We start from the raw sequence: 132,155 nt of genomic DNA on the forward strand, positions 1-132,155 counted from the left end.
AGGAAGGACTCGCACCTGCAGAGCCACGACCTGCAGCCAGTTCTGATGCCAACAGCCAAAGTGGGGACAAAAAGGCTCCCAGAACGAGCAACACTGACCCTTGGCACCAGGGAGAATGGCCCATGCCCCTGCAGGGTGCACCACCCAGTAAGACCAGAGGAGCCAGGGCTCTACTCACCCTCATGATGTGTTAGTAGCAAGACATTAACAAAAAACCATTTTATTAGCCCTAGGAAACCGTTTCCTAGAAATACAGGCACCCCAGTCTAGAGCAGGAAAGCCCAGCAGGGGAGCCATTAGGACAGAGTTTAGGTGGGATCCCACCCAACCAGAGAGCCAGGCACTGTGATTTCTTTCTTGGTGCCCCCCATGCACACTGTTGGCCCCACCAGGCACAGAACAGACTTGGCCACTGCCACGAGGTTCTTGATGCCGATGCACAGAGGACACAGATCCACAAGGCTGGGTCTTAGTGCAGGGCAGATCTGCTGTTCCAGACCACTGGCAGCATGCAGAGGTCCAGACTGCGCTGCAGTGCTGAGACGTTACTTCTCCCACTGGTGATGCAGGGCCTGGATCCATCCTGCAGCCACCCAGCCCACCGCTGCTGCCAGAAGGCACAATCCAGATCAAGAGCCATGCTATGTGCCAGTGCCTGGAGCCCCCTGCAAGGGCTCACCAGGGTCTGGAGCTGCTGGTGGGCCAGGAGAGGGGTTGGGGCCCCCAGCCCCAGGCAGGGCAGTTACTGGCGCATGTTTCTCCTGGGCTGAGCTCTGGGATGCTGGGGCTGCACTGGCCTCATAGTCAGCGACACGGCGCTGCATGATGGAGGGCATCAGTGCCACGTAGGCACGCATCAGGCGGTGGTTGGAGTGGACCAGTTTTCCTGCGCAGCTGTCGAGGCACATCTCCTGCAAGACGGGGAGGATCAGTGCAGCAAGGGAGCTCGCAGGGGCCAGCCCTGCCAAACCCAGGGGCTCTGGCCACCCCGGGGCCTCACCTCACGCCCAGTGAGCAGGCGGTAGTTGAGGTTGGAGACGCAGTGCCGGAAGCAGAGCTCGGTCATCCGGTTGTAGACCAGCAGGAAGTCCCGCAGCTGGAAGAGAGGTGACACCGGCACATGCTCGCTCACCCCGGTGCCTGTCCCAGCCAAGGCAGCAGCACCTCTGGGACCCCCACCAACCCGGGGCTCCACCAGCTCAGCCGGCCTGACTCCGGACCCCAGCGGAGCCCCTGCATCCCCACCGGCCCCACCAGCCCCGGGCCCCCCCGACCCCTGGCCCCCACCAGCCCCAGGCGCCACTAGCCCCCCCGACCCAAGGGCCGAGGCTCCCGCCAGCCCCAGGCCCCCGCACTCACGCTGCGGAGCTGCTGCTGGTGCTCGGCCGCCGGCTCCATGCCGCAGAGGCCTGCCAGGCCCCGCCGCTCTCGGAGGGGCCCCACCACCGCGGGCAGCCCGGCCCCTGCAGCGGCGCTTCCGCCGGGAGGGTCCGCTTCCGCCCGGCGCCGCCGGTGACGCCACTTCCGGCCCGTCTCCCGGCGGCCCTCGCTCGTGGCGTGACGCGGCTTCCGGCGTGCCCGGGACCGAGACGGAGCGGGGCTGTCGAGCTCCGGGCGGGGGGGCCCGGCCGCGGCCGGGGCGGCGCAGGTGGGCGGGGGACGGGCCGGGGCTGGCGGTGGAACCGGGGGCCCGGAGGGGCCGCCGGGAGCCCGGGCAGGGTGAGCCCAGCCTACGGGACAGCGACGGCCGGGGCCGGGCGCTCCGCGGCGGGGCTCGCAGCCCGGGGCCGCGGCGGGGACCCGTCCGGGACGGCCGGTTCCCGGGGCGGCCGTGCCGAGGGCAGAGCAGCGGGAGGGCTGGGGACGCGTCTGACCTCGCGTCCCGCCCAGGACGGGGTCTGGGGGGGTCCCGGCCCCCTCGCCCGCGGAGCCCCCCGCCGGGCCCTGCGGCCCCTCCCCGGCTGCAGCCGCCCCAGTTCGAGAGGGAGCCAGCTCAAGGCGATCCCTCGGCGCCGGGGACCGGGGAGGTTTGGCTGAGAGAGGCTGGGAAGCGGGGCCGCCGTCGCAGCCTCTGCCTCTGGCCGCCTGCCCGGGCCTGTCCCGCCGCGCTGGGTGCTGCGTCTCGCCGGCTTTGTGCGGGACCGGCTCTACAGACCTCCTGCCAAAAGCGGCCGCCGGTGCCGGCCGTTGCCCCGGGGCAGCCGGCTCTGCCCACCGGCAGCTGTGTGGCCTCACAGCCAGGGGCGCCGGGCACCTCAGGGCGCTGGGACCCAGAGTCCCGGCCCTGCCAGCTGTAGCTCTTCCCACACTGTCATCTCCCCGGCTGGGCCATCGCGGTTCCCCTTCAGCCAGGGCCCTCTCCCGGGGGTCCAGCCGTTGGGGCAGTGTCCCCATCTAGGTAGGCAGGTAACGGAGCGTGGGGCTGTTGGATCCGGCCGGTGCTCAGGTGCCTGGCATCCTGCCCTGGAATGTGCTCTGACCGGTCTGGGTGCAGTGGGGCCCTTGCCACTCCCCCCTCTGGTGTTTGGCCTGGCTGCGGACGTGGCTCTTGGCTCTGTTCTCCTGGGCTTAGGGCCAGGAGCTGCTGTGCTGCAAAGCCTCGGTTTTCCTGGGGCAGGGTCTGCCACCCAGTCCGGACAGACAGACTGCTGCTGTACCCAGCGATTCGTGAGGGGTGGGGGAGTGCCATCTTATTCAAAGGCATGCAAGCAGTGGGTCAAAGGGATGGGAAGAACAGCGCAGGATGGCTGGCAGCTGCTATACTCCAGGCTTGTGGGGAGTGGGGCTGGGGCTGGCTCCTCTGGGACGTGCAGCTCTGCTGGGAGCTTTCTGGGAGCCAGGGTGGCACATCCCAAGGGATCGCTGTGCAGTGTTGCAGTGGGCAGCGACTGCAGGAGGCCCCTAGGCAGATGGCAGAGGCTGCTCAGTGCACAAAGCTGCCAGTGCAGCACCAGCTGCCTGCTGTCCTCTGCCTGCTAGCTGGCCGTCGGGAGCTCAGCCCAGGCCTTGGTCCTGTGGAGTCCTCGCTTGGAAAGCCCAGGGACCCTGGCCTCGGGGGGGCGGTCTCTATGTTTCCGTGGTCCCCAGGCTCCAGTGCAGTGTTTGTGTCCTTGCAGGCCCTGAGGATGTCGGATGGGATCATGAGCAAGGCTGCCACCATGGAGATTCCCATCAGCAGCAATGGGGACACGGGCAGCCTGCCGGAGGATGACAGCTTGGAGCAGGTTTGTGGCTGGGGCCAGGTGGGGATGTGCTGGACCCGCGGATGTTGCTTTCTGGGCTGCATGGGGCAGGCAGGGCTGTGCCACGCTGCTGTGCCCCAGGCTGTATGCATCAGGGCTGTGCTATTCTCTCTGCCACACGCTCTGGCTCTGCGCCTCAGCTGCCTGCGCTGCTCCCTCTGTTCCAGGACCTGCAGCAAGTGATGGTGTCGGGGCCCAACCTCAACGAAACCAGCATCGTATCTGGTGGCTACGGGGGCACAGCAGAAGGCATCATCCCCACCAGCACCATCAAAGGTAGGCTGGACCACAGTGCTGGCTTGCGTGGACGAGGCTGGGGCAGTGGAGGAAAGCTGGGGCTGCCTGGCAAGGGCACTGCTGCTCCTTGTGCAGTGGCAGAGGTGGGAGGGAGAGGCTTCATCACGGGAAGGACGGCACAGCTCATTTCCTCACTGGGCCGTGGAAGCCTGCAGGGAAGGGAAGGAGTTATGCTTCTCAAGCTGCAGGGCCCAGGAGCCTGCCCCCTCTGCCAGGCCATGGTCTGCAGTGCTGCCGGGCAGGTCTTGTGTGGGTCTTGTGTGGGTGCATGGGCAGTAGCTCTGTCTCCAAGCTGGACCGTCGCCTGGGCCCTGGAGTGTGTCCCTTCTCTGGTCCTGATATGCAGTTCTGCCTCAGCCTGGCCGCTTGGCACAATGCCTCCTTCCTTCCTGGGAAGGCAGCTCCTGCCAGCACAAGGCAGCTCATTCCCTTTCTTTCCTGCTGGGCTTGGGCTCTGCTGACAGGCTGGCACACATGTGCCCCTGGCAGAGCCTGGCAGCCTTGGAGCGAGGGGCTGCCACTTTGCTAATTGTGCTCCTCTCGTGCTCTCCATGCACAGGAACTAACAGGGAGGTACCACAGGAGGGCTGAGCCACAGGCACTTCCCTGTCTTGCAGGCATGGGGTCTCCCACTGGGGAGGGTCCTTTGCATAATGCTCCCGGGGCCAAGGGCTGTGGCTTGTGGCACCTGGGTTTTGTGCCATGCTGAGGTGGGGTGGGTCTCGAGTCCTTCCTCCAGTGAACAGGAAGCTCTGGGGGTGCTGGTGCCAGCAGTTGTGCGACGAGGACAGGAATAGCTTGCTCGTGGCAGGATGAGACAGGGTGGCTCTGAGCCCCCTGTCTCCGCTTACTTTCTCTTCTTGTTGCTCAGGCCGGTCCTGGAGTTGCAGATGCTCTTGACAGCAAGGCATCCTGCCTGCCAGGCGGTGGCATGGACAGGCATTCCACAGCCCCGGGGCCCTGCTGGTGCCTGCACCCCCCTGGGATCACTGTCCAGGTCCAGTGGGTCTGTGATGATCATCAGTGGTGATGGGCTGGGTCAAGCCAGCACTGCTGGGGCAGCTCTGGCACAGCCATATCCCTCCTGGTCCTGTTTCACACAAGTTTTTGTCCCCTGACTCTTGCTCCAAGCGGCTGTTCCACAGCAGGCTGTTGCTCAACCCTGGGCACTCTGTGCCATGCTGGGCCTAAGCGAGTGGATTTGCACAGGTAGAGGGAATGTATGCATTTGCTCCCGGCCTGCTGTGCCAGAGCAGCATGGGTGGGTGCCAGGAGGGGGCATGCAGGAGTGAAATAATGGACTCAATGACATATCAATATGATCCTAGTTGAAGACGCTTTACTTAAGTTTCTGCAAGCTTATATACAATTTTCATATTCGTACACACATCACACCTTAATTCTGTTGGTTACATACCCTGTTCAGACACTGCTATACTAATTGGTTAAAATTAACTAATTGGTTAAAAGCACACGAGCAGTTAGTCCCATCTTTAAAATTGTTGACATTCCTGCAGTTATCAGCTCCCAGCTCAGCTCCTGTTTTTCTGCCTGCTTAACTGCCAAAGATCCCGTTTTCTTTGTTCTCAGTGTCTTTCTCACAACCTTGCGGCCTTGCTGAGCAGGCAAAGCTTTTAATCGTATCAAGCTGCTAAGGCAAGAGTGCGTTTTGATAGGCCACATGTCCCTTTTCTTCCAAATACGTTGCCACAGGGGCATGTGTAGTGGTTTCTGTCCCCATGTCTCTGTCATGCCAGGCCTGTCCAGCTCTCAGCTCACAGGACACAATGGTGTCAGCTGATGGGATGGAAGGAGTGGGGAGGGAACGATTGGTATGGGAGGTGGCCGTCTGGCAGCCAGCTGTGCCTTCTGATTTCACTTCACACTCATCTGCTCCCATTGCTCTCCCCTGCTGCCATCCTACCCGCACACTCATCCTTTGTCCTGCCCATTCCTGCCCCCATGCCCGTCACACCACCCCATCTCCTCTCACCCCTCTCTGCTCGACACCTGCCAGCCCCTCCATTTCCAGGCTGTCTTGTCCAACCTCACCCACCCCGAGGACCATCCGTCTCCCCCAGTGCATCTGCCGCCAGCAGGATGGCCAACCAGGGTGGTGCTTCAGCAGGTACTGTGGCCATCTGGCCCCTGGCTGGTGCTCCACAGCCCCCCAGCCTGAGCTTGGGCTCCTCACCCTGGGTTTAGGGCACCTGGTTAGTGCTAGGTCCCTCGGGGCACCTTCACAGAGACGGCTGCAGCCCCATGTTGCTGCCAGCGTGCAGGCAGGCGAGCCCGCTGCTGCAGGAGGAAGAGCTTCCCAATGCTCACCTCCCATGGCAGCTGTAGCAGGGTGTTTGTCCCAGTGCTCTGGGGTAGAGGGTGGCGCTGCCAGGGCCCTCGGTGGCTCAAAGGTGAGACCCAGGTGGTGCCTGATTGTGGGAGGTGGTTCCTGCAGTGAGGAGCCCATGTGTGTGCCTCCCCAAGGTGCTGCCAGTCGCCATCTCTGCCCTGGGCTGCTCAGTGAGGAGGGGAGTTGGGCAGGATGCTGCTCAGGGCTGCAAGGAACGAGTTGGGAGGCACCGGGGCCCGTCTGTGAGAGCAGACGTGGCTGGGCTGGTGGCAAGTCAGCCCCAGGGCTGGTTCCTGCAGGCAGGCTGAGGTTGCTGCCTTCCTTGCCGGGTTGGCTGCCAGCACTACTGGGACCCTGCCTGGAACACTCTGGAAGGGCTTGTAGCAGCCGGTTCCCTGAAAGCACGCACGAGGCATCAGGTCATGATGGCAGCAAGACGGTTAACTGGTGTGCAGCAGTGCAAGGCTGGCTGGAGCCTGTTAACGCCAGCAAGGGAGAGCTGCTCCAGCCCAGGGCCTGAGCAGGGCAAGGTGCCTGGCACGGTGCTGCAGCAGGCGCAGCAGCAGCTTCCTGGACAGGAGTGGGTGCTGCTTGGACCGTGAGTCTGTTGTACGTGGGCTCTGTCAAGCCCCACTGCAGCCCTGTGAAGCCCTGTGCTTCTTGCACTGCCCTTAGTGCTCCAGGCAGAACCACGGTGCCCTGGGAGGACACCATTGCTTTTGGGTGAGCAGCCTGGCTTGTGCCCTTGCACACGCTGCTGCCTTGCTGAACCGATGCCACACAGGGCTCGCTCTGTTCCAGGCTCTGGGCTGCACCAGCCCCACCCCAGCCCAGCCACTGGAGGAGAGGAAGTCGTCCGTGGCATCGCCGTGGAGAAGTTTGATATCGTCAAGAAATGGGGTATCAACACATACAAGGTGAGCTGCTTCTCGGGACCATCAGGATAGCCCAGCTGGCTGCCAGGGGCAATGCAGGAAGCTCAGAGCTGGGCCAGTCCCTGCACTAGGGGTGAAGGAGTAGCAGGAGGTGGAGGATGCCCCCAGGGGTCTCCCCGCAGAATTTGCAGAGACAGCTCTGCAGCTTTCTGCTGCCCATAGCAGCAAGGCATGCTTTGTCCCTGTCAACCGGGCACCCGGGAGCTCCTGATGCCTCTTTCCCTTGCCCTGTAGTGCACCAAGCAGCTGATCTCAGAGCGGTTTGGCCGGGGCTCCCGCACCGTGGACCTGGAGCTGGAGACGCAGATTGAGCTGCTCCGGGAGACAAAGCGCAAGTACGAGTGTGTGCTGCAGCTCGCACGGGCTCTCACCAACCACTTTTACAGCCTGGTGCAGACACAGCACGCCCTGGGGGATGCCTTTGCGGACCTCAGCCAGAAGTCTCCTGAGCTGCAGGTATGCCCGCTGGGGAGATGGCGCATGCCTCACCTCTGCCTGTGCTGCAGCCCCTCGTGCCTGGGAAGGAGAGCTAGACACCCAAATCAACCTTGGGCTCTGCAGCACAGCTGGGGGCGGCGCTCTGCTCCACAGCACCTCAGGTGCGTGAGGAGGAGGAGGTTGGGGATAACTGTCCTCGGCGAAGGCTGTGGGGCCAGGGAGAGCGTGAAAGGCCCTGTCACAGCACCTCCTAGCAACACCTGGGGCCAGGCTGATTCTGGGTGTGTGGGAGGAGAGAGGGGGCCTTGCTGGTATGGACCCTGACTCATCCTCCTCTCCCAGGAGGAGTTTGGTTACAATGCGGAAACGCAGAAACTGCTCTGCAAGAATGGAGAAACACTACTGGGTGCTGTCAACTTCTTTGTCTCCAGCATCAATACACTGGTGAACAAGACCATGGAGGACACACTCATGACAGTCAAGCAGTATGAGACAGCCAGGTAGAATGGCGGTGTGGGCTGGGGCTGGGTTCGTGACAGGTGCATGGCATTCCCGGGGCGGGGGATTGCAGGGCTGCAGCGGAGCTCTGACACCGGCTGTCCCTACGCAGGCTGGAGTACGATGCGTACCGCACGGACCTAGAGGAGCTGAGCATGGGCCCTCGGGACGCCAGCACCCTGTGCCGGCTGGACGCGGCCCAGAGCCAGTTCCAGAGTCACAAGGACAAGTACGAAAAGCTGCGTGCTGATGTGGCCATCAAGCTCAAGTTCTTGGAGGAGAACAAGGTGGGGCTGGGAAGGGGCCGCGGGGCGCAGAGTGGGGGTCTGCCATGCACCGGTTGTGTCCCTTGGCTGTGCTGCCTTGCAGCCGCCTGCCCAAGACCTGTCTTTGGGTGGGCAGCACCAGCGGGGAAGGGCAAGGGAGCACCCATCTCTGCCCACCTCTCATTGTGGCTTCTGCCGCACGGCCTTCTCCCAGCTTTCAGCTTTTGGGGGCTGTCAGCAGCAGCACTGACCTCCCGCTCCTGCACTAGGTGGGGGCCATGTCCCTGCTGCCTGCCCCTTCTCCTGGTGCGGGCTCATGGCGGGCTGACCCCTCCTGCTCTTCCCAGATCAAGGTGATGCACAAGCAGCTACTGCTCTTCCACAATGCCATCTCTGCCTACTTTGCTGGGAACCAGCAGCAGTTGGAGCAGACCCTCAAGCAGTTCAACATCAAGCTGAAGACCCCTGGTGCTGAGAAGCCCTCCTGGCTGGAGGAGCAGTGAGCCGCCCCCACCGCCCCCCTGTGTGCTCTGGCCACGGGCACCATGGACCTGAATTGTGACCTCTGGCCGCTGGCGTGGGGCTGGGCCACGTGCTCGGGGGTGAGCGGGGGATGCAGCCTGGGCCCTGCTGCAGCCAGGGGCTGCCTGCTGAGCACGGGAGGGGGTCTGGTTTGGCAGGGAGTGGGAGGCTGCAAGCAGGGCCCTGGTCCTGCCTGGGGAGAGGAGCCTGGGGAGGCTGGGGCGCTCCCCATCCCACGTCTCCCCTTCAGGGCAGAGTCCAGCCCTGCCTGGCTCGTTTGCACTCTCTCCGCACAGACCCCTGGCACTGCACGATGGCTGGGAGCCCCCCCTGCCTCCCGGCACCCCTGCGGGCCAGCAGACACCTCCTGCGCTGGGCCCGCATGCCCCAGACCCCACTGCACACCCTGGGGTGGGACAGGACGCCCCACAGTTCTCCCTCTGCCAGCCCCCAGGGGCAGAACAGGAGTGCAGCCCCCTGCCCCGGGCCTCCTCCCTGCCCACCAGGAATAGCCCTGCCCTGCCGCCTTCATTTCCAGATGAAGACGAAGCTATGGAGGGGCTGCGGGTTCCCACCCGCTGCAGCTGGCAGCCTGGGGGCTGGGTCCTGCCTTCTCTCCCAGCTTTGGGGTTGCTGCAGCTCCCTCCTGGCTGATCCCTGGTGTTTCCCAGGCAGCTGCTCTTGCACTCCCCCGCCAAGCTGACCCGGGGGCCACCCCCCCAGCCTCACACTACACTCCCTCATGCGCAGGGTGGGCTGTGCCGGCTGTCTTTGGGCCTACAGCATGCCTGTCCTCCCCTCCGCATCCCCCAGCCTGGGCTGTGCTTACCCGGTCTTTGGTGGGGGGCCCTGCGCACTGCTGCTAGCCAGGGGTGGGTGGGCAGGTGCTGGCCAGGCACGGGTCCTCTCACCGCCCTGACGCTTGGAGGCCAGATGGCTCCAAAGTGGGGACTCAAACCAAGGACCAAACGCTGGCCGCGTCCCAGGAAGGTGCATGTGCATGCCTGCGTGCGTGTGCCGAGGGCACGTGTGCCGAGGGCATGTGTGCCACGCGCAGCAGTGCCAGGGCCTTGGCCGGCGTCCCAATGAGAGAGCTCTGTCCCGCTCCAGCTGAGTGTTGCTTCCAGCCCTGGCCACATGCAGCACTTGGGCACTTTCTCCTGAGACAAAACAGTTATGTTTTTCTTGCTAATTTAATCCCTGATAATTTAATATTAGTCTGGATCTGACAACCCCTCCCCCCGCCTTTCCCGGTGAAGGTCTTCCCTCCCTACTTGTGTAAGACTCCAGAATAAAACGGTACGGATCACTCTGCGTGTGGAGCTGCAGGGCTGGTGGCTGGCTGTGGGCCTGGGGGGCGGCGAGGTGAGGCTGGCCCTTCCCATGGCTGTGGGCTGGGGTCCTCCTGCAGCTGCCCTCTGCGGGTGGGGGTCTGGGGGGGCAGCAGGGGCTGTGCCCCTCCATCCTCCTCCCCACTGCCAGCAGTGGAGCGAGGGGCCGTTGGTCCTCGGCCCCCTGCCCACTCTGTGCCCAGGGCCAGAGGCACTGCTTGATCCTGCTTGCGTGCAGCCTCGGCCAGGTTGGCAGTCCCGGGGACATGTCTCTGGGGAGCTCGGGGCTCTTCCAGCCCCATCCTGCCCTGTGGTAGGAACGGGGCTGCCGGGGGCCGACCACAGGCAAGTCCCCAAACCGCCCCTAAAACAGCCGGGGGCTGGGCCAGGAGCTGGCGCTGGGAGGGCCCGGGGCCGCCGTGCGGCACCTGGGGGGGCTGGGCGAGTGAGCAGGAGGGAGCGCTGGGGAGTGCTGCGTCTGGCTCGGAGGGGCGGGAGAGGGCTCCATCCTCCTCCTCGCTCCCTGGCCGTGAGGAAGAACGTTACAGAGGGTGGCGGAGCGCTGGGACAGGCTGCCCAGATGGGCGGTGGGGTCTCTCTCTGGAGACGTTCAAACCCGCCTGGAGGCGGCCCTGGGCAGCCTGCGCTGGGGGAGCTGCTGCAGCCCCGGCCGGGCTGTGACCCCGAGACGTGCTGCTGTTCGCCGAGCCCTGGGGCGACCGGCCTGGCCCTGATGCCCGCAGCCGTTCCCCCCGCAGCACCGGCAGGCACCGGGACCCGGCTGCCGGGACAGCGCCGCTCCCGCCTGGCAGCCAAATGCGTGGCCTCAGGGGAGGGGCTCGGCGGGGCTCGTTTCCCGGGGACGGACGGGGGGTCTGCTGCTCCCGGGGGCGGCCGGCGCTGCCTGTCACCGCAGTCCCGCCGGCCGCAGCGGGGGCTCGGAGGGTCCCACGGGGTGGACGCCTGCAGCGGGGCCGGGGTGCCCGGGGTCCAGCCGGGTGCTGCACCCCCCCAGGAGGGCAGCGGGCTGGGCATCCGCGGCCCCGGCGCTGCCCTCGGCCGCCAGCCCGGGGTGGGACGGGCCCGGGGCGGGGCGGGGCGGGGTGGGCCGAGCCGCAAGAGCCACGGGGCGGCCATTGGCCCCCGTCCCATCCCGCCTCGGTCCCATCCCGGCCATTCCGGTCCCGCCCCGGTCCCGCCCCGGCCATCCCGCCCCATCCCGCCCCGCCATCCCATCCCAACCCGGTCCTGTCCTGGTCATCCCGGTCCCGTCCTGCCCCATCCCCCCCGCGGTCCCATCCCGGCCCGCCCCGGCCATGGGCTCCTCGCGCCGCACCGCACCGCCGCTGCCCCCGGGGCCGCCCCCCCGGCGCTGCCCTCCCTGCCGGCGGCGAGCGGCTGCGGACGCTGCACTGGGAGATGGTGCCCGCGGCGCGGGCGCGGGACCGCCGCTCGGTCTGGACCCAGCGGATCCCCCTGCCGCCGATCGACCTGCCGCGCCTCCGGCTGCTCTTCCGAGAGCCCCGCGGGGCCGACCGGGGACTCCCCGCCGCCCTGACCGCCCCGTGCCCACCCTCCCCCAGGCCGCGCTGCTGGAGCCCAAGCGGAGCCTTGCCGTCGGCATCTTCCTCCAGCAGATCAAGCGGTGAGAGCTGCTGCCTCCCCGGGGACGCCCCCCGGAGACCCCGCCGACCCCCGCCGGAACGCTGCCCCACCCGCCCGGGAGACACCCCAGCCCTGGCAACCAGTACCCCCGCCCCAGGGCCCGTACAGGGGTGGTGGGGAGACACCCATGTGATACATCCCCCCTCCCGGGTCCAGCCCATGGTGGGGGCAGAACGAGAGCTGTCCTCACGGGGGGGGTCCCGTCGCAGGGGTGGGAATAGGGGCTCTTGCTGCTCTGGGCACCAGGCATGGACGCGGACGGGTGCGTGCTCCCACCGTGCCCACTGCAGGTGGTCAGGGTGTCCCTGCCCCCCTGGGAGGGATTGAAGGGGTCTGTTGGCCGCCAGGGGTTGTTACCCCACTGCGGGGGGTGCAGAGCACTGCCCATGTTTCTGGGCCAGGGGGATCACCAGTGTCTGATGTGCCCCCCCAGGCCCATCCACCAGATTGTGCAGGACATCCAGGAGGGTGTCGGGGTCCCTGAGGGGCAGAGAAGCTGCTGGAGCTGTCCAGAATGCTGCTCAGTTCTGCAGAGGTGAGGGCTGGGATCAGAGGGGGGTCCCTGGTGACCCCCCCTGACCCCCCACCTCTGCCCACAGGTGTCCCAGCTGCACTTCTTCCCTGGCAGCCCCCACCAGCTTGCTGACCCCGAGCTCTTCATGCTGCTGCTGACAGAGGTGCCCAGGTGGGAGCCAGGGGGAGGCAGGTCCCGTGCACCAGAGGGGTCCCGTGCACTGGGGGTTCTCATGACCCCACCTGCTCACCCTGCACTTGCCCCCAGCTACACCCGGCGCCTGGAGCTGCTGGTGCTGAAGGAGGACTTCTTCCCCCAGATCAGCACCCTGCACAGCTCCATCCAGACCCTGGCGGACGCTGCTGTCTGTGAGCAATATCACGGGGGTGCGCTGGGAACCATGAGGGGGGGGGGGGGCACTATCCCTGCCCCTGCTCATCTCCCCGGCCACTCCCCAGTGCTGCTGGAGTGTGAAGAGCTGCACACCATCCTCCACCTCATCCTGAGTGTTGGCAACCACCTGAACTCGGTGAGCCCGTGGCACAGGGGCCCTGCTGCCTGCCCCCGCTCCCCCCTGGCACAGCAGGGCCACGGCAACTCCCCTGCTCTGCTCCCAGGGCAGCTATGCTGGCGGTGCCACCGGGTTCTGCCTTGCCTCACTACTGAAGCTGCCCGACATCAAGGCCAGCGAGCCAGGCATGGACCTGCTGCACTTCGTGGCTATGATGAGCGTGGTGGGGCTGAATTTTCCGGGAGGGCAGCCATTTATGGCAGAGCTTCTGGTCCGTGCTTGGAGTGGTCTTTTCCCTGGTGGTGGTCCTAAATGGAAGGTGATCCCTGTGCACCCCCGCAGCTCCCCTCCACAGTCTCATCCCAGTCCCCTGCCCACTGTCCCTGTGGCAGCACCCACAGTCTTGTGGTCCTTGTCGGGGTGCCAGGCTCCCTCCCGGGCTGCAGCCACCAGCCTCTGCAGGGACTGGGCTCTGCAGCAACTCCTCTGCCCACTGGCTACCAGCATGCCATCACTGGCCCATCCTCAGCTGCCTCCCCATGCTTGGGAGCCACAAGGTGCCACCGGAGTGGGGTTCATCAGAGCAACCCCATGGCTGTGGGCACTGTGTGTCCCTGGGGAGACACTGCTCCCTCCTCTGCCCTGTGCAAGGTCACTGCCCTGACAGCGATGTGCCCGGCTCGCATGCAGGGGTGTCTGTTTTCCCTGTCAGGCAAGCTCCCCTGTGGTTTTTCCCATGCTTGCCCCTGCTGCCACCTCCTCACCTTCCTGCTCTTGGTTTGGGCTTGTTCCTCCTTGGCTGGGTACCACCCTGTTGCCACTGCCATAGCGCCCCCTGAAGCCCCCCGTGCCTTCAGGGATGTTTTGACCCTTCCTGGCCGTTCGGTTATGGGTGCTGGTTCAGATCAGTCCCGCAGTGACCTGGCAGCACATCTAGCTGGGGATGCATGCCCGAAGCTGGCCCCCAGCCCTGCTGCACAGATGGGGAGTCACCTCCACCCATTCCACCAAGATCCAGCTCTGCCAGGGCCCTGTGGGATGCCCCTCGGCCATGTAGGGGCTGATCGCTGCCCCTCTCCCCGCAGGAGGCAGCCAGGGTGGACAAGAGCCTGCTGGACTTCCCCAATAAGCTGCAGCATGTAGGCCCCAGCCTCACGGTAAGGGCATCCCAGCACTGAGCTGGGACCCTGCCCTGGGGGCTGGCACCCACCGAGGGTGGGAGGTGGAGGGGTAGGAGGGGGGTCCTGGCTCGCAGTTCGCATGGGGGGGGGGGCGGGGGGGGCGGGGGCAGAGCATCGTGGCACAGTGGGGGATGGGTGACCCGGGTATGTTGGCAGGATTTAGGTGGCAGAGGGGGAGGGGGAGCTGCGGCAGCTGGCGGGGCAGCTGGTGGGAGCACAGAGCCTGGGCACGGAGGGGGCTGGGGCTGCAGCTGCAGCCCTTCCTGCGCACGGCTGAGGAGACGGAGGAGCTATGCAACACCTGGGGATACACTGGAGCAGATGCACCACGCTGCAAATACCACCCTTGATTTCTGCGAGGATGCGGTGCCCCACGGCTTGCAGGAGCTGTGTGCTATCCTGCACAGCTTCGCAGGCCAGCTCCACACTGCCGCGAAGGTACCAGCCCCCTGCAGCCCCATCGTGTGTGGGACCAGCCCCGGCTCTGCCACCCTGCTCCTGGCTGGCCCTGACGCTCCTCTGCCCCACAGGAGAACTGGGGTGCAGGAGCAGGCTCAGCGCTGGTGGCAGCAGCTGGAACGGGACGGGCTGAAGCGCCGCTCCGTAGCCATGTGCTCCACGTGGGGACACGGCCCCCCAGCACGCAGAGCCTGGCAGCCCCTTCCCGCTCACACCACAGCATGGCATCCACTCCCTGCACCCTACTTCCGAGCCCTGCCTGAGCTTGACCCCCCAGGACAACCGCCTGGTCCCCCAGGCTGCTGGAGCCCCCCACCTGCCCCTGGCTCTGCAGAGTCCCACCTGGTCACCTGGAACCCCCCCTGGCCCCTCCTCCGGTGGCACATGGAGCCGGCACTGCCACCCCTGCCCATGGTGGGGGGCTGTGACCAGCCCTCCCTGGGCACCCCGGACAGCAGGCAGGGGGGGCTTTTCGAGCCCAGTCCTGAGCTCGGGCTGCCGACCCCCCTGCCCCAGTGGCAGCCTCGGCCCCCTTCAGCCTGGCCAGCCTCTTCAGGCAGAGAGGGGCCTGGAGGGGTCTTGAGTGCCCCCCGCCATCCCCAGCCACCCCCACTGAGGGCTCTGCCCTGTGTGGCTTCCTCTGGCGCTTGGCTGGTAGGAGGGGGTGCTGGGCCTCCCCTAGTTGAGGTGCTGCAGGGCTGCCACATTCTGCTTTTGTCCTTCCCCATTTCCCTGCTCCCCTCTGGTTTCTTGTGGTAATAAACGCTGAGGATCTCCCTGGCTGCCTGCTCAGGACCTGGCTGCTGCGCTGCCCTGCCTGGCTGTCACACAAGGCCACGCCGGTGCCTGGCTGCCTCCATCCAGCACAGCACAGCGTGGTGCTGGCCCTGCTGCCCATGGCTGCAGCTCCCTGCCTGCTGCCCCCATGCCACGGCTGTGCCACAGTGTCTGGCACTGCAGCTGCAGCAGCCGTGTCCCCGGCCCTGCACTGGACAGTGTCCCCACTGAGCAAGCCATCCGCCAGCCCCATCACTATGCCCTTTGTTGTGGGGCTGGTGCTGGCCGTGCCAGGCACGGCTGCACACACCCTCCGTCGCCATGGCTGGTTCCCTCCATCCTGGCAGCGGGTCCTGGGGGGGCTGTTGTGGGGGGCCCAATGCAGCCTGGAGCGTGACCGGGGAGGGGAGTGGAGCCGGGGACCCCGGGGGTCTCTGGTGCAACCTGCTGCCCGAAGCAGGGGCAGCTGTGGGGTCAGACCGGGCTGCTCACAGCCTCATCCAGTAACGCCTTGGAAAGCCCCAAGGATGGAGGCTGCACAGCCTCTCTCGGCAACCTGCTGCAGTACCGGACGGTCCTCACAGGGCACAGGCTTCCCACCGTGCCCGCCCAAAGTTCTCATTTCAGACGGTGCCTGTGGTGTCTTGTTCTCCTGCTGTGCACCCCTGTGAAGAGCCTGGCTCCGTGTCCTTGGTAAGCTCACTGTCGGCGCTGGCAGCTCACTGCGAGGTCTGCAGCCTTCTCCCCTGAAGGCTGAGCGAGCCCCGGTTCCTCGGCAGCTCCTCACAGGGCAGGTGCTCCAACTCAGCGGCCGGCCCCGAACTCGCTGCAGTTTGTCAAGGTCTTTCCAGAGCTGGACATGGTGTCTGGATGCGGTTTAGCAAGGGCTGAGGAGGGGGGAGGAGAAGCCCCGGCCCCGGCCTCCCGGCAGTGCCCCCGTTGGCACCGGCCGGGGTTCTGCCGGGCTCTCCTGGCTGCCGGGGGTGCCCTGTGGCTCGTGCCCGGCTCACTGCCCACCCAGACCCCCAGGACATTTTCCCTGGAGCTGCTTCCCCGACCCGTGCTGTCGCAGGGGTGCTCTGCTTCCCGGCCCTGGCGTTTGTCCTCGCTGCATTTCACGGGGTTCCCTGCGGCTGCCCTTGGGGTGCAGTCCTGCCCTCGAGCGTGTCAGCTGCTCATCCCCCCCACACCCCCGGCTGGTGTTACTTGTGACCATGAGGAGCGTGTGACCATGAGGAGCGTGCACTCTGGTCCTGCACGGGCCGTTGCTGAGGCTGCTAAGCAGGAGAGGTGCCCGGGCTGGCCCCTGCGGTGCTGGTGCTCCGCTTGTCACCAGCCTCCAGGCAGAGCACAGCTCCCGAGCCACAGCCCTCTGAGCCCGACTCTCCAGCCTGGCTGTGACCCACCCCCTGTCCAGCCCCCCAGACCGTAACACCCTGCCTCGGGTGAGACGATTGTGGGAGAAGGTGCCAAGAGTCATGGCTGCTGTCACCTGCGGCCACTGTCGCTGTGCCACGGGGGGCAGACAAGGCGGTTGGGGGTGGCTTCACCCGGGTCACCTCCCAAGGCCCCACGTGGCTGTGGCGGTGGTGCCATGCTGGATGGCAATAGTGTGAGGTGGGAATGTCACCCAGCCGGTTGCTCTGTGTGGTTGGGGCCAGGCCGTCCCGCAGGGCTGCCGCACCCAGGGGCAGTGCCCAGCTCAGGGACCTGAGCACCCCACCTGCACCGACGGCCCTGCGCTGCGGCTGCTTGCACGCTTGCACGTGGGTGTGTGCACACCCCAGGGCCTGCTGCATACCTGGAGCCCACCTGCCTGCCAGTGGCGCTCCGGCGCACGGCACACAGCAGCAGCACGGTGCCCAGCCAGCCCCGGCGACGCGGCGGAGATCCCACCAGACCCTCCATCCAGGATGGCTCCCGGGGGCAGGTGAGGTGGTGTGTGCCAGGCATGTGGCGTGTAGGTGGGGGACAGTGGCACCGCAGATTCACCCCGAGGGTCGCCGGGTCACCGCCCTTGTGCCAAAGGAGCGGCAGAGAGCAGGAGGGCACACACAGGCAGGGCACGGGTGTGCATGGGTGTGCAAATGGGCACGGGAGCGCCCCGAACACGGGTGAGAGTGCATACCTGCACACGTGGGGCGTGAGCACACAGGCGCAGTGTGCGCAGCCCTGGGAGGGCAGGAGTGCACACACACTGCACAGCCTGTGCGCACACCCCCACCCCCCCACCCCACGCACAGGTGGGTGGGCGTGCACACGGGCACTGCCTGCACACTTACACCATTGCACGGCAGGGCGGGGTGGGGGGTGGGGGGGGCATGCACGTGCCCCGGCTGCAACCCCCATTCAAGCTACTCGTGGGCTCTACCCCACCCGTGTCCGTGTCCTCGGGACAGCCCCGGCCCCCACACTTAGGGGTCTGCCAGCCACGAGCCCCCACACTTTGAGGGCTCGGTGGGGGGACACGACGGGTGGGATGCGGTTGCCGTGGTGACAGCCGGGTACCCCGGGGATGCAGGGGGGCGCGCCCGGAGCCCCCCCTACTGCAGAGCCACAGCCCGGACCCGACCATTCGCGGTGAGGGGGGGTGCTGCTCTCTTTCCCCGGTTTCCCACGGGACCCCCCGCGCGGGTCGCCCACTCGGGAACGGAGCCGCGGTGCGCGGCGCCGCGGCGCCGTTCCCGAGTGGGCGACCCGCGCGGGGGGGTCGCATGCGGTCCTGGGGGTGGTGTAACAAGCGTGTGCACCCCCGCCGGCGGCATGGTACGGTCCGCTCTGGCAGCTGCCTCCCCTGCCCAACCCTGGCGCAGTCCCCGCCGCGCCGCGCCGAGCCGTGCCGGGCCGAGGATGCGCGCTGCCGGCCCTCGGCGGGGGCTGGGGCGAGGAGGGGGCTGCGGGGGGGGTGAGTGGGGCCTGGAGGGGGGACACACACGGGTGGGGGCGCCTGGGGACAAGGACACGGGGTTGGGGGGCGGGGGGACAAGGCGTCAAGGGGGAGAAGGAAGGCGGGGGGGCGCGGGGATGGGCCCGCAGCATCCTCACGGTGGGGCCCGCGGGCGCTGCCCCTCTCCCCCGCCCCGTGGCGGTGCCGGTGGGGGGGGGGCGGTGCCGCACAATGGCGGCCGGGGCGGGGCCGGGGCCTGGAGCGCGGAGCCGCCGCATCGCCGTGAGCAGGGCCGTGGGGCGCGGGGAGGCGTGGGGCAGGGGCTGGGGGCCGTGGGGCAAGTAGCAGATGCTGTAGGGTAGGGGCTGGGGGCCGTGGGGCATGGGGTGGGTGCCACAGCGGAGGCAGGGAGTGGGTGCTGTGGGTCAGGGAGCAGATGCCATAGGGCAGGGAGGTGGATGCTATGGGGCAGGCAGCGGGTGCTGTGGGGCACGGGCTGGGTGCCGCAGGGCAGGGAGGTGGATGCTATGGGGCAGGCAGCGGGTGCTTTGGGGGAGGGGGTGGGTGCCACGGGGCAGGCAGGGGCTTTGCATGTATGTGGTCCAGTGCTACGGGGCAGGGATGTTGTGCACCCCGACACTGGGATGCAGGGCAGAACTGTGGGTCGCGGATGTGTGTGGGGCTGGGCCAGGCAGCTCTGGGGCTGGCTTGGGGCACCCAGGGACCATGGGCGAGGTGGGGGGCAGGGCCCCCCCACCGTGCATCCTAGAGCATGTAGGGCCAAGGGCTGTGGGGCAAGCACGCTGCTGTGTGTCCAGCATGGGGCAGGTGTGGGGCGTGATCTGGCAGGGCTGGGGGCTTTGGGGTGCAGTGGAGCTGCCTCGGCCTCGCTGACCCTCCCTGCCCCCAGGCTGAGCACCGTGGGGCCGCGGGGACGCCGCCATGGCCAAACGGGAGGCCAGCGCCAGCCCGGTGGTGCGGCAGATTGACAAACAGTTCCTGGTGTGCAGCATCTGCCTTGACCGCTACCGCAACCCCAAGGTGCTGCCCTGCCTGCACACCTTCTGCGAGAGGTGAGAACCCAGCCCCACACACCCCACTGTGTGCCCTGCTGCATCCCCGCTGCATCCCCACTGTGCCCCACTGCATCCTTGTTGCACCCCACTGCAGCCCCACTGCATTGTCACTGCGCCCCACTGCATCCCCCCAGCATCCCTGCTGTGCCCTGGGGCCCCACTGCATCCTGACTGCACCCTAGTGCATCCCCACTGCATCCTGTTCTGTGCCCTCTGCACCCCACTGTCTCCCCAGCCCCGCTGTGCCTTGCTGCAGCCTACCGCGTCCCCCAGCTTGCACCCCTCTGCTGCGCCCTGGGCCCCGTTGTGCCCCTCCCGGCACCCCCCTCGTGCAGCCCCTGCAGGAGGGTAGCTGGAGTCCCCGCACCCCTGACATCCATGCTGCACCCCACCATGTATCCCCAGCACTCCCTGCCTGCACCTCCAGCAGGGGACGGGCTGGGGCCGCTGTGCCCCACGGCACCCCTCCTGCACCTTGTTGCACCCACACTGCCTTCCAGTTGTACCCCACTGCATGCCCCAAGCATTCCCCAAACCCACAGCGAGAGCAGAGCTGCCCTCCCCACCTGTCTCCCGTCACCCACCGTGGGGCAGCCAAAGCCCCCTCTGCCCCCAGGCCCCCCCACGGCTAGTGGTGAGCCAGGGCCCATCGGCACACTCACGGCCCCCAGCCCTCCCCAGTGAGAGATGGGGCTGAGCCCTGCTGTGCCCCAGGGGTGGGGAGCTGGGACCCTGGCACTCCGCAGTCACATTCCCCCCAACACTTGCTCGTGGGGGGCTGGGATCCCCACTGACCTCACACCCCCCAGTTCCCTGTAAGGGCTGCACAGCCTGTCCCTGAGCCCCCCACCCGTCTTGCCCCCATGGCCTGTAGCAGCCGGGGCTGATCGAATGCTGGTGCCCACCAGTGCCAGGGGGCTGGGGGCTGTGGCTGCGGTGGGCGGTGGTGGACTCTCTACTGATGTCTGCTCTCTCTGTGCCTCCCCAGAGACCCACCACCACCCCCTCACCCCCAGCCTGGCCTCTTCTGTCTGTCTGTCCATCCACCCCTCCAGGTGCTGGCAGTGGCTCCTCATGGCACCATGGTGCAGCCCTCCTGTCCATCTGTCCTGCCGTCTGTCTGCCCCTCCATCCCCCACCCTTGTTCCTGCAGCCCGGTGTGCCGCACGCAGCATAGCCCTCCTGTCCATCCGTTCGTCCCACCAGCTGGCTGCCTCCCTGGCCCTATGGCTGTGCTCCTGCCCCATGCACCCCGATCCCTCCTGTCTGTCTGTTCGTCTCACTGTCCGCCCCTCCAGCCTGGTCCCTCTGCTATTGTCCTGCGCACCCTGATCCCTCTGTCTGTCCATCCCGCTGGCTGGCTGCTCCCCTGGCCCTCTGCTCCTGCCCTGCACACCCCTGGCCCCGTCTGTCCATCCGTCAATCCTTCTGTCCCAGCTCCCTCCCCACTGCGTGGGTCCTGACCCTCTGGTTGTCCCCGTTCACCCCAGGTGTCTCCAGAACTATATCCCGCCCCAGAGCCTGACCCTGTCCTGCCCCGTCTGCCGCCAGACCTCCATCCTGCCCGAGCGCGGCGTCGCCGCCCTCCAGAACAACTTCTTCATCACCAACCTGATGGAGGTGCTGCAGCGGGACCCTGAGAGCTGCGGCCCCCACCCTGGCCGCGGCCTGGACCCTGTCAGCGCTGTCACCGGACAGCCTCTCTGCTGCCCCAACCATGAGGGCAAGGTGGGTCGCCCCTGCAGGTGGGGGGACTTGCGAGGGGCTCGGGGGGCCGTGGGTATCTGGGGGGACTGCAGGGGCTGGGGAGGGGGTGCAGGGATCTGGGAGCACTGTGGGGTCTTGGGGGGGCTGCTGGGCCGTGGAGGAGGTGCGGGTATCTGGGGGGGCGGTTGCAGGCTGCCCTGAGTGCCCGTGCACAGGTGATGGAGTTTTACTGCGAGCCGTGCGAGACCGCCATGTGCCGTGAGTGCACCGAGGGGGAGCACCGGGAGCACATCACCGTGCCGCTGCGCGATGTGGTGGAGCAGCACAAGGCGGCCCTGCAGCAGCAGCTTGATGCCGTCAGAAGCAGGTACAGGGCTGGGGGCGCTGCTGGGGCCAGGGCGCTGCTGGGGGTCCCCTCCAGCAGTGCCCACCCTGTGCCCGGCTGCCCTGCAGGCTCCCACAGCTGGCAGCGGCCATCGGGCTGGTGTCAGAGATCAGCCAGCAGCTGGTGGAGCGCAAGAACGAGGCGGTGCTGGAGATTGGCAGCACTTTCGAGGAGCTGGAGACAGCGCTGCGGCAGCGCAAGGGGCTGCTGGTGCGGGACCTAGAGGCCACCTGCGGGGCAAAGCAGAAGGTAAAGTGCCTGCGCCGCTGTGCCCTGCGCCACTGTTCTCTGCACCACCATGCTCCTGTGCCGGCATCCCTCCCCTGCACCTGCCTGCCGCCCCAGCCCTGCCAGTGCCAGCAGCTGGGCTCTGGGCGCAGGGCCATGGGACCAGCTGAAGCTGTGGCCAGGGTCGGGGTGCCAGCTCGGGTCCCAGCCCAGCGGTGAGGGTGACCTGCCCCATCCCGGCAGGTGCTGCAGGCACAGCTGGACACCTTGCGCCAGGGTCAGGAGAGCATCCTCAGCAGCTGCGCCTTCACTGAGCAGGCACTGCACCACGGCACTGCCACTGAGGTGCTGCTGGTGAAGAAGCAGATGAGCGAGCGGCTGAGTGAGCTGGCCAGCCAGGAGTTCCCCGAGCATCCCCATGAGAACGCCCAGCTCGACTATGTGGTGGAGACTGAGGGTGTCCGCAAGTCCAACCTGGGCGTGCTGATCACCACCAGTGCCACAGCCCACAAGACGGTGGCCACTGGTGAGGGGCTGCGGCATGCCGTGGTGGGGCAGCCCTCCTCACTCAGTGTCACCACCAAGGACAAGGATGGGGAGCTGGTGCGCAGTGGCAGTGCCAGCCTGCACTTCCAGGTGACAGCGCCGGACGGTGGCGCGGCCGAGGCGGAGGTGCAGGACAACAAGAATGGCACCTACGAGCTGCTCTACACACCCCGTGCTGAGGGCGACTTCCTCCTCTCTATCCTGCTGTATGGGCAGCCCATCCATGGCAGCCCCTTCCGCGTCCGCGCCATCAAGGCCTCGGACGTGCCCCCCTCTCCTGACGACGTCAAGCGCCGCGTCAAGTCCCCCAGCAGCGGGCACATTCGGCAGAAGGCCGTCCGGCGCCCCTCCAGCATGTACAGCAGCGGCAAGAAGAAGGAGAACCCCATCGAGGATGAGCTCATCTTCCGTGTGGGTGAGCGGCAGGGCCTCCCCGGGGGTGGTGGGGGCTCCCCGGTGTGAGTGGGCCCCCCCCGTGACCCCCAGTTTCACCGCAGGAAGCCGTGGCCGGGAGAAGGGGGAGTTCACCAACCTCCAGGGCATCTCCACCTCCAGCAGCGGCCGCATCGTGGTGGCTGACAGCAATAACCAGTGCGTGCAGGTAGGGCCCTGGCCCCGGCCCCGGCCCCGGCGCACCCTCCCACCTGACTGACACCCCCCCTGCTGCCCCCTCCCAGGTGTTTTCCAACGAGGGGCAGTTCCGGCTGCGTTTCGGGGTGCGGGGCCGCTCCCCAGGCCAGCTCCAGCGCCCGACTGGTGTCACCGTGGACATGAATGGGGACATCATCATTGCCGACTATGACAACCGCTGGGTCAGCATCTTCTCCCCCGAGGGCAAATTCAAGGTGAGGGGGGAGCTGCCGGGCAGGGGGGCTGCAGCTCCATACCAGGCCCTGACGACCCTCCCTGGCTGCAGACCAAGATTGGGGCTGGGCGGCTGATGGGCCCCAAGGGCGTCGCTGTGGACCGCAATGGCCACATCATCGTGGTGGACAACAAGGCCTGCTGCGTCTTCATCTTCCAGTCCAATGGCAAGCTCGTCACCAAGTTTGGGAGCCGTGGCACGGCCGAGCGGCAGTTTGCAGGTACACTTGATGGTAATACACCGACTGGCAAGTCCCCTCTTCCTTACTGCATGCCTTTGGCTTCCCGCTGTGCCGGAGCCGGGCTGGGACGGTGAGTACAGCACACCTCGCTGACAGCGGCTGGTGCCCCACCAACACTAGGACACCTGGGGCTGGGCTGAAGGCCCTGGGTTCAGGTCCTGGGCTCTGGCTCTTCTTTCAGGCTCAGGTTTGGGTTCAGGGCTCTGGGCTGGGCCTCTGGAGCGAGACTGGGGCTCTAGGTTTGGGGCTCTGGTTGTGGCAGCAGGCTTTGTCCCTGCGGGTCGAGGCTTTGGGGTCTTGGCCCATCCCCAGCGCCGATACCACTGTGGAGCTGGGTGCCCCCCCAAGCCATGGGGGGCCGAGCACTGCCTGCGCTAACCCCCTTGTGCTGGCCTCACCGGCTGCTCGCGCGGCACTAACCACACTAACCGGCCACCTGCTGTGGGACTGAGGGGCATCCCTCGCTCTCCGCGGCGCTGGCACTGGACCAGGCCCCCCCATCCCTGGCTGGGGCTGAGCCCCCTCCTCTCCCCAGGACCCCACTTCGTGGCGGTCAACAACAAGAATGAGATTGTGGTGACCGACTTCCACAACCACTCAGTGAAGGTGAGTGCTGCCGTGGCCGCTGGTGTCCCTGGCTCCGTGCCATCCCCGGTGCTGTGTGCCGGGGGAGCCCACGGTGACCCCCGCTCTCCCCAGGTGTACAATGCGGATGGTGAGTTCCTGTTCAAGTTCGGGTCCCATGGTGAGGGCAATGGCCAGTTCAATGCTCCCACTGGTGTGGCTGTCGACGCCAACGGCAACATCATTGTCGCTGACTGGGGCAACAGCCGCATCCAGGTACTGGCACTGGTGCTGCTGCTCCCGGGGCTGCCAGTGGGGATGATGTTTGTGTCCCAAGCGCTGAAGCATGCGCAGGGCAGGGGGACAACCTCCATTGGGGCAGGGAGTCCCAGGGCAGCGGGGCCATGGGGGACGGTGGGTGCAGCACATCTCTACCCACCCCACAGGTCTTTGACAGCTCGGGCTCCTTCCTCTCCTACATCAACACGGCTGCTGACCCCCTGTACGGGCCGCAGGGCCTGGCCCTCACCTCTGACGGACACGTGGTGGTGGCTGACTCCGGCAACCATTGCTTCAAGGCCTACCGCTACCTGCAGTAGCCGCCACGGGGACAGGGATGGGGATGCGGACGCTGCCAGTGCTGCCCACGCCATGACAGGGCCTGCGGGCCCCTGGGAGAGTACCCACAGCGGGATGCCCTAAGCAGTGGCTGCCCCACAGCCCTCACTGCCCCATGGCTCTCGCTGCCCCCCAAGCGCTGCCCCAACCTTCATGTGCACTTTATCCTGGGGGGCAGCCAGGCCCAGAATGGGGGCAAGGACGGGTCCAGCTGGGGTGGGGGCTGCCTGGGGACTGTGGCCGAGCCCTGCCTCTGGCCCCACAGCAGGCCCAGCAGCCCCACTGCCCCTGCTGCCAGGGGTCCTGGGGGCGTGTGGGGCAGGAGGAGCCACCAGGCAGAGCTGGGGGCTGTGCGCACTGCTCGGGGCTGTGGGGCAGCTGCGGGGCAGCCAGTCCCGGAGCTCCTGTGCCCTACAGGGGCTGTCCCCCCCAGCCCTGCTCCCCTGGCACTGTGGCCCCGCTCCCCCAGCTCAAGCCCCAGCTGTGGGATGACCACGCGTGCCTGCCTGCCCCACAGCGGGGCTGTGTGGGGCTGCCGCCGTACGCTGACAAATTGTATGTACAAAATAAAGTATTCTGGAAGTACTCTGTCCCCCAGTGCTGCCAGCCCCACAGCAGGGGGAACAGGTGGTGGGAACAACGGCAGCTCACACCCCACAGACCGACTTTGTGGCCATGGCACCATGTTCTCCGGGGGTCCTCACCAGGTGCAGTGGTGGGTGCCCCTGTCCTGGGGGCTGGGGGGCATGGGCAGGGGTCCGGGACCAGGGGAGGTGGGACCTGAGCCAGGCTGGGTGCTGCTGAAGCACTCTTGGGGATCCCCAGGCTGTGGCAGGACCCCCATGCCATGGCAAGACCCCCAGGCTGTGGTGGGACCTTGATGCTGCAGCGGGACCCCTGTGCCATACTGGGACCCCAGTGCTGTAGTGACACAGTGGGATCCAGAGGCCATGGTGGGACCCCAGTGCTGTAGTGGGACCCTGATGCCACAGCGGGACCCCTGTGCCATGGTGGGACCCCCGGGCTGTGGCAGATACTGGCAGTGCCAGGCCGGGCAGGGATGGGCACAGTGCCTGGAGCTCCCTGGCAACACTGAGCACCTGCCTGGCACAGCCTTCTGTCAGCTGTGACCCTGACCTGTGGCACAAGGACGGGGTTGGAGTGGTCCATACTGGGAGCGGGAATGGGGTTGGACTGGCCCATACTGGGTCTGTGCTCACCCTCCCCACGGGGAGGGGGGGTGAAGGGGGGGCCTTTCCCACGGGAGGCTCACTCACACACAGGGGCTGCCCCCCCGGCTATGGGGCACATAGCTGCAGGATGTGCACCCCACATAAGGGTGTGCCCCGCCGTTGGCAGCCCCCTGACCCCCAGCACCGCTGCCAGCTGCCCGCGCCTGGCTGCCTGTCCGGGCCTGTCCGTGCCCATGGCTCGTGGCCAGAGCAAACAGGCGCTGTGGGGCCAAGGCCCTTCCCAGCACTGGCTGCTGGGAAGAGGCTGGGATGGTGCCAGACCCCCCTGCTGCACCCCCAGCCCTGGGCAGGCTGCTGGGGGATAGCGTCTTCCCCACCCCACCACATGGAAGGCTGGCCCCTGGCCCCACCCTGCCACATGGGGGGCTGAACCCCAACGGGGTCTGAGCCCCCTCCCCAGCCCCACTGCATAGGAGGCTGAGCCCCACCGGGGTCTGGGCCCCCTTCCCTTCCTTGCCACATCAAAGCTGAGCCCCCTCCCCAGGGCTGAGCCCTGTCGGTCCAGGCCCTCTTGGAGTGGGACCCTCACCCTGTCCCTGCCACATCAGTGGCTGAGCTCCCCCCGCCGCAGGCTGAACCCCCGTGTCAGGGGCTGAGCCCCGCTGGAGTTGGACCCTCGCCCCTGTCCCCTGCCCCACCACAGTGAGGTCTGTCTCTAGCCCCACCACACTGGGGTCTGACCCCCATCCCCCCTGTGCTGCCCCAGCCAGGCTGGAGGGCAATGATGGGGGTCCCTGTCCCGCCCCCTCCATGCACTGCCCTGTCCCTCAGCCATGTCCCCCCCCCCAGCCCCCCCGTGCGGATGAAGGTTGCGTGGGGCAGGCCAGGTTAAGCAATGGGGCAGGGCAGGTTGTGCAACGGCCTCTCCTGCTCTATATAGGTCCAGGGACCGCAGCAGCCCCAGGCACACCATGAGGGTCTCCACTGCCGCCCTCTGCCTGGCCTGGGCCCTGGCCCTGGCATGCGCCCACCCTTTGTGTGTGGGGTGCTGGGGATGGGTGTGGGGCAGGGGGCTGCGGGGTGCTGTGGGGGGCTGCGGTGGCTGCGTGGGGCAGGGGGCTGTGGGGCAGGGGGTTGCCGTGGCTATGTGGGGCAGGGATCTGTGTGGTGCAGGAGGAGTATTGGGGCAGGGGGCTGTGGGGGGCTGTGTGGGGTGGGGGGCTGCGTGATGATGTGGGGTGCGTATGCGGCTGTTTGGAGGGGCTGCATCATAAGCCCATGGTGCTGCCTGTCCCCAGGCCCCACGGCAAATCAGAGGCAGCTGGAGGAGGGCACCCCCATGAGGCTGAGCCCCCCAACAATGACACTGGTGAGACCCCAGGGATGGGGGGAGGAGGGCAGAATTGCATGTGGGGCACGGGGGGTGGGGGTGGGGGGGCACAGCAGGTGCTGGGGGTGGGACATTGGGGGAGGTCTGTCTGGGGGGGTCCATACCATCCTGACTTGCCCCCCACCAAGACCTGGCCCAGCTCTGCGTGGATGAGGGCAGCTTCGACGCCGCCACACTCAATGAGAATGGCACCATGCTCTTCTTCAGAGGTGGGGCTGGGGGGGCAGGGGGGTTGTGCGTGGGGCTGGGGGGCGTGGGGCTGGGGGGCACAGGACTGGGAGACATGGCGCTGGGGAACATGGGGCTAGGGGCAGAGGATGGGGGCCATGGGGGTGGGGGGGGCAGGGGGCACTGGAGGAAAGGTTCTGAAGAGGATGGGGTTTGAATGTGGGGGGGAATTGGATATACAGGGGAGGGGAATGGAGTTTGTGGGTCTGGGGGAACTTGGAGGGGGGACAATGACACATGGGTCCTGGTGAGTCCATGAGAAATGGGGTACGGTGAGCTGGCACTGGGAGGTTGGGAGGGGGGGATGGCATGGGAGGGTCTGGGGGAGATGGGGGAGGGATGGGGGGGGGAGGGGGTCTGTGGGGATAGATTGCAATGGGGGTCTGGGGAAGGGGCCTGAATAAATGTGGAAGGGGGTGGAGATGGTGCCCTGGGGGACAATAAGGGGCGGGGGGTGCTGTGGGGTGCCCCGGGGCTGGGGGCTGGGGGAGTGGGGTGTGGGACGGTGTGGGGCAGTGTGGGGCTAGCCGCTGCCCCTGCCCAGGCGAGGGAGTCTGGGAGATCTCTCGGGGGGCGCCCCGGCCCCACATCCGACCCCTGGCTGCATCCTGGCCTGAGCTGGGGGGCCCCGTGGATGCGGCGCTGCGCCTGCACCGCCGGCAGCACCCCCAGGAGCACCAGAACCTCTACCTCTTCCAGGCACGGCCACGGGTGGGGGGCGGCAGGGGCAGGGCCCGGGCTGCATGGGGGCTCAGGCAGGCTGCTTGGGGGTAGGAGATATTGCCTCTCTGCCCAGCCCCCCCTGTGGGTCCATGGGGCTGGGGGAGGGATGGAGCTGGGGGTCCCAGCCTGTGGGTCAGATCTTTGGCCGGGGGGGGGGGGGGGGGGGGGGAGCTGTCTTGTCCTGGCTGGGGGAGCTTCTGCCCTGGGGGTCTCCCCCCAGGTCTGGCCCCACGGGGGTCCTGGGGGTGGTGCCCGTGGGGCTCACCCTGTGGGGCACTTGCAGGGCGAGCAGGTCTGGGCCTACGCTGGGGGGCAGCTGCGTCCTGGCTTCCCCCGGCGTGTGGCAGATGAATTCCCGGGGGTCCCCGGGGGGCTGGACGCCGCCGTCGAGTGCCACCCTGAGGAGTGCGGGGGCGAGAGCATCCTCTTCTTCAAGGGTGAGTGGGGTCCGGGGGGCTGCTGTGGGGTGCGTGGGGGCTGCTGGGCATGTGGGGCTCAGGTGCTAGAAGCTGCACCGTGCCAAGCCATGCCGAGCTGTGCCATTGCTGCATGCAGGGGACACGGTGTACGCCTTTGACCTGGAGCTGCGGGTGACGAAGCCACGCACATGGCCGGGGCTGGGCCCCTGCACTGCTGCCCTGCGCTGGCTGGAGCGGGTACTACTGCCTGCGCGGGACCCGCTTCCAGCGCTTCGACCCCCGCACAGGCGAAGTGCCCCCAGGATACCCCCGCGACCTCCGCGACTACTTCATACCCTGCCCAGGGCGAGGTGAGCACCTGGCCACCCCCATGGAACCACGTGCATCCTGGGGACAACCCCCCGCCACGGGGTCCTGAGCTCCAGTTGCCTGGACGCCCAGCCCCACAGTGGCAGAGGGGTCCCAGACCCCCACCCCAGTGCCTGCCCTGGGGTCTGGCCCCACTGTCAGTGCTGACGCTGCTGGCAGGGCACGGGAATGCCTCGTGGGGGGACGCCGGCCATGGCTGCAGCAAGATGCCCTTCCAGGCCCTCCTCTCCGATGACACCGGCCGCATCTATGCCTTCCGCGGTGAGGGGTAGCGTGGGGCTGTGGGATGGCTGTGCTGGGGGAATTGGGGGAGGGGCATGACCATGCTGGGGGCTGTGGGGTACAGAACTGTAGTCCCAGCCATTCTGTGGGGCCACAGACCATAGAGCTGGCTGTGGGGTGGGGTCGCGTGGGGCATGATCATGGGGCAGGTCTGTGGGGCAGTATGACTGACACAGTCCGCAGGGGGTCTGTCATTCCGCCTGGACTCGTGGCAGGATGGGCACCATGCCTGGCCCCTGGGACAGACGTGGCCAGGGCTGGAGGGGGAGGTGGATGCTGCCTTCGCCTGGGATGGACGCACCTACCTGATACAGGTCTGACCCTGCTGGCTGCCCCCTCCCCATCCTCTGCCCTGTGGGTCCTGCCCCCCGTCCCAGCTTGCTGCCCCACTGCCAACACTCCTGGGCCGGTGCTTGAGGTGGGGCAGCTCAGGGACTGCTGGGAGACATCCCTCCCGTGACCAGGGGACCTCGGGGATGTTGTGTGTGTGTGTCCCTGCCCCAGGGGCAGCCTGGGGACTCTCTGACGCTGTGTCCCCACTACTGCCCACGGCCCACACTGCCTGCTCTCCCCAGGGCTCCCAGGTCTCCATCTTCCTTTCGGAGCAGGGCCACCGGCGGGTGCTGGGGTACCCACGGGCGCTGCAGGAGGAGCTGGGGGTCCCCAGTGCCGACGCTGCCTTCACCTGCCCCGGCTCTGCGCACCTCTACCTCATCACAGGTGGGCAGCAGGCACACCAGGACCCCCGGCTGCTGGGGTCTCTGCCGGGGTGCGGGGCTGATGGGTGCTGTGTTGGCAGGGGACCACATTCGGCTGGTGGACCTGACGCAGACACCACGGCACGTGGGCGAACCGACACCACTGCCCCACGACCACGTGGATGGTGCCATGTGCACCAACGATGGTATCTTCCTCTTCGATGGCACTGGCTACTACTGGTACCCCAGCGTGGCCCAGCTGCTAGGGGCACAACAGCCTGCCCCCCTCCGGAGCATCACCACCGACTTCTTCCGCTGCCCACAGTGACTGGGGCCGGTGCCACCGCCCAGGCCCCTGCAGCACTGCTGGCACCGGGACTCTGCGGGCCCCAGCCAGCCTGTGCCTGGGACACAATAAAAGCCAGGGAGACCCTGAGACCCTCCCCGCTTTGTCTAGGGGTGCCGGGGGGTGGAGGGGATGGTGCATCTGTGTTGTGGCAGCTGTGGGGTGGCGTAGCACTGTCCCTGTGCCACTGGGCTGGGTGTGGCAGGGGCAGTGGGGCAGGACCTGCTGGGTGCAGGAGCCTTGCGATGGTGTCCTGGTAGATGACTCCTGGGGGATGTGGTACAGGGGCGGGGGGGGTGTCCACGGCTGTGCTGGGCTTTACCACACTGTGCCATACCACAAAGCATCGTTTGATGCTGAGCCACACCGTACTGTGCCGACTGAAATGTGTTGCCCTGTAATGTGCCACAGCGCACCGTGCTGTGCCATGCCCCATGGCACTATGTCATACCGCATCATACCATGTCATACTGTACTGTACCATACCATACTGTACCGTACCACACTGTGCCGTACTGTGCATGCCTTGCTGTGCTGTGCCACACCACAGCCCTGTGCCATGCCGTGCCATGCCGTGCCATCCTGCCCTGCGCTGCGGGGCTGGAGAGGTGCCAGCCGGGGGGTCCCATCCGTGGGCATCAGCACCCGCGGGGGGCAGGGGGAGCCGGGCTCTCCCCGGCAGTGCCAGAGTCATGGCACGGGGGCCCCGCCGAGCAGCCCCAAAGCCTCGTCACCGAGGCGGTGACACGGGCCAGGCTGCCCAGGGCGGTGCTGCAGTCGCTGTGCCCGGGGGCTGGACGCGTCGCCGGGGGAGAGGGGCTGGACCAGAGGAGCCCTGGCACGCTGCCAGCATCACCGCGCTGTGGCCGATGCCGCTGGTCCCTGCCAGCCCACCCTGCGCCTGCCGTGCCGTGCCAGCACCCCGTGTGCCCCCGTGCCGTGCTCTGCCGGTCCCGGCTGCGCCCCTCGCCGCTGCTGCTCCAGGCCTTGTGTCCCGTGCAGCGCCGTGCTGGGCCGGGCCGGGCCGCTCCACCGCGCTCCCGCCGTGCCGAGCCGTGCCGTGCCGAGCCGTGCCGTGCCGTGCCGTGCCGCTCTGCCCCGGCCCTGCCCAGGCCAGCCTGTGCTGCGCCCTGCGGACCCACCCCTGCCGGTGCCGGTGCCGGTGCCGGTGCCGGTGCCGGTCCGTGCCGGTGACAGTACCAGTGGCACGATCATGCCGCGCCGCGCTGTGCCAGCCGGTGCCGGTGGCAGAGGAGCGGTACCGTGCCCTGCCGGTGGCACTGTCAGTACGGGGGACAGCGCCGGCACCAGTGCCGTGCCGCTGTGTGCCAGCCCCGTGCCGGTGCCGGTGCCAGCCGGGAGGGGAGGGGCTGCGCCGCCCGCGGAAGCGGAAGCGGAAGCGGACCCCCGCCCCCCTAGCGGAGCCGCCGCAGGTACCGGCCGGGCCGGGGTTCGGGCCGGGGGGGGGATCGGAGCCTGCGGGGATCCCGCAGGCCCGGGGTGGGGGTGCCGGGGCGCGGCGGGGGGTCCCGGGGCTGTGGCGGGGCCCGCGGGGCCGGGCGCGGGGGGCCCGGTGCCGCAGCTGCCCACCGCCCGCTGCCCGCAGGCCCCATGGACGCGGAGGTGCCGGCGCCCCGGGGGCTGTAGGAGCCTCCCGCCAGCCGCAGGTGAGGGTCGGGCGGGGGCTGGTCCGGGGGGGCACCCGCCGTGTCCCCCGGTGCCGGCGGTGCCACCTGTCCCCGTCCGTGCCCCCCCCCCCCCCCCCCCAGGCCCCGACGATGTCGGGGGCCTTGAGCAAGCGAAGCGACCTGGCCAACGACAACAGCTGCCTGGGGCTGAGCCTGGGGCTGCCAGGCGCCCCCGAGCCCCTGCGCCCCAAGGCCCCCCCCGGCTCCCCCCAGGGCCCCCGCCTGTATGGCAGCACCGAGCTGCAGGGCGGGGGGGGGCCGCCAGGCCCGGCCGGCGAGGAGCCGGCCAACGCCAAGTGGGTGAAGGACGGGCAGAACCAGCTGCGCCGGGCAGCTGAGCGGGACCAGAACCGCAACGAGCTGGCCCCCCCCCCCCGAGGAGCTGGAAGTCTCGGCCCGCAACGCCCGCAACGCCGGCAACAACGCCGGTGGGGGGGCCCTGCCCCTGCTCATCGACCTGCGAGGTGCCGAGGAGGAGGAGGAGGAGGACGAAGAGGAGGAGGAAGGCGACGGGGACTCCACGCCGGTGCAGAGTGACCCCATGACGGCCGAGTCGGAGCAGAGTGGGGAGCGGGCGCCCCGCGAGCATGGCCGCAGCGCCAGCCTGCTCTTCGGGGTGCGCAGCGGCACTGCCAGCGATGAGGACTCCAGCTGGGCCACGCTCAGCCAGGGCAGCCCCACCGGCAGCTCCCCCGACGATGCAGGTGGGCACCCGCGGGCACCAGGTGGCCCCACGGCTGCCCCACAGTAGCCGCCTGTGTCTGTCCCACAGCTGGTCCTGGCTCCCCTGTGGCTGTCCCTGCCGGCTCTGCCTGTCCCGCTGTGGACCCCACCTGCCCCACAGCTATGCCTGCCTGTCCTGTGCCTGCCCCTCATTCCCTATGGCTTGTCCTGACTGCCCCACGGCGGCCCCCATCTGCTCAGTGGTGGCCCCCGCCTGCCCCACAATGGCGGCCCTGCCTGCCCCCCATCTGTCCCTGCGAGCCCCACAGTGGGCCCTGTCTGACCCATAGCTGCCTCTGCTTGCCCCATGGCTGCTCCATTTCCCCCACCACTGCCCCATGGCAGCCCCTGCCTGCCCCCAACCTGTCATGCCCAGCCTGGTCCTGTCAGCTCTACATTTTCCTCCGCCTATTCCTGGCTGTGTGCCCACAGCTGCCCTCCAGCCTACCCGTTGCTGCCTGTGTTCCTGATCCCCGCTGGGTGCTGTTCTTGGCCCCCCAGCCCCTGTCAGCTCCGTGGCACTCCACTGTGTGCCCCACTGATGTCCCCCCAACCCCCTCCATGACCCTGTGCTGTTGCTGGCAGCTCTGTGCCCCATGGTGCAGGCTCTGGTGTGCCGTTGCCTACCACCCCTCTCTGCGGCTCTGGCCCTGCTGTGTCCCCCGCTACCTCTGTGTGCCTGTCCCCTTCCCCCCTCCTCCGGCCAGTAAATGCCCCCCCTGTGTCCCCCACGGTAGGCAGTGTCACTTTCATGTGCCCCACAGCCTGCACTGTACCGTGCTGTCCCCCCCATCCCTGCACTCCAGCCTCTCCCCCATCCTTCTGTCCCCCCCCCCCGCCCTCCATGTCCCCGCCCCCCCGCGCATCCCGATCCCTCTGGCGCATCCTGCATCCCGCCGGCCCCGGCGCTGTCGTCAGCGGTTGCCGGGGAAACGCCTGGTCCAGCCCCGGCGCAGGTGAGCGTGGGGCGGGCACCCCCGCCGCCACCCGGCTGCCCCACAGCTGCGTGGGGCCGGGGCTGCGGGTGGGGCAGTGTGTGTGCGGGGGGCTGCGGCAGGGCAGGCCCCACGGGTGGGCCCGCGGGGGCTGCGGGCTGCGCTGTGGCCGGCAGCCGGCCCGACCCCCGGCATGGGGCGGGGGCACGATGTGCAGCGCGGATTTCTTCGTGGCCATCGTCCTGCTGGACCCGCGCCCAGGTAGGGCCGGGGGGGGAGTGGGACGCGGGGGCTGCGGCTCGGCCCAGCCCGGGGCGGGGGGAGGGGGCTGCTGCCCTGCTGCGCCTCTAGGTCCTCCCGTGGGGCCCGGCTGGGGGCCCCCGTCCTCATAGCGGTGTGGGGTACCCTCATCTTACGCCACCGGGAGTGGTCCTCAGCCCTGCCTGTCCACGGCCCCGTCCTCATGGCGATGGGGGAGCCTGGAGCCCGTCCGGAGGCGTCCCCACCTTGCTGGGTGGGTGCCCCATCCGGGGGGGCTCCCTGGGGCTGAGTGTGGGGGCCGTGTCCTGCTGGGGCTGCCTGGAGGGGCCCACCCCCGTGGCACCCGGCCCCGACCGCGCCCCTCACCCCGCCCCCCCAGACTCCTTCTGGACCCGCAACTCCTTCGAAACGGACTCGGACCTGCCTGCGGGATGGATGCGGGTGCAGGACACCTCGGGCACCTATTACTGGCACATCCCCACCGGCACCACGCAGTGGGAGCCCCCCTCGGGGCTGGCCCGTGGCTCGGCCCCTGGCTCCCCGGGCATCACCCCCTCCGAGGAGCCACCGGTGAGTCCCGGCCAGCCGTGGGGCGCCATGGGGCTGCCCCACAGCACTTGCCTTGAGCTGGCCCCGCTCTTCCCACAGCTCGCCTGGACGGGCTTCGCCCCGGCTGAGCGCTTCGGAGAGGGGGATTTCTGGAAGGTGAGGGGGGGGGGGGGGGCAGTGGGCAGCCGGGGGGGCAGCACGCTGCGGTGCCCAGCTGCTGCCAGCCCCCCCTGCTCCCTCCCCAGGACCCTGCGGCGGACGAGGCAGATGATGAGCCTGGAGTGCAGGACACGGAGCCGCCGTCGCCGGGCCTGGCCTCGCCGGGCACTGGGTGTGTGAGGCACGGGGGACCTGGGGGGTGTGGGGCTGCGCCTGGGCCCTGCAGGGCAGTGGGACCCTTGGGAGGGGGGCTGCCAGTTTGGTGTGGGGCCAGAGCTGCGCCCTGTGCAGGGGACCAGGGTCTCCAGGAGGCATCAGCCAGTGATACCCCCTTCGCTCTTGCAGCGCGGCGCTGGCCGAGGAGGACAAGCTGGGCTCCAAGGTAGGCTGGGGGCCCAGCCCGGCCCCTCCCTGTGCCCCAGGCCCCCCACCGGCTTGGGACCCCCACCCTGGGGTTGCAGCCCGGTGGTGCCATGATGCTGTCACCGCCATGGGAGGGGGCTCAGCAGAGTCTGGGGCATGCGGTGCCTCCACTGCGGGGTTTGCCCTGCCTCGGGGGGTGGGGGGCAGGTAGGTGGCTGGGGTCCCCACGCTGGGGCCATGCCTGCCCCATGCCGTCCCCCGCAGCGCTTTGCTGTGCGCTCACTGGGCTGGGTGGAGATGAGCGAGGACGAGCTGGCACCGGGCCGGAGCAGCATCGCTGTCAACAACTGCATCCGCCAGCTCTCCCTGCACCAGCGCGGCCCCCCTGGCTCCTGGGGGGGAGGTGAGTGCCCCCCGCCCCGCCTGCTGCTGGCAGCCCCCGGTACAGCCCCCGCACACCCTGACGCGGCTACCCCCAGGGCCGGGCGATGCTGCTGCTGCTGGAGAGCCAGACGCTGAAGCTGGTGGACCCGCAGGATCAATCCCTGCTGCACGCGCAGCCCGTGGCCAGCATCCGCGTCTGGGGTGTGGGGCGTGACAGTGGCAGGTGCGGGGGGCACGATGGGCTGGGGGGGTGCAGGTCCTGGGGGCAGAGGGTGTCTGGTGCCTGCGGGAACATGCAGGGGTCCCGGTGCACATGGGGTCCAGGGCTGATGGGGGTCCAGTGCACATGTAGTGCAGTGATACAGGTGTGCATGGGGTGTGGGGCTGGGGTCTCCCATGCATCTGGGGTGCAGGGGTGTGCGAGGATCTGGGTACATGTGGGGCATGGGGCTGTGGGGGTCCCGTGTGTGGAGTACAGGGATCCGGGTGCACATGGGATGTGGGGGTCCTGTGCATGTGGAGTGCAGAGATCTGGGTGCACGTGGGGCTCAGTGCCATGGGGGTCCTGTGCGTGTGGGGTGCAGGGATCCAGGTGCATGGGGTGCATGGGGCTGCAGGGGTCCCGTGCATGTGGGGCTGTGGGGTCCCATGTGCATGGGGTGTGGGGGGGATGTGGGTGCACACAGGGTGTGGGGCCCTGGGATCCTGCACGGTGTGCGGGCATGCGGGATCCCAAGGCTAAGCCCCCTAGTGATGCTGGGTGTGTGTGTGTGTCTTGTGGTGCCATGGGTTGGGCATGACCCTGGTGGGCATGGGGGGTCCCACGTGGGGGGGACCAGGGGTATGCGTGTGCCCCGGGCCCACTAACTTTGCTCTCTGGCTCTCTTCTGCTGCGCTGGCCGGGGATGCAGGGAGAGGTATGGCAGCCCAGCCCTGCACCAGTCCTCCCAGTCCTGTCCCTCACTGGGCTGGTGGTGGAGACACCCGGGGCGGGGAGCTCAGGCAGCTGGGTAGCTGGGGGGGGGGTCCTGAGTGCAACCCCTTGCCACAGGGACTTCGCCTACGTGGCCCGGGACCAGCTGACACAGATGCTGAAGTGCCATGTCTTTCGCTGTGAGAGCCCTGCCAAGAACATCGCCACCAGCCTGCATGAGGTCTGCTCCCAGGTGAGCCCCCCCAGCCCCAGGTAAGCCCCTCATGGACCCCCCAACCAGCTCTGAGGTCTGTTCCCAGGTGAGCCCCTCCTCACCATGTCCCCAGGGAACAGCTGGCTGGTGGCTCACCATGGGGTGCCATGGCCCCTTGTGGGGGACAGGGGCTGGGGGCTGTGGCATGACAACCTGCGGGGGGCGGGGGCGGTGCCCCTCATGCTCTCCCCAGATCATGGTGGAGCGGCGAAGTGCCCGGGCCCTGGCTAATGGCCTCTCCATGGACCCCTCCAGGCTGGTGGAGATCCCCTTCCAGGGTATGGTGGGGCAGGGCGGGGAGGGGATGGAGGGCACTGGGAGGGGATGGGTGTGGGTGTATGGCACTGGGAAGGGATAGGGGGTGTTGGCAGGGGGGGGATACGCAGGAAGGGGGTGGGGGTGTGTGTAGAGGGGGCACTGGGACGTGATGGGGGGCATGTGGGACACTGGGAGGGGATGGGGGGTTGGACTGGGGGAGGGAGCTCGTATGTCCCACTGCCACATGTGCTGGGGTGGGGGGCAGTGCAGGCTGTTGGGGGCCAGCTGGGGGGGCCAGGCATTGGGGTACAGTGATGTTGGTGGGGGCTGACCCTTCCCTGTGCTACAGTGGAGTTCCCGGCGCCCAAGAGCGAGGTGGTGCAGAAGTTCCCGGTGTGCTACCTGGGCTGCGTGCCCGTTGCCAAGCCTGTGGGTGAGTGGGGGGGGCACTCGCACCTTGTGGGGCTGCCATGGGGTAGGTGCCCTGGCCCCATTGGCCGTCCCCGAGCCCCCTGCCCATCCCCAGGCATGGACGTCATCAATGCAGCACTAGAGGCAGCACTAGCCACCAGCAGCAAGGAGCACTGGACCCCCATTGTGGTCAATGTGGCACCTGCCACGCTCACCATCATCCACGAGCAGGTGGGTCTGGCCCTGCGGTGCTCCGTCCCCATCCTGTTGGCATGGTGGGGATGGTGGTGACCCCTGGCCACATGCCTGCAGACGGAGGCGGTGCTGTGCGAGTGCCGCGTGCGGTTCCTGTCCTTCATGGGGGTGGGCCGGGATGTGCGCTCCTTCGCCTTCATCATGGCCAGCGCCCCGGGTGCCTTCCGCTGCCACATGGTCTGGTGTGAGCCCAACGCCGCTGGGCTGAGTGAGGCACTGCAGGCCGCCTGCATGGTGAGTGTCCACCTGCTCAGCCCCTTCCCCGGCCCCACGGTCCTGGCCCCACTGCTGACCCCGCTCTCCCCAGCTGCGCTACCAGAAGTGCCTGGATGCCCGGCCCCAGGCCTCCAGCTCCTGCCTGCCCGCGCCGCCGGCTGACTCGGTGGCACGCCGGGTGGGCTCCTCCGTCCGCCGGGGCATGCAGACCCTCCTGGGCAGCCTGAAGCCCAAGCGCCTCGGGGCCCAGACGCCATGAGCCAGGATGGGGGGAGCAACCAAGACCCCTTCCCCATCTGCCACCCCCGGCATGGGACAGGGGGATGGGACGGAGGGGGCGGCAGCGCCTCGGAAGTGCGGGGCACCAGCGGGGGGATGAGCCCGTGCCGAGCGGTGTGCGTGTGTGTGTGCAAGTGTCCCCATGCGCCGAGCCATGTGCGAGGGGCTGTGGGGCACGTACCTGCACAGGGGGTGCGCGCCGAGCATGGTGCCGTGCTGTGGCTCTGCCCCCCCCGGCCGTGCCCCAGGGCGGTGGGCTGGGGGGGGTGTCCTGCTCTACACGCCGGGATGAGCCCCCCGCTGCCCCACGGGGACGATGGGGCTGGCGCGGCGGGGGTGCAGGGCCCACCCTGCCCCGATGCATGCGGTCTAACCTGCAGCGTGGGGCTCCCCGGGGCCACCGGCTCCGGAGCTGCCACTCCTGCTGTAATGAAGATCTGTGTCGTACTAAATAATTAATAAACCCATTCCACCAGCCCGGCCTTGCCCCCTTCCTGCAGCACTCTCTGGGAGGATGAGGAGGAGCAGCAGGCACCCTCTGGCGCGTCCCGCGGGGCCTCGGGCAGGAGCCGCTGGGTCCATCACGCCTTTATTGTGCCGCGGTGGGGGTGGCAGCCAGCAGGAGCCTGGGGACAGGCAGGGCCCTGCCTCAGCCCCTGCCGAGCCCAGGCACCGCCGGTGTCCCGGTGCCCGATCTGCCCTCAGCAGAGCCGCCGCTGCCGCCAGAGCGCCTGGATGCGTGGGAAGGGCAGTGCTGGGCGCAGGGCCTGGCAGAGGCTGGGGTCGGCTGAGCGGCCGGTGCGCAGGGCGCAGAGCAGCGCTGCCTTGCAGGCGGCCAGGCAGGGCTCGCGGGGCGGGTGGCCCTTGTGAAAGAGGAACCAGAAGAGCTGGAAAAGGCGCTCATCATCCTGGAAGCGGCGGATGAGCTGGTCCCAGTCAGCGGGGAAGGCGCTGGGCAGCCCATAGGCCTCACGGGCGCGGTACAGGCGCTGCCAGCGTGGCTCTGCCCCCGGCACGTTCGCCTCCGTGAGGTTGAGGATGAAGGTCTCATGATCCAGCACGGCGTGGGAGCTCCCGGGGTAGGCGCCGTCCACCTCGTACACACGGTAGCCTGTGGGCAGGGCAGGCAGGGTCAGGGGTGAGCACTGGCACCACCACCAGAGTGGTGGGCTGTAGGGGGCTGGGGGTCCAGGCGTACCTGGGTTGAGGTTGATGTAGGTGGTGACACTGGGGGCCACGAAGGCGACAGAGACGGGGCGTGTCAGTGTCTCCTCATCGTAGAACATCTCAAACTCATCCACATGTGTGTGCCCAAAGAACTGAGCTGCAATGGTGCCCTCAAACCTGCGCGGGGCCAGGGCGTGAGTGCTGCCAATGCCCACACCCCCATCCCATCCCCGCTGCACCACTCGGCAGCTGGTGTGGTGCAGCTGATCCCATGACCCACAGCCCCCGCACCGCGCCAGGCTCAACTGACACCCCATGTCCAGGCCATGCCCATCGGCTCTGGTATGGCCCTGCCTGGCACAGGCAGCTTTGGGATTCTGACTCTGGACACTCTGGCGCGGCACCGTCGCCCCATCCCCTCCTGCGCCTGTGCCACCGCAGGCTGGGCAATGCAGGGGGGGTGCTGGGCCGCAGGGCTGACCTGCTGACAATGCGGTAGTAGTTCCAGCTCCAGCTGCGCAGGCAGTGGGCCGGAGGGATGTGCCCGATGATGTGCACCTAGGAGGCAGGGGAGGACAGGGCTGGGGTGTGCCTGGGACGCCCCTGCATGCAGGGCCAGTCCCCCTGCCACCACCCTCACCTTCTCCCCGGCCTGTTCGGCAGCAGCCAGGACCCCCACCAGCCACTGCAGCTGCCCCGCAGGGTCAGTGGAGTTGATGAGGAGCCAGAAGTTGGCCTGGGAGCAGAAGTTCATGTTGAGGGAGACAAGGCGCAGCCCAGGCCAGACCTGTGCTGTGTAGAAACCGGCAGCACTGCAGGGATTTGGGGCAGGGAGTGAGCACTGCTGGCCCCCACCCCTCACTGCAACCCCTCACCACAGCCCCGCGACATGCCCTAGGCCCAGCTGGCTGCCTGCCTGCCCCTGCACCCCCTCCCGTCTGCCCACAGCATACCACACCCCCCACCTGGAGCCCCCCTTGCCCCTGCCCACCCAAAGCGCCCTGCACCCCTGCCAGCCATGAGCCCACGCTGCTGCTCCTCCCAGGATGGAGACACCTGCCCTGACCCCTCCTAACCCGACACACCTGCACCCTGCCAGCCTGGGATCCCCCTTGCCCCCTCCAGTCTGGAAACCACTCTGTGCACCCCCAGCCGTGAGCCTCTGCTAGCACGAAGCCCCTCAGCCTGGAGCCCCCCCAATCCCTGCTAGCCCAAAGTCCCCCAGGCCTGAGTCCTGCAAGGCCAAAGGCCCCCCTTTCCCTCCCAGCCTTGAGCCCCTGCTAGCCCAGGGCCCCTCACCCAACCAGTATGGAGACTGCCCTGTGCTCATCCCTCAGACCCCTGATCCTGCTAGCCCAGGCCCCCCACCCCAAGCCCCTGCTAGCCTGGAGACTCCCTTGCCCGCCCGGCCCCTGCTGGCAGCTGCCCTCACCGGAGGGTCCGCAGTGCTGAGGGGGGCAGCCAGTCCTGCCAGGCCTGGGCCATGGCATCGTACAGCCAGGCAGAGGACTGGTTGCCCTGCACATATGGTGGGGGGAAGGCGTTGACGGGGGTAGCCTCATGGTTGCCCACGGCTGGGTAGACGGGCAGGTCACCCAGATACTTCTGCAGCAGCCTGCTGACAGTGCGCAGGGCCAGCAGCTGGTCCTGCCGGCTCTGTTGCCAGACGTCGTGCGCTGGGATGTCACCCGTCCAGTACGCAGCAGCGAAGGTGGCCGCGCTGGGCAGCTGGGCCAGCAGGGCCTCGATGGTGTGCAGTGGCAGGTCGCACTTGCCGTACTCGCCCCAGAAGCCGGCACCGCCAGGGCCAGGGTGGGCAGCTCCGCGGCAGCAGAGTGGGTCAGGGCAGGCAGCCTCGCTGCCTGGCACATAGTGGCGGTCCCAGTGCAGGTCGGTGAGGAAGAGGAGGCGGGCGGTGGGAGCGCCGGGTGGGGGGGGCACCGGTGGTTGCACTGGCGGCTTGGGGGTGGCAGGTAGGGTGATGTTCCAGGCACCGAAGATGTCCCAGTGGCCGCAGTGCTGGCCCAGCAGCAGCCCGCAGGCCTCACCAGGCCGCAGCACCGAGCGTGCCCAGGCTGACACCATGTCCTGCTGGAAGAGCTGCACGGCCTGCTGGCAGATCTCGGGGCGCGCCAGCCGCAGGTCCTGGCACAGCCGGGCCGCCAAGTGCCCCACGCGTGCCACGTTGGGCTCCAGCTGTGGGGCAGGGACCATTTGGGCTGCCGCAGGGTCCCCAGGACGGCCCCCACCGCCTGCCAGCCACCCCAACCCGCTCAGCTTGGCTCGGTCCCCTCCATTGCCATCACCACAGCCCCAGTCCAGTTCCCCTTTGGAGGAAGGAAGGGGGGCCTCGGCCTGTCCCTGTCGCTCAGAGCAGAGCCGCTGGCCTGTCCCCAGCCCTGTCACGAGGTCCTGTCCCATCCCTGTCCGAGCTCCTGTCTCCCGCCCTGTCCTGACCCCTTCCCTGTCCCCATTGCTAGCCCGTTCCCCCCCACCCCCACCCCTTCCCTGTCCTCCCTTCACTCCGTTCCTGTCCCGGACCCACTGGCCCTGCTCTGCCTGTTCCCATCCCCTCTCGTCCCTGTCCCAGTACACCTCTGTCGTCACCCTGTTACTGACCCCGTCCCTGTCCCTGTTCCTACCGGTCCCCACCCTGTGCCATCCTGTCCCCGTCCTCCCTCGTCCCGCCCCTGACCCCATCTCTGTCCCTGTTCTCCCCCTCTCCGTCCTCCCATCTTGTCCTGTCCCCACCCTCCCCCGCCCTTGTCTCCCCCGTTCCCCCCCCATCCCCTCCCTGTCCCATCCGGTCCCTGTCCCCGTCCCCCCTGTCCCGTCCACTCCCCGCACCTGCAGCGCCAGGTCCAGCACCCCAAAGAGCAGGTGACACACGGGGCACGACACGTTTCGCCAGCCCCAGCGCGGCGCCGCTTCGAGGAGCGACCCCCCCGCGCCCGGGGCCGACCCCGCCGGCAGCGACAACGACAGCGATAGCGACAGCGCCAGGGCCAGGGCCAGGGCGAGCGGCAGCGGGAGCGGCGGAGCCGGGCCCGAGCTCTCACCCCGCGCCGCCATGGCCGAACCAACGCTGCGCCGCGGGAGGGCGGGGCCGGGGCGGGCGGCGGGGCGGGGCTCCGAGGAAGGGGCGGGAACACGTGGGGGACGGACGGACGCTGGGAGCGGGCCACAGGGGCACGGTGGGAGATGGAGTCTCTCGGGCACGGTGGGAGATGGAGTCACTTGGGCATAGTGGGAGATGGTATCTCTTGGGGGTCCCTTCCCTGTCGCTTTGGGGTCCCCACACCGATGAGTGGGTCCCTGCAGCCACTGCAGGTGAGGACATGCCTGTAAGTACAGGCGTCTGTGTGTGTGTGAGCATGTGCACACCTGTGTGTGGGCTGGGGTTATGTGCAGCTGTGTGTGCGCATGTGTTCGTGCATGGGCAGGTCTGTGCGTGCACGTGTGAGTGTGCAGGTGTGTGCGTGTGTGCCAGTCTAGTCCTGGTCACGGTGGGCACCGTGGGGTAGTAATCCCTCAGGGTGGGTTGGGAGGTCTGGCAGGGCCCACTGCCCAGGAACCACCCAGCCACGCTGGGGCCAGTGTGGTACCATGCAGTGTCATGCCAGTGCCATGCTGTGCCATCCCGGTGCTGGTACAGAGCCTGGTGACGCTGCCTCAGAGCAGGCCATCCCCAGCCCTTTGGCATGGGGTGCACCAGTGCTGTTGGTTGCACCAGCCACTGCCCCAGGATTCCCACAGTGGAGGGGCCTGGCCCCTGGCCCTCCCGAGTGCTGTGGAGCCCCCATCCCACCCGTCTCTGGCCTGTGGACTCCCAGTGCTGGGTCAGGCTGAGAGCAGTGGGAAGCAGTGGCGCAGGCGGGTGCAGGCGGGCACAGGGCAAGTTTATTGCGTCCGGAGCCAGGGAGAAGCATAGGGAGTCGCTGGGCTTGGCTGGGGGCATCTCACTCTCCCCCCTGCCCCCAGCTGCCAGGCCCGGGAACCCCTGCCCTGGCTCCTTGCCCCCAGCCCAACCCGGGCACAGCGGTGTGTGGAGCTGGGGGCACTGGGGGTCCAGGGGCTTGTGGGACAGACTGGCGTGGCCCAGTGGCAGTTGAGTGAGGCGGTACTCGGTGGGAGCATAGAGGCTGGTGGTGCACTGAGCTGTGCCAGGCATGGAGGGGGGCCCATGGGGAGGATGCCAGGGTAGGTGGGGGCACAGGGGGATGCAGACAGAGCCTGGGGGAGAGCAGGGGGGGCCGGGGGGGCCAGATCAGGGGGGTCCAAGGCTGCTGACAGTGGTGTAACTGAATTTGGAGAGTGAGGCGTTGGCATTGGCAACCTCCTCCTCAAGTGGGCGGTGTGGGCAGGCATGGCGACAGCCAGCACAGGTGGCTAGGAAGGCTTTGCGGAAGCGGCGGTTCATGAAGCAGTAGATGAGGGGGTTGGCGCAGGCGGAGGTGTAGGAGAGGAGGTGAATGAATGAGATGGGTGTCCCCGAGAGTGCTCGCTGGGCCGCCCGCGGGGCGAAGGCACGCCACGTGTTGGCGGTGAAGATGGGCAGCCAGCAGAGGAAGAACATGGCCACGATGACCACTAGCATGCGGATCACACGCCTCTTGGCCACCAGCTTTGCCTCTGAGCTGTTGATGCGCGCTCGGTCTTGCTGCGCACCTGCTGCACCCAGTGCCCGCAGCTCCAGCGCGCCACCCGGCCGGGAGAGCTGCAGGTAGCAGCCGTCCCCCTCGTCGCAGGTGGGCACTGGCTCCCCACTGCCATTGCGCTGAGCTGTGGGGCAAAGGGATGTGGTCACAGCCGTGGCACCATGGGGACCCACATTACCCTGAGCACATCCTCTGCTGGCATGCAGCAGGGTGTCAGGATGGCATGCAGCACAGGCCCCTGCGCAGGGAAGGGGTCCCCAGGGAACCTCCCAGCTGCAGGGAGCTGGGGTGGGGGCTCAGACTTCCCCCTTGTCCCAGGGCAGGGAGCTCTGCCCACATGGGGGCCATGCTGCAGGAGGCAAAGGCAGGGCCAAGTGCTGCCCTCAGCCCTACCCCACACCAGCCCAGCCCCTCACCTGCAGCCTCCCCTTTGATGTCCAGCTCGAAGCGGATGCCTCGGTAGAGCTCACGGGAAATAAGCCCATAAGCCACGATCATCACCACACCTGGGATGAAGAAGAGGATAAGGAGCAGCAGGACGTACCTGAAAGACATGGTACCCATTGCTCAGTGGCTCCCTGCCAGCCCAGTTGCAGCAGCAGGGCTGGCAAGCAGACCATGTCCCTCGTCATGCGAGGGTCCTGGGGGTGGGTGGGAGTCCTAGTGCTGACTCACCAAGCCTGTCGAACATGCTCACTGGGCCAGTTGTGGGTGCACTGGCTGATGGGCAGGCGGGTGCCACGGGTGGGCATGGCATGCGTGGTGCTGTAGACGGCGTAGGGCAGCATGAGCAGTGCTGAGAAGAGCCAGGTGCTGGCGATGACCCGGCAGGCATGTGAGCGTGTCTGCCAGACACGGGACTGCAGTGGGTTGCAGATGGCACTGTACCGTTCGATGGCAATGGCCACCAGACTGAAGGTGGAGACCGAGACGGAGACGCCTGTGGGTAGCGAGGGTCAGCACCCATGGTATGGCGTGGCTCAGCCCTCCCCCGGCCCCTGCCTGCCCACCCCCTCTTACCCATGAGGTAGGCCATGAGCTTGCAAATGGCCTCTCCGAAGATGAAGGTGCCCATGAGGTTGGGAACAAGTGTGAAGGGCATGCAGCAGACTGCCAGCATCAGGTCGCTGAGTGCCAGGGAGAGCAGGAAGGAGTTGGTGACGGTGCGCAGGCGGCGGTTCAGGAGCAGCACAGCCACGACCAAGGCATTCCCGCAGACACTCAGCACAAAGATCAGCGTGTACAGCAGGATGCGCACCGTTAGGTCCAGGTCTGTGGGCAGCAGGGTCATGGGTTGCCACGTGGGCACCCCGGTGGCACCCCAACATGGGTGGGCAGCGTGGCCAAGCATGGTCCAGGCACCTGGGCTCCAGCTGGCTCCAGCTGTGTCCAGTAGACTTGGTGGGGAGCTGGCAGCCAGGCACCTGGGTTCCCTCCGTGTGGCTGCTGCCGCAGCAGACATGGGACCAGGATGCTCCACCTGCCCCACTCACTTGGCTCCAGGGGGGTGCCGCTGGCTGGGCTGGGCTCCAGTGCTGGGACACTCCGAGCCTGGTGGGTGCCGCGGCTGGAGCCACGGTGCTGGCTGTCCCCAGGGCTGAGCCCGCTGCCCAAGTCCCCACTCCCTTCGGCCGCGCTGGGACGTGACCAGGGCTGTTTATCCCCAGGAACCGAACGGCAGCTGGTGCTGGTGCTGCATCTCACTGCCCGCGGAGCCCCGGCTGGCGCGGTGGCGTGAGGTGGGGGTCCCGAACCTCGGCAGTGGAGCAGACAGTGGCTGCACTCCGTGGGGTCCCTGCCAGGGTCCCCTTCTGCCTTCCCTGTGTCCCCTCCCCGAGCAGCCCCGGGAGCCGACACCGGGACCGCTGGGCAGTGCCCGTGCCGCCGAGCCCCCAGCGCGGGGCACATCCCTATGGGGACCGGGGACCGAGACTGGGGACAGCGGTTGGCTAGGCATGTCGGGCCCGCTGCAGCGGGACGGTGTCGCACGGGGGGCACGACGGGTGCTGCAGGCTGCACCGGGGATGCAAACGGGGAGCGCCGGGGCGCATGGCAGGGTAAACCGGGGTGCGTCGGGCAGCCGGATGGGGTGCGCCGGGGTGGGACTGGGCGGGCGGACGAGAGCACCGGGGTGCATTGGGTGGGCGGCTGCACCGGGAGGCACGGCGAGGTGCACCGGGAGGCACGATAGTCTGAACCGGGGCAGGTTGGGTGCACGGGGGCGCACGGAGGGACAGCGAGGGTTCCCTCCCGTCCCCTCCCGGTCTCACCTTTGGGCGCCGGGGGCCCGCGGAGGCCCCTGCGGAGGAGGTCACAGGCGGAGCCGTTCCCGGCGGAGCCGGTGCCGGTCCCGGTGGCAGAGCCGGAGCCGTTCCCGGGGCGGCAGAGCAGCTCCTGCAGCGACTCATTGAGGCGCCGGGGGTCCATGGCGCCGGCGGAGCCGCCGTCAGAGCCGCCCCGCGCCCATCGCAGCGGCACCGGGAGCAGGCTCCGCTCCGCTCTTCTCAGAGCCGCTGGGGGAGTGAGCGGGGGCGGTGCCCGGCGCGGGGCGGGCCGGGGGGCGGTGGCAGGGAGCGGGGGGAGGCAGGGGACGGGGCTGCCAGGGCCCCGGGGGGGTCGCGGGACTCGCATGGTGCTCGCCGGGGGCTCCCGCACGGAACGCTCGCGGAGTACCAGGCGGCCGTCACCGTGGTGGCTGTCACTGTGCTGGCTGTCACCAGGCGGCGGTGCCGTCGGCCGCGGCTGCTTCCTGCGGGTGCCCCTGGGGCGGTACGGCAGGGCTGGGGGACCCCGGCTGGCCCCGGCCCCGGCTCGCCCCCTCCCCGGGCCCGTGTCTCGCCTCTGCCCACCCTCGCCCTGCTCGGGCCCTTCTCCCTGGCCGGCTCCTGCCCCGACCCCTGTCCCTGTCCCTGCCACATCCCTGTCCCCACCCCGGTCCCGGTCCCTGCGCCATCCCTATACCCATCCCAATCCCGATCCTGGTCCCTGCCCCATCCCAGTTCCGGTCGCGGTCTCTGTCCCATCCCTGTCCACCTCCCAGTCCCGGTCGTGGTCCTTGTCCCCATCCCAATCCCGATCCCGGTAGCTGTCCCACCGCCGTCGCAGCGCCGTCCTGGATCATGAACAACTCATTGTTACTTAGCAACAGCTGTCAGTGTTACCTAGCAACGGTTGTCACCGTCATCCAGCAGCTGTAGTCGCTGCTGTCCCAACCTCAGGCAACCCTCAGCGCCGGGGGCCTGTCCCCCGCGTGGGACCCCGGCCCCTGCTGGGACCCTGCACACCCCTGGGACCCTGCACCCCACTGGGACCCTGCATTCTGGGGAGATCCTGAACTCTGGGGGGGCCCTGCACCCCACTGGGACCCTGCACACTGGGGGGACCCCGCACTCTGGAGGGGCCCTGCGCCCCACTGTGACCCTGCACCACACTGTGACCCTGCAGTCTGGGGGGCCCCTGTGCCCTGGGGGGCCCCTGTGCCCCACTGTGACCCTGCACCCTGGTGGGACTCTCAGCTCTGAGGAGACCCTGCACCCCACTAGGACCCTGCACCCTGGGGGGACCCTGGACCCCACTGGGACCCTGCACCCTGCTGGGACCCTGCACCCTGGGTGGACCCTGAGCTCTGGGGGGACCCTGTGCCCTGGGGGAGGGCAGTCCCCCAGCAGGACGCTGTGCCCCAGTAGGCTGCTGCGGTGCGGCAGGAGCTGGTTTTTCTGCAGGACCTGCTTCCCCGGCAGACCGCTGGAGCTGGCACTCGAGGCGCTCAACGCGCAGTGCCAGCTTGAAGGCACTGGACTCCAGCTGGGCCAGCAGCCGGGCTGCCTGGGTCTGCAGCCCCTCCAGGGCCACCTCCAGGGCCTGCACCTGGCGCTCAGCCTCCTCCTCTGCTGCTGCCGCCACCGCCTCAGCGTGCACATCCAGCTTGCCCATGCGCAGCAGGAGCTCGCGGCCCTTGGCCTCCATCATGGCCCGGGCACTGGGGAACTCAACCAGCACCTCTGCCAGGTCCTCCTTGGAGAGGCAGAAGAGGTCCGAGTAGCCAATGCTCATGATGTTGGCTGTGCGCCTGTTCCCTGAGATGTTCCCTGGGGAGGTGGGGGCTGCGGTGAGGCTGGGAGTGGAGGGGCAGGGGAGCTGTGGCAGTGTGCAGCAGGGTGGGCTTACCTTTGATGTTGATGAGGCTGATCTCCCCGAAGTAGAGCCCCTCACCCAAGACAGCAAGCTGTGTGATGCCATCCTCTGCCACCACAGCCAGCCGCCCCTCGCGGATGAAGTACATCTCACGCCCCACATCACCCCTGCGGCAGACGAACTCGCCGGGTCCAAAGACCTGGGGCTGCAGCCGCAGCACCAGCTGCTGCAGCACGCTGCGCTCCCAGCTCTGGAAGAGTCCGACACGGCGCAGTGCTGGGAGGTGGACGCTGGCTGCTACCTCGGCCCGCAGCCCCCACGGCAGGTACTGGAGCACCGCCCGTTCTGCCGGCAGCTTCTGCTGTGCCCGCAGGTGTTGGTGCCAGCGGGCCACCCGCCGTGCCAGCCGCCTGCTTGCACCCTGTGCCTGCAGGTAGTGCCGCACCGGCTCAGGGTCGGGGTAGAAGGCAGCATCGGCCGCATTCATGTTGGAGATGACGGAGCTGATGCTGCCTGTGATGGTGGCAAAGCCCAGCACAGCCAGGAGGAAGCCAGTGGTGACGAAGAGGAACTCCTCCTCGCGCTGGGGCTCTGGCGTGTCACCCACAGTGGTGAGGATGAGGGTGGAGAAGTAGAAGCTGTGGAGATACTGCCGCAGTGGGCGGGCAAAGCCAGGGCGGCTGGCGTTGGGGCAGACCCAGCCATCCGTGCCCAGGCCCAGCCAGGCTGAGAGGGCAAAGTAGAGGCAGCCATGCCAGTGTATGGTGATGAAGACATAGAGCATCAGCTTGGCAACACGAAAGGCGTTGGGGTGGGCTGTGCGTGTCTCCTGGCGATCAAAGGCCTCGAAGAGCCGCGGTGCCTGCAGGCAGCGGTTGGCACGCACTACCGGCACGCCCAGCCCCAGGCGCAGGTAGAGCAGGTCGGTGGGCAGCACTGCAGCCACATCCCGGGGGAAGGATAGGGAGCGCAGGTAGCGCCACTGGATCCGGCCATGGTCCTGCACCAGGATACCATCCTCCAGGAAGCCTGGGAGCAGTGGGTCAGGACCCCAGTCGCTGCCAGGGTTCCTGGGTGGGGGGCACGTTGGCACTGGGGGGTGTCCTAGCGAGGGGGGCGGAGAAGTGAGGTCTGACAAGCTCAGGGTGCCCAGGGTTTCCCTGTGCAGGAGGAGGCTACTGATGGAGGACCAGGTGGGTGCCCAGCACAGGGGGGTCCCTGGGCCTGGTTCTCCTGGAAAGGACCCAGGGGGTCCTGTGGAATGCTGCTGTGGGCTGGGGGTCCTCTGTGCTGTCTGTAGGGCTGAGGGGCTCAGTGGTGGGTGGTGGAACCCCAGAATGCCCACCCTGTGCTGGGCTGGCTGATGGGTGACAGCCATGCCTGCCTGCTGGGAGCACGTGTGCATGGATGCACACATGTATGTGTGTGTGCATGTACACGTAGGCATGCCCATGCGAGTGCATGATGCATGGCTGCTTGCCACATGTAGTTGGGAGTGCACATATGTGCTGGTGTGCATGTGTGGGCATCAACATGTCTGTGCACACAGGTGAGCGTGCATTTGGGTGTGCAATTGGGGCAGGCATGGCACAGGTGTGGGACCAGGGCATGGCAGGGGCATGCTGGGGCACAGGCACCAACCGGTGTGGAAGTGCACAGCAATGTCCAGCAGATAGAGTGCGTCGCAGAGGTAGTCCAGGCTCAGCCACAGCACTGCATGCTGCTCCTGCAGGTCAGGGAAGCAGGACCTGGCAGTATGAGCGGTGTCACCAGGGCTGAGATGGTGCCATCAGGCGCCAGCAAGCCCCGTGCCCTCATGCCGGCCCCCACCCTCGCTGTGGGCACCAGGGGCCTTCGGTAGCAGTGCCTGCTTGGGTACCTGCAGATGAGGAAGATCCAGTTGTAGAGGACAGGCAGCGCCATGATGCTGATCCACCAGTAGTACCAGTCTCCAGAGGGGTCTAGGATCCAGGTCCGGGAGCGGGTAGCACTGTGCGGGGGAGGCAGAGGGACCTCAGAGCCTCCCCATCCCCAGCTGGCTGCAGGCTCCCGCCCGGGCACCCCTCGGCCGGCACCCAGCCGCTGCTGCCGGTGGCTCCCCGGCTCCGCCGGCCCCTCGCCCTGGCACAGGGTGCTCCGCGCCCGCAGCTCCCACGGGACCGAGGGGGGTCCCTGCTGCGCGCTCCCGCCCCGGGCCCCATGGCGGGCAGCCGCGCCCTGCTCACCCCGAGGCGCGTCCGGTGTCGGTGCCAGGGTCGGTCGTGGCGGCGAGCTCGGTGCTGCTGCGCCGCCGGGGCCAAACCCAGCGGCGGGACAGCAGGGAGCCGAGGCTGTGCATCCTGCACGGCGGGCGCGGGTGCCGGGGAGGGTCCTGCGCCCAGTGGGTGCGCAGCGCTGCTGCGGCACCGAGCACGGTCCCTCAGCGGGACGCAGCCGCGTGGCTCCTCCAGCGCTGGGCGCATCCTGGCAACGCGGGGCTCCCCCGGCGCTCGCCGGCCCGCCGGGGCTGCAGGCAGCCGCCGCCTCAGCCGCGCCGGTGTGCCGGGGCCGTTGCCCGGTTCTGCCAAAGGCTGTGGCGGACCGGAGCGGGGACGCGCTGTGGGGTGGTGCAGGAGCCCCCGGTGCGGGGGTGTCCGGCGCGGCGGTACCCGAACCCCGCGCCGCCGACCCCTCCCGCCGGCCGCCCGCTACTCCTGGCCCCGCCCCTGGGCCCCGCCCCTGCGCGGCGCAGCCAGTGAGGTGCCCGAGCCCCGCCGGGCCGGTGCCACCTCCCGCGGCGGGCAGGGCGGGGCGGGGCGGGGCGGGGCGGGCGGGGCCTGCGCGGCTGGTGCGTCGGGCGGCGGCGGGAAGATGGCGGCGGGCGCTTGGGGCCCGCAGCGGGGGCGGCTGGTGAGCGCGGGGCGGTGGGGCCGGGGGAAATGTTGCCCGTCCCGGGGCCCGGCGGGGCTGTACCCGGCTGGGCGGAGAACCCTTCTGCCGGTTGCCACGGGGGCGGCCCGGGTGGCCGCCTGCCCTTGGCCGTGCCGTGCCGCCCGGCCCCGGGGTGCGGCGTGTGCGGGCCGGGCCGCGGAGCCTGGAGGTGCGCGGGTGCCGTGAGCTGGGCCGGGACCTGGGCCGGGCCGGACGGGGCCGCCGCGGGTGTGGAGGGGTCAACGGCCCGGGGGGGCCCTGGCCGGCGCTGGGGCGGGGGTCCAGGCGCCGCGTCGGACGCCTCTTCTCCCCCTGCCCAGGTGCGGCGCTGATGGGACCGGACCCACCGCGACCTTGACCCCACAGGTAGGCAGCCCTGCCCTGCGCCGGGGTGTGTGTGTGTGTGTGTGTGATTCCCCGGGTGGGGGGTGCCCTGGGTGGGCAGCACCTCGGACGGCGCGGGGGGACCCCGGACCTGGTGGGAGGACGGTTGGCAGCAGCCCCGGGCAGCCAGGGTGTGATGCCCGCCCAGCAGTGGGGACATGGCGATACGGTGAGCGTCTCTGTGTCGGGGGCCCTGCTGCAGCTGGAGGGACCCAGCACCCTGCCCGTGACCTCAGCCCCCCGGCTCCTGGTGGCTGCCATTGACAGCCCCTGCCTCGGCACAAGGGCCCGGCTGGCAGCGAGATGGGGCTGAGCTCCGGCCTGGCGCCTCCAGGCTGGTGGTGGGCACAGGCAGCTTGCTGCAGGGTGGCCTTTGGCCTCACCAGGTGCCATGGCAACCCCGCAGCTGCCCCGTAGTCAGCAGGGCCAGCCCTGCGCTGTGCTCTCGCCTGCTGGGGTGCAGAGGTGGGGGGGGTCTGGTACCCACCGAGTACAGAGATGGACCTGAATGCCTCCCCTTGGGAGGTGCTGCCACCCCTCTGCCTGGGGCTGCCCACCTGCCCCTGCAGCCCCTCATCCCTCTCCACCTGTGTGGGGCTTGGTCCCTGTCCCTGTGGGGGCTGGGGCTGCTGGGCACTGCCACCGGGCTCTTTGCTGGGCAGTTCCCCAGTGTGCAGCCCTTGGCAAGGGCAGGGCGCTCCGCTCAGTGTCTGGTGTGTGGATCAGGGTCAGGGCGGGCAGCCGTGCCCCCAGCATCCCAGCCCTGGCTGCGGTGGCACCCTGGCTGCCTCCCTGTGTCATCGGCCACTGGATAGCTGCTGCCTGCAGGCAAGACTGGCCGCCTCCTGGCAAGAGGGTGCTCCCTGGCAGCTGGGATGCCTTGCTGCAGACCGACCCAGGATGCTGGTGATGATGGGTGAAACACATGCTCCCGGTGTGTGGGCAGGCTTGACAGCACCATACTGTCCCTTTTGGCTCTTGACTGGTGGCTGGGTCCCCTCCATGTGTGGTGGGAGCTGCTGGGGTTAGGAGGTGTGGCTGGGGTGAGGAGGGAGCCGGTGCTGGGATGGAGCTGGTGAGTCCCAGCTCTTGGGGCTGTTGCGTGGTGGCAGCCAGCATCCCGCTGGCACGAGTCTGGCCACGTGGCGGATGGGTCCCATGCCAGCTTGGCCATGGGGCTGCACGCCTTTGTGCCTACTGCATGGCGGGGGATGTCCCATGGTGTGCGCTGCACCTTGGGTTTTGCTGCTCTTTGCCATCATGTCCCTGCTTCAGTGAACACTTTGCTTTGGCTTGTCGCCCACCCCACTTCACCAGCTCCCGTGAGGGGCTCATGTGGTGACACCGTGCCAGGCAGTCTGGCCGCAGCCCGGTGTGGGTGTGAGCTGTGGTGCCGGTGCCCCTACCCCTGACCGGTCTGCTTCAGAGCTCACCCCAGCACGCTGGCATTCTGCAAGGTCTAACTTTAGCAACTGCATCAGACCTCACCCGCGCTGGAACAGGACGCTGGTCCTGCCGTGGTATAAATATGCCTGGCCTGTGCCTGAACCACAGGGTGTGTGTGCCTGCCTCCCGCTGCTGGCGCTGCTGTGCTCAGCTCCCCGGGGCCGTTGACCTGCTCGTTAATGTGTTTTGAGAAGGTGCTGGGCCCTGCCCTGCCTGTGTTGGCTTTTGGCTGTTCTTGCTCCAGCCCTGCCACCATCAGCTTCCCTCTTTCTGCCTCTTGTGGTTTGGGTTCTCTTTAATGGCCGTTTTCATTTCCTCCTGCCCGTGCTGCTGCTCTGTCCCCTCTGCCATGGGGCTGTGTCCTCAGGGGGCAGCTTCAGGCTCAGCCCTCCAGGCTTCCTGGGCCACCCGCCTCCCTGCAAGGTGCTCCTTGCCGAGCCCTGGTGTGCGTGTGCTGCTGGCGGTGACTTGCCAGGCCATGGCGCTGCTCCTGGCCCAGTGGCAGGAGGTGGAGGCCCAGAGCCGTGTCCTGGTACAGGGGCTGTGTGTGCTGGCTGCTCCTGGCCACATCTGCACTGGGCTGCCATCCTCAGAGAGCACTCAGTGCCTGCCCTCCCTACCCTGGCACGCTCTGGCATGCCTGCTGTGCTCGGCACGCGTGGCACCTGGCCCTAATCTGGCTGTCCCTGCAGTGTGTGCTGCCCGGCCACCCTGGGAGGTTATTTCTGGCAGGTCTGGGCAGCTGCCGGGGTGGGGGGGCAGCTGGCGCAGGGGCTGCCGACGCCAGCTCTCTGTGCTGTCACTCTTTCCATGCTCCACTGAGGGGGTTGGTGGGGCCCTGCATGGGCGCAGGGTCTCTGGGACAGGCGCTGTGGTGCTACAGTGGCTTCTCTGGGGCCAGCTCCCGCCCCGCGCTCCCCAGGGGCCCCAGCAGCAGTGGTGGGTGCAGGCAGCTGCCTCCCTGGGCATTGCGGTGCTCTGGGCCACTGTGCGGTGGTGGGCCCAAGCAGCGGCGGGGTGCCAGGGCGCAGGGCCCTATAAATATCCATCCCTGCTGGTTCCCTGGCAGCAGCATCGTGCCGCACCGTCTGTGGGTGCGCCGTTGGTGCTGCTGCAGCCGCCAGGCTGGGCTTTCCCCACCTTTCTGAGGGCCGATGCTGCCAGTGCCTCCGTCCCTGAGGTGACAGTGGTGGGGGCCGGTGGGAGCCCCGTCCTGCGCGCTGCCTTGGGTCAGCCCCAGCCTGCTTGCATGTCCCACCATGGGCTCTGGTTGTGATGGCAGCCAGCTGCCCCAGCCTCACTGCCTTCCCCAGCTCCCTTGCAGGGCAGGGAGCATGTGCTGAGACTGGTGTGGGGTGGAGCTGGGGTGCTGGGAGAGCAGACCCTGGGCTGGGCTGAGGGGTCAGGATAGGTGCCTGTGTTGGTGCTCGTGCACGAAGCCATGTCCCCACCACAGGACTGTTGGTGGCTGTGGGTGGGAACAGGGGATCCCATCTCTGAGGGATGGGGACCACCAGTTGCGGGCAGCAGGGGTATCCACTGCTCCCTGTCACCATTGCTGTGGTGGCAAGGCTGGTGGTTGGGCTGAGACACCGTGGTCGAGGGGAAGGTGCTGAGCAGGACCTGTGCCCAGTGCCATGGAAGGGGCCTGTGGGCATTCTGCTTCCCATGGCAGCGGCTCTGGGGGCACCTCATTCCCCTCCTTGCCTGCTTGCATGGCAGTGGTGCAGCTGGTGGCTGCTGTCAGGCCAGGCTCTGGCTGCAGTTGTCAGGGGGTTCGTTGCCCCCCAAGCTGGTGGCTCCTGGGCCATTGGTCCTGCTGGGTGCAGGATGTGGGGGTGGGTGGCTGTCCCGGCTGGCTGCTGGGTGCTTCCCACACCCCTGGGCTGTGCCGGCTCCTGGGTTCAAAGTACAGGGCTGGGCGTGGAGGCAGGGCTGGCAGCCAGAGCTCTCCCGGCCTGTGCCGCCCTGGCACGCTTGCCTTTCCTTTTCCCCAGCCCGCCTCCTGGTGCTCCAGCACTCCTTCCTCTGCCAGGCCTGGGGTCAGCTGTGGAGCAGCACCCCACTTCCACAGCGTGCAGCCTTTTGGGGCTGACACAGGGCTGGCAGTGACTCGTGGGGCAAAGCCACCAGGTGCGGTGTTGCTGCTGGCTCCTGTGCAGTGCTGGGGAGCTGTGGCCCTGTGGCCTTGCTCACCAAGGTAGGTGATGTGACTGCTCTGCCTGACCTGTCCCATGGCTGCTTGCCCAGGGAGCTGTGCCTGGCACAGGGTTGCGGGATGGTATTGGCACCAACTTTGCTTCTGTGTGCTTCTGTGCCTCCTCTGGCCTGGCTGCCTGGCTCGCCACCGTGCTGCCTGTCCTGCTTGATGGTGCCAGCCACAGCTGTGTGGCTGTACCAACCTCGGCTCCGGGGCCTGGGGCCGGCATCACTTGGCTGCGTGCCGTCCTGATGCTGCTTGGTTCTCAAGGGCTTCCCTGGTGCCTCCCCACTGGCTTGTTGCTCCTGTGGTGACCTGCCTTGCCGCGCCAGTGGCTGTGGCTGAGCTGGTGGTGCCTGGCAGGGTGGTTGCTGCCCATCACTGTGAGGAGTTGCCCCCACACTGCTCCCCCCACGCTGTGCTCTACCTGCCCATCCTGTGGTTGGCGTGGCAGCTTTGGCCTCGGGACAGCGTGGCTGCACCTCCAGCTGCCCAGGTACCCCAGGACGATGCTTCTCCCGAGTGCCCTTGGCCAGGATCCATGCCCCCTGCTGCCGTGCTGGCAGCACTGTGGCTGTGCTGGACAAGCCAAGACAAACACAGGGTTGTGGGCAGCACTGCTGCCTGCCATGGCCCTGCCCCGGGGCAGAAGCAGCCTCTGGGTGCTGGGTTCCCCTTGCAAGGTGAGGTTTGGTGGTGGAAGGTGATGCAGGGAAATGGGCAGCTGCCTTCGGACAAGGCAGGGTGGGGAGCTGCGGGGCAGGCTGGACAGGGCTGTTGCATTCGCCAGCCGTATTGGTGCGGAGGGAAGAGGCAGCTTGGGGGGGCCCTGGGCTGGGGCGGGGTGTCAAGGAAGAGCCAGGGCGATCCCGTGCATCTCAACTGCTTGATGGGTTGTGCTGCCAGGCCTGGCCCATCTGCCTGCCCCCTCCTCCTTGGTCATGGCGTTGAGCACCCCAGCAGTGCCAGGTGCCTGCCGTGACTGTGTCTGCTCTGAGCCACCACTCTCCCCGCAGCCCAGCCCGGGGTGGCAGCAGCATGGAGAGAGGGACCTGGTGGCCCGCCTGCTCCCTCATGCCCCTACGGCACCTCGAGGCAGCAGTTCAATTTGGTCCGGCCCACGAGGTGCCCTGCCGCTGCCTGTGACCGTCCCCCACACTGCTGATGGAGAGGATGAGCTGGCTGAGCAAGCTGAACCCGCGGGCAGCCGGGCAGCGTGCCCCCCGCAGCGCCAGCCTGCAGAGCCCTGTCACCGCTGACCCAGAGACCTGCCTCATGGTTTTCAAGAACCACTGGTCCCAGGTGAGCCGGGATGGGGGGCTGGGGCGCCGGGCTGGTAATGGGGACCCCCTGACCCTCCACCCAGCACTCAGTGCTGGCACTGTGTTTCCCCTCGCCTCACCCAGGTCCTGCGCATCCTGGAGCGGCGCGGCTGCAAGCCGGCCCCTGATGACCTCAGTGCCGTGCGCAACAACACCTACCAAATGCTGAACCTGCTGGCAGAGGACCGGCCACGGGGAGAGGCGGCGCGGGGGCCCATCCTGGAGTTTGTGGCCTCAGAGAATCTGCTGGAGCGGCTTCTGTGCTGGCACCTGCAAGGTGACTTCACCGAGGAGCGCAAGGTGGAGCAGCTGAAGCTCTATGAGATGCTCATCAGCCAGGCCCGGCAGCCCCTGCTGCGGCATAAGCCGGTGCTCACACCATTGCTGCGGCTACTCAGCCTCTGTGCTGAGCCCAGCTCTGCCCTGCTGGAGAACAGCCTCGTCCTGCTGCTCAATCAGCTCTGCGTCTCCGTGGCCAAGGAGCCCTCCATCCTGGAGCTCTTCTTCCACAGCCACACGGACCAGGGCCCCGCCAACCTCATCATATTCTCCCTTCTCATCCCCTTCATCCACCATGAGGGTGTCCTAGGGCAGCAGGCCAGGGATGCGCTGCTGCTCATCATGGCGATGTCTGCCAGCAACCATGCTGTGGCCAAGTCCATCACCGACAACTCCTACTTCTGCCCGGTACAGCACAGTCCATCATGACAACTCCTACTTCTGCCCTGGGGACCTGATGTGATGCCCCCCTACCCCAAAGTGGTGCTGGGAGGTCGAATTGCTCCGCTGCTGATGCAGGGTTGGATTTGGCTGTTGGGGCAGGAACCACAGCCACCCCTGGAGGGAAGTCCTGCCCTGGCTGGGGAGCTGGGACTGCTGAGCAGGGAAGGCTTGGAGGTGGAGGGCTTGGCAGCGGGCTGGAGACAAGGGTTCCCTGGGGACAGCAGGAGATGTAGGACCCAGCAAAGCTCCCCTGCTTAGAACCAGGATGGAGGAGGGCAGGCTTCCCTGTGGGATTGGTGTTTGGAGGAGAGTGGTTGGGTCTGATGGCTGGAGACCCAGAGCCTCCAGCATCTGGCAGGAGCAGAGCAGGCAGGGCTCCGTGGCATATGCCAGGGCAGTGTTGCAGTCACCTGCACCCACTTTCCTCCTGCTGCCTGCCCTGCCTGCCCTGCTGCTTCTCTCCTTCTGGCTCTGGCAAACTGTGGCTCCAGTCCTGGCTGTGTGCTGGCTGTGCTGAGGGCTGGAAGTGGATCCATACGTGCAGCCGTGCTGGGCTGTGGGGGTGGGACCTTCCTGGTGGGCTCAGCGTGAGTGGGGCACTGTGGTGGCTGTCCTTGTGCACGCTGCCTGGTGCCACAGCTTCCTGGCAGTGGGGCTGGTGGCTTGGGGGGAGCTGACTGCCTGTGTTCCCAGGTCCTGGCCACGGGCCTGAGTGCCCTGTACTCCTCCCTGCCCCGCAAGATTGAGGTGCGTGGGGATGACTGGCACTTCCTGCGCCGTGAGGACTGGATTGGCGTCTCCTCCCTTGTTCTCTTCATGAACTCGCTGGAGTTCTGCAACGCTGTCATCCAGGTAAGGCTGGGAGGCTGCCAGCCCTGAGTAGGACTGGCCATGGCCCTGACATCCCGTGCTCCACAGGTCGCCCACCCCCTCGTGCAGAAGCAGCTGGTGGACTATGTCCACAACGGGTTCCTCGTCCCTGTCATGGGGCCGGCGCTGCACAAGGTGAGGGACCACCCCACAGCGGGCTGCCTGCCAGCCTGGGCAGGGGGTTTCCTGCCTGTACGTGTCCGGGAGGGGGGCCCAGGGGTGCACGTGTGGCCCAGCCCTGTGCTGAGCTTCTGCCACCTGCAGACCTCCATCGAGGAGATGATTGCCAGCACAGCCTACCTGGACCTGTTCCTGCGCAGCGTCAGCGAGACGGCCCTGCTGAAAACCTTCCTGCGCTTTGTTCTGCTGCACCGCCACGATAACAGCACCATCCTCGACACCCTTGTGGGCCGCATCAACAGCAACTCCCGGGTGAGAGGTGCTGGGCTTCCCCCACGGACCCCCACAGCTCCCTGAACTGCTGCCCACCCAGGGCGCTGTTGTCCTGCCCCACTGCAGCTCCCTCACCTCCAACTTGTCCCCAGCTCTGCATGGTGTCCTTGAGCCTCTTCAGGACGCTGCTCAGCCTCAACTGCGAGGACGTCATGCTCCAGCTGGTGCTCAGGTAACTTCCCTGTGTCGCTGATGCCAGGGGCTGACCTGCTGCTGCCCGGCACCTGGGGGCCGCCACGTCTGGGACATGGCCTTGGGCATCGCTCCCTGCTGTGCCTGTGGGTTTGGGGCAGCTGCAACTTCTGCCCCACAGCTGGAGGCACTGGGGTCCAGCGCGGTCCCCCATCCCTGGCTGTGTCCCGCTCCCCTGCGTGTGTTCCCCCTGCCTGCGGCCCCTGAGTGCAAACCCGTGCTCCCCCAGGTACCTGCTGCCCTGCAGCCATGTCATGCTGAGCCAGAAGCGGGCGGTCAGGGACTTGGACATCTATGGGAAGACAGCTGCCAAGTTCCTCTCCCTCATCCCGCGGTGCTGCCGTCCCGAGAGCCTGCTGCTGCCTGACCGGGAGGAAGAGCATGCTGCCTGGTCCAAGGGTACGGTACCGGGGTCCCCTTGGACCTGTACTGTGGCTGCTGCCCCATCCCCATCCCGGCTCTGTGCTGAGCCTCCTCTGCACCATTGCCTGCAGGCCATGGCAGCCCCAACGTGGACACCTCCTCGGTGGTGACGGTGCCGAAGCCCTCCACTCCCTCCCGGCTCTCCTTCTTCATGCGGCAGCAGAGCACAGCCCCTGAGGCTGCCGGCCCGGCACCCCGCTCCCCCAGCACCCCGTCCGGCAGCCCCTGCCACCGGGCTGGCAGGTGGGAGGAGGTGTCTGAGCTGGACAGGAACTACCTGGAGTACCTGCGGGATGCGCGCCGCAGCATTGACCGCTGTGCTTGGGCCTGCCGTGTCTGGTCGGCCCCCTATGATGGCGAGGAGCCCAGTGCTGGTGGCTCTGCCCCCCAGCTCGACAGTGGCCCCCCACTTGGCCCTGACTGCCTCGGTGCCCCACGCCCCCTGGGACCCCCCACCCCACGGACTAAAAAGCGGGGCTTGCCGGAGGAGGGGGCGAGGGAAGGGCAGGGGGGTGCCCTTGGCAGCAGTGGTGAGCCCAGCATGGGGGGGCCTGGCCCTGAGGCCCGGGACTCGGGGACCCTCGTGAACGGAGCACATGGGCCAGCAGAGCCGATCCGGCCCGAGGGGGACGTGGTGGTGAAGAAGGTGCGCCGGAGCCCCCAGGGGGAGGGTGATGACGTGGGGGCCCCCCCTGAGCGGGAGCACCGGCCAGTCCCAGCGCAGAACGGGGCCACGGTCCCTCCGACTCCCCGGCCGCAGCCCCCGGGCTGGGAGCCGCTGCCCTCGGTGGACTCGCTGATCGAGGAGCTGCTGGCCCGGGTGCCGGCTGAGCCCAATGGAGCTGGTGTCACCATCGAGGCCTTCACCGAGGAGCTACAGGAGATTGAGGCTGAGATGAAGAATGGCAGTGGTGGCGGGACCCTGCCCGCTGCTCAGGACCCCCCCGAGGTGCCCCTGTCCCGTGAGGAGGAGGAGGCCTTTGCCAGCTTCGCCGCCCTGCCCGAGGGGGATACCACGGGGCGGGCACTGCTGCGGCTGCAGGACCCCCTGGCCCAGCTGGTGGCTAGCCCACCGCGGGCGGTGGGGCCGCCCCCCAGCCAGCCCTTCACAGGTGGGGCCGGTGCTGGTGGGGGGTCCCCGCTGCCTGTGGCCCTGTCTGACATGTCCCTTTCCCTTGCCCACAGGCCCCTTCGTCTCGGTGCTGTTTGGGAAGCTGGAGAACATGTTGCACAACTCGCTCTACGTCAACTTTCTGCTGACAGGGCTGGTGGCCCAGCTGGCCTGCTACCCCCAGCCCCTGCTGCGCTCCTTCCTCCTCAACACCAACATGGTCTTCCAGCCTAGCGTTAAGTCCCTGCTGCAGGTATGTCCTGGGCCAGGCAGGCAGAGCTCCCTCTGGACCTCCATGCGCCCAGGGTAGGCCATCATGATGTTCCCTTGCCCCACAGGTTCTTGGCTCGGTGAAGAACAAGATCGAAAGCTTTGCTGCTAGCCAGGAAGACTTTCCGGCTCTGCTCTTCAAAGCCAAGAAGTACTTGATCGCCCGGGGGAAGCTGGACTGGTCAGACACGCCGAGCGCAGTGCCCTCCCTGCGCCGTGCTGAGACCCTGGGTGAGGGCAGGCAGTGATTGCCACGGCGAGGCACGGCACGGGCTGGGCAGCTGCATGTTGAATTTTGCAGCCCCCAAACCCTGGTACACTGCATTGCATAGAGGGCTGGGGGCTGCATGTCGTGTTGCAGGGAGGGCTGGGGGCTGCGCATTGCCTTGCATGGAGGGCTGGGGGCTGCACGTTGCTTTGTACACAGGGATGTGGGCTGTGTGTGGGGCTGGGGGCTGTGTGTTGCATTTCACAGGGGCTGGGGGCTGTGTGTTGCATCGTACAGAGGGCTGTGGGCTACATGGAGGGCTGGGAGCTGAATGTTGTGTCGTGCAGAGGGCTGGGGGCTGCACGGAGGTTTGGGGGTTGCATGTTGCGTTGCAGGGAGGGCCAGGGGCTGCATGTTGGGCTGTGCAGTGGGCTGGGGGCTGTCCCCTGCATTACACGGGCGCTGGGGTCTGTGTGTTGCATGGTACAGAGGGCTGGGGGCCCCTCTCCAGGGTGCTGGGGCCCTGGGCCGTGGGTGCAGGACTGACCCCATCCCCACAGTGAAGAGCCGGAAGCCATCCATCGGGGAGCTGATCCTGCGGCACACCAACAGCCCGACACGGGCACGCCAGGCAGCACAGCTCGCCTTCCAGCACGTGCGGGATGGGCAGGTGCTGCAGGCCTTGGCTGGGGCATCCCTCTTCCGTGGCTCGGCCGAGAGACAGAGTGAAGCGCTGCGCGTCAAGAATGCTGTCTACTGCGCCGTCATCTTCAGTGAGTTCCTCAAGGAGCTGGCTGCCATCACCCAGGCCCACGCTGTCACCTCCCCCTTCCTGACTGAGCCCCCTGAGGAGTGACCCCCTAACCCGGCCGGCGCCTTTTTAACCACCCCCAGGACACGGACCTTTTTAATTTATTGGGGACGAATGTTTGGCTGAGACCTTGCTGCAATATGTACAGGAGTGACCGGTGGCCCGCTGCCCTCAGGGGGGTGGCAGGGCAGGACCCTGGGTGGCCCCTGGCATGGCAGTGGGGGCTCGGGGCGGGCTGGCTCTGCCCCCCTTTGCCTCCCACCACTCACCCAGGGGCTGCACGTGCTGCAGGGCCCCGCTCTGGTGCAGAGCGGGCCCAACAGCGCCGCTGTCAGCTGTCACCCCCCCCCCTCCCCCCCCCCCGACCCCTCTTTATGCAACGCCTGCCGCCCTCGCTGGCACACTTGTGCTACTGGGGGTGTGGGGCTGTGGGGGACAGGGTGCAGCGGGGCTGGGGCAGTGCATGAGGAGGGCTGCGTGTGTCTGTGCTGTGTAAAAGCCCTTCTGTAATAAAGGGTCTGGTCGAGGGCGTCGCCTGCCGCTGCCTGTGCTTCTGGTGGGGCAGGGGGGGACTGGCCTGGACGCTGACAACCCCCTGCATGGCCAGGTCCCCAGCATTCAGCTGCAGTGCCAGCTCCCCTGTGTTGGAGTGGGCTTCTCATCACCAGCGGCTGTTTCCGTGGGATCCACTGCTTCTACTGGTCTTTAAATGGAAATACGCTGTATCGGTGGTATCTGATGTAACGTCCTGGTGGATACTGCACAGGGCCTCACCACCCCCTGCACCACAGGTTGCATCCACATTGCACCTACCGGTGACCCAAACCATCGGAGTGCTCTAGGGAGTGGTGTTGATGGGTGTTCATTACCTTTTTGGCCCTTTAAGCCTTCATTTGCAAGTTCCAGCTTGCCCCAACTGAGTTTGGCAGGATTTTGATGTGCCTCCTGCCTGCCTGGCTTCCTTGGGCGCTGGAAAGCTGGATGCAAATCCACTGGATGAGATGGGAAAATCACCTGGACCATGCTGCTCAGTGACAGAGGTGTCACTGTGGTCAGAAGTGCTGATGCAGGGGACAGTTCGGTCTTGGGGAGAGGTCCCAGATTGGCACCCCTCTGGAGCCTGCAATCAGTGGGAGCATGGAGCCGTTGCAGGCAGGGGTCCTGCTCCTTCGCTGCTGGCAGACCTGCACTGCGTGTCCTGCACTGTCGGGATCCTTCTACACCCCCATCCCTTGCAGCACAGGGACTGATGCCATCACCCCTCGCACAGGGATGTGGTCCCTGGTGCAGTGTAGTGGCCATTGCACACAGGGCAGGGTCCCAATGTTCCCCACAAAGGCACTTTGTGGTTTGAGGGTGATGTCCCTCCTCAGCCCCCACCCTCCCCTCTCCCTCAGTGTCTTGCTGGTCCCTGCTCTGCAGGATGAAGACGAGCAACCTGCCCCATCTCGCAGGAATGCTGCAGTGCTGCCAGGATGGACAGATGGAAACAAGCAGCAGCCTATAGCTTCATGTCCTGCTGGCAGCAGCCCCCCACTGCCCTGCCTGTTCCCACTGAGGTGCATGCTTGCGGCTGGCTGGTGTTCCTAGTGCTCACCACACATCTGGCCTCCCAGTGGTACTGGGGCAGGCATCCACCACTGGGCTGCCCAGTGAGCGTTTTCTGCCCCAAACAGCCCACTGGTCCCCGCACATGTGGCTCCCCGGGCAGGCAGGTGGCTCTGCAGCCACCACAGCCACAACAGCTTTGGTGTTTGGGAGGTTTTTTCTGTCACCCTGGGGAATACGGGGTGCAGCATCAGCACCCCCAGAAACTGCTGTGGAGGGGACCAGGGAGCCAACATGGGTGGTATCTCTAGCTCTGCACCCTCTGCAGCCCAGGGCTGAGGCTGGACACTGGGTCAGGAAAGCACCCACTCTGGAGGCTGGGGCCAGCTGGCTAAACCTGCCTGTGCATGGGATGTCGAGCGGGCATCTCTAAACAGCGGGTTAGCTACTGGGAAAAGATGCCCCACATCATGTCAGCACAGAGCAGAGGGGGATCCCTCCTGCTAGGGCTGACTCCTGTGGGAGTGAGAGAAGCTGGAGTTAGGACTCAAAATAAGGATGCTTGTGCACCACAGCATCCCTCCAGCATGTGTCCTGCTGCAGAGACTGCCCAGGGAAGTGTGGGTGGGACAGGGGACACACGTCTTTGCAGGGGCTGTAAGGGCACCTGAGTCCCAGGGGCAGTAGGGGAGGTGCTGGCTGCCATGCCTGGCACATAGAGGAATCTGACATGATGGCACAGACCTACCCCAGGACCCCTGACTCTGGAAGACCCCAAGCTGTTTGTGCCCATTGGCTTCCGGCAATGCTTCTCTCCACTGGGTGCATGGCTTGGGAGGTGGAGGAGATCTGTGGCATGACAGACCATGGTGGGATGGAGAAAGTGTAGGGCACAGACATTCCTGTGCGCTGGCTGGGCCATTGCATTGGTATAATATGAAGGGTGAAGCCTGGTGGGAACAGCTTCCCAGGGTGCCCTTTGGCCAGCTCGGTCCTCCCTGGCAAGCAGCACTGGGTGGGTCCTGGAGGGTCCTGCAGAGGGGAGATGTGCCTGCTGGATGCTTTGCTGGCAGGCAGCAGGACTGCCTGGCTATGTTCCCAGTGCTCGTGCTGCCTCAGTGCCCACGGTGGTCCCCCAGCCCCCTTGGTGCTGCTCAGTGCCTGTAGGGAAGGGGCTTCCTCAGGTGGCACAGCTGAGCTCATGGGTATGGCACAGGGCATGTGTGAGGGATGGGTAAATGCAGCCTGGTTTGGCAGTGATGGTGACAAGCAGGATGTGGGTTTTGGCTCCAGGAAATGTGGCTTGGTTTGCTTTTGGATGTCGCCGGCAGTGCAGCAACAGCCCCATGCAAAACCCAAGCGACAACCCTGAAAGCTGTGTGGGGCCAACAAGGGGTTTGACCCTCCACCAAGTGATGCGGGAGATGTGCAGGCTCGTTATGCTGGCGATAAAAATATGGGTGGTGTTTTGGCAGTGACAGGCAGCCAAGGCAAGGCAGGGAATGAGCCCAGGGTCTGCTTCACACCTCTCCTCCCACCTGGGGCCAGCTCGGGGCGTCTGGCAGGCTTGATTGCAGCTGAGCTGGGCTGAGGGCTGCGATGGGGCTGTGGAGTCCTGGGGGCTCCTTCCTGACTCCCCCTGCAGAGTTGGGGGTGCCGTGTCTGTGTGCGTGTGTACACGAGCATGTACATGCGTGTGCAAGGAGCTGCTGGAGCTACGCTCTCTGTAAAGCCTGTGTGTTGCATTAAAGGGGATGGAGTAATTTAGCAGAAAATACCCTCCCTGCCCCCACCTTCCAACTCTCCTCACCGAGGTGGGAGGTTAGGTGTGCTAGGTTTAAATTCTAAGTGATGTCCAAGTTACCACTATCAGTCCAGTTGCATTTAATGTGTCTATTAAACGACCACGGTTCTGGATACACAGATAGCAGTCTGCACTGCCAGTCCAGCCGTGCTCATGAACTAGCACAGCCACACTGCAGGGTTTGGCCGCGTTCAATGAGAAACTGCGACAACCAGCTACTTAACAGTGCAGTTTTATTTGTGCAACAGATAGACAGGGTTTTGGATCGCTGGTGATAGTGACTGTCTGCAAAAAGACACATGCAATGTTATGATGTTATAAAGTATAAAACACGTGGAAAAGTTATGAACAATACAGCCTGGCTATAACTGTTAAAGAGTAACTCTCTAGAGTTTAGCACTTAGTTTAAGTCTCACCCAAGGTGTCCGAAGCCGGGGAGAAGAAAGGCTTAGCCCATCGGCCGGTCCCAGGAGTCAGTCTTGGTGCATCTTCCCTTAACTTGTTCTTGGTGGTGTCTTTCCCACTTTTCCCCTCATTTATTCTCTTTTTATACTTCTCTTTACTCTCAGGTGGAGCTTGAGTGACTCTAGTCATACATTCTTTGATTGGTGCAAAGTTCTCTCACTGTCATTTAAAGGTTCAGTTCATTTTAAATTTACTGGGCATGCTCCCAGAGCGGGGGATTCACTCTCTTCAGGAGGGCCATTTGAGTAGGAGGTTTCGATCTCCCACTACCACAATTATTTTACCCTAGCATCCTTCAGTCTTATCTTTTCAGCAATTTTCTTTTAGCAGTTTGCATGTCCTCCTCAGAAGGCTTTGAAGTGCTAAGGGGGCCTAGTTCCCGACCTTCTCTTGCAGATAATGAGGCTTTTGCTTGGTCTTTGACACATTTGTTGGCCCAGCAACAAACATCTTCTCATATATTTTACAGCCACTATGTAGCTTATCAGCTGTATGGTACCATCAGGTTCCCAATCCTGCAGTGAGCACAGCAGAGCCTGGCTGTGGTGTCTCCACTCTGCTCCACCCTCCCCTATTCCTCTAGGATAGCAGCTTGTGTGGCTTAGGGACCTGTGGTGATGTCAGTTCCATGCATGCCAACCATCCTGAAGGCGATAGCTGTATTTTACCCTAAAAAGCTTTCTGTAATACTACGCTTCTACTAGGACCCAGTTTTTCTCTAATTCCCGCCCCACCCCACCCCCCAAGGGTGATTTTCCCACCCTGTGAGACCGAGATGTGCTCAGCACCAGGCAGGCAGAACAGAGGAGCATTTACCTTCACCCAGGGGGTCTGGCGCAGGGTGGATGGATGCTGACTCAGCTCCAGGCACCAGCACTTGTTCATTCCAACTCACTGTGTCTTTACTTAATGGGAAAATAATGGTTATATGGTTTTGGAGTTCCCTCCCTGCTGCAGTGGCACCAGGCTTGCCACTGCCCCAGCCCCTGGGCAGGGATGTGCCAGTGCTGACGTAGCCAGCACAGGGGTGCTGTGCCTGTGCTGTGGCTGGAGGGTTGGCAGCCCATTGCTCTGCCTGGGGATGAGAGTGCTGCTGGATCAACTGGAGGACAATTCACCTCCTTCCCTGCCACAGCCTCCTTTAACAAAGGGCCAGGCAGAGAAAAAGGCAGGCAGGCAGGGCAGTGGGCAGGCATCATTCCTGGGGCTGCCTGTGGTGCATGGGGCCCTGGACCAAGGGACAGGCTAGGGTGACTGGTCCTGCCCTGACATGCTGTACCAGCAGAGCATGTGCCAGGGGGATGCACCATCCCGTCCCACTGGCAGGAAGGGGCTACCACAAGAACCCTGGTCCTGGTGGCTGCTGGGGGCTGCAGGGGAAAAGACACATGCCCTGGACGAGAGCATGTCAGCATGTTGCACATTTCCTCCACTTTGTTTTGTTTCTTCCTCCATCAAAACCAGCTGGGTCCTGAGTCATATCCTGAGCCTAGCATGGCCAACGGGCAGCACAAAGGCAGCCATGATCCTGGAACCCCAGGACTCTTGAGACACCCAGGACCATGCTGCCTGTTCACAGCCATCACCCAGAGCTTTCCTAATGCTGCTCCCTGCAGAACTCCAGCAGCCTCCCTCCCTGGCAGCAGAACTCACAGGGGCAGGGGCAGTTTGGGTCCTTAGCAGGGAGGCAGTGACCTTGAGCTTGCCCCCATGTTGCCATGCCCAGATTCATGCGTTCTGGGGTTGGGACCATCCCCGTGGTGAGTGCTGGCTCCTGGAGGCTTGGCTGCACATGGAGAGCAAGCAGAAGGAAGGGGCTGACTCTGACGGTTGGGACATGGGTGGAGCAGGATGGGATGTGATGGGATGAAGAGGGGGATGGGATGAGGATGGGATGGGATAAGGATGGGGACCCATCTCCCATTACCCTCCTTGTGTCATATTCCCTGGCGGTGGTCCCCCAGGAGAGCCCTGGCCCCACACCTGAGTCCCAGCATTGGCAGTGGTCTCCTGCTCCCAGCCCTCCTCACAGCCATGAGGATCCATGCTGACAGGGTTGGGAATCTGTGGCTGCCCTGGCAGCTCCTGTGGAGTGGTGGCAGACCCAGCCCTGGGGAGATGCAGCAATACCAGACTCACCAAGATGGGCCTCGGACCTCGGACCAGAGCAGGTGGCCACAAGGAGGAGAGCAACCAGGGTGGCTGCAGGGACCTTCATTGTGCTGTGGGGCTGAGGGAACTGTGACTGGGGCTGAAGCTTCGGGGCTGCGGGGCTCTCCTCTGCACGATACTCGTCTCCTGTGGCAATGCACTTCTTTTACCCCTGGCTGTTGTGCAGGTGCAGGGTTTCAAGGAAAGAAAATGAATGCATCGTAGCAAAGAAATTATGTTAGGATTGCCCAGGTTTGCTGAGCTAGAAAAGGAAAGGAAGCCACAGAATGGGCAGTGCTGGCCACTGGTCAGTGCTTCCAGCAGAAGTCTGAGCCTCCCTCCTTCTCCAGCCTGGTCCTGGCACCAGACCCTGCATGTCAACAAGCACACATGGCAAGTTCTGGCTGTTATGAGTCAGGATCTCCAGGTTTCTTGCAGAGGGGCTAGAAGGGAATTTGGGTGTCACGTTGTCCTTGGAAGACCCTGGCTTCTTCTCTCTCAGCAAAAGAATCAGGAATCAGGGCGCTAAGCAAGAGTACCTGTGCTGGGGTACTCTGGGGTACTTAGACTAGCCAGTCTAAGCTGGCTAGAAGGAAGGACAGGGCATGTCAAGGGGCAGTGACATTCCTTCCGTCCATACACAACAGCCCTGGGCCTGTCCCCAAGTCCCAGATGAAGAAAAGGGGATGAGTAGGTGTAAGGACGTTTGCCAGGTGAGATGGCGGATCACGGTGGTCACTACACAGTCCCGACATTCCCATGCCCAGATAGACCCATTCCTGCCGCTGTGAGACGGAGCTGAGGTCAAGGTGCCACAATAGGCCCCGCTCCCCGCAGCCCAGTATTCTGCAGCTGCGCTGATGGACCTGAGGTCAAGGCACCGTGATACGCCCCGGTCCCTCACGACCCAGTGCCCCACAGCATGGCCGGAGGAGGGGACCCGACATTGCAGCCGGACCAGACTCTGGCCCCCCTGGCGCAGGGACCCTGGCACAGCGCTCCCAGTAAGATCACTGGCACAGGCTGCCCAGAGGCTGTGGAGCCCCCTCCTCTGCAGACGTGCCAGCACCACCTGGACACAATTCTGTGCAGCCTGCTCCAGGAGGGCCTGCTTTTGCCGGGGGTGTGGCTGCCCCGCTGGGCCCGCTGTGTGGCAGTGGAGGAGGAAGAGGACGAGGATGAGGGCTGCGGATGAAGTGCCACCTCCATCCTGCAGGTCCTTCTGCTGGAGGCACCGGCTGGTGCAGCGAGTGAGGGCGATGCAGCGGGACCAGACCCTCTGCCTAATCTGCCGGGACGAGGTGGCGGGGCGGCCCTGTTATACCACCATGGTCTGCCCCAGCCGCGCCAGCACCTGGTTCCACCGCCGCTGCATCCAGGTAGGCGCCATCGCCCCGGTCCCTGACATGGTCAGCCTGGTGGTCACCCCGTCACCCAGCTCCGGGGAGCGAACGGGTCCCTCCCGCCACTGCTGATGCCGATGCCACCTCTGCCCTAGGGCCAGGCGCTGCGCTCGGGCCTGCACCACTTTCGGAGCCCTCTGTGCCGGGACATGACAGCCTTCCAGGCAGAGATGTTCCGCTTGGGCATCAAAATCCCCAACAGGTCGGTACCCTCCCCGCTGCCTCCCTTGCCCTCCGCAATACCCCAGCTGATCCCCTCCGGCCCTCCTGGGTGCCGACGGGGTGTCCCCCATGTCTCCGGTGCTGAGTGCTCCCCTCTTCCCACAGGGATGCTGCCTGGGAGGAGGAGGGCTCTCTCCTCGACTTGGTGCTCTGGCAGAGCTCCTGCGACGCCGACCAGTGCCTGTGCCCTCTGGGCCGCGACCAGGCAGAGCAGGCGGGGTGAGTGCCGGTGGCCCCGGACCCCGCAGCCCCAGTGAGGACACGATGCCTTCGTCTCCTCTGACGGGCAGGGGTGGAGGTTCCCTGGGATGCTGAGCCAGGCATGGCGCAGGGTGCGTTCTGGCAGCTCAGCCCCGGCTGCCAGGACGGGAGCAGGGTAGAGCTGGGCTCGGCACAGTGCCGGGGCTGTCGGCCCACTGCTCGGGGACCTTTGGTGGCAGTGGGTACCGTTGCTCTCCGCAGGCCCTGGAGAGTCCTGGTCTGCAGCTCCTGTGGCTCCCGTGGGACCCGCCAGTGCTGCTCCGCCCTGGAAGATGCCACCGAGTCCTGGGAGTGCAGGGACTGCAGCGGCACGCACAGCGGTGAGGGGGGCAGCGGGAGGACAGGGTGCCCAGGGCGTGGTGGCTCCCACAGCCACTGGGGACTTGGGGACAGGCGCTGTGACGCGTGGAGGGAGGGAGCGTGGCAGGGGCTTGTTGTGCTCATCATCTCCCTGCCCCTTGCAGTGCCCGACATTGCAGCCGGACCAGACTCTGGCCCCCCTGGCGCAGGGACCCTGGCACAGCGCTCCCAGTAAGATCACTGGCACAGGCTGCCCAGAGGCTGTGGAGCCCCCTCCTCTGCAGACGTGCCAGCACCACCTGGACACAATTCTGTGCAGCCTGCTCCAGGAGGACCTGCTTTTGCCGGGGGTTGGACTAGACGATCTCCAGAGGTCCCCTCCAGCCCTGACCATGGTGTGGTTCTGTGACCCCTGGCACTTTGGCTGAGGAAGTTGAGCAAGGCTTCTCAAGGGACAACCTGACATGCAACTGCCCTCCCAGCTGCTGTGCAAGAAACCTGCTGATCCTCACTAACAGAAGCTTGAACTTTGCCCGTGGGCTTGCTGATGTGCATGAGAACTGTAGGGCAAGAGCCTTCGCTCTTCCCCATCCTCCAGTGCCGGGCAAGTGCAGATGCTCTGAGGAGGGAGCACCAGTCCCTGCAGGCCCCGCTGCCATCCCTGTCATGCAGCGGCTCCTCTTCCCTGGGCTCCCTCTGCTGTGTCCTGGAGCCCTGGCCTGGTGCGATGGCAGAGCCAGCCGCAGTAACGCGCATGGGACTTGCCCGGTCCCCCAGAGCCACCTGGGTGCTGGTGGGGAAGCCGGGGCTCACCCTTGGCCAGGCCATCCCACTGGAGCTGCCAGAGGGGCCAAAGCACAAGGAGTTCCCCACGGATGGCAGGGACAGGCCGCAGAGCCCCGTCGATGTGGAGCCACCCCCTGCAGCCCCTCGGCCACGGTCACGCATAACCTCGCTGAAGAGCTCATGCGCATCGTCCAGGACACCCTCGTGATGGCCATGGGGTACCAAACGTTTCTGCAAGTGCTGATGGCCAAGTGGCGAGGGGCGGCCTGTGCTGGGGCCCTCCCCAGGGTTCCTTCCCCCCTGCTCACCAGGGAAGAGGAGCAGCCCCAGCCAGGGGGTGCCAGGGCTGCTGGGGACCAGAGTGTGGCCCCAGGGCCTTAGAGCCGAGCTGCCGGGGGAAGGTGCGCACACGGACAAGGCTGCGGATGGGGACAAAGACCAAGATGAGGACACGGGCCCGGGCACAAGTAGCCCTGTGCAGCTTCCGTACCAGCATCTGGCAGAATGGCGGCATGGTGTCGGCTTCGGAGAGCCAATTACGGATTTGTTGTGAAGCCGCTGTATGAGCTACTGAAAGCTTCCTGCAGTGGCTGCATTGACTGGACAGAAGGGGGTAACGCTGCTTTCAAGCGCCTGGAGCGAGCTCTGACGGAGGCCCCCGTGCCGGCATTACCCATGCTTTTAATAAAGACCTTTGATCTTTTCACCCAGGAGAGAGAAAGTACGGCCTTAGGAGTTTGGCACAAGTTTTTAGGGCCCCAGTGGCACGCTGTAACTGACTTCTCCCAACAGCTGGATGAGCTGAGCTCAGGATGGCCTGGATGCCTTCAAGCAGCAGCAGCAACTGGGCTACTGGTTCACGATTCCCCAAGTTCACCGTGGGGCAGAAGGTTACCGTCTAGGTACCACACTTGGTCATGACGGTACTGAAACAAAAAGGAGGACATCGGCTGGCCCCGGACCATTGAGGAAGTCTGCTCCAGCCCCCAGATCTCAAGAAGCAGGCTGGGAGCTGTATGCTGACGGCAGCAGCTGGCCCCGAGAGGGATAACGATTGCCTGGGTGCGCTGGAACTACCATCGACGAGGTTAACAGAATCACAAACTTTGCCCGCAAAGGTCTCTGCTCGGGAAGCCAAACCGAATGCCCTCGCGAGGGCACGGGCCCTGAGCAAAGGGAAATGAGCCCCCACACGGGCAGGCTCCAAGTATGCCTTTGGATCGGTTCATGCGCATGGAGCTCTTTGGAAAGAGAGAGGACTATCATCTGCTCGAGGAACTGTGCTCAAATATGCGCCTCAGATCCAGGAATTATTAAAGAGCATTCAAAAACCAGTGGCGGCCGCAGTTACGCATTGCAAGGCACGTCAAGCTGGTAAGAGCGCTCCAGGATTAGGAAATCAGTGGGCAGGTATGGCTGCAAAGGGGGCTGCAGAGAAAGGTATCCTGACTCTGACCCCTGCAGAGGGGAGAGTCCCGCCGGAAGCACCGCCAAAACATGATGAAAGAGGATAATAAGTGAATAACTAAGTCACTGGCCGAAGAACGGCTAAAGGGATGGGCAGTTCCACTGGGGAATTGAAAATTCAGTGAAACTCCTCCGCAAGGCACTTGTAAGTAGGGCCACGCACAGGTTATCAGATCCATTACAGGGAGGTGTGAAATACGCCTTAGAGACAATCCAAATGCTACTAAGAAGCTGATCATGGGGGTGACTAAGGTAGGAAATTCTCCTGGAGATTATTGGCAAACAGATTTCACCGGGTCACCCAGAAAAGAAGGATATCGATACATTTTGGCCTTGGTCGATACCTTCAGTGGATGGCCTGAAGCTGGAAAGCTTGTTGAACCAACAAGGCGGGGGAGGTAGCCCAAATCCTGTTACAAGAAATTATTCCCCGCTTTGGTATGCCTTCAGGAGTGCCATCAGACCATGGGTCCCACGTTATCGCTGGAACCGTAAAAGAGTTGGGTAAAAATTTGTTCCTAACCTGGGATTACCGCACTCCATACAGACCGGAATCTAGCGGTCAAGTGGAGTGGGTGAACTACGCCCTTCAGCAACAACTCGGAAAAAATGGTCAGGAAACACCTATGACTTGGGTTCAGGCACTACCTCTGGCGGCACTGAGAATCAGGTTCCAGCCTCGAGGGAAGGGCGATTTGAGCCCATACAAGCTGTCGCATGGATCGCCCCATCAGGCTGCACATACACCCTCTGATACCCATCTAACAGGGCAATGAAACGGGAAAACTCAGCTAGTTTCTTTAGGGAATATTTATTTTTAGGGAGTATTTTGCAGGAATTTCAGAAGTACGCGACGGCGCATAGATCCTTGGAACTCGACACACGGCTCATCCTTTCCAGCCCGGAGACCGGCTGCGTATCGAGTGGTGGAATGCAGAACCTCTAAGGGGAAAGGGGAAAGGACCATATCGCATCCTTTTAACAACCTCTACAGCCGTCGAGAGTTGGGGCAAAGGACCCTGGACACATTATTCAAGAATTAAACGAGCCCCTTCATCATGGACAGCAGAACAGCTGGCCCCTCTCAAACCTTTAGAAACGGCATTAATGAATCGATGGGACAGCAGAAAAGGCCAGATAAATTGTTAAATCAATAGCTATAGGCATTTGTAGCGTGGTACAGTGTTTCCCACTGAAGCAGTTAGGAGGAAGTTGCTGTTCATCCTCCTACTGAGCAGCATAAGCCTAAGCGAAACACAGGAGAATGTGATCGCAAAACTGGTGCGAGAGCTGGGAAGAATGAGAAACCCAAGCGGCATCAGAGCTTGCGTTCCTGTACCTCCGGCTGTGGGAGACCCAGCACCTCGGGGCCTTCTCCCAGTTGATGACAGTTATTTAGAATGGGTAGGTCACGTCACCGGCAAGGCCCACAAAGCTGGGGCGTCCCATTTTCTTGGCAAAAAGGGCCGGTGTCGACAGCGAGGAAGCGAGGGACTTCACGCTCCATTGACCAGAGGGCATAAAACTCTGTTTTCACCAGGAACTGGTGAGTGCCCCCTCAATTCACCAGCCCTAGATTTAGGATTTGCTTCCGGAAGCCTGGATACAGTGCCACTTAGATTCCGTATAGGAAAGGCTACCCTGTGAAGTACAATTAGCCTGCCAGAATGTGAAGACTTGAAGAGGTCCCCAAAACCATGGTCTAAATGAGTTGAAGGGCAATGGAACTGCACCTCGCGTGTTTGAAGGCGTCCTTGACGGGGACACCAAAACGCGTGGAATCTGACCCTGTCGAAACGGAACTGCACCAAGGTTGTTGATGGAAGGAAAATGAGGATTTTGAAAGAGGGATTCTGGATAATGAATACCTGTAAGCAAAATCAAAATCAGGGAAAACCTTGTTCCCTAGGCCTCTCTGCTCCGAGCCTCTTGGTACGGGCAAGTGGAGATGGATACTAGACAGCGAGACTAGAGCTTGCAAAAATAACTCGACCAGTCACCCTAGGTGGACTGACCTTATGCCCCACATGGAGACAGAAACCAATCGAATGTAAATATTGGGGAAAAATTAGAAGAGCTCAAAATGCAGAAGAGCCCTGGCATGGACCCCCCACTTTGGAACTGGCAAACTGGGGTCTTGGCAGCTTTATTCTAGCTGGCTTAATGGCACTAGAGGATGGATAGTTGCTAGAACATGGAACACGGCAAAGGGAAACACTAGCTAAAGCAGTGGAAAAGGGATTCAAACTGATGGGTGAACAAGTACAAGCAAATAGCAAGTGTGCTTTACAGAATCGGCTGGTGTTAGCTTTAGTACCGGCTGAAGCACATGGAGTATGCGGGTACGTAAAACTAGATGTTGCTCACATGTCCCAAATGCTACCGAGGATCTCCAGAAACAACTGGATGAGATGCAAAGGGCTGCCTCAAGAGTTAGGCGGGCGGTCAATAACCGGGCGCCTAGCGAATCCCTTACAAACTATCCTTGTTATAGGTATCGCTGTCGTAGTTTTGTTGACAACATGTAGCTGTATCAGATGGAACCTCCCTGGAAATCTATGTTGCAAGATGAGCAAATATTATAGTTATCTGATCTAAATGAGGCTTTTGATTTTGAAGATTCAAAGCCTCCAGAAAAAAAAAAAGTGTGTGCGTGTGTTTGAATTGATGCCACAGTATAGATACCTCTGTATATACATTTATGGCAACCTGGCCCAGGAACTGGATGGGCACCACTGTGAAGAGCCTGGGCATGGGCTGAGGGTCAGGGGCAAGATCTGGGGGTCTCCCCTGCACTCACTGCATCTCCAGCTCAGTGTGGGCTTCTCCACTCAGAAGCACGCCTGGGGCGAAATGGGCCCTGGATGTTCCCCACATGCTTGCACCCCTCTTACCCACTCGGGTGCAGCCCGAGGGGTTTGAACATCCCGTTTCCCTCGGCTCTCTTTGGGGTCAGCAGAGGCCAATGTTCTAGAGGGGCATGTGGTCGGGGTACCGATAGCACCGCGTAAACACGCTGTTCCGTGCACACGCAGGTGCGAGGACGTCTCCAGAAAGGACTCGGAGGGGCTGGATATTGAGCGGTGGAGGGTGCCGACGGGTCGTAGGTTTTTCCTTTTCCTTCCCACACAAAATTCCACTGTGCTTCATGGGTAGGCAATACTCTACACTTCAATGCTGTTTCTCAATGGACAGTTTTTCCAAAACATGTGGGATCTCCAGGTTTAAACCTTGATGCCGGAAAACCCCAACAAGTACGTATATGCCAAATAAAGGCTCGCAGCTCTGGGGCACACCAGGTTTCCTTCCACTGGGTCCCACGACCATGTTTCACAGCTCATTGTTTGTGAACAATTCCTTAGGAAGTGTTCTCATGGGCTCGGGGATTTATTTCCCGTGTATCAGCTGTTACGTGCATTGGACAAAACAATATGGAAGGGACCAAGCCCATACCCCATCTGAACAGGCCAAACTGGGGACAATGGGACGTTAAATTTGTGGTATATGGGCTCACCGTGGGGTCTCGATACAAACCGGATCCCGCCTTTCCAAGGGGTCCAGACCCCCTGCTCAACGGGCAGCTGGTTGAGGTGCCCACCAGGCCCCTCTCTGCCAAGCTGCTTTCCAGCCGGGCGTCCGCAGCCTGTGCTGGTGCCGGGGCTTGTTCCTCCCCAGGGGCAGGACTCGGCACTTGCTGCACCCAGTGAGGTTCCTGCCAGCCCCTTTCTCCAGCCCAGCCCGGTCCTCCGAAGGCAGCGCAACCACTGGGGTGCCAGACACGACCACCCCCCATTTTGTGGGTGCCAGCAGTGCCCAGTGCCAGCCCGTCCCCACTGGGGTTGGGCACCGAGGGTGTCACACTCCCACCTGCGGAGATAGATGGATGGAAAAGTCACAGCACCGGGGCAGAGGAAATATTTAACATTCCAGATGGGGGGGCACTGCGGGAGGCTCCCAGCCCTGCACTCCTGCAGCCGCTCACTGGCAGGGGAACCTGTTCCTCTTCTGGCACCAGCGCTGCCACCACAGGGGCTTGTAGAAGCGGATGCGGTGGGGCCAGCAGTGGCATCTCCACCAAACCTTTGGGCAGCCCCAAGACGGGTGCAGCCCTCCCTCATGCACCGTCCTGCCCATGCCACGCTCCCTCTCTCCACGCAGCACAGCCCTGGGCCTCTCCCCGGGTCCCAGATGCAGGCAGGGGGATGAGTGGGCGTGGGAGGCTTAAGACCAGGTTAAGCAAATGCGAAACCCCATCGGTGACTATACACGCTTGCAGCGCTGTGTCATAAAGAGCCAGGGCTCTTGAATAGATGCACGCAACCGCCCCCAGCTCAGGGGTGTGTTTACCAGTGGTGCTGGAGAATGACCGTCCAGAACGTCCCAATGCCCCGCCACCCCCTATTCTGCAGCTGCGCTGACGGACGTGAGGTCAAGGCACCGTGATACGCCCCGGTCCCTCACGACCCAGTGCCCCACAGCATGGCCGGAGCAGGGGGCCAGACCCTCCTTGCGTCCCCCCTGCTCAAAAGGCGGTGTCAGGCCCCAGGGTGGACAGTGAGTGCAATGCATCCCCTGGGGACCTGCCAGAGGGGCTTCTGGCCAATGCCCACCTCTGGAAGCAGAGGCCACAATGTCCTCCGGCCTCTCCCCCATCCCACTTGCCGGGACGAGGTGGCGGGGCGGCCCTGTTATACCACCATGGTCTGCCCCAGCCGCGCCAGCACCTGGTCCCACCGCCGCTGCATCCAGGTAGGCGCCATCGCCCCGGTCCCTGACATGGTCAGCCTGGTGGTCACCCCGTCACCCAGCTCCGGGGAGCGAACGGGTCCCTCCCGCCACTGCTGATGCCGATGCCACCTCTGCCCTAGGGCCAGGCGCTGCGCTTGGGCCTGCACCACTTTCGGAGCCCTCTGTGCCGGGACATGACAGCCTTCCAGGCAGAGATGTTCTGCTTGGGCATCAAAATCCCCAACAGGTCGGTACCCTCCCCGCTGCCTCCCTTGCCCTCCGCAATACTCCAGCTGATCCCCTCCGGCCCTCCTGGGTGCCGACGGGGTGTCCCCCATGTCCCCGGTGCTGAGTGCTCCCCTCTTCCCACAGGGATGCTGCCTGGGAGGAGGAGGGCTCTCTCCTCGACTTGGTGCTCTGGCAGAGCTCCTGCGACGCCGACCAGTGCCTGTGCCCTCTGGGCCGCGACCAGGCAGAGCAGGCGGGGTGAGTGCTGGTGGTCCCGGACCCCGCAGCCCCAGTGAGGACACGATGCCTTTGTCTCCTCTGACGGGCAGGGGTGGAGGTTCCCTGGGATGCTGAGCCAGGCATGGCGCAGGGTGCGTCCTGGCAGCTCAGCCCCGGCTGCCAGGATGGGAGCAGGGGAGAGCTGGGCTCGGCACAGTGCCGGGGCTGTCAGCCCACTGCTCGGGGACCTTTGGTGGCAGTGGGTACCGTTGCTCTCCGCAGGCCATGGAGACTCCTGGTCTGCAGCTCCTGTGGCTCCCGTGGGACCCACCAGTGCTGCTCCGCCCTGGAAGATGCCACCGAGTCCTGGGAGTGCAGGGACTGCAGCGGCACGCACAGCGGTGAGGGGGGCAGCGGGGGGGACAGGGTGCCCAGGGCGTGGTGGCTCCCACAGCCACTGGGGACTTGGGGACAGGCGCTGTGACGCGTGGAGGGAGGGAGCATGGCAGGGGCTTGTTGTGCTCATCATCTCCCTGCCCCTTGCAGTGCCCGACATTGCAGCCGGACCAGACTCTTGTCCCCTGGCGCAGGGACCCTGGCACAGCGCTCCCAGTAAGATCACTGGCACAGGCTGCCCACTGGCATTGGCAGCCCCAGGTGAGATTCTAGTGTCACCCCATGGGGCTGTCTTGCGTGGCACTGGATCTGAACTTGGGCTGGGGAGGACGAAGTACCGTGGGAGCTGCCTTGGGTCGAAGGACAACCCGCTCTGACGGAAGCAGCGATCCCATCGTGTTGGAAGGTCAAGGTGGTCCCTGTGGGTCCCTTCTTTCACATTGTGGCCCCAGCAGGGGCTTCAGAGACACCCAAGGTGATCGATAGCATTCTGTATTGCAGCACCAAAACTCCTGACTCTTCATTAACAGGCATATAGATATAGTTAAATTATTTCTGGGTTAGGTTATTAATTGGACATAGTTCAAAATATGTTTATATTTTCCTTTTTTGCAGCAATTAATATTTAGTTGAACTGAAGTAAGTTGAAGAGATCGCACTGGCAGCAACCTGGGTGGCCCTGGCCATGTCCCTGTCCCACCACCTGGCAACCCTTGGGACAGTGCTCCAGTCGTTGCACCCCAAGCCGCCAACAACGGTGGGTACTCACATCACCCCCGGCTGGGTGCAGCTGCTGCTGGTGATGTGGGCAGAGGATGAGGCCCCGTGGGACAGGGTGTTGCTGGTAGCTGAGGCAGCAGGCGGTGGGGACGTCATCTGTGAGTGCAGGGAGAGAAACGGACAGCTCTGGTGAGACCCGAGGCTACAGTACAGGCCCTGGCCCCACCGGTGCTTGGGTTTGCCCAACGTTTTTGCCATCTCTCGTCTTGTCGCTTGTTTCATATTCCCTGGTGGTGGCCTCCCAGGAGAGCCCTGGCCCCACGTTTGAGTCTCAGAGTTGTTGGCGGTCTCCTGCTCCCAGCACGTCGGCACTGCCCTGGCACTGGGATGCTGCACAGGGCACGGTCACACTTGTTACGGTGCTGCAGAGCAGAAGGTGCAGCCCCAACCATCTGGGGACATGTTTCTTGAGCCCTGTCCAAGGCAAAGAGGCTGGGATACTGCTGCCAGCTGCGGAGGAGCCATGTTTGTAGCGCAGCTCCTGCTCCCCTGGGGATGCCAGCTCGTCCCTGAGCCCAGAAGGCCCATGGTGATGAGTAACGGATGTCCGTGCCCTCCCCTGCAGATGCACATCCAGGCTGAGCCAGGATGGAGCCACCATGGGACTGGGCGGATGGCTGTCTTGTGCTGGGTCTAGAGGAGGACATGGGGTCACAGCAGCATGGCATGCCCCCAAAACAGCTCCCAGCATTTGCCTATCCACACCCCGGTCCTGGGAGCCTAGAGAAGCATGCGAGTCCCTTTCTCAGCTCGGGCAGGGAGGGGGTGGCAGCCAACACGATTTTGGGTTGAGCTGTGAAAGATTTGAGGTTTCACCAAGAAGTTTTCTGAGAGTCGCTTTTTCTCCCTGGCAGGAGGAAACCCTCGCTCAACCACTGCAGATGGGGAATCACAGATGGAGACGTCTCCAGGCTCTGGTCATCACCTGAAGCACCAGGAAAGACCCAAAGAAGCAAATGGGGGATGCGTGCATGCATGTGTGTGTGTGTGCCATGGGCTCCCCAGTACTCCCACCAGTGGGAGATTTACTGGCCCAAGTTTGCCACAACTTCCAGGCATTTTCCCATCACTCTGATGGTGGCTAATGGCACGTCTAGGGGATGCCTGGGCAGGACGGCTTCGGCTGTGATTTTGAGAGCCGACACGTTCCTGGGCAAAACAATTGCAATGTGTGTGAGTATGAATCTGTTCAGCGGATAAAGACCTAATGTGGATCTTTAATACTATTATTGCTAACAATAAATATCACAGTGCTATGGAGTGATGTTTGTACTTGTTAGCTGGCAGCATGCTAGCCATAGTTCATGATCCTTAGGGTTAAAAAGTTGTTTCACCATGGTGATGTCTTCACAATAACAGTTCTTGGCATTTATGGTTATTCTCTTTTTTTTTTTCTCCCCTCTTTTGGGCTTTCTTCCTTTAAAACCTGTCAAAGCTCCCCTTGTCCTGTAGCCCGACCCAGCGCTCTGCAGTACAAGGTGGGGCTCGGCTTGCGAGAGGACAGACACCTTTGGGGTTCTTCTCCCTGCCCCTGCAGAATTTGGGATGGCTGGCCTGTAGCAGGGGACAGAGCACCAGAGGGAGGAAACAAACATGCTGGCCCAGTGTCCCTTTGGAGGGGCCCCTACAGGCTGTGCTGGCTGCTTTCAGCTCAGGAAAAGTTTTTCCTCCTGGCTCAGTAGACCTGGATCTCAGAAACCTGGCAGCTCCATCCGCAGCGGGGTGCGTGGGCCACGGGCTGAGGCTGCCCGACATGGCCCGCAGCCAATGCCCAGCTGCAGCCAGCCGGTGCCAGTGGGCCCAGACATCAGGAGCAGCCGCTCAGGGACTGAAATACTGCAGAGAGACCCCCGGCTCAGCACAGCGGTGGCTGAGTAAGAAGATCTCCGGCTCCTACTGGTCTTAACTCTCATGGCATGAGGAGGGGCACGGGTCAGCATCTGCCACCCACAGCAGTCTTGTGGGGTGACATTGACGCTGGACGGGCAGGGATCGTCACAGCACTCTCCAAACTATCAAACTGCAACAAGGTCTATTGCCATCCCATACCAACACACTCTTCATGCCAGTCCCTCTGCTGCCTTCTCCTTGTCTCGCCTCAGCCAGAGCCCAAGCCCTCTCGCCCTCTCTCTGCTTCTTCCTCCTCTCTCTTCCTTGGCTGCACTCTCTTCCCTGGCTCTCAACCACTTAACTTAACCAGCCACAGCTGCACCTTATCTACATCAGCCAGCCTGCTGCCGCTGCAGCCAGCCCACAGCTGTATATTATCAGTGCTAATTAACCCAGCTTCATGCCTCTACAGGGATCACTTGTGCTCAGGCAATTAAGGAAAGGATGGACTTTGGTGGGGCAGGTGGGTGGATAAAAAACACTGTAGTGCAGAGTGGGAACGTGCTGAGATCAGAAGACACTTGTTCCAGGTGGGGCAGGGGAGAGGAGAGCCGGATACCCAGTGGTGAGGCACGACAGAGGTGGGAATGGGGAACGAGGACTGGGCAGCTCTGCCCAGCCTGGTCGTGCTGCACAGGAGAGCATGGTGAAAGGCCTTTGCTTTGCCCGTACTCCTTGGGATCCTCACAGCCGTTGCCCTCTGCACCCAGGGGACAGCAGGGACTGCCCTGGTGGGATGAGAGCTGGGGCAGCCTGGGGCGTGCAGGCAGGAGGCTCCTCCTTGAGGTGTCTGCACAGAGACCCTGCAGCTCAGGGTGTGTGATGGGGGCTCTTTGCTAGGCTTCAGCTCAGCCACTCCGGTGGCCTGGCACGGGGACTGCTCTCCAGACCGGCATTCCCATCAGCAGTTTTGGTGCTGGGATGCTGCCTGGCTTCTGCTCCAGCAGTAAAATCTCTGTGGATGTCTTGATGGTGAGGGGCGGCTGTGTTCTCACCTTGGCTTTCAGCTGGGGACTTCCCAGTTCCTTCCTTGGAGCTATTTCAAGGAGGTGTGAGAGGGGATATTTGGGGGGGACGGTGTGTGAGGGCTGTGCAGGGCTTGTGGGTGCAGGAAAGGAGGAAAACTCTGGGTGGGAAGCGAGGATGTGCATGTGTTGGGGGGTGCAGCTGAGGAGACTCTCTGCATGCTGGGGAAACCCATGCACGTGACCTTACAGATTACCATCCACGTGCTGGGATGACTGCCGTGCTTCTGCTGTGTCTTTTGGGTGGCCACGTAAGGTACGGCTGAAAAAATATATAAATTTTTCTATGAATATAATTGCCTACAGATATTTAGTGAAGATTCTAAAAGAAGGTGAGACAAAAAAGTGTATTCTCCCAGCTATTCCTTGTCAATAATCTACATCTGCCAGAACTGGTGGCTGAACACCGAACACGCCACCTGCGAACCATCAGTTGGGCTTGCTACTCCCTTTTGTAATTATTTATGCTTTTGGCTTTCATAGGTGCCTGACACAATGCACCATTCATTATTGGCCTCCAAAAGAAGCTTCCAGATTTCAATATTCTGTTGCCTCTTGTGTCTTTATTCAGGAAACACGGTGGGCAGATGAGGATTTCCCTTCAGCCAGAGCTGCTGGCAATGGGCACTGTGCTCCGAGGGAGCTGTGGTGAGGTCCAGTCATGTTGGGAAGTGTTTGCTGCCTTCATCCTAGATGGGATCCCGGTGTGGAATTGGCTCAGCGTGGGCAATTCTTCCCTCCTGCTCTAGGCCCTGGTGCCGTGGGAGGGTCCAGCTGCACCCACATCTCCTCCAGACCGAAGGCATGCCAGCTGGCACTGTTGGGAGCCCCTTGGGAATGCCCTCCTGCACTGGCTGATGCTGCCTGCCCAGCCCAGATATTCACCACCCATGCAGCCACCGTGGTGGCCTCGGGTCCATCACCCTTGACCAGATCCTTGCAGCCTCCAGCCCACCCAGGCTGAAATCCTCTGGGTTTCTGCCCCCACCAGCCCGCAGGAGGCTATTCCAGACCTTGCATCACTGCTGCTCAGACTTTTTTTCCCCCCCTCATTTCCAGGTGAGATCAATTTGCACCCAATTTGAACTCATTCATTTTTGCTCCAGGGTCATCATCTAGCTGAACTGTGCTGTTTTCCCCATTACCCTTGCTTTTTTCTCCCATTTACCCCCCACCCTAGCTATAGACAGCAAAACGGGCTAAGCAGCACATCACTGCTTCTAGAGTTGGCTGCTGATTTCCCCCACTATTTTGGCAGGCTTTCTGTGATCCCACTGGGGCTTGGGTTATCCTCTCTGGTACCTGGGATGCTGAAATTGCAGGTGAAGTCCTGCCATTGCCCTCTGCAACAGCTCCAATGCTTGCCTTCAGCGAGTACAAGATCTTTTGCGCTAGGCACCCTGGAGAAATTGTTGCCCTCCTTTTGCAGCTGTATTGCACACCTCTAGCTCCTAGCAGACAAGATCCTGATATACCAAAAAGCCTCTTTTTTTAGTCTGCGGAGCATGGCCTCGTTCCACATACAGTTAAATTTAATCTCAGTTCAATTAATCCAGCCTCTAGCATCCCTTGGGTACTTCTGAGCAATACTCAGCCCTTTGTCTATGTTGGCGGCATCTCCTGTCTTTGCCTCTTCCTCCTCCAGAGCTTGCAAACGCGTTGCCAACCACACCTGCTCGACACACAGCCGGCGGAGCCGGCACAGAAGCATTTATTTTCCTAATTCGTAAATAACAACTGCTAAATATAAAATGTTCTTCACTCCCCCTTTCCAAAATGCCACGGCAAAATGCTCTCGCAGCCCCCGATCAGGCTCACGCCGGCAGGCAGCAGATGTGCCTCCATTAAACGGGGAACCTCGGAATAAATTTTGCATGGTTTTATAAATCCCTGCCGGTCCTAGGTGGGGGCGTGTGTTTTTTTTCCCATGCCGTCTGCATGAGCTGTCAGGCTGAGCGCTGGCCTCCCTCCGGGCTGCAGGGAAACAGTTTATTATTTGCAAATATCTCAAAGCTGTTTCTGAAAAGATGGAAAGGATTAGGGACATGTCTGGTAACAAAGCAGAGCAGCAGAGAGCTGTGGCTCACAACGTTCCCCGTGTGCATGACAGGGAAGGGAACAAGTGTTTTGGGGACAGTGTTTGTGCCATTTACTCCCCACCTGAGCTGGCTGGATGCTCCTGCACGGCAGCTGCTTGACTTAGCAGAGGGGATGAGGTCAGGCTGGTGAGAGCGTCTCCATCGCACCCCTCTTGCAGGGATGCTAGGCAGGATGGTCATATCGGGGGGGTAGAGATGAGCCACCCCTGTCCCGTGCAGGTCCAATTCCCCAGGTCTGGCAGGAACGAGGCAGCCGCAGGAACCGAGCCCTGGCTTTCTGTGTCATTGGGGTTTCTGAAGGCGTACCTGGAAGTCCTTGCAGTGTGCAGTGAGATGTGAGACAGCCAAAAGCTGGCTCCAAGACATTGTCTCTGGCTTTGTCTCCATGTGGGCAAAACACCTTGTCCTTATCTTTGTGGCTTCGACATCTGTTTTCCTGTCTGCTTGGTTTTATTAAGTACCAGTTCAGTCTCCCTGAGGGGATGCTGCCTTGAAGATGTGAGCCAGCAGGCTGAGTCCATGAGTTTGAAAACCACGAGTACCTTTGCTGTGATGGTATCTGGGTGAAGGAAATGTTGTGATCCTCCAGCTGCTGGGGAAGGATCCCTCTGAGGCCATTTTCAGCCTGTCACACGCTGCTTCCAGGGAGTGTGTGTGTGGGGGGGTGTACACGGATGCCAGGCAGCCCCCAGGAGCAGCTCGTGGGTCTTGTGCCCGGGCTGAGCCAGAGGGAGTCTTGGCTTGCGGGCTGGAAGCAGAGTTAAAATAGTTTGTGTGACAAGAGGCTGCCCCTGAGGGAAACTTTTCAAACAGTCTTTTGATTTCCCCGTCTTCAGTTTCTCACAATCATATCCGTTTTTTCTTATTTTCCAGGTGAAGGCACGCGACTGCAGCGCCAGGTATGCTCTCCCCGTGTACAAACACGAAGAATCATCCTGTTTTCAGCTGCCTCGTGTTTAAGCCAAGCAGTCTGGCTCCTCAGCTCCAACTCCAAGACGATTTCCTTTCCAACCCACTTCTGCAGGTTTCCCCTGAACCCGCACCAGGTTTTCAAAGCACTTTGGGGCGTTTCCACCTGTGATGCTCTCACCCTGCCATGCACGCTCTGTAGAGCTGCCCTGCTGCACCCAAAGACTGGGACGCCGAGAGCCCAGGACTGCGACTTCCCCGGATCTCCTCACAAGGGTGCAACGCAGCAGTGGGTTTCAGGAGCTTGATCTTGGTGGAGGAGACAAGTTGTCTGCCTGGGGAAAATACGCAACTTTTGTCGTGGGTGATTTCAGATTCCTGGTAACCTTCACCCAGCAGCATGGCTTCTGTTAGGATCTGGACAGACCCTTAGTTCCAAACTATTTAATACTTTAAATCAATTAACAGATATGTTTTGAAATCTATTCACTCTGTAGTGTACTTACTCTGTGATTTGCTGATACATTTTTAATGACAATGTTACTGCAATTGAGAGTGTAATTGCAATATGAGACTGTTAGGCAATTGCTAAAGAAAACTCCTTCCAGAAGTTAATTGGCCATGATCTATTTTCCATTAAAACCAGGCTGATGCATTAATTTCTGTTACCAAGTTTTACAGCTTTGTAGACTGAGCTGTATATGAGATGTTTTTTTCTTTTTTTCTGTGTCCCTACGTGGGACCAGAACAAAATCAGCTCACCCCTAGCAACCTGGGTCATCTCTCGGTGGCTTGAACATGGGCTGTGGCTGGTCGCTGCCCCCCAGCTCTGCCCTGAGGTCCATCCCTGTGCCCTGACACAGGTGGGAAGGGCTCCTGGTCTGCTCCAGCCTCTTGCTGCCCATACTGGGGGACCTGAACAGCAAGCACCCGGGGCCCTCACTAGCAGCACAGGGCTGCTTTTGAGGCACCACCAAAAATACTTGTGCCTGTCTGTGGAGTGGCAACAACGGAGGATTTCTGTCCTCACACCAGACCAACGCCACATGCCGTCGCTCCAGCTAATGACAACATTTATTGGAGATGCCATTGGTGCAATTCTCAAATGTTCATGATTTCTGAAAGCAAAAGGAGCCACCTATTTTAAACCGCCAAAGACAACAAGGTTCCTCACGCAGAGTGCGGCTAAGCTAAGCTCTCATTTAAAGCCTTTAACCATGTTCCCTGTAGCTCTGGTGAAATTTTGCCAGTGAAAATGGGCAAATTTTCCAAAATTTTGCCAATTTTACAGTGAATGCAGTGAAACATCCTCCCTGTGAGCCTTTCTGCTAATTTGAAGACACCTCTGAGCAGACACCAGCCCCAGTGAAAACGTTCAATACTGGATGCCCTGCCCAGCTACTGGGGACTGATTAGAAGGTGTAATAGGATTTCCAGAAGAGGTTTGGGAATATTGGAAGTGTAGTTTTATCTCTTCAAAGATAAGTGCATGGGTCCCACTCAGCAGCTGAGACAAACGCCTTTGGCATGATGACCTACATGGAGAGCTGGATGAGCGGAGGCTCCTTGCAGCCACTGATGGGTGCCCAAAATGAGGGTGAAGCAGGTTTCTGGATGGGGGAGCTGCTGGCTGAGTGGCCAAGCTGCATCCTTGTCAAAGACAGTGACATTAAGGAAGGTGGGGGGTGCAGATTTGACAGTGAGGCCACTTATCCCCCCTCCTCCCAGCTCACCTCTCTGTGAGATTGTTCAGCTCACCAAACCAGCAGAAAATGACCTGGAGAGAAGAAAAGCTGGCTGTTTTCTGACTGGTTAACGAGCAAAACCTGCTGGGAGGGAGGAGGAGGAAGGACAGTGAGACCCCTCCATTGGGCAGCAGCAAGCTACCAGATCAGCCTTACTGGGTCACACAGCCACCCTCAGATGCTGCAGTCTTGCTGCTCCTTCAGCTTCTGAGCAAGCTGGAAGTGGCCTGATCTCTCTCCTCTGAGAGCTTCTAAGGGACAGATGACATACTTCTGCAGCCACAGAAGCTGACATGCTCTTGCTAAGAGGCAGCAAGCAGAGACACGCCGAATGCTGTATCCACAGGGACTGCTTGCGCTGGGGAAGCTGCTACATCATAGCAGCAGGACACAGACCTTCCAGCAGTGGTCTTGCTGTATGTGGAAGTGGTAAATAATTAGTATTTTATCTGCTTGGTGTGAAGCCAGTGAGGCATCCCTAATCCCTCAGCCTACTGCTGCAACAGGCCCAGTGCCTTCTCAGCACAGCCACAGTGTGACAACGCCATCCCCAAGGAGATGCCCAGGCATGGCAAGCCCTCTGGAAACCATCACCTTTCCCGGTGCCTTCCCATATATTAGCTCCCATCTGACTCCTTGACACCCAGGGATGGACCTCCAGAGGTGCTCCTCCCACTTGCTCTATGGCCAACCTGTTTCAGCCCTGGCCTCAGCAACTTTCGGAAAGTGCCAGCCACCTCTTCATTGCTCTGGCCTGACCCGCTGCCTCCTACCCCCTCTGCTCCAGGCAGACGGCACATCCGAGCTCTGGGCAGCAGAGCAGAGGAGCTGATGCACGTGCTGGCTGCTCCAGCAGTGACATGCCACGGAGGCTGCAACATCCCCCAGCCTGGGTGGGAATGTCATTCTGGAGCTCTGCGTGGATCCCGTACCACCAGCTGTGCCTCCACTCCTCCTCTCTCCCAGCCCTGACCTCAGTCTCCCTCAAGGCTCACAGATTTCAGCGGAGAAACCTCAGGGCACCACAAACCCACGCAGCTGGCTCCCCAGCATCCTCATCCAAGGGTCCCCACAGGTAACAGCCATGGCATGCCTGTACAGCCACCCAGACTGGGCTGGTTCAGTTTGTTACATCCCTGTCAAAATAGAGCTCAGGTAGAGCCCCATGGAAGGAGGGACAGGCTGCTGTGAAGCCTGGCAGGAAGGACACTTCCCGCTCAGAAGCGGGGAAAAGCTGTCTGACCCGGCAGCTGCTGGAAACAACCACTCATATCCTAGTGAAAGCTGACCCTGAGCTTAAAAGCTTTCTGCTCAGTAGGCACCAAAATACCAAGGTATAGAGACCAATGCAAAGATATAGACCGATACAATTGGGGATCCTACCTTCGCTCTATGGGACTGACTAGAGATCAGCTTTATTCAACAGCTCCAGCCTGCCACGCAGCAAGCACTGCTCCCAGATCCCACTGAATCACTCTCCCTAGATGCAAGAGGACATCCCCGCCACAAAGGCACAAGGCAGCTCTCACAAAAATGCTACTGAACTTTTGCAAGCCAGGTGCCTGTTAATATAGAAGTCACCACAATTCAGTTTTCTACAAGCTGTGGGCCACAGAATTGCTCTTGCAGCCCTTCCTAGCACCAACTCAACAGGCAACACTGCCAGAGTCAGCCTGGGGTTAAGGTAACTGCCAGCTGAGCTACATGCGTTTAAAACACTGGATTTTGTTTCCTTGTTCCACATCTGGTTATCATACACACCTCCTGTCATCTGTACCATGTCATACCATTGCTCCCTTCTGGCTTCTCCCCCCTGAACACAGGATCGGTTTCCTATGAAGGGCTTACTCAGATCCCAGAAAAACATTTCCTATGACTGTTGGAACCACAAGCAACTATCACCTCTAAAAAAAAAAAATCTGCAGAAAAAGCAGTTTCTTCAGCGTTAACTCCCATCCCCCCTTCAGCTGCTGACACCACAGCCTTGTAAAAATGTGCTCGGACACCTCCAAGTGTGAAAATGCCACATGGCATCTCTCTTTAAATACATACTTAAGCTTTCTGAGAAATGATCTTTTAAAATCACAACTGCCTTTGTTATCACTAAGAGGCTTTATATTCTAAACCAAATTATTACATAATCTCCCATCTGTTACCATCTGCAGCAATGCTGGGAAGGGGTGAAATGGCGACACCAGACATCAGTATTGAACCGGAAAGCCACAAGAACTCTCCAGAAAGTAACTAAAAACAGTTAGCAAAAGGGGACATGCTTTTTTTTTCTGTGCCCTGCTTTTCAACACAATAAAAATTTGAGCCTTGGTAAGCCTGTCTGGGATAGAGGCGCCAGGAGAAGAGATTGCCAAGGCACCTTTCCTTCAGACAGGCTGTGACACACCTCAGACCAAGCACTTGCTGACGGTTCCAGTTGGATTGTGAGTCACTGCCATTGAAAAATACTGCAGTCCCTATTTATCAACAAAGGCACAACACTCACTCCTTGTCCGTCACCCAAACTGTCATCATTTCTGAATAGAAAACCTCGAATATCTTAACATAGCTGCATAACACTCGCATGTTTTCCTCCAGAGATGCACTCATTTTGCCTGTTTCTGCAGTCCGATGCGTGCCATGTGGCTTTGCGTCCCCATGCTGTTTATTTCAGGTTACACACACAGGGTACATTTTTACAAGTTTTATTTGTCCTGTGTATCTTCCATAAGCTGTTTTTAAAACTTCTGGAATTGCTTCTTGGTACCAGCAGCCTTTGTGACTTTGAGGACATTGAACCGGACAGTCTTGCTGAGGGGACGACACTCTCCCACGGTGACAATATCTCCAATCTGGACATCCCTGCAAAGACATTGCTGCTATTTCAGTAGTTCTGAATTTCCCACATATGCAGTTGGTTTGCTCTGCAGTGCAGGCACTTGCATTGCATAACGCTACCGAGTAATGCAGTGCTGAAAGCGACCTTGGATAAGCTGTGAAGCAAGGCGGTTTAATTTTAAGCAAAGACGAATGTGCCTGATAAACAGCAGTCACCCTGCAGCAGCTGACACAAAGCCTTCCGAGTCTGACCACACTAAGTTCAAACTCAAAAGACAAGGCTAAACACGAGCTTTTCAAGAACAGGATGAGTGCTGAGCACAGAAGGGAAACCCTTCAGAGGTGGGGAGTTTCCCTTCCAGTCACACGCAGGCTTGAAGCCCTTCTTAAGCCAAATCAGCTGCACTGCAACGCTAGTCCAGGTTTTTCTGGAAATGCTGCACTACAAAGACAGGCTTAGGAAACATGCAAGTAGAAAAAAAAAAAAAAGAGCCAGCCTCTGAACCTGTCCCCTCTGACCTCAGCACTTACTTCAGAAACATACATATTTGTTATGCTTTCTCAAGGACAGCAATGCTGTAACAGTGGATGGTTTCAGAAGGCAACAGGCAGACTGACTGGAACCTCTCTTACGGTTCAGCAATTGCCACTGGCGTTGTCAGCAGTCCCCTCTCACCAGCAGGGACTCTGAAGACCATCGTGAGTTTAGACATCACCACCAGTAAGCAGATTCCAGGTCAGAAGCAGCAATAAAACCACATGTCACCTTAACTGCACACTTGCAGTTTCTACGTGAAAGCAGAGTTCGGCATTATAAGCAATACATATAAACAACACATATGACATGTTCTGAGCATGTATGGCACTCCCACACATCTCTTCTCCTGGGGTTAACACTCCCCTAATGTCACTGCTGGAACTTGCACGCACCTGAAGCAGGGGGAGAGATGCACAGACATGTTCTTGTGGCGCTTCTCGAAGCGGTTGTACTTGCGGATGTAATGCAGGTAGTCCCGACGGATGACAATGGTGCGCTGCATCTTCATCTTAGTAACCACACCTGGGCAAGAGAAGTCGGGGGGAATGTGATGAGCATGACCATAAGCACGGATGCACTGACCACTGGCAAACTGGCTGGAGACTGGGGTTATAACTTAACACATAAAAGATTTCTCAAAGAGTTACCCAAGAGGATCAGCAGAGATGAGTGGCATCTGACACCTGAAGGCAGTACCTATCAATTCCAGCCATTTCTCCTTGCCTACTTTAATAGTAAACGACAACACATCCTTTGGAGACTGCTGTGGTGCTCTACCAGGCAGAAATGGCTTTCCACTTTTCTGCCAGGTTACAGCTTTCAAATTTGTATTTTAAAACAAGTTTCTCTTGTCTTTTTTAAGACTTTCTAAGCATACTGTGCCCTGCTGCCTAGAACCAATGCTCCCTACCTTATCTGCTACTGCATTACATCAGCATCTGCACTACAGAACAGCACATCTGGAAGGGTAACTGCCAGCAACTGGTCCTTTCACTGGGCATCAGCAAAGCCGTGCAGCATTGTCATCAAAGCCCCTTCAAGGTAAGGCTTAGAAGACCATCGTGAGAGAATGGCATCACATGCAGCTCAAGGACCACAGCAGTTTCCAGGCAACTCCAGACTGCTGCTCACAGGCTTTGCTTAGAATCACAGAACACTCTGGGTTGGAAGGGCCCTTCAAGACCATCTAGTTCCAACTCCCCCACCATGGGCAGGGCCCCCTCCCCCCAGCCCAGGCTGCTCCCAGCCCCATCCAGCCTGGCCTTGAGCCCTGCCAGGGATGGGGCACCCACAGCTGCTCTGGGCAGCCTGGGCCAGCGCCTCGCCGCCCTCACAAAAAAGAATTTCTTCTTTATGTGTACCCACTTCCAGGCAGTCCAGGGATTATGTCTATATCATTACTCCTTAAGGTGCCTACACAACCCACCTGACAGGATTCGGCCACGGATAGAGACATTACCAGTGAAGGGACACTTCTTGTCGATGTAAGTGCCCTCAATCGCCTATAAAAAGAAACAATTGTCAGCATTTGGATAGACCAACAGGTCAGGCAGCACCGAAGCCTAGTGACCGTGCTCAGAGGAGTCACAGCTACATCGCCTTAATAGTCTGCGGGACCATCACGGCCTTTGGGTTGCAGTGGGAGGAGATGCCGGGCTCGGGAAGCACGGCCGGGAGGCAGGGCAGTCCTGCCCACCTGCATCCTGCAGATAGCCAGGCCTTACCTCCTTGGGAGTCTTGAAGCCGAGGCCGATGTTTTTGTAGTATCGGGGTAGCTTCTCCTTGCCACCTTCGCCCAGCAGCACCCGCTTTTTGTTCTGGAAGATGGTGGGCTGCTTCTGGTAGGCCCGTTCGGTCTGAGGTAGGGGAAGACGAGGAGAGAATCACCAGCAGCCCTGGGGCACGGTACCTCCTCAGCACCGGGAACACGTCAGGCCCCACATCGACACCGACAGCAATCCCCGCCCCCCAGGGCACAGTACCTCACCCAGTACGACCGGCCTGGCCCGCCCGCCCGCCCCACAGGCCGCCCGCCGTCACCCCTCGCAGGGCCGGGCCGCATCCTCCCCGCCCTCCAGCAGCGCCGGGGCGAGCAGCGACCCCAGAAGGGCCCGTCCCGAGGCCGGCCGGGCGGCCGGGGCCCAGTCACAAGCAGCACCCACCTGCGTGTCCGCCATCTTGCACCGCGCGGCTGGAAAGGGGAAGTCGCGGCGCACGCGGCACTATTTATCTCAGGGGCGGGGCGAGGGAGCCGGAAGCGACATCACGGGGAGGCCGATTGAGTGACGTCATTTCCTCCCGCCGCGCTGAAGCGAAGGCAGAGCAGCTGCACAGGTGCCTGCCCCTGCCCCGCTTTGCTGGCTCGGGGGGGCGCGGTGCTAGGCTCGTCGTAGTCCCGTGTCCCACCCCCCCTCCCCCCTCCCGCCTCTGTCACTGTGTGTCCCTACTCCCCATCCCACCTCGCCCCCGTTACCGTTTGTCCCCCCCGCCGCCCTCGGCCTAGGCGCAGGCCGGGACGCGCTGGCCGCCTGTGGTGCTGCCGGGCTTGGCTGCTGCTGGGGAGAGAAGGGCAGAAGCTGGCTGGATGCCTAGCGCTTTGGTGAACGCACCGCCAGCCCAAGAGATTCTTGTCCCAAGCATGGTGGATTAGATCAGGGGATGGGCGGCCGTGCAGGATGCGGAGGGAGGATTCCTGCCGCAGCGTGACTGCTATGTTGGGTGCTGGAGTTTTAAGAGGAAAAGATGCAAACAACGTGACGGAGGTAGGAGAAGTGAAGGATTTCTGGAGGACCTTTTCCAAGAGCAGGTGCAGGGCAGCATCGACGGTTAAGAAATAAAGGGAGTACGACACAGCCCAGGCTGACTCACAGTGGTTCAGCAGTTCAGTTGTGTGCCACTGGTTCAGACACCCCGTGGAACAGCTTTGCTAGTGCCTCTTTGCTTTGCTGGCTGGCTTTGTGGGCTGCAGCTCCTGAGATGCTGAGCTCTGTAAAGCCTACGTGTGAATCGGGGTGAGACCTTTTCTGCGTTGGTTCCCTACCTGGACAGCAGAGAGGGAAATTCTCAGGAGAAGCACATTATGTATTGATACCGAGACCTAGGGTTTGTAGTTCCTTTGGGTGAGGGAAAATTTAACTACCGCAGGGTTTTGGTGGGAATTTCTTCCTGGTCTCGGGCTGAGGGACAAAAATATCCACCTGTGAGGGCATATGCTGTCAAGGGGTCTCCAGATGTGCTGGTGCTGCCTGATGTCCAGAAAATGGGGGACCTTTTGGGTGGATACCTCTGCGTCCGGACAAGTGCTTCTGTTTCTTCAAGGTCTTTTTCAGAACCTGTTAGCAATATTACTGGAGTTGGACCTAAATTACAGTTTATGGCTTCCTGCTAACAGATATATTACATGCAGCAGTGTACCTCAGAAAAGGCAGTAAATCTGCTTTTACGTAGTTTGACAAAAAGACATCAGTATAATTTAACATCATTTGTGATGCAAATAAAGTTATATTAAACCAACAGAATATAGTTCCCTGTTTACTGCGTATCGCATTATTAATCGTTTGAAGACTAAAGGGAGATTTTAGGGCTTTTTAGAGCCCTTGTGCTAAAAGGCATTTTGTTCTCTGTTAGTCGTTGTCTGCCTCCTTAGGGGCTGAGTGCAGGGAGAACTTCAGTAGCTGAAAGCAAAGTAATTTCTAGCCATGAAGAGCTACCTTGTGTGGATGCTGATTTGACTCTTGCAGCATGAGAAATGAGGGCTGATGTGGAACAGTTTCAAAATAAAAAGCAGTTTGTTCTTTGTACAGGAGTAAGCCATAGCAGAACTCCTCAATGAGCAACTGGGGATGTTGAAAGTTTACAGGGGCTTGTGGAGGGACTAGACAGGTTCATGGAGGAAAAATCCATTTGTGTTTGCTGAATATGTAGCAAAAACGTGCAGCTCAGGAAGTCTGGGCTGAAAATCCTCAGCACTAGGATGTGGATGAGGCAAAGCAAACCTTGATTCAGAAGAGACTTCAGATCTGCAACCCAGATGGGGCAGTGGGATGATCCTGTCCAGTGGGCTGAAGTAGGGCAGAAATATTTTTAAATTTTGGTCGCTGGGACACTGGTGGTTTTGTGATTAGTAAGTGCCTAGATGGGCCCTTGCACTGGTCACTACAACGTTGTGGTCTTGGACAGGTGGTAGGAAGACCTCAAGGATTTTTGTGTTTGTTTTCAAAGGCCTTTCAAACTCTCAGGGGAAAAGCAGCTTGAAATGGAGATATGTAACTAAATTCTCTTGAAAAACACTGTTCTGCTCTGCAAATTATCCATAAGCTGATGAATAAATAAAATACCATTTCTTTACTAATTTGTTTGACACTAAAAATGAAACTCAGTCATCTGCTGCCTTTAACTCATGATGAATTGTGAAGAATAGGGGAATAAAGAAATAATAGCAATCTTTTTCTCATTTAGGTGAGCACATTCTGTAGGTGTTTGCATCTGCTCAGATGAACCTGCCGCCAGTCAAGAGTCTTGTCTTTGAGTTCAGCATCTGCAGCGGCAGTTGGAGAATAGCTGCCACTTTGTGGTATGGAACTGTGTTCAAAACGAGGGAGGAAGGTGGGGGAGTCAAACTGCTGAGCTTGATCCTGATGATGCAAAACAGAGCAAAAGGGAATTTCAGGCAGTGGCTTAATCAGAAATCCCTGATTAACCCCTGATTAATCAGCAGCAGAGTGCTGTGGCTTTAGGAGAGAATATGCATGTTGGTAGGCTGCTAGAATGCAAAGATATTGGTAGGCTGCTAGAATGCAAAGAAAGAGGTTCTTCCACCAGAACATGTCCAGACTGAGGTGAGGAGTCTTCTCTCCAAGAGTTACTAGTGCCCCTGAGTTGTGTCATGAGGGCGTTTCCCCTGATCCTGCTAGCAGCCCTCTGTGTAAGGCTGTGTTTCTTCTGATGGCCCGCAGCAGGAAACAGCTTCAGAACATTGTGTGGGTCCAAGGAGGAAACAGAGGTAAATCATAGACATAGTGTGGCGAGAGAGGGGGTTTTCCTCTGAGCATTGTCTGGCTGTAGGAGGTACCATCAAGCCTTTGCCATAAGGAAATATGCAGAAGCCATATTGCCTTTTCAGAGGAAGCTCAAGGAAGCTTCAGCACCTTCAGAGACTGAGCTGAGGAAACTAGTGACTGCCTGGAAGTGTGTTTCTTCTGGCAGCGAGAGAAGGTTCTGAAGCACTTTGAAATGACACAGGAAGAAACCAGAAAATTGTGTTCTTGTTTTATGACCTGCAGCATCAGGTTATGATGAGAGATTATGGAACTGCTTTCACTGATTTTTTTAAAATAGACTTAACAGCTACTGAATGTGCTCTGTTTGGGCAGCCTGATCCTTTCCTGGTGTGCATGTTTGGTTTCGGTGCCATCTTGAAGTCCCTCCCAGATAAGCATTTCTGCCCTTTCTACTGTGCTGTCATGCGTGGCTCAATAAAACAGAAGCATGAAGGTGTGGTGTGACGTGGCAGAGAGGAGATACTCGCTGGGGTCTGAAGGTGGGTGTCCTCTCCCTTCTGAGTGCAGCCAGCTTTCCATGGACATGGATCCTATAGACACTCCAGGGGGCTGGTTCTTGGCCTCTGGCTGCAGTGGGATCCACTCTGGGAGCAGACTGGCTCTTGGCCTCGCTCACCTGATGGTACAGTCAGTGCTGAATTTGTTAGTCTGCTTTCTTAATCCCCGCAGTATTGATTGTAGACAGTAGAGATTATAATGTATTGATGGTTATACACACTAGGGTCTAAATGCATGACAGAAATTAATTCAAACCGTGGTTTCATTTTTACCTTAGCTCAATTAGATCCTTGTTCTATGTCTTCTGAGGGTGGCATTCCTATCACCTGTCTGTCCTGTGTCAGGTGGTCAGTTACTTTATCTGTACACAGCACTCCCACCAAACACAGCACCAAACATTTACAGCATTGTGGGCTCAATGCATATTTTAATTGTTTAGGTAGACATTGAACTATCTGCACGTCCTCTTCCTCACAGTGCCACAGAAGGCGCATTTAGGCCTTTGTTAGGATGTTGATAGTTACTCAGTATTTATTTAGTATTAACTGTCCCATTATCTTTGTCAGCTCATTATTTCACTTGTAATATGTTTTTCTGCAGTCAGTCCTGTGTTCTATAAGAAGCGGCCCCACAGAAGAACAAGGAATGCCCTGCCAGTCTGCTCAGGATAGTACTTGAGTTTGCAGCCTACCTGGGTCCAGCTATGGCAATACCTTTTGGCTACCCAGTGTGCCGAGGGGCCAACCAACACAGATTCCTTTGTGCCTCATTAAGAGCGTGCAGCCTGTGCAGCATTTCTGATGATGGGCTTTGCTGACGCTCACTGTGGGCAGGTGGAATTGGTGCACAGAATTGTCTGAATCCATTGCAAGAAGAGAGAAACGTTTCAGAAGTGATATTTGTGCCCTAGTGTTTTGATGTGATAGCAGCAAGCTTCAGACGGGGATACATGCAAGGCATCTGTGCCAGATCACCGTAGTCACTGGGTTGTCTGTCACCCTGCTGAGTCCAGTCGTTATGTTTTATAGCTGATATAGGGAAGGTGCAAAGACTGTGGTAACACATCTGGGCCCATCTGTATTTCTGGGTGCATGTTGCATCCCGGTGAAGTTTGGGAATTACAGCTGCCAATGTGCCCCTTGTGACTAGCATCTGGCTAATTTCAAGCCTGTGCTGGTGTTCAGCAGTCTCTACTCTTGCTGCTTCTCAAAACCTGAGTACTGAGCAGGGCTCAGTAGCTGTCCTGTTCCCTGGAAGCTGGAATGGTCCCTATTTCAGCCCTTTTTTTAACTTGATGAATTCCTCCCAGGCCAGGTGAGCAATGGTGCTCTGAAAAAGCAAACCCCTCTGGGTTTCTATAAGGGAGCTCTGGACGAACCAACGAGAGTTGCATCTCCTCCTGCAGATCCAAACCAGTATGTGGACAAGCAGGGCAGAGCTGCGTGCTGGGACAGTACCTCTCTGTGGCCATGCACCCTGCTCACCAAGCAGAGCAGCCAGGGTGCCTCTGGAAGCTTGCAGGCACAATTATGGCACCCACTCTGCTCACAAGAGCCTTGCCAGCCAGCAAGCAGAAACGGGGCATCAGCCAGCCCTGTTCAGGGTTACCAGGAGTACTGTGTGAGGTAGAAAAATCAAGGACATGATGGGCTTGGAGGGAGACAACCCATAGACTTCATCCTGTACCATGCGTGCCCAGTGGTGCTGACTGCAGAAAGCAGGGTGCAGATTACTGCACCTTAAGAAGGACACGGAGCTGTTGGAGTGAATCCAGAGAAGGCTGCAAAGCTCATCAGAGGGCTGGAGCACCTCTCCTGTGAAGAGAGCCTGAGAGAGTTGGAGTTGTTCAGCCTGGAGAAGAGAAGGCTCCAGGGAGATTTTAGAGCAGCTCCCAGTACCTAAAGGGGCTGACAAGAAGGCTGGGGAGGGACTTTTACAAAGGCATATAGTGATAGGACAAGATGGAATGGCTTTAAACTGAAAGAGGGGATATTTAGATTAGATACTAGGAAGAATTTTTTTCTGTGAGGGTGGTGAGACATACGAACAGGCTGCCCAGAGCAGCTGTGGGTGCCCCATCCCTGGCAGGGCTCAGGGCCAGGCTGGACGGGGCTGGGAGCAGCCTGGGCTGGGGGGAGGGGGCCCTGCCTATGGTGGGGGGATTAGAACTGGATGGTCTTTAAGGTCCTTTCTATGATTCTATGAAGTGCAGTGCAGAGTGGGTTGAGCCATGGCAATCTGACCCCCTTGACACCCATTTTCCTGACCCTAGTCTGCAGCTTAACTCTTGAATAGTTGGGGGTTTTTTTCCCCCTGGTTCTCAAGTCTGGTGTGATTTTAAGGCTCCTGTCTATCCTCTGTGGAGAATTGGGGTGACTAAAGGAATTCTCTTGATATCTGGAAGAGAGCTAATGCAACTCTAATCTTTCAGAAGGAAAAGGAGAGTCCAGACTGTTATGGACTGGTCAGCCTCAGCCTGGAAAGAACATAGAGCATATCCTCTTGTGATCCCTGTCTCCAAACAAATGAAGCACAGGAAGGTAATCGAGCAGCTGACATGGATTTGACCAACAGCAAATTGTGCTTGACCAAGCACAAAGTTAAGGCTTTAAGTGCTTTAAAGCAGCAGCCCATTAAATATTTTGTTTGTTATCTTGTTGACATCCCTCCTGTTAACGTCTCATTAGATCTTTCAGTGATTGTTAACAGCTGTGGTGGTCAGGTTTTCTGAAGCAGTGGCTTAACACGTTCCTGGCACAGCTCAGTATTCACACAGGCATACCTCAGCTCCACAGAGGCACAAGGTGGGGTGTCGGGAGCGTGAGCACTGCCAGAAATCTCTCCCATCTGTATTCCCCAGAGCACTAGGAGCTCCCCACACTACTTGTTGAGGGATAGCAGGGGTTTATGCCACTCCAGGGCAAGGAGCAGTTGTCCTGGGGTAAGGCAGCGCAGAGTCAGCGGCACAAGAAACCTCTCTTCCTCAATATACCACAGGGTGGCCATCTGTACTGCCACGGGGATGGCAGAGGGACCATCCCTTGTGGGTGTGTGAAGACCATAAACATCTGCCAGGTGGCTGGAGGGTGAAGCTTGTTTGGGGGTCCCAGGAGCTTGAGAGAGTCGATGTAAGTTGCTGAGAGCAACTCAGTCGCTGAGAGCTAGGATGACTGCAGTGGCATTTTAGGCAAATGAACTGTCTGACCCCTCAGTGTCTTTCTATAGTGAGGGGCCCAAAACTGAACACGGTATTTGAGGTGTGGCCTTTCATTCCCAGAGAAGTGAAATTGCCTGTGGGTGGCAAAGGGTTGAGAAATGCTTTTCTGAGTCCAGTACTGACTTCCGATTAGCCAGCTGACCAGGGGAATCCCAGTTTGCTCATTATACCAGCTTTCACAGGAAAATCAGTAAGGACCTCCAAACCAGCTAGGGAACCTTCTGCACCATGGCTCATGGTCCCTGTACATGAGGTCGTGTGTCCTCTTCTGCTGTTGCTGAAGTGCTTTGTTCTCTCTTTTTTGGTGTAAATGTGCGACTGTTCCTGTGGCTCTTGCAGCTCTGCATGACTCTAGTTGTGAAGTTACAGGTTGTCATTAAGTACTGAAAACCTGGTGAAGTTAATGGCAATTGCATGAACTTAGCCTAAACTCTGAGGCTTGTTCAAATAGTCCAAGCCTATAGTACAGCTAAAGGCTCAAACCCCGTCAGCTCCAGTCTATCTGTGAAGGTCTGTGGGTCACATAGAGTCCTGAGCAGGTGGAGACAGCCAGAGTTCTTGTAGCCAAATTGCAAACTATTTTCCCATCTTAGGCAATTTTTTATTTGCCCGAAGTCCAGTATATTGACCTCACATAGACTCTCAAGTCCTTCCTCTACTCATTACTATTTGAGATATTGAAACCTAGCAGGTTTAAAAGTTAATTTGCAATTGCACTTACTCCACAATATACTGAAGGCCTGCAGAGAGAAGGCACAATGCATTCTCTTCAGATGATTTGCAGCCCGGGCACAAAGATGCAGTTAAGTAGGGCAACAGCGACTGAGCAATCAGCAAAACATGTTTCAGAGAATCACAGAATAGTGTGGGTTGAAGGGAGCTTTAAAGGTCACTTAGTCCAAGCCCCTGTCATGAGCAGGGTCATCTTCAACTAGATCATGATGCTCAGAGCCCTGTCCAACCTGGCCCTGAATGTTTCCAGGGATGGGGCATCTACCACCTCTCGGAGCAACCTGTGCCAGTGTCTCACTGCCCTCAGTGTGAAACATTTATTCCTTATATATAGTCTAAATCTCCCCTCTTTTAGTTTAAAATCATTGCCCCTTGTCCTATTGGTACAGGCCCTACTAAAAAGTCTGTCTCCATCTTTCTTATAGCCCCCTGTAAGTACTGAAAGGCTGCTCTAAGGTTTCCCCAGAGCCTTCTCTTCTCCAGGCTGAACAGCCCCAACTGTCTCAGCCTGTCTTCACAGGAGAGGTGCTCCAAGCTTCTGATCATCTTTGTGGTCTCCTCCATGTCTTTCCTGTGCTGAGGATTCGAGAGCTGGACACAGTACTCCAGGTGGGGTCTCACCAGAGTGGAGTTGAAGGGGGAGAATCACCTCCTTCAACCTGCTGTCCACTTCTTTTTATGCAGACCAGGATTTGGTTGGGTTTCTGGGCTGCGAGTGCACATTGTTGGCTCATGTCCAGCTTTTCGTCCACCAGTATCCACAAGTCCTTCTCCGCAGGGCTGCTCTCAAATCCTTCATCCCCCAGCCTGTATTGATACCTGGGATTGCCCTGACCAAAGTGCAGGTCGTTGCACTTGGCATTGCTGAACCTCACAAGGTTCACAGGGCTCCACTTCTCAAGCTTGTTGGGGGCCCTCTGAACAGTATCCTGTCCCTCAGGCATGTCAACCACACCATTCAGCTTGGTGTCATCTGCAGACTTGCTGAGGGTGCACTTGATCCCACTGGCTGTGTCACTGATGAAGATGTTAAACTGTATTATAAACGTAGTATTACAGAAAGCTTTTTAGGGTAAAATACAGCTATCGCCTTCAGGATGGTTGGCATGCATGGAACTGACATCACCACAGGTCCCTAAGCCACACAAGCTGCTATCCTAGAGGAATAGTGGAGGATGGAGTGAAGTGGGGACACTGCGGCCAGGCTCTGCTGTGCTCCCTGCAGGACTGGGAACCTGATGGTACCATATAGCCGATAAGCTACATAGAGGCTGTCAAATGGAAAATATATGAGATGTCTGTTGCTGGGCCAGCAACTGTGGTGAAGATGTAAACAGGAGCCTCATTATCTGTGAGAGAAGGTCGGGAGCTCAGTCCGCTCAGCACTTCAAGAAGGGACAGTTAGTACAGATGTAGATGAGCTCAAGAATGTAAATAAGGAGCCTTCTGATGAGCACATGCTAACTGCTAAAAGAAAACAACCTGCTGAAGAGATAAGACTCAAGGATGTTAGGGTAAAGTAATTGTGGTAGTGGGAGATCGAGATCGCAACCTCCTACTCAAATGGCCCTCCCGAAGAGAGTGAATCCCCCACTCTGGGAGCATGCCCAGTAAATTTAAAATGAACTGAACCTTTAAATGACAGTGAGAGAACTTTGCACCAATCACAATAAAAGAATGTATGACTAGAGTCACCCAAGCTCCACCTAAGAGTAACGAGAAGTAAAAAAGTGAATAAATGAGGGGAAAAGTGGGAAAGACACCACCAAGAACAGGTTAAGGGAAGATGCACCAAGACTGACTCCTGGGACCGGCCGATGGGCTAAGCCTTTCTTCTCCCCGGCTTGGGACACCTTGGGTGAGACTTAAACTAAGTGCTAAACTCTAGAGAGTTACTCTTTAACAGTTATAGCCAGGCTGTATTGTTCATAACTTTTCCACGTGTTTTATACTTTATAACATCATAACATTGCATGTGTCTTTTTGCAGACAGTCACTATCACCAGCGATCCAAAACCCTGTCTATCTGTTGCACAAATAAAACTGCACTGTTAAGTCGCTGGTTGTCGCAGTTTCTCATTGAACGCGGCCAAACCCTGCAGTGTGGCTGTGCTAGTTCATGAGCACGGCTGGACTGGCAGTGCAGACTGCTATCTGTGTATCCAGAACCGTGGTCGTTTAATAGACACATTATACGCAACTGGACTGATAGTGGTATATTCCATCCCCTTTAACACAACAATCATGCAACATCAAGGCTGGGGATGCTGGGTGGGATGAATGCAGCAGGATCAGGAAGGGTGCCATTAAAAGCAAATATCACGCGCTAATGGCAGAGCAGGTTGAGAAAACATCTTGTCATGTCAAGTAAACAAGAGCCCCTTGCTTTGAGATGGTTAACACTTCTGTGTTTCAGTGCACATGGTTTACGTTCCTGGCTGTTGCTGCTGTGGCTTACAGACATTGAGTGTAAAGGGACAGATTTTAGAGGCCATGTGAGGCGAGGCAAGTATGAAATGAGCAGAAGGTGAGGAAAACAGGAATTCACTCAAGTGTTTACAGGGTTTGATATTGGTATGTGCCCTTGCCAGCTCTTTCCCTGTCACTGTCTCTCATAGCTTGTCTTCTCTACCAGAAGAAATAACATGCTCATCCTTCAGTTATCTCCTTGTTCTAGGCTAAAAAGTCAGACTCTGTGAGAGACCTCTGAAAGGACAGCATGTGCCAAAACGGGGCTGCCTAAGAGCAAGACTTTGGCCAAAGAAGCAGCTCAATGACCACCTTCTTTGCAAAGTTGTTGTCAGAGTGTAGCACTTCTCCATGATGAGGCACCTGTGAAAGACACTTGGTTGGATGAAGTCGGGTGTTGGTAGAAATGTCCTGCACTTGGATTACCAGAGCCAGGGCCAGTGCAGCCTCAGCACTGATGTTCCTCTTGGAGGTGACAGCATATCAGAGAGGTGTTGGGTCTGGCTTGGTCCTGCTGAAAGATCTGCCCTTCTTTCCAGTTTGCACCATCCGTCAGCACTGATAGGGATTGGGAGCATAAGAGCATTGACTGCAGAGAAGGTGGAAAGTGGGTGGATGTGCTTGCACAGGCTTTCACATGTGGGTTGAGAGGGGGATGGCTCTCAGAGACTGCTGCCTACTGCCAAGCCTGGAAGTCTCAGAATCACAGCATGGTCGGGGTCAGAAGGGATCTCTGGTGATCTAATCCAACCCCCTGCTGAAGCAGCTTTCCTCGAGCAGGTTGCACAGAGCCGCGTCCAGGTGGGTTTGAATGTCTCCAGAGCAGGAGACCCCACAGCCTCTCTGGGCAGCCTGTCCCAGCGCTCTGCCACCCTCAAGGTAAAGAAGTTTTCCCCCATACTCAGATGGAGTTTCCTGTGTTGCAGTTTGTGCCCACTGCCCCTTATCCTGTCACTGTGCACTGCTGAAAAGAGCCTGGCCCTGTCCTCTTGGTACCTGCCCCTAAGATATTTGTAGGCATTGATGAGGTCCCCTCTCAGTCTTCTCCTCTCCAGGCTGAACAGCCCCAGCTCCCTCAGCCTTTCCTCATCAGGGAGATGCTCCAGCCCCTCATCATCTTGATAGCCCTAAGTCTCAGCTGAGTTAAGCCCAGAGAGCTGGACCTTGAGAGGGTGATGCCCTGGGGTGGTCCTGGGCCAGGCCAGCTGGGGACTGTGTTTTACAGATTTCACCCATGCAATGAGGAGGGTCTGGGGGGAGCCTAGAGGTCTCTGAATGGGTGAACTCTGGTTTTGCTTTAAACATTGCAGCGTGGTGCAGGTATCCTCTGGATGGGGTCATCACGCAGAACCAGTAGCTGAGCTGTGGTCTGCTCACAGCCCTTTGCATTTCAGCAAGTGACTCTCACTGGTAGTTGTCATGGTCCACCAGCTGCGATTCATTTACCATTTGCTTAGTGACACCTCCTTTCAGCGTGCCCTCGAAGCAAAATCCTTCAGTTTCCTATTGATGCGCTTCAGGCAAACTCACTGTGGCTCTTAACCCGGCAAAGGGAACCTGCTGAGCATTGGCGGAGGTGCGGCAGCTGCATGATCATTATCTGTTTGTCTGCTGAATGGTTCACTCAACAGTGAACACATGCAGGCAAAGGGACATTTATCTGGAAGGTTTAGGAAATTAGAGACTGTCTAGAGATCTTTACAGAAAAAGATTGCGTCTCCCTGAAAATTTCTTGAAAATCTTAAAAAAGAAGCACTGCTGCTATTTATGCCAGTGACCCAACAATCCAATTTCAAATTCATATATAAAGCTTTGCTGAAAAGTTATTTGCACTTACCATGTACCCACATATCAAATACTGCAGAAACACCACATTGCACATTTATCGTTCTTCCCTAATGTGTGTCTGCAAGGAAGCCCCAGGCAGACTTGATGTCTGAAGTCAGGGGTAGCACAGAGAAGAAAGTGCCGTGGATATGCACTGAATATAAATGTGAGAGAAATTAACAACCTCTGTTGTAAGGAAAGCTCAGAGTTTCAGACCCTTTCCAGTACATAACTTGGCTTCTGTCTTACAGTTGTACACAATCACCTCCCTCGACCTGCTGGCCACGCTGCTGGTGGTGCAGCCCAGGACACGGTTGGCTTTCTGGGCTGTAAACACACATTGTTGGGCCATGTTGAGCTTCATGTCAGCCAACACCTCCAAGTCCTTCTTCTTAGGGCTACTTCTAATCCATTCTCCACCCAGCCTGTATTTGTGCTTGGGATTGCCCCAACCTAGGTGCTGGACCTTCGTTGAACTTCATGAGGTTTACTCGGGCCCACCTCTCAAGCCTGCCAAGGTCCCTCTGGATGGCATCCCTTCCCTCCAGCATGTCAACTGCACCACTCAGCAAACTTGCTGAGGTGCACTCGATCCCACTGTCTGTGTCGCTAACATCACTATTGGATGTTGTCCTCAGAGAAGACATTGAGGTTTGCCAGGACTGAGCAAGTGTGGAGCTGGAGGTAGTCTGACTACTTGATGATTATACCACTAGTCATGGGTACAAGTTGTGGTAGCTTTTGATATATTTTTTTCACCAGTAGACATTTCTCTCACTGCTGTGCAAATCATAGCACTGCAAGTCTGGTTGTGCAGCAATGAGTGCTCGCCCACAGGTCTCAGTGAGCTGTGGAAGATGCAGGAGTACTACATTGACACCATAACACTTTTGATGACAGCTTTGGTCATCTTTGGTTGCCCACTGGGTTGACAGCTTGGTTTGCCCAGAGAGGTTGTGATGTCTCCATCCTTGGGGATATTCAGTGTTGGGACATGGTCCTGGGCAACTGGCTCTAGGTGGCCCAGCCTGAGCAGGAGGCTGGACCACATGGACCCCAGAGGTCCCTGCCAGCCTCAGCCATTCTGTGTATCTGTGAACTTTGCAGTTCTCCTCTCAAAGGTTATTTTGGAATTGCCAAACCTTGTTCCTGTCCTCCTAGGGACTGACATCTCATCTTGCATGCCTCCTTCAGAGCTGTCTGCCAACATGCTGACTCACGGGCCTCTCCTCAAGTCCTTTCCCCTTTCTCCAGCCTTCAGCCAGGGGCCCAGCAGCTGCATGGGCTGGGATGGAGGGGGGCGGGCAGACCCTCCTGATGCTGACTGTGGATGGGCACCAGGGCATGGGAACAGCTGTGTGAGGCAGCAGCTTAGCAGCTGGGACTGTAGAAGTGGGTGCGGTGAGCAGTGGGAGCATGAGAGGTCTTACACCACGCCTGCCTTAGCACTGCCTTCCCAGCTGCTCTGACCACCTCCCCAGCTGCTCTGGCCACCTCCCCAGCTGCTGCGACTATCATCCCAGCTGCCTCCACCGACTGCCCGGCTGCTCCCCAGCTCACCAGCTGCTCTGACTGCCTTCCCAGATGCTCCCACTGTTTGCCCAGCCAGTCCAACTGCCTCAGCCACTCCAACCTCCCCAGCCTCCTTCTCAGCTGCTCCCACTGCCTCCCCAGCTGCTGCTACTACCTCCCAGCTGCTCTGACCACCTCCTAGCCACTGGACCACCTCCCCAGCCACTCCCACCACCTCCCAGCCAGTCCTTCACCAGTAATGCTACCCAGAGAGCAGTGTTTCCTCTGTGAATAGCCCTAGAGCTCAGCAGAGCCAGGCAGCACAGGCACTCCAGGCACTGGTGGCTGCAAGGACAGTGTGTGGCTGTTCAGCATGAGGATTTATCAGATCAGATACTAGACTGTCTCTTGGATCCATCCAGCTACACTGAGTGTGAGGATTAAGCCAAAGGAGAAACAAGAAATGAATGTAGCAGGCACAGACAGAGCAGCCGGCCAGGAATCACCTGAGGATGACAGTTGCTCTTTGGCTGGAGTGGTGTTGCCCAAAGCACGAGCCAGCAGCAAGGACTGGCCCAGTGGCTTTGTGCTGCTTCTGTTGCTTTGAATAAAAGATGTTTTTCTCTGAATAAGGAGTAAAAGGTTACCCCTTGCAGGCTGTTCCTTCGGAGGTCCTCTAGCAGTGACACAGCTGTAGGGAGGAGCTCGGGGGTGCTTTATGAAAAAAGACATTATTTATGTGAAAAGCACTTGCCTCCTTGCTGCAACTAGTCTTGAGTTGGCCCAGATGTAACCTCAAGCCATTTGAAACTGCACTGATTTGGCTTTTGAATGCTGCTTTGTGTTCCACTGGAAGGTAAGCACTGATTCCAGCGTTATGGCTGGGGAGCATCTTTACCTATTAAACCCAGGTGAGTAGTGCTCAAACTGCTTTATGCAACCTTCTCTGAAAGGGATTCTTTGATAGAGGAACCCTCATTGTCCTCGGTGTTCTTGTATGTGACAGTGTCTCCTTTTCCTCCTTTTCCCAGGAGACCCATCTCAGGTACAGCAGGTTGCACTGGTGGTACTGGGGGCCACAGGAGACTCATGGCAGGACCTGAGTGTGGTTGGAGGTTAAGGGAGCAGAGATGACCAGTGGTGGTAAACAGCAGGCTGCACCACAGGCAGGTAGGAGGATGGTGGTAGGACTGGCAAGCAATGGCAGTTGAAGTTTGGTGATGAAATGAGATTTTCTGAATCTCATTTTGCACTGTCCTGATAGCCACAATAGCAGTGCTTGTTTTATCCATCTGCTTCTCAGCTCCCAGTGTTTATCCTGCATGTCTCCATCCTCTCTCTCCATCTTCCCTCTCCATCCTCCCTCCCTCCCTCTGTCCCAGGAATTAAGAACCATGTTTCAAGGTGACTCCCTGGAGCTGTGATTCGCATTCCTGGATGGGTCCAGGACTCTCCAGGGGACACTCAGGAGGTCAAGCCTCTCTGACTTTTCTGGGCTGTCACCAGCGTGGCACCAGGGTTTGTGAGCATTTTCCCCACACTTTCCTAACTGCCCGGATGTGGAACTGATGCTTGAAGCTCCAGGGCCTGCAGTGATTGAGAAGCCTCGGTCCCCTCCCATGCCTTAAGGCCCTAATTATTTTCTCTTTGGGAGATTAACCAGAGCCTTTATTCCCCAGAGCAATTAGTCCTCCTTCACTCTTGTGCTTTCTTTAGGAAGATTTATTGGGCTAATGTGCTGGTCTTGTGAATTAGCCCAACAAGCCTGTTCTTAACAACTAAATCATAAATTTATCAGAGAATAAGGGCATCTAAGACATGGGGTGGCCTGACCAATCTCTGAGCCCTGCTGGGAGCTTCTGCTCCCTGTGACACTCCTGCTGAGTGATTGCCCATCAGCAATGGCACAGTGAACAGCTTGTGTTTAAAAGCCTTCCCTCTTAATCCCTTCCTTAAGCCCTTCTGATGACAGCAGACAAGCTGTCTCAGTACTCAATCTGTACTCAGATGTGCTATGATTTGGGTTTTTTGGGGGAAGGAGCTCCCCAGCAGCGGTGTGGGGAGCAATCCGTGTCCCCTTGGTCAACAGGAGCTGGTGCTCCCTCCTCCTGTGCTGCATCCCCTGCCGCACTGGGGATGGGTACCCCAGCATTTCAGAGCCGTACCAAGACTCCTGATTTTTTTCCTCCTGATGAAAGTTCACAGAAACTGCAGCGTCAGAGGCCAGCTGACCAAACTCATCTTGGAAGCAGGATCAGGGCTTTTTGTCCTTTTACCTCATCCCCACAATTCCAAGAAGGAATCCCCTGGTCTCAGGCTGCAGGGATGGAGAGTTGCATCTCCTGGCAATGAGACTGCTGCAGCAAGGTAAGAGCAGCCATTAATCACCGCAGAGGTGTCCATGACCAGAGCTATTGTTGCTGCTGTGGTCTGAGTGCAGCGAGACAGCACGGCTACTGCCTGGCAGGGGAGAACCTGCCTGGCACAAGCAGTGGTGCTGGCAGAGCCGATGGTTATCCTATGGCCCTGGGTGGATTCCTCAGTCAAGCCAGTCGCTCTGCAGCACAAAATATATGATGCTTCCCAGCATCAAAATATATATGCACCCCAGATACATGCTAGTGGCAATTTCATTAATTACTTCAGTTTCAGGGTGCACTTGATCAGCTTTATCTCTTCATCCAACTTCTCAAGGTCAGTGCTTTTCAGATAAATCTTGGAATTAGTGCTCCCATCAGGAAGCTCAATTATTCTACATTGCTGCAGCTGACTAAGAAAACTCCTCATACCCTCCCTGCCGCTTGCAGCCCTCGTATCATGGAAAGTTAACTTGCCAGCCTTCAGATTGACCATGACACCTCAATTTCCAAGTGCAAAGTTTCCAAATGCATAAGCATTTATAGGTCTGACAGGTTGCTTGATTTCAAGGTGGGGAGCTGTCCCTGGGACATGTCTGCTGAAGGCACCCATGTGTGTGTAAGAGGGGGAGAAACCTGTTTTCATCACCTGTGCAGACAGGCAAGGCAGCACGACCTTTTCTAGAGAGGCAAAACCCAATCTCAGCATCTCTTTGCTGGTTTGTTTTGAATAAATAAACTGAATTTGCAGGGCAGGACCCTGATGCCTTCACTCAGCTTTTCAAGCTGAAGCTGTGGCTCTCTTGTGCAGCTAGCTCAGTGCTGCAGTTTCCCTGGCTGCTTTGGATGTGGCCAAAGTGCAGCATGTGCCTGTGCTTGTCTGCAAGGATGGGGGGATCCCACGGTCCTTCAGCTTTTTGGGGCACCCCCACCAGTGACCCTAACCCAGAGGAGGTGTTTGTTGCATGCTACTCAAATGTGGGTGGCTCAGCATGAAACACAGAATGGCAGCTTGTCATCTGCTGTGGGAGGTTGTTGGTGATGGTAATATCAAGGTGCACACATATATATATATATATATATATATATAATTTTTTTTTTTAATGAGGTATGATGCCTAATGAAGGAGGTGTTTTATCAGCTGAAGGGTCAATTAACATACTGGGCTAGTGCATACATTGATATTTTATCAGGCTTTAGAAGCAGAGCTTGTACCAGAATAGAAATATAAACCACAACTGAAGAGTGAAAAACCCCAACAAATCAGAGTAATAAACTGCAGAGTAATGAAAGATATTGCCTTTGGCAGCGAGTGTGATTTAATAAACTTGGAGGACAGAGCAGATTGCTGTGATTGCAGCCAGGGAGACGGTGCCCTGCACCCACTGTTGCTGTCTCACAGAGCACCTTTAGCAATTTCCCAGCTCCATCCTTAAGTGCTGCACGTGTTTCCTCCTCGTGTGTGCCCCTCCTTGCCACTCCCATGGCTGAAAAACTCCCACCAGGATTAGCTGTCTCCATCTGTGTGATAAATTGCAGGACAAGCAACTTCAACACAGTGTCCCATTGCACTGTCCCCTTCCGCCTGGTGTCTCTGCCTGCAGAGGGTCTGTGGGCAACACGGGGGACTTCGGGCTCTTTGGGGTTTTTCTGGCAGGGGCTGGGTAGAGGAGGGGGAAGGAGATTATGAGAGTTCCCTGAATTTGCATTTGCCATGGACAGGGGGCTGGAGAAATGATGCTCCTGTAGACAGCGCGAGCCATCATTTCATTATTGCCTCCGCTTTAGAATGTATTTGGCCAACTTCTTATCTTCTGCATCCAAGCTTCTGAAGGTCAGTGCTTGTCAGAAGCAGCACTGGGAAGACACACTCATGCACACCTGCTGCCTGGCTGCACACACACCCCCCCCCCCCGCCCCCCTGCCATGCTGAATTATTAACCTCAGCCCGAGTGCTTTTGCTGGCTCTCCACCCCCACACACCAAAGGTAAACACACACTAAAAACTGAGATGGAGAGAAATAGAGGCACAAAGCACCACTGAGGCACTGTCTCATCTATTCAGGGGGCTAGCACTCTTGCCAAACCAAGCCAGTGACCCTTCTGTTTTCCTAGCCCTCCCTGCCCCAAGCCCAAGCAGTTTGACTAGGGCTGCATTTCAGAGACTTTGAGATATGCACGGTGGTTATAAAGCAGAGGTGACTTTCCTGCTACGTTTTGTCATGGTCCTTCCCATCTCCTCCTGGTCCTTTGCTGCATTTCAGGGTGGTGGGAGGATTTCTGTGGTCTTGGGGGCGATACCGCCACACAGGTACTTGGAAATAGGAATTTCAGAGAAGAGGGAAAAGCATTGCTTGTACCGGAGCAGCATGTGGCAGTGGTGCAGCCAGCCAACATGGGGCTGTGCACAGGGTCACGCACGGCTGCGGAGCACCCAGGGCTGGCATGGCTGCAGCCCCAGCTCTGCCATCCTGGGATGTCCTCTGCTGCGCCACGGTCCCATGCCAGCTGCCCGTACCCCAGCTCCTCTGGAGATGACATTGGCCATGGAGCTGCTCCCTATGTCAGTGCTCTCCTGGCTGGCACCCATTGGTGTCCCCACTGTGACAGGCTCTGCTGTGCCAGCAGTCAGCTCCAGCTCCAGCCCCAATATGGTGTGTGGAAAGGCCACAGTCTGCATGGAGCGCCGCTGTTGCTTGCTTTAGACTCAGGAGGTGGCCATCACCATAGTCAGCATGGGAAGCATCTCCAGTGGTTTGGAATTTCCTTTCAGACGAGTGTTAGTGCTGACCAGAAGAATGCTGGACCTGCAGAGCCAGAGGTGCTGGTGAGATCCAGCTTCTCCAAGCTGTCTCAGCCCCATCCTGGCAAGAAGCAGGTGGGAACAGCCTGGGATTTGGGGACAAATTCCCAGGGAGGTATGGACCTGGTCCGACATGGTGGGCATGTTGTACCGGGACAGCTCTGCTGGCTTGCTGCAATTACTTCTGATTTGCAGATGTGTGAGCTCCCTCTTCTGCATCCTCTTGGAATTTACGCGGAGTCCACAGTTCAAATTAGCATGACTTGTCAGTTGTAAATTTTGGTAAACAGGAGTCTGGCTTAAATTTTGTAATCCTGGCAGAGATTGCAAGATCAGCAGAAAGAGAACGGGGGAAATGCCCAACTTCAGAGGAATTTGAATGTGGGGTATCTGTTTCTTATTTGGTGTAAATCTGGGGAGGTTTACTTGAAGGCTGAATAATATAAATGAAAACGTACATCAGAGATGATTTCTTTACTGGTACTGCTCCAAAGAAAAGGCCAAACTTCAGCTGATGATTCTGCCCTGCTAAAGTTTCCTCCCTTTCCTGTAATGACATGGAATAGAGAAAACTCAGGGGAACCATTTCACACAAGGAGCATTAAAACGCGAGGAGTCGTAACAGGATTGAGTCTGAAATCAACGTGTGAGTGACTTTGAAGATCAGATGGTGCCTGAGCAGAGCTGGCAGCACCTAGCTCTCTCCCCAGAAGCCCATGCAGACTTTGGGGTGACAAACTGGGCATTTCATCTGCTGGATTGACTCAGCCTCCCATCTATGTAATTGATCTATGGTGGGTTTGCTCTTTTCTCTGGGAGGAACTATGTACCAAATGCATTTAAGAAGATTAGGAATTAATTAATAAATTATTAAAAGTATGCTTTCTTGCCATGATGCAAGAATAGATGCATTTTTGTCATGAAGAATACACTTCTGCTGAGATTATCAGCACACAGCTTCCACCTGAAAGATCCTGCAGATGCTTTTGATTGAATTATTGGTTTGTGATGCTGACCTCCTCTACAATAGCAAGGTGGGATGGGTGTGCTTCTGGTGTCTGCTGCAATGTCTTCCCTCAAAGAGCAAGTTAAATACGAACTTTGAAAAACAGCAGCATAAAAGGTCAAAATGATGTTATCAGGCAGTTTAAATTCATTAAGTGCAGTTCTTGTCTTTTACCAAGAAAATGTTGTCGGTAACAGAATGGCGTTGTTTAGAAAACAGATATGATGAAACTGTTTTGCAGATGACACAATAAAACACATATCCAGGCAGAAATGACAGGAGTGTGACAGAGGCTCACGTATGACTTGGACACTGTCAGGTGAGATTAAGCACTGAAATTTGAGGCAGCAAGTGTGCTGGGCTCAGGTGAGCCTTCCCCTTCATTTGGAGGTAAGCAGTGAATGTGATGGAAGGAGAGGACCTGCTGAATTGAGGCAGTGCCCTCCCACTGCGTTCCAGTCTGGCTGCTGGGGCTGGGAGTGTATCTCACATCATGACGCCACGCTTGTGGGGCTTTCACCTTCATCAGGAGGGTCATGATGATGACCCTTAAGATGAGATCATGACAAAGACCCATGATGAAGATGCTGCCTGAGGGCCTCCTAAAGTCGATGAGATCTACCAGGATCCGGGTGGACATGGTTTTGAAGAGAAGAGAGAATAGGAACAAGCCTTTCCATTCCAGGCACAGGCTGGCGGATGGGCTGGAGAAGCTGCTCCTGCTGGGGTGTGCTCTGTGATGGTGGGGGGCAGCCCCCCACCCAAGGAGGGTCTGCCAGGGGACTCTATTGGTTACTCTTGGGGAAGCTATGAACTATCAACAATAAACGCAAATAATTTACCCATCTTCTCTTCAAAGGCTCCATGTGCTCCAGGGGCTCCTTTTGGCCAGGACCACCCCTTGGTCCTGCAAGCTCTCTGCTGTGCTCCCTGCTCTAGAGGTGTTTGAAGAAGGGTCTAAGGCTGGTTTGGAACCCCTGTACAAGTGGCTTTCAGCCTGCCTTGCGTTTGCCAGAGTTTGCACATGCTTTCTTCTCTTGGAGGTGCCTGCAGCATTTTTGTCCATCCAGCCCCTCTGTTTAGCTGGACTGGCTCCCCTCTTCCCTGCCTTTGGCCCTCTGAGTTGGAGGTACACCTTGGCCGCAGTCTTCCAGCACCATGTCCTTGTGTAGTCTCCAGCCTGCCAGCAAGGATTTCCTTCTGCTGTGACGGAGAACCCAGCTCTTCACATTGCTGCTACATTTGCTCTTCCCTCCAGCAGCTCCTGGTGGCCAAATCCAGGTTGGATTTCCAGTTTTGAGCTTCTGAAGAGCTGCTCTGTGAGACACCGAGCATGCCTATAGCCTTGTGCTGTGTGAGCTCTTCCTGGTACCCCCATCCCCCCAGGCTGGGCAGCTGCTATGGCAGATGTAGCATAAACTCTTCAGGTCTGAATATCAGCCTGTGTGTATTTCATTATTTGTTGAGGAATTTAATTTACTAACTCAATTTAATCTGAAGATCTCCTAGACATGGAGATGTGCTACGCTGCCAGCATGGGCTCCTTCCTCTTTCTGTAGATTTCCTGGTATCGGTGTCCTCCTGGCTGTCTTTGTTTTGTTGAGTTTCTAGGAGACTTATTACAGTGGTGCTCTCAATTAAGGCCCAGCACTGAAGCTCTCATCTTGTTTCTTAGCCCAATAGCAGTGCTGCTGACGCACCACTGATTTGGTTCCCCTCTCTGCACCTCTATTAAGCAACACTATTATTTTCATTTTTGACCATTTCTAGTCCTTCACTTGAGAACACTCAGTTTCCACGGTTTTGCTCCTAAACCCAGTCATTTCTTCTGCCAGCACTGGTGTTGCTCCACACTTCAGTGTAAAGCTCCCCCCTCATGACCTTGTACTTTGACGGCTTATGTGAAGTCTGCACTGAAGGCTTCCTTCCTCTCTCATCCCAGTGACAGGGGAGATGGCACCAGGTTGTCCATGTGACTGCCCAGTGGGCAGAGACCTGTGCCACCGTTTCAGGGATGTGTGGGATGTGTTGGCAGGTCTTGCTGCCCACAGGACTCAATGTTATGGAAAGGAAAGAGGAAGGCTGGATGGACTGCAACAAAATGCAGATACTTATTTTGGAAATGTCCAACCGATATTAGTAGGTGTATATTTTCATACAGGATTTGCCCCCAGAGTATGTTTTCATATGTCAAAATTTTCCTATTGAGATGCCTAAAATGAGACAACTAATGAGCCTCGAGGCACTGACATGGAGTGAGCTCATTGCTGAGTTCATCGAGGCTCCCAGTGACTCAGGGTGCAATGGAAAGTTTCTAGACATAGTTTGGCTGATGCCTCCTCCTCCTGCCCAGCAGGGACCACAAGAGCAGGGTCCAGGCACAAGCAGTGGTTGGGATCATCATCACTGCTCATCATCTGTATGTGGAAACCTTCTCATGAGGCTGCCGCCCTTCACTTGCAGAGCATGGGTGATGAGTCTGGACAACTGAACCGCAATCTGGGGTTTCTGTTCTCATAAAGACAAGAGCAAAACAAGCCATTTCTGTGGTTAATTGTTCACCTCTTGAGGCAATTCCTGCAGAGAGCAAATGCCACCGAGGAGCCTATGAACCGCCAAGCTCTCTGTCCACAGTCTTGAATTGCATTTTATGTGCTCCCTCCCTCTTTCCCTGGGGAGTGGTATGGACAGACAGATGGAGACAGCAGTCGCAGGATGATGGCTGCTCGGGCAGTGTTCACTGCCGGGGAAGGTTTCCTTTTGGTTGCACAGCAAGATTGAGCAATCACCCTCTACCCTTATCATCCCAGGTCTGTCCCCAGAGACACAGCTTCCACTGCAAAGGGATTTTAGATACTACTTCTGGACTAATTAAAATTTGCTGAAGTAATTAGGAGATAACAACCTCAGCACTTATTCAGATATGAGCCTTAAAAGCCTGATTATGGCATGATTAAATCTGTACTGGCTATAAGAAATTTCAAGCATCATGTAAATGATGATACTTTCAGCTTTGCATAATAGAAAATTGTTAGAAGACCTGGAGTCACCACATGCTCCCTCCATGGAGGAGAGGGAGCATGTGTGTGCAGGCACCAGGGCTGGCCACTCCCCCCAGCACCGTCCCCATCCTTGTCCTTCGCAGGGAGCTAAGGGCACTCACCAAGGCTCTGCCTTCAGTTGGTGTGGTGCTGCCAGCTGGGATGGAGGCCAAATGGGTTGGAAACCTGCAGCATTAGAGCACTTCAGGTCCCAGCATAGGAATTGCTAAATGCTTCCTATGGCAAACAGGGGACAATAGCCATCACCTCTTGGGGATCGCTCAAGGCAGTGCAAGGTCAGGTCCTAGAGGAGTTTTTCCATCAGCCCACAACACCTGACTCCATCCCACAGCTGCCATGGGGACAGACACACGTGTGACCCCTGTGGAACCACAGGGCAGCCACCACAGTGTGTGCCACCAGCTCTCCGGGTGTCTGATGCACCAGAGCTCTTGCCCTTTCAAGGGTGGTGCCCTGAGAAGCCCCGCTGGGCTCTGCCACCCTGATATATACATGGGAGAGCCACTGCTGCTGCTGGTACCCTCCTGTACCTCACAGCTGCCGCCGTGCCCGGGAGCAGTGACTCAGCATGGTGCTTCAGGATGGGGACAAGGTTTACAGAGGTCCCTATGAACTCCTCCACTTCTTATTATCAGATCATAAAATGGAGCATGTTGGCTCAGGCCAAGGGTCTTTCCAGCCCTGTGCTCTGCCAGACATGGGCCCCAAGGGAAGAGCATGAACATGGCAAATGCTTGATGCTTCTCCTGGGCTGCTCCCAGCTCCGGGTGTTTCCTGAGCTGCTGCAGCCCTTGCATTCACCAAGGTGCAGGGTTGCCAGTGGAGACCACGGTCTCAAGCCCATGCTCCAGGCTTCTCGCTCACAGTGTGTGTCAGGGGCAATTTGCTCTCTGCAGGTTTCTAGGTTATTCTGGTCTCACTGGTAAAAGCTGCTTTCCTACTGGAAATCCCAGCCCAGGTCCGGGATTACGTTAACTGCAGGGGTTACTGCTTGACCACCCTCATGGTGAAAATATTCTCCCCAGTATCTCATGGAAATTTCCCCTGCTGCCGCTCACTGCCTCGTGTCCTGTTCCCGTGCCCCTCCATAAGAGCCTCAGCATCCCTGGGCCCCCGGGAGAGGAGTGCGGCAGGGCTGGGAGCCAGCTGCCTTGCAGGACATGCCATGGAAGCCCTGTGCCATCGTCCATGGGGCCATATCCAGCTATTGATGGAGTCCACGTCAGAGAAACCATGCCTTTACCCTGCGTGGGGCAGGAGGGGCTTGGTCCTTCTTTGCTGGGTGAGACCCTGCCCCATAACTTGGTTCACACCTCTCAATACTGGTGCGGGGCCAGTGCCTGCTCCCTGAGGATCCAGGATTGGCCCCACATCCCTACGGCAACAACCAGGATGCAGCACTTTCCATTTCCACCCCCCCCACCCCACCCCACCCCACCCCCACCCCCCGAGGACACCACACAAGGAGTGCGTGGACCTGTACAAAGGGATGGGGAGCCTGAGTGGGGGTAAAGCCCCAGGCTGGATGGGTAGAGCTCAGTTTCGCCCATGAATTTGGATCTGGTTTCCCTCACATGTATCACACCACATTGATGCAGATCGACTTTCATCTGCAGTTTCAGAGATTGCTGTTTTGCAGGATCCCTCTGCAGCTCCTCAGGATTGTTCCTCCTCTGTGCCACCCTCAGCTACTCTGACTGTAAATTAGCAGGGATAATGAAGTAGAAAAGAACAGTAAGTGTTGGGAGGGAAAAATCAGATGACACAAGAAAATGCAAAATGCGAAAATAAAAACAAACTTCAGAACAATAATGTGCTGTGATTAAGCTGCTTAAAGAAGCGCAAACAAGTTCCAGTGAAAATGAAAACAAGTGGTGCTTACAGACAGCACCAGAAATAATTACAGCAAAAGCACTTAAAACCAGTGATATTTTTAACTCTTAGAGCAACCTGATAAAATGCCATTTGAAACAAAAAACAAGCGAATGTTGTGTTTGAATAAACAAGTTTTAACATTATGAATTAACTAATGGAAAAGCTCGACTATTAAAAATGCTTATTTAAAGCACGGTCCTGGCAGCGCCTGCACTTACAGGGCTGGTGCAAGTGTTGGCTATGGCAGTTTGAAATCGGCAGTGGCCCTCAGGAGGGGAGATGGATTTTTCCAGCCAGAGCAGCCACAGGGATAGGTCTACTGTAGATGCTGGTGGTGCTGGCATCACTCCCCACTATAGGCACTCTGTGTGCTGGGCTGGAAATTGCCTGGAGAAGGTGGTTGGGGCTGAACCGCTGTGTGCAGTGCTGGAGCTGTGCCATGGCTCTACGCAGATGTTACCAAAGGCTGGACACTGGGTCCACTGGGATGTATGAGCAATGAAAACTTTCTGAGTTAGAGTTTTAGCACGGCATTTACCAGAGGCAAAGAGGAGAAAAAGCCAGCCTGCAGCTAGAATTAAATTTTAAATTAAATAATGGCAGGTGAAAGGCAGTTAAGAAGCTATAGTAGGTTCCTGGGAAGGAGACTTTTGCTTCTCGTGCTGCATTTCAGACCCCATAGCCCAGCAGCCTCATGGGCACAGGGAGATTTGAAGTTGCCATGCCATAGGGAGAGATCTCACTTGGGGATGTACCTGTGGGAAATTTGGCCGGGACACTGCTGTATGCTGGTGACAGGCGCACAGCCCGGATGGACAGAGAGGTTGTTTCTGAGGCTGTCGATCTGCCAGTGCTGCAGTTGGAGCCTCTGGGGTTGGTGGGATTTGGTGCTCTCCTCCTCCTGTGCAGAGCAGCCATGGGCTGGGTTTGGTGGCAAAGTGAGGGGTCTGCCAGGGGCTGTTCCACCAGGCAGGCAAAGTGGTCGAGCCTGTAAGTCCCAGCCAGGCACTGACACAGCCCAAGCAGTTCCCCAGGCCAGTGCCATTTTCTGTACCTATCTGAAGATTTGTTCAGACAGGGCTCTGGGCAGCTACGCAGCTGGGCTGTTGCCGCATGCTGGCCTGGGCTGTTGTTTTCCAGTCCTGTCCCATGGTGTGGCATCACCTCACGGTCAACAAAAGTCTCTCTCATTCCGTTTTCCCCCATAATTTTGCTAGACTCTCTGTCTTGCACCATCCGGCTTACATGTTGGCGGCCTCGCACGGATGGTTCATCTCCTGCTTTGGGAGGGCAGGGACTGATGCATTTGCAGGGTCCTTATAGGATCACACGCAGAGTAATGGGTGTACCAGCACAACCTGCAAGAGAAACAGGCATTTTGGTCTTAGGGCAGGCAGGATCCTTGGACCCTCAGGCACAGCCAGCTGTGGGGACAGAAGAGGTGAGATGAGCTGGCTGGAGAGGGGTACTGGGAGGGCACTGCAAGGGTGGCACAGGGGACCAGGGACACCAGGAGCTGTTGCCAAAACGTTCTGGCAAATGATACCTGGTGGGAAGGTAGCTGGGGCTTTTAGAGGTCATGGAAGATGAACACTCTTAAAACAAAAAATTACAGCTCTAATAACATCAGCCCCAGCACTGTGGCCTCTGCTGCTCTGGGAAGGATGCTGTTAGGACTGCCTGCAAGTGCTCTCCCACTCCGAGGAGCAGGGCACATGAAAGGATCTTCTTAAAATGCAGATGTCTTCAGAAAATTACCTCTGCTCAGCACACATTGTGGGGGGTGCCGCACTGCACAGCGGGGAGCAGCAAATATATTCAGCTTGTAAGTAATAATTGAAAATGGCTCACTCATCTTTACTGAATGCTCTGCATATGGCCAGTGTCAAGCTGAGATTGTCCCCCTGGGCTGTTTCTCCTTCTTGCAATGGAGCAAAGCAGCCCTGATCCCATGTTCACCTTCCTCTCCATGCTGCTGCAGTGCCTAGGCTGTGGGGCACCTTCTGCTTCAGCCCCAGGAGCCCCATCCCTGCCTGTCTCACCTGGGTGGTCTCCACATTGGGCAGGGAGCTCCCACCTTCAGCAAGGAGCGGCCAGGAGCTCAGGGGCCTTCAGAAATGGGCTGAGGGGGTTTCAGTAGTGGAACTGCTGTTTATCTGACTTCTAGGAAGCCACTGCCCTTTGTCTGCTTCTGGCAGATAAGAAGGGCCTTCACTTTAGTGTGAATCATATGCATGTAATTATACATAATCTTTGCCATTTTATGTATGCTGTGAAAATATTTGCTGTGGTTAATTCAGCACACGCTGAGGTAGCATTTCACATATGGCTGCATGCCATGAGGCTTGCCCTGTGGGAATTTCTCTTCATCACCCTCATCTTGCTGTGGCCATACGTATTGACCTCTGCAGCACCTCAGGGTGGTGCTTTCAGATTTCAGGGGTGCTGAGTACGGCAACAGCTCAGTGGGGAGGCAGTTGCCTGGACCTCTCTTTAAATGAGGCTGCATCTTTCTGCCAGAAGCTGGACTGAATGATGTCTTATCCTGGGACTGCATGGGAAGGAGCAGTTGGGGGACTGAAAAGTCTTTTCTCCACTTAATCTGTGAATCAATTAATTCAAGCTGCATCCATTCCAGGGAAGCTGCCAATGGTCACAAACCCACAGGGCAGAAGATCCGGTTCCTCAGCAGCAAAGTCTTTGAATACTCCTGACTCTCCCAAGTGGACTCTGGAGCTGGCATGTGTTAATGTATCACAGCAGCTGGGACTGGGTACTGCTGGTATCCTGGTGGAGACACACCGGCTGTGTGGTGAATGCTGGCAGGTGCTGAAGCAATTGGGTACCCCTCGGGGGGGAGATGGATCTGCCTTGCTCATGTTCCTGACTGCATGCACGGATCGCAGGGGTGTGGGTAGGCCTGTTCTCTGCCCTTAGTTGTCCCCTCCTGCCATCATTGTGGTGTTCAGACCCCACTGTCACCACTGCTGTGGCACGTTGTGCTCTCATGTGTTGGCCTGTGCTCTGGGAGAGCTTGGGAGATGCTTGACTCATTTAACCAAAATGAGTGACTCAGCTCCCAGTTCCACCTGGGGTGTCTGCTGGGAGGGACTGGGTTGGCTCCTTTTTTAGGACACAGCCAGATAAGTTGGGAGCATGTTAGTAGATCTGATGGGTCTACTGAAGTCAGCCCATTAGCAGCAGGACTATTTTATAAGAGGATTGTTGAGGATCAAGAACAAGATACTAACTTTAGGGCTACTTGTAGGTCATTGTGTATGCCTGAGGCTTGATTTCACACCAGAGTCCAAACTCCACACAGGTCCTTGCTGGTTTGTGGTGTGTCAGGGCAAGCAAGGTGGTGGAGGGATGGTCCATTGAGCTCTGCGCACCCAGGAGGTGTGACAGCAGCTGGCCGCAGTAGTGGAGCTTTGGTGTTGCTGTTGGTACACAATCTGTGCAGATAAAGGCTCTACTTGGAGAAGTGATGCTTCACCCCTTGAATTACGCTGCAGGCAGGCACCGTGCTGGGGGAGGGAGAGCTCAGACTCTGGCTGTCCATCCTGATACCCGTCTGGATGAGGGCTCACCTTCAAATAGCTCTGCAGCCACCTTGATACCTTGTGGTCATGCAGATCTGCAGTTCATTGTCCTACCCCACCATGGTGCCTGGACACTGCTTCCACTTTGCTCCATTCCCCCATGAAAGGGCATGACAAACCCTCTGGTTTGCGCAGCACAGAGAACTGGGGTGGGGATCTGCCAAAGTGAGAGGGACTGATCAGTCAGGCTGAGTGAGGGAGAGGCTCTGTGTGAGCTGGGAACCAAAAAATCTGCATCCCAGAAAACACTGGCAAAAAGCAAAGCAAAACAGCTTAAAATGCAAGGCAAATACACGCTTGAGATCAAAAATGGAAGGGTAGAGAAAAAGTATTTTTCTCAGCAGCCACAAGGTCTAAACACTCCTACATCTTGCATATTAATGCAACCATGATAACTGCATAATGCAAAATACCAGATGGCATTAGATTTGTAAAGTTCACAGGGTTTGATGACCCTCCCACCTCACCCCAAATGGGCTGCCTCAGCTGTTAGGAGTGATGGATGGAGAAGGACAGCTACAGCTCGCAGACAAGCAACTATTTCTGAAGTGATGAAAGCAAAGCAAAAGGTCTCATTTCTACTGTGCTCTGTCTGACCCACTAATTTCTGCCAGCTCCTGACTGCAGGATGCTGCCTTTCTTCCGCACGCCAAGCAGTTACTACTCCAAATTTTTTCTTTATAGTTTGTACTGGTTTTCTCCTCTCTGTGCTCTCCCCTGCTTGTTCAGATTTGCAAATGGATTTGCTTCCACCACCTATAGTGTTAATTGGCAGATTTGCATTTAATTGCCTGCATCTGGAAGCACCGGAAGATCAGAGTCCTGCATCTCCCCTTGACCCTACAGCATCCTTCTGGGACTTGCAGCATATATGTGCTGAGCTCTAAGACATCACTACTGCAAATCTTCCACCGTGATCACCCACAGCAGCTGCTTGCTCCTGGTCCAGGCAAGGGCTGCTGAGTCCCCTTGTTCAGCCCTTGGCTCCAGGGCTGCTCCTTATTGCCATGGCACAATGACCCCTGAGTTGTCTCCCCCAGAACTGGGGGCCTGTGAATCCACGAGGCTATGGGGATGCAGCTGTGCTCTGTAACAGAATGGGGAGTGAGTGGTGGGGTCTGGCAGAGGTGGAAGATACAGCACGAGGTTGGAGAATCGTGCTGCATGTTTGAGCAACACGAAGGTGCGTGTTTTAGGCAGGTCCCAGCTCCCAAAGTGGACATGAGATGTCCTGCAGGGCATGATGTAACCTGCATCAGGCTTGGCTGGTTGCAGCTTTTTGGGGATGCAGGACATGGCTGAGGGATGGATACAGTCAGGTGAAAGTGTTCTGGTCAATGAACTGGTCCCAGGGTTTGCTCCCAGCCCAGTCTGGAAGGGAACCAGCAGTGGTGAGTACTAGTTGCAGCCCCAAGCTCAGCAAGATGGACCCCCCTGCCCCAGAGCTGGAGGCCTCCAGCTTCTGCTGAGCTGGGGACATGGAAGCATGAGGAGGTCTGAGAGATTTGACTGTGGCAAGCCACTGGATTTCATCAGCGGGCTTGAACGGGGGCCAATCTCTACTCACCTGCACCCAGGCAGGCTCTGTCTAAAGGCAGGCTTAAACATCTCCTTCCCATTTGTGTTTGTTGCCCTGAACTTTGCTGCTGCAGTGCTGACATCCATGCCATAGGCTGGGCTGTCGCCAAGCTTCTTCCCCCTCTTTCCTCTTGCCTAGTCTAAGTGCCTGTGCAAGCATCACTGCATGTCCTCCCTTCCTGGAGTCACAGGAGCCCAGAGGCATCTGCTCCTTCTCCTCCTGGAGGATCAAACCTGGTTGCCTTTCCTCTGCTCCCAGTATCCCAGCTGGGCTTGGTGCCAGGTGATTCTTTGGATGGGGGTGGTTGGGTGCCCACCTGCCAGCAGCCCTTGGTGCCACCTAACTCTCGCCTTCAGGGCTGGAGGAACCCTGCTGAGGACTGTCCATGCAGCCCAACTCCTCGCTGATGTTGCTTCTCCTGGAGTTAATCCACTTGGGCAAACAGAAAGACTAACCCTCAAGTTTCTGTTTTTCTTTACCAGAAACCAATGACCTGGAATGGGTTCGGCAGCTTCCAGCTTCCCTGTCCATCATCAACATGAGGACTGAAGGGCAGAAAAGCTGCCACACAAAATCAGTCCAGGGTCCAGCTCTGCGCAGTCCCTCTTGATGCTTCACATCATGACGGGCTTCTGGTGTGAACACTAAAACTCACACTGGGTCCAGCAGAGACAGAAGCTCACCCCTGGTGAGTTCTGCTGGGCTCTGCTGGGATTTGTGGTTTCTCTTATGCTGTACTTTATTTTTCAGATGCTTTAAATAAAATATCAAAGACGCCTATGGCAGCTGTCAGTCATGCTGGCTTCAGATGCAGAACCTTCATTCCTGTTTGACTCCCAGGCATGGAGAGGTCTCAGCTCTGGACTTCTCTCCCCTTCTTTTCCATGTATATTATTGCATTTCCAGGCAGCTTCATCTTGCTTTTTATATCAAGATAGCGAAGCCTCCCCAAGCCAATTTCTTTTTTCTTTCTGCAGTAGCAGTAGCAGAGTTGCTGTTCTCAACCTCTGCAGTGCCCAGGACATTAGCTGTTTCCTGGGTCAGGGTGAGGGAGGTTTCTTTCAGTGTCTGCCTTGCCCAGGTGCTTCTTCAATTTACGTTTGTTGCTGAGTAAGTGATTCCGCTGCCTGTGGCATTTGATCGGGACATTGCCATCTGCAGTCCCAGGAGATACACGACTTTATTGACCCACTCAGTCCCACAGAGATGGAGCTGGCAGCTTTGCCAGCAGCCTCTGCATCATCCTCCCCTTCATTTTTCTGCTTCAGAGGCAGCTGCTGTGCTGCAGAAGCCGCATTATCCCTCATTCCTGGGTGTCGCTGGGCTGGCCCATGTGAGCGGAGAAGTCAATGTCAAGAAAGCTGGGGAGGGGCCTTTTACAAGGGCTTCTCCTGTGATGACAGGACAAGGGGGAATGGCTTGAAGCTGAGAGAGGGGAGATTTAGGTTGGACATGAGGAAGAAACCCTTCCCCGTGAGGGCGGCGAGGCGCTGGCCCAGGCTGCCCAGAGCAGCTGTGGGTGCCCCATCCCTGGCAGGGCTCAAGGCCAGGCTGGACGGGGCTGGGAGCAGCCTGGGCTGGGGGGAGGGGGCCCTGCCGTTGAACAGGGGGTGGGACTGGCTGGTCTTGAAGGTTCCTTCCAAGCCAAACCCTTCTGTGATTCTATGTGGTTGAACAGTCAGGCTGCTGCCAGTGGGGATTGTTGCTGTTTCTTGCAGACTGATTCTCAGGGTCTTCCATCCCCCTCCCCCACCACGTGCTTGTCTCCAGGCAATCAGCACCAGGGCTTCCACCACAGCATCATTTTGATGTTCTACACATTGTTGTAGAAAAGCCAGTGTTTTCTCCTTCACCCACCAGTTTGGTGGTCACAGCATCCCCACCACACACACACTCTCCTGGACAGTGTCGATGTGGCTGCTGCCCCGTGCTAAACCCCATCACTCACGGAGCGAAAGCCAAAGAGATTGCTGAAACAGTGATGTGTGCAGTCTGGGCCCTGTGGGGCACCAAGGCCAAGGATCACCCACATTTTCCTTGGCGTTAAGGGTCTCCAAGGCAGGGATGAGGCTCCTGATGGTGGGCAGAGAAGAACAATTCCAGCAAGCAATGACTGCAGAGAAACATGAGCTGCAGCACTCCGGGTCTGCAGGGCGAAGGAGTGAGCATCTTTCCTACCTCCCAGCCTGTCCTACTGGCACATTTTCTATCCCCAGCCCTTGCTGTTCTAGGTGATCCTGGCTCTGTGACTGTGTCATATGTAGCATGACTGACTCAAGTCTCCTGCAATATGGAAATGCCCTGCTTTTTCAGAGGATTTCCCTCTGCCTTGGGGGCAGCATCTCTGTGCCTGTCCTGTCATGCCCCAGCAAGCACTTCAGAAACCCTGGGACTGGGAAGCAGCAGCCAAATGAACTGCTGGATGGTGTTGGGCCATCCATCCTTTGGATAATGGTAGACTGAGCCTGTGCCTGTGTGGGCAAGGTTGCCAGTGCAGAGTGTGAGTGTGGCACTTGCCCAGCCCTGTGGAGAAGAGCAGGATGCCAGAATGTGACATCCTTGTTGCGGAGGGATGTTTTTGCTATTTTAATGGAATCAGTTTGGGCAGCGACGATGGAAAACGGGTTGCTAAAATTAACTGTGTGGAAGGAATGCTTTGTCCATGTAAATGGATTCAAACCTTTGTATTGCCAGATATCGTAACAAAGAACAAGGAGGCTCAGTCTGCAAAAAGCAATGAGCTGTGGCTGGAGATTTCAGCTGCTGGTATTATCTAAAAGGCTGGTAAATCCCTGTTGCTTTTGAAGGTGTTGGTGCCTGTGCGCTTTTATTGAACTCAAGCTTTGCTGAGGGATAGCTCAGCAGTGATAATGATGTTGTTAATGGTAATTGCTTCCTATCTTAGAATACGTATTTCATTAAGTATTTTTTATCTTTTGGTCAGAAAAGAAATTCTTAGTATAAGGAAGTGAAACCTATCCTTGACTGAATGCACTCCAAAAAGAACATGTGATGCCTCTTCTGAACCCTTGTTTTTGTGGGGGTCTGATGTGCCGGTGTCGTGCCTGCCCGTGGAGCTGGGGCCAAGGCTGTGCTGGCAATTCGGCACAGGATTTCCCCTGCAGGACCCTCCACACCCTGGGCTCTGCACCAGCACAGCCTGGAGAGTCCCGGCCCTGGAAAGGCCACCAGTCAGATGGCATGCAAAGCAAATGCAAAATGCACAGAAAAGCCCTCATGTCAGCCTGCCCTGCAACCTGCCTGGGCACTGGGGGAGCACAGCCGTGGTGCTGGATCCGTGATGTCCTCAGCATGTGGCGCAGGGCAAAAGGCATCCTGCTTCTGCACAAAGCAGCTATTTATTTATTTGTTTGTTTGTTTATTTATTTATTTATATGCAACACAACCTCCTCCATCAGGCTGGCATGGCCCTCCCAGCGCCCTTCTCCCCTTATTTCCCTGTCTCTGCGATGTGCCTGCCCAGGGGTGAGAAAGCCTTCACAGGAAGCTTCTGTTCCTCTCTCTTCCCCGAGAGAGGCTAGATGTCCCATTTCTGTGCTGGAGCCAAGGCTGAGCAGCTTCATTAGTTGGCATTGCCACTGGATTCTGAGGTCTGTGCAGGACGGGGCTTGGGAGCTGTGTGGTCCAGGCCCCTGGGTTTGTGTGCTCTGGGCTTTGCTGTTTTCAAGACCTTCATTTTCTCTGTCAGTTTTAGGCTTGAACAAGTAGCCTGACTGCATTTCATTGTCATGGGCAATGTGCAGCACCTCTCGTTTTTCAGCTGAATCCTCCTCGGCTTCCTTGTGTCTCTGGTGATGGAAATGCCTGGCCATGAAGTGGGTCAGGATCGGTAAGTGGATTATTTCTGATGCCCATCTTCCTCTTCCCAGTATTTCCAACAGAAACAGCCACCTGGGCTGTGTTATCTGAGCAATGCGAGCCCTATGCTGCTGCTTTTCTTCCGATAAAAGATCTATTTTGTCCCAGGTGTGGGTGACCCATTAGAAGCCTTTCTCTGTAGCATTAAAAAATGATTCCCAGCCTGTGTTTACCTTGCTTGTTCAGTGCAAACATTTCCACTGTGAACACAACATGCTGTGTGTGACGAGTTGGGAGGAGTGTCTCATCCTTGTCCCGTGCTCTTGTCACCATCCAGGTGCCAGAGGGGAAAGGAGAGGACATCAGGGCAACTCACAAAAGCGTCTCCCGTCTTGATGTGATGTGGATTGCCACTTGTTCTTCTATTGTTAGGTGACTTATGCATGTCCTCAGTGTTCATTAGAAAAGGCACCTGCTGTGCCTGCATCCCTGTGCTCGGTGGATGTCAGTGTGTTGCTTCAGCCACAGCAAAGAGCCTGCATCCTGCAGCACAAAAACTTCAGTAGTGAAGACACGACTTTATTGACCCACTCAGTCCCACAGAGATGGAGCTGGCAGCTTTGCCAGCAGCCTCTGCATCATCCTCCCCTTCATTTTTCATTTTTCATAATTCATTTTTCAAGAAGAGTGACACAGGTGTGAATTCCAACAGGCCAAATATCACGATTTTCACCTGATTTTCAGTTTTTGTCAAGCCAATTTTCAGTTTTGTGAAATTCTTTTCAGGGAAGGGATGCTCTGCAGAAGCACCCAAGTCTGACGCCAGTTCTGCTGCCCCTTACCACTGCTCAGGGTCACCCGAATGCCATGCACAGCAGTGCCTGTGGTAACAGCCCATCCCCAACACCGCCACCATGAAAAAGAAAACACTGAGGCAGCAATCAAGGCAATTCCTGCAGATTTATGGACCCCCATATGGGGAGTTTCAGCCTCAACCAACTTTTTGTCTCAGCTTTTTGACTTCACCATCCTGTTCCTTCTCGTCTGAGAATTCCTTCTTGGGCTCCAGTCAAGTTCAGCTCCTGGAGCAATGGGAAGACACAATGATTTCGAGGGTACTTGAAGTGGGGAGCTGGGTACATCACAGCCAGAAACCCAGGTTTTCCCAAGTGCTTTTCACCCAGGGAGGGAGGAGAGGAAGGCAGCAGTGCTGGGGCCAGGCTGGACTCAGGCTGCTCGGCATATGTGGGGAAACTGAGGCACAGGGCTGCACAGTGCTGCTTTGCAAAAATCACTGAGGCCTTGGCTGTAACTCCAGGCCAGGCAGGAGCAGGGAATACTGTTGGGAAAGCCAGCGTAGGTGGCCAGGAGGAGAACCCCTGCAGCCCCAAGCCCTTAGAATCATTTAGGCTGGAAAAAACCTTTAAGACTGTCAAGTCCAACCATTAATCCAGAACTGCCAAGTCCATCCCTAATCCATGTCCCTAAGCACAGGGCTCCCCGCGCACCCTGTCCCCATGAACTCCATCCCCAGGCACCCTGTCCTGGGCACACTGACCTGGATACCCTTCCCTGTGCACCCCGTTCTATGCATCTATCCCCATGCACCCTTTTCTGGGTGCACCCCCGGCACCCATCCCCAAATACACCCACCCCATTTACCCCATTCCCACGCACCCACCCCCACGTGCCTGGGTCCCAGCCCCCTGTGGCATGACCAGCAGAGACCCCCTCCTGTTCCCCAGTGCCTGGTTCCCTGTGCCAGCAAAGCTCCCCCACCCAGTGCCCTGTTATCAGCGCCAGTTCCCATTCCCCCGTTCCCTTCCGCAGTTGTCATTCCTGTTCCCCGGAGTAGCAGCACCCCAGCTCCCGTTCCTGTTCCCAGTAGCCCCTCGGTTCCTGGTGGCTGTTTCCGGTGCCAGCAGCCCCCCCATTCCTGTTGCTGTTCCCAGTGCTCGATCCCGCTCCCGGCAGCGCCCCCCCCCCCCCCCCCGTTCCCATTCCTATTCCCACTCCCATTCCCGGCAGCCCTCCATCCCCGTCCCCGTCTCTGTCCCCGTCCTGCCGCCGCCGCCACCGCCCCGCCACTCTCCCGGACGATGCGCGGGGCCGCCGCGATCCCGGCCCAGCCGAGCAGGTACCGCGGCCCGGCCCGGGCGGGGCTGTGCATGGCTGCGGGCGCTGCATGGCCCGAGGGTGTGTGCGTGGCTGGGGGCTGTGCAGGGGCTTGCGGGGCATGTGCATGGCTGGGGGGCTGTGCAGGATCAGGGGCTGTGCATGGCTGGGGGGCTGTGCAGGATCAGGGGCGGTGCATGGCTGGGGGGGGCTGTGCAGGGCTGGGGTGTGTGTGCATGTCTGGGGGGGCTGTGCAGGATCAGGGGCTGTGCATGGCTGGGGGGGCTGTGCAGGGCTGGGGTGTGTGTGCATGGCTGGGGGGGGCTGTGCAGGATCAGGGGCTGTGCATGGCTGGGGGGGCTGTGCAGGATCAGGGGCGGTGCATGGCTGGGGGGGCTGTGCAGGATCAGGGGGCTGTGCAGGATCAGGGGCTGTGCATGGCTGGGGGGGCTGTGCAGGATCAGGGGGCTGTGCAGGATCAGGGGCTGTGCATGGCTGGGGGGGCTGTGCAGGATCAGGGGCTGTGCAGGATCAGGGGCTGTGCATGGCTGGGCTGTGAAGGGTTGGGGGGCAGTGCATGGCTGGGGGCGGCTGTGCAGGGTTGGCAGGGGCTGTGCAGCTTCGAGGGGGCTGTGCATGGCTGGGGGGGCTGTGCATGCTCAGGGGGCTGTGCAGGGCTGGAGGGCTGTGTGGGGCTGGGGGGCTCTGCATGGTTGAGGGCCTGGGGGTGACTGAGCAGGCCTGAGGGTGCTGTGTCCGGGCTGGGGGTGCTCTGCCATGCTGGGGTGGGGAGTGCTGTGGTGGGCTGGGTGAGGGGGTCTGCAGGGCCTGGCAGGATTGCAGTGCAGAGCTGGGGGGGCACGTTCAGTGCAGGACTTGAGGCTAAGATGGTCTCCAGGGCTGGGAGGTGCTGTGTAGGGCCAGATCAGGCGTGCAACACAAGGCTGGGGCAGGTGCTATTCAGGGCTGGGGGGGGTGTGCAGGGCCTGGCAGGCCTCCCGGGTAGCCTGGGTGGGGGGAGCACAGTGCTGTATCTGTCCAGTGCCCGGCAGAAGAGCCATGGGCATGGGCTGGGGTCTCAGCTGTGGGGTGCTCTGAGGTGCCTTCCCTGGATGCTGGCTCTGCTGGGGTGTGAGAGCCCAGCTAAAGGACTGTGCGGTGGATTTTCCTCTGGTGGACCAACCCTGAGCCTGGGCTGTGGCTACTGCACCAGGGTTTCTGGACCTTCGTGCTCAATGGCAGCCTCACCCCGGGGAAGCCATGCTGGCTGCCCTGCACAGCACTGACACTATACATACCGTTAGCAATGGCCTGGGTGTCATGCTGCATTCAGTGCCTTCCCCTGTGATGGTGGTGTAGCATGTGTGAAGGGCACAAGATTGCAAATACCTGTTATTAATAATTATTTATTGGGCTGCTGGTTTACCAGACGGAGGTGTTGACGCTAAATTAACCTCCCTGTTGCTAAAGCTTTCAGAAAAATTACTTGGTTAGGAAACAGAGAAGTCTTCTTAACACTGCTAGGATGCACATGGGTGTGAGTTCAACCCTCCTGCCACTGTAAGTGAGCTGCTGGTGAAGTGTGATAACCACGTTTCTTCCCTGCTCCCCAGGTCTCTTCCTGTGTTCCAGAGCTGGGCATGTCGCATGGACCCGCGGGACGCCGGGGCCGGGGGCACCTTGCCGGCAGCTCTGCCACTGGATGATGGTACCCGGGCTCCTGGGATGATGACGGTTTGCAATAAGGCAGGAGCTTGTGGGATGCTGAGGCAAAGACATGACTTGCTGAGTATGAGGAAAGGCATCACCACCTTCCCTGCCTGGGTGACCCCTTCTAGATCCTGGCTGATCCTGTCCCAGGAGCAGGGAAGTGGGTCTAGTGTAGAAAAGAAGAGGCTGAGTATTGCTTCATCTTTCATGCACATGAACAAAAAGGTGTGACACCACCTACTGGGATGTGGTGACAGGACATAAGCAGGGCCGCAGGGATCGGCTCCGTTGGTAGCTGACAAACTCTGGACTGTTGGCACTGGGCTGTCAGACTGGTGGGGAATGGGAAGATGGTTCAGAAGATGGTGAAGGGGAAAAGATGTATGCCAGTCTTCCAGAAGCAGGGGAAAACAGGGAAAAATAAGAGCATAGCCAACCTGCCTCAAGATTGTAGAAAATAACTGGGAGGGATCTGCAGTTAGTGCAGTTGCGGAGTAAAACCACCCAGCCTGAATTCCTGTTGTGATAGGTGTTGGGCTTCATACACTGGTTTCATTTGCAAATACCTTTTAATCACTCCTCATACAGTCACAAAGCCAGTGGAACGCAGGCTGCGGAGAGCACTGTGAGGTGGCTGCAGTGAAGCTGTTTGGACCGGTGCATGCAGGGGACAATTACCAGTGACTCCTGCACTTCCATGGGCCGGAGCACAGCCACTCGCCGTTGGTTTCATTGCTGGCCTCTGGAGATGGAGATGGGTGTGTGCTTGGAGCCCTGGGCTGCGGGTGAGCAAGTTTGAACTAATATTGACGAACTGTGGAAGGGACGGGACGTACGGGCAGGTGTGGAGGGCAGGGTGTCAGCTGCACAAACACGGGAGCTCAGCTGGGCTGAGAACTGGAGGGGGTGTAGATTGCAGGTGGATGTGTATTGGCAGGGTCGATGGATGGACAGCGATCTCAGCCCACAGAGGGGTGAGATGAAGCTCCTCTCCCCTGCGGTAGAGGCTGCTGCACAGCAAAGGGCAGCTAACCCTAACCCACTGTTGGGGGGGGGCAGAGGAGAGTAATGGAAGTGGGCAAAGAGCTGGAAATCCTACAGGCAGGAGATGATGTTGCTGGGCTGGGGAAGGACAGACATTGGGCTTGGCGGGTGCCTGAGAAAAGGAAGGAGGTGAGCTGCTCTCCTGGTAGGCGGAACAAGGAGGAAGGTGATAAACTGCAAGACAAATCAGGAGTGAACATCAGCAAAGATAATGTGAGAGAGAGTGCGACAGTAAGAGGAAACTCACTCAACCACAGGTTTAGAGCACAGGAGGGGATGTTTTTACACAACAGGGAAACATTGGTCCCAGCTGTGGGGAGAGGTGCCTGCAGGCGCAGGGCTGGCAGAGCGCGTGGCCAGGACATGGAGGCTGGGGCAGGGTGGGCTTGGTCATGAGGCCAGTGCTGGCTGTGCTGCAGAGCCTGGCAAGGGGCAAGGAGCTGCTGCGGGCCAGGGGCTCCCAGCGTTGCCTTCTGCATGGGGACAGGGGACACGTTTGCTCTCGGCAACGGCACCAACCCCATGGAGTACTCACTGCTCGAGTGCCCTGCGGGCAGCAAGGGTGGGTGTGCTCCCACGCTCTCTCCTGCCAGGGTACCAACCCTCCCACTCGGACATTTTGGTAAAGGTTGGAGGAGGATGCGCCCCCTTTGTGGATCCCCCAGGCTCTGCGGAGGATTTGTCCCTGCGGGACCCTGTGGCAGGTGACTGGGAGAAGCTGAGGCTCCGTTCTGGCCCTGGACAAACCCTTTCCAGGCGCAGAGCCTGTGCTGGTAGGCTGCTGTGCCACGCTTGCAGGGTGCTCCTCACCCAGAAGCAGCTCCACACATCTCGGCACTGGGAGGAAAAGCTGTCCCAGCCCGCGGAGCTGCCTGGTGCCTGTGGGCTCCCAATGATGCCCCAGCCCTCGCAAGCTGCGGATGGGCCGGGGGATGTTTTACTCTTTTACCTGCAGCTGGGCTGAGTCAGCTCTGGTCTGAAAGCGGGGCAGGGCTGTAGCCTTACCAGCCTGAGGATGGTGCAGTGCCTTGCTGGGTCTGTGGGACCCATCAGACCTGTGCAGAAAACTGAAGGCAAGTCTTGGTGCTGCGTGTGGGAAGGGGTCTCTTGCAGGCAGCCCTCCCTGGGGTCTCTGCTGCTCTTCCTGGGCCAGCTCAGGCCGCCTGTGGGGGCCTTTGTGGGGACAGTGGGGAGAAGAGCGGCTCACACCTCCTTTATCTGCAGAGGGTCCCAGAGCACACCTGGCTGTGATGGCAGAAGGGGAGGATGAGGTGGACACACAGCCATGGCAGGAAGGGAAGCTCGCCCAGTGCCCATGCAGGCAGGGGACAGTGTCACTGTGTGATGCTTCAGAGGTGCTGCATGAGTAACAAGGGCTTGTCCTCAGCCTTTGGCACAGCTGCTGTCAGCACACAGCAGCTCTTTCATACCTGATGCAGCTGGTGGTACGTGGGGGTGATAAATTGTGTTGTGGCACTTTGTGAGTGGAGAGGTCAGGAAATAAAGCTGAACATTTGCTGGTGGCGGTCGTGTCCTCCAGCCCAACATCTCCTGGCTTTGCCATGTGATGTCTACCTCGTGCAGGTAAAACCCTCTTAGAGGGAAGATGGTCTGGGAGCAAAAATAACAACACTTGAGCATCAGTGCTGCTGTTTGTCCATATCTTTGTTCTCTTGACCTCAGGGTTGTGCAGTGCTTGCCACTGAGCTATTATAAACTGTGAGCATCATGTTCTGCAGCCCCATGCTCACTGTGCTCTTCTTCCTGGGAGAAAACACTTAAATATATACTGGCCATCGCTCAATGAGGTTCTGTAGCTGAAAGGCAAACACAAACCAAGCATTGTGCATTTGGACAAGAACTAAGGGAGGATTTCAATTTTGCTCACTGGGATGGCAGAACCTGGCCTTGGCCTTGGAGCAAGAGGCAGGAGAGATCCTCCTGAGACTGTTTGCTGTGTGAGCTGCCCTCCCTGCCCTCCCCCACCGCAAAACAGCAGCAGAAGAAAACCAAGTAAACCCAACCTGGTTGATAGAGAGCTCAGCTCTGTGTGCCTCTGATCTCTTTATGGGGATGTTCAGTGTTCTGGTTTTGAAGGTGAAATGAAAAAAAGAACAAAGCCCAGTGCTGAATTGAGGAGCTGATCTGCAAAGGCAACTTTTGGGAGAGCTGCGGTAGACGATTTCTGCTGAAATCTGCTTTGACAGCATTTCTGTGGAAAACAAAAAACTCCTGCCCCACTCACTTCTGAGCTCTGCACAGCCTCAATACCCCATCTCAGTGTGGTTTTTACAGTTTCTCCTTTCAGCATCCTGATGGGAATGCAGGTGGGGGCTGCCTGGGGGAGATTTCCAAACGCAGTGTCAGCAGGACACTGAGTTCACATGGAAAGCTGATGTGAACCAGACCACAGCTGGGGTGTCTTTGATGCTCTCTCAAGCTGGTGCTGGTCTCATGGTGGTGGGGTCCTCAACTCCGGCTGTCTCTCCTGCTCTGACGTGGCCATGATGTAGCATCAGAGCTGGGCCTGATCTGCCACCACTTTGCAAAATAAGTGGGAATATGGGCTTTCAGCAGTGGTCTGGCATGTGACCTGCAAGGCTGGGAGCCTCCTGGAGGGGAAGGAGAGCTGGGGCTGGGTGCCTGCTGCTGTTGGCAGGGTGAGTCCAGGCAGGACCTGCTCTGGCTCCCCTGGAGCAGGCAGACTCATGGGGCAGTGCCTGTGCCAGAGGGAGAAGGGGCTGCTCCTCTGCCGCCCTGGCAGCATCTGGCCTTTCCTCTCCTCCTGTGGCGTAAGGGCTATCAGAGAAGAAGGGGCTGGAGAAGGCAGCACGGAGGAGCTGCTGCCTGCTGTGCAGCAGGGATGCCCTGTATGGAGCCTGGCATGGCCCCGAGTGAGACCTGCTGGAGGGAGGCAGCTGGAGAGGGGGCAGGATGAGTCCCCTGATGACCCTGGGAAGGGCTGTGCTGGGGGTTGGGCTGGGGTGCCGGTGCTGGCTTGCACTGACTGTGAGCTGCAGTCTGGGGATGCGGCATCCCTGCGGGAGCAGGCAGAGTGGTCCTTCATCTGCACCAGCTATGCGGAAAGGTTTGGGTGTCACCACACCCCAGAGCACCAGCGCCATTGCTCCACCACCCTCATCCTCTGCACCCTCTGTGGCAGAAACTGCTTGCACAAGGCAGTACTTGCTGTGCAGCAGCATACACTACCACTCCTCCCCCACCCCCCAGACCCCCCCTCCACTGGCCCTGCAGCCCTGGGCTGGGATTAGGGTTCCCTACAGTCCCTGCTGTGGCCAGTGGACAAGTCCTTTCCCTGTGTGGACTGCACAGGGGGCTTTTGTTTGCACCCCTTCCTGCAGAGCCACCAGCAC

At 60.0% G+C, this 132,155-nt stretch overlaps 14 protein-coding genes, 1 long non-coding RNA gene and 2 other non-coding genes across 27 annotated transcripts; 9 read left to right on the forward strand and 8 right to left on the reverse strand.

The window, feature by feature from the left end:
• Positions 1-204: 204 nt before the first annotated feature.
• On the reverse strand, positions 205-1,494 carry TIMM10B (translocase of inner mitochondrial membrane 10B). The gene is made up of 3 exons (XM_055802615.1): positions 1,360-1,494; positions 1,001-1,096; positions 205-911 (listed from the first exon to the last, which is right to left on the reverse strand). Exons 1-3 carry the CDS (start codon positions 1,396-1,398, stop codon positions 642-644), a joined length of 405 nt encoding a protein of 134 aa, XP_055658590.1. The 5' UTR covers positions 1,399-1,494; the 3' UTR covers positions 205-641.
• A 16-nt stretch (positions 1,495-1,510) lies between these two features.
• On the forward strand, positions 1,511-9,857 carry ARFIP2 (ADP ribosylation factor interacting protein 2). Of its 5 annotated transcripts, none has more exons than XM_055802612.1 (9): positions 1,511-1,648; positions 3,117-3,224; positions 3,410-3,518; positions 5,557-5,667; positions 6,691-6,806; positions 7,059-7,280; positions 7,605-7,762; positions 7,873-8,047; positions 8,374-9,857. In XM_055802612.1, the coding sequence occupies exons 2-9, from the start codon at positions 3,126-3,128 to the stop codon at positions 8,527-8,529; spliced, it is 1,146 nt and encodes a 381-aa protein (XP_055658587.1). In that variant the 5' UTR covers positions 1,511-1,648; positions 3,117-3,125; the 3' UTR covers positions 8,530-9,857. The 5 variants fall into 5 exon arrangements, 4 of the variants coding, with proteins under 4 accessions (XP_055658587.1, XP_055658588.1, XP_055658589.1 ...); XM_055802613.1 differs by lacking the exon at positions 5,557-5,667 and adding an exon at positions 6,565-6,612; XM_055802614.1 differs by lacking the exon at positions 5,557-5,667 and having other exon boundaries at positions 1,512-1,648.
• A 1,273-nt stretch (positions 9,858-11,130) lies between these two features.
• On the forward strand, positions 11,131-12,223 carry LOC114010303 (nascent polypeptide-associated complex subunit alpha, muscle-specific form-like). The gene is made up of 2 exons (XM_055803326.1): positions 11,131-11,524; positions 11,978-12,223. Exons 1-2 carry the CDS (start codon positions 11,196-11,198, stop codon positions 12,081-12,083), a joined length of 435 nt encoding a protein of 144 aa, XP_055659301.1. The 5' UTR covers positions 11,131-11,195; the 3' UTR covers positions 12,084-12,223.
• A 67-nt stretch (positions 12,224-12,290) lies between these two features.
• On the forward strand, positions 12,291-13,753 carry LOC129784359 (uncharacterized). The gene is made up of 2 exons (XM_055802869.1): positions 12,291-12,587; positions 12,676-13,753. The coding sequence occupies exons 1-2, from the start codon at positions 12,291-12,293 to the stop codon at positions 13,231-13,233; spliced, it is 855 nt and encodes a 284-aa protein (XP_055658844.1). The 3' UTR covers positions 13,234-13,753.
• Positions 13,754-17,876: 4,123 nt separating this feature from the next.
• TRIM3 (tripartite motif containing 3) lies at positions 17,877-24,688 on the forward strand. Of its 5 annotated transcripts, none has more exons than XM_055802901.1 (12): positions 17,877-17,891; positions 18,784-18,946; positions 20,440-20,677; positions 20,872-21,023; positions 21,110-21,290; positions 21,513-22,230; positions 22,313-22,416; positions 22,493-22,660; positions 22,732-22,912; positions 23,457-23,527; positions 23,621-23,761; positions 23,932-24,688. In XM_055802901.1, exons 2-12 carry the CDS (start codon positions 18,816-18,818, stop codon positions 24,082-24,084), a joined length of 2,238 nt encoding a protein of 745 aa, XP_055658876.1. In that variant the 5' UTR covers positions 17,877-17,891; positions 18,784-18,815; the 3' UTR covers positions 24,085-24,688. The 5 variants fall into 5 exon arrangements, with proteins under 5 accessions (XP_055658876.1, XP_055658877.1, XP_027633169.2 ...); XM_055802902.1 differs by lacking the exon at positions 17,877-17,891 and adding an exon at positions 18,079-18,155; XM_027777368.2 differs by lacking the exon at positions 17,877-17,891 and having other exon boundaries at positions 18,736-18,946.
• A 1,535-nt stretch (positions 24,689-26,223) lies between these two features.
• HPX (hemopexin) lies at positions 26,224-29,841 on the forward strand. The gene is given in 11 exon segments (XM_055803142.1): positions 26,224-26,332; positions 26,595-26,665; positions 26,815-26,895; positions 27,459-27,613; positions 27,921-28,074; positions 28,193-28,293; positions 28,295-28,406; positions 28,585-28,686; positions 28,891-29,021; positions 29,283-29,427; positions 29,507-29,841. Coding segments are annotated over 11 exon segments (1,344 nt in total). The 5' UTR covers positions 26,224-26,267; the 3' UTR covers positions 29,734-29,841.
• A 1,470-nt stretch (positions 29,842-31,311) lies between these two features.
• Positions 31,312-37,894, forward strand: APBB1 (amyloid beta precursor protein binding family B member 1). Its single transcript, XM_055802735.1, is given in 14 exon segments — positions 31,312-31,805; positions 31,807-32,143; positions 33,738-33,928; positions 34,007-34,063; positions 34,153-34,238; positions 34,412-34,448; positions 34,694-34,829; positions 34,907-35,036; positions 35,865-35,979; positions 36,194-36,278; positions 36,608-36,691; positions 36,785-36,900; positions 36,982-37,158; positions 37,232-37,894. Coding segments are annotated over 14 exon segments (1,995 nt in total). The 5' UTR covers positions 31,312-31,529; the 3' UTR covers positions 37,400-37,894.
• Positions 37,895-37,989: 95 nt separating this feature from the next.
• On the reverse strand, positions 37,990-41,689 carry SMPD1 (sphingomyelin phosphodiesterase 1). The gene is made up of 6 exons (XM_055802736.1): positions 41,434-41,689; positions 40,019-40,782; positions 39,227-39,398; positions 39,068-39,144; positions 38,618-38,763; positions 37,990-38,530 (listed from the first exon to the last, which is right to left on the reverse strand). Exons 1-6 carry the CDS (start codon positions 41,656-41,658, stop codon positions 38,121-38,123), a joined length of 1,794 nt encoding a protein of 597 aa, XP_055658711.1. The 5' UTR covers positions 41,659-41,689; the 3' UTR covers positions 37,990-38,120.
• Positions 41,690-42,475: 786 nt separating this feature from the next.
• CCKBR (cholecystokinin B receptor) lies at positions 42,476-45,727 on the reverse strand. Its single transcript, XM_055802418.1, has 5 exons — positions 45,515-45,727; positions 44,265-44,516; positions 43,920-44,184; positions 43,661-43,788; positions 42,476-43,368 (listed from the first exon to the last, which is right to left on the reverse strand). The coding sequence occupies exons 1-5, from the start codon at positions 45,669-45,671 to the stop codon at positions 42,854-42,856; spliced, it is 1,317 nt and encodes a 438-aa protein (XP_055658393.1). The 5' UTR covers positions 45,672-45,727; the 3' UTR covers positions 42,476-42,853.
• A 580-nt stretch (positions 45,728-46,307) lies between these two features.
• CNGA4 (cyclic nucleotide gated channel subunit alpha 4) lies at positions 46,308-48,897 on the reverse strand. The gene is made up of 2 exons (XM_055802321.1): positions 47,412-48,897; positions 46,308-47,332 (listed from the first exon to the last, which is right to left on the reverse strand). Exons 1-2 carry the CDS (start codon positions 48,895-48,897, stop codon positions 46,470-46,472), a joined length of 2,349 nt encoding a protein of 782 aa, XP_055658296.1. The 3' UTR covers positions 46,308-46,469.
• Positions 48,898-48,906: 9 nt separating this feature from the next.
• On the reverse strand, positions 48,907-50,055 carry LOC129784311 (cyclic nucleotide-gated olfactory channel-like). The gene is made up of 3 exons (XM_055802322.1): positions 49,604-50,055; positions 49,258-49,368; positions 48,907-49,126 (listed from the first exon to the last, which is right to left on the reverse strand). Exons 1-3 carry the CDS (start codon positions 49,714-49,716, stop codon positions 48,907-48,909), a joined length of 444 nt encoding a protein of 147 aa, XP_055658297.1. The 5' UTR covers positions 49,717-50,055.
• Positions 50,056-50,136: 81 nt separating this feature from the next.
• FHIP1B (FHF complex subunit HOOK interacting protein 1B) lies at positions 50,137-61,215 on the forward strand. Of its 2 annotated transcripts, XM_055802619.1 has the most exons (14): positions 50,137-50,267; positions 50,609-50,654; positions 54,116-54,318; positions 55,335-55,620; positions 55,725-56,327; positions 57,057-57,215; positions 57,282-57,368; positions 57,498-57,665; positions 57,779-57,858; positions 58,108-58,277; positions 58,373-59,413; positions 59,487-59,665; positions 59,751-59,913; positions 60,451-61,215. In XM_055802619.1, the coding sequence occupies exons 4-14, from the start codon at positions 55,483-55,485 to the stop codon at positions 60,744-60,746; spliced, it is 3,084 nt and encodes a 1,027-aa protein (XP_055658594.1). In that variant the 5' UTR covers positions 50,137-50,267; positions 50,609-50,654; positions 54,116-54,318; positions 55,335-55,482; the 3' UTR covers positions 60,747-61,215. The 2 variants fall into 2 exon arrangements, with proteins under 2 accessions (XP_055658594.1, XP_055658592.1); XM_055802617.1 differs by lacking the exon at positions 54,116-54,318.
• A 6,611-nt stretch (positions 61,216-67,826) lies between these two features.
• LOC129784327 (G2/M phase-specific E3 ubiquitin-protein ligase-like) lies at positions 67,827-69,261 on the forward strand. The gene is made up of 4 exons (XM_055802538.1): positions 67,827-68,048; positions 68,168-68,274; positions 68,400-68,513; positions 68,757-69,261. Exons 1-4 carry the CDS (start codon positions 67,848-67,850, stop codon positions 69,088-69,090), a joined length of 756 nt encoding a protein of 251 aa, XP_055658513.1. The 5' UTR covers positions 67,827-67,847; the 3' UTR covers positions 69,091-69,261.
• An 18,546-nt stretch (positions 69,262-87,807) lies between these two features.
• RPS11 (ribosomal protein S11) lies at positions 87,808-90,792 on the reverse strand. Its single transcript, XM_005230789.4, has 5 exons — positions 90,657-90,792; positions 90,219-90,350; positions 89,921-89,996; positions 88,887-89,016; positions 87,808-87,980 (listed from the first exon to the last, which is right to left on the reverse strand). The coding sequence occupies exons 1-5, from the start codon at positions 90,669-90,671 to the stop codon at positions 87,857-87,859; spliced, it is 477 nt and encodes a 158-aa protein (XP_005230846.1). The 5' UTR covers positions 90,672-90,792; the 3' UTR covers positions 87,808-87,856.
• LOC114010304 (small nucleolar RNA SNORD35) lies at positions 88,584-88,677 on the reverse strand. Its single transcript, XR_003551691.2, has one exon. It is a non-coding gene; the product is annotated as a small nucleolar RNA SNORD35 (small nucleolar RNA).
• On the reverse strand, positions 89,486-89,578 carry LOC114010305 (small nucleolar RNA SNORD35). Its single transcript, XR_003551692.2, has one exon. It is a non-coding gene; the product is annotated as a small nucleolar RNA SNORD35 (small nucleolar RNA).
• A 149-nt stretch (positions 90,793-90,941) lies between the features above and the next one.
• LOC106113006 (uncharacterized) lies at positions 90,942-100,058 on the forward strand. Of its 2 annotated transcripts, none has more exons than XR_008746922.1 (4): positions 90,942-91,256; positions 92,953-93,067; positions 93,617-94,033; positions 94,653-100,058. It is a non-coding gene; the product is annotated as an uncharacterized LOC106113006 (long non-coding RNA). The 2 variants fall into 2 exon arrangements; XR_003551690.2 differs by having other exon boundaries at positions 93,867-94,033.
• The last annotated feature ends 32,097 nt before the right edge of the window (positions 100,059-132,155 follow it).

This window comes from Falco peregrinus, chromosome 4 (genome assembly GCF_023634155.1).
Source record: "Falco peregrinus isolate bFalPer1 chromosome 4, bFalPer1.pri, whole genome shotgun sequence".
Taxonomy (NCBI): Eukaryota; Metazoa; Chordata; class Aves; order Falconiformes; family Falconidae; genus Falco; species Falco peregrinus.

Excerpts from the sequence above, each read along its gene's own strand:
- TIMM10B (XM_055802615.1), bottom strand. The coding sequence starts at position 1,398 with ATGGAGCCGGCGGCCGAGCACCAGCAGCAGCTCCGCAGC. Across the intron at positions 1,097-1,359 it reads ACCAGCAGCAGCTCCGCAGC|CTGCGGGACTTCCTGCTGGT; the intron begins GTGAGTGCGGGG and ends CCTCTCTTCCAG. Across the intron at positions 912-1,000 it reads GCCTGCTCACTGGGCGTGAG|GAGATGTGCCTCGACAGCTG; the intron begins GTGAGGCCCCGG and ends CCCGTCTTGCAG.
- ARFIP2 (XM_027777371.2), top strand. The coding sequence starts at position 5,340 with ATGGGATGGAAGGAGTGGGGAGGGAACGATTGGTATGGGAGGTGGCCG. Across the intron at positions 5,668-6,690 it reads CCAGGGTGGTGCTTCAGCAG|GCTCTGGGCTGCACCAGCCC; the intron begins GTACTGTGGCCA and ends GCTCTGTTCCAG. Across the intron at positions 7,281-7,604 it reads AGAAGTCTCCTGAGCTGCAG|GAGGAGTTTGGTTACAATGC; the intron begins GTATGCCCGCTG and ends CTCCTCTCCCAG.
- LOC114010303 (XM_055803326.1), top strand. The coding sequence starts at position 11,196 with ATGGGCTCCTCGCGCCGCACCGCACCGCCGCTGCCCCCGGGGCCGCCC. Across the intron at positions 11,525-11,977 it reads TTCCTCCAGCAGATCAAGCG|GCCCATCCACCAGATTGTGC; the intron begins GTGAGAGCTGCT and ends GTGCCCCCCCAG.
- LOC129784359 (XM_055802869.1), top strand. The coding sequence starts at position 12,291 with ATGACCCCACCTGCTCACCCTGCACTTGCCCCCAGCTACACCCGGCGC. Across the intron at positions 12,588-12,675 it reads TTGGCAACCACCTGAACTCG|GGCAGCTATGCTGGCGGTGC; the intron begins GTGAGCCCGTGG and ends CTCTGCTCCCAG.
- TRIM3 (XM_055802901.1), top strand. The coding sequence starts at position 18,816 with ATGGCCAAACGGGAGGCCAGCGCCAGCCCGGTGGTGCGGCAGATTGAC. Across the intron at positions 21,024-21,109 it reads CTTGATGCCGTCAGAAGCAG|GCTCCCACAGCTGGCAGCGG; the intron begins GTACAGGGCTGG and ends GCTGCCCTGCAG. Across the intron at positions 21,291-21,512 it reads CCTGCGGGGCAAAGCAGAAG|GTGCTGCAGGCACAGCTGGA; the intron begins GTAAAGTGCCTG and ends CCATCCCGGCAG.
- SMPD1 (XM_055802736.1), bottom strand. The coding sequence starts at position 41,658 with ATGGCGGCGCGGGGTGAGAGCTCGGGCCCGGCTCCGCCGCTCCCGCTG. Across the intron at positions 40,783-41,433 it reads TGCTGGACCTGGCGCTGCAG|CTGGAGCCCAACGTGGCACG; the intron begins GTGCGGGGAGTG and ends CCTGCCCCACAG. Across the intron at positions 39,145-39,226 it reads CCGAACAGGCCGGGGAGAAG|GTGCACATCATCGGGCACAT; the intron begins GTGAGGGTGGTG and ends CCTGCCTCCTAG.
- CCKBR (XM_055802418.1), bottom strand. The coding sequence starts at position 45,671 with ATGGACCCCCGGCGCCTCAATGAGTCGCTGCAGGAGCTGCTCTGCCGC. Across the intron at positions 44,185-44,264 it reads GCTCATGGCCTACCTCATGG|GCGTCTCCGTCTCGGTCTCC; the intron begins GTAAGAGGGGGT and ends CGCTACCCACAG. Across the intron at positions 43,369-43,660 it reads CATCAAAGGGGAGGCTGCAG|CTCAGCGCAATGGCAGTGGG; the intron begins GTGAGGGGCTGG and ends TTTGCCCCACAG.
- CNGA4 (XM_055802321.1), bottom strand. The coding sequence starts at position 48,897 with ATGCACACCAGCACATATGTGCACTCCCAACTACATGTGGCAAGCAGC. Across the intron at positions 47,333-47,411 it reads CAGCCTCATCAACATCAAAG|GGAACATCTCAGGGAACAGG; the intron begins GTAAGCCCACCC and ends CCACCTCCCCAG.
- LOC129784311 (XM_055802322.1), bottom strand. The coding sequence starts at position 49,716 with ATGCACAGCCTCGGCTCCCTGCTGTCCCGCCGCTGGGTTTGGCCCCGG. Across the intron at positions 49,369-49,603 it reads GACACCGGACGCGCCTCGGG|TGCTACCCGCTCCCGGACCT; the intron begins GTGAGCAGGGCG and ends TCCCCCGCACAG. Across the intron at positions 49,127-49,257 it reads TGGATCTTCCTCATCTGCAG|GTCCTGCTTCCCTGACCTGC; the intron begins GTACCCAAGCAG and ends TCATACTGCCAG.
- FHIP1B (XM_055802619.1), top strand. The coding sequence starts at position 55,483 with ATGGAGAGGATGAGCTGGCTGAGCAAGCTGAACCCGCGGGCAGCCGGG. Across the intron at positions 55,621-55,724 it reads TCAAGAACCACTGGTCCCAG|GTCCTGCGCATCCTGGAGCG; the intron begins GTGAGCCGGGAT and ends CGCCTCACCCAG. Across the intron at positions 59,414-59,486 it reads CCCCAGCCAGCCCTTCACAG|GCCCCTTCGTCTCGGTGCTG; the intron begins GTGGGGCCGGTG and ends CCTTGCCCACAG.
- LOC129784327 (XM_055802538.1), top strand. The coding sequence starts at position 67,848 with ATGAGGGCTGCGGATGAAGTGCCACCTCCATCCTGCAGGTCCTTCTGC. Across the intron at positions 68,049-68,167 it reads TCCACCGCCGCTGCATCCAG|GGCCAGGCGCTGCGCTCGGG; the intron begins GTAGGCGCCATC and ends CCTCTGCCCTAG. Across the intron at positions 68,514-68,756 it reads GACCAGGCAGAGCAGGCGGG|GCCCTGGAGAGTCCTGGTCT; the intron begins GTGAGTGCCGGT and ends TGCTCTCCGCAG.
- RPS11 (XM_005230789.4), bottom strand. Across the intron at positions 89,997-90,218 it reads GCTTCAAGACTCCCAAGGAG|GCGATTGAGGGCACTTACAT; the intron begins GTAAGGCCTGGC and ends TTCTTTTTATAG. Across the intron at positions 89,017-89,920 it reads CCGTGGCCGAATCCTGTCAG|GTGTGGTTACTAAGATGAAG; the intron begins GTGGGTTGTGTA and ends TCTCTTGCCCAG.